The sequence below is a fragment of the Frieseomelitta varia genome, unplaced genomic scaffold (assembly GCF_011392965.1).
Source record: "Frieseomelitta varia isolate USP_RPSP 00005682 unplaced genomic scaffold, Fvar_1.2 scaffold_340, whole genome shotgun sequence".
Lineage (NCBI taxonomy): Eukaryota > Metazoa > Arthropoda > Insecta > Hymenoptera > Apidae > Frieseomelitta > Frieseomelitta varia.
Window position 1 is genome coordinate 308,850 of NW_025110080.1, and position 144,179 is coordinate 453,028.

General features: G+C 46.6%; 1 long non-coding RNA gene across 1 annotated transcript; it reads right to left on the reverse strand.

Annotated features, from left to right (window-relative positions):
- Positions 1 to 10,609: 10,609 nt before the first annotated feature.
- LOC122530382 lies at positions 10,610 to 77,633 on the reverse strand. The gene is made up of 3 exons (XR_006306981.1): positions 77,390 to 77,633; positions 38,217 to 38,313; positions 10,610 to 10,668 (listed from the first exon to the last, which is right to left on the reverse strand). It is a non-coding gene; the product is annotated as an uncharacterized LOC122530382 (long non-coding RNA).
- Between the last annotated feature and the right edge of the window lie 66,546 nt (positions 77,634 to 144,179).

A 144,179-nucleotide genomic window follows, 5' to 3' on the forward strand; every position in this document is an offset into this window, starting at 1 on the left:
TATTTAAAAATCGTAAAAGCGCCGATACGCGCGGCGAACGGAGCTGCGGGACAGCGAGCAGAGGTGGAACAACGAGCCAGAAAGAAGCGCGCACTCTCCTCGGCCCGGAGAGGGCTGCATTTAAAGTAATGGCGTTTCACTGGAGATGCTATAAATTTATCTGCCATAACTTGTTATACGCGGCTCTCCTCGCGTATTTATACATGCCTGCGCGCGGCCACACACAGATTCCGCTCGCTCGCTCGCTCGACCGAGTTGGATGGAACAGGGCGTGGAGCCAGCTAGAAAGAGGAAGAAGACACTGTTCTTCAGTTGAACCATTAACGTTGCTGTACGATCGATCCGGGCCGTCCACTCTGTCGTTTCGATAAGCAAGCCGTTTTCCCTTCACTCTCGTCAGACTCGCGAGTCGCGGGGATGAAAGGGATCGCCTTTTCGATTTTAACGGGTGCTAGGATGAGCTGTTTCGTATCGACGGCCCTAAAAATGACAAGACAACTTCACCGAGTGATCACCGCGCGTTTACGTTTTCATCGAAGGCGAGGAAGCAAAGTCTGCAAAGCTTGCAAAGCGTTGTCGGGAAATCGAAATCGTCGCATAGCCCGGTCAGTGGAACTAGTACGGGGAACGGTGGTGAAATCCTGACTTGCGTGCTCGGTGTGTTTGCCGTGGTACCCGTGGCACGAGAACACAGGAGGAGACGCGCATCGGGACCGTGGCCGAGGGAGAAGCGGACGACGCGAGCGGTCCGAGGCGCGCAGTAACGTAATGGACGTCATTAGCCCGTGTAGATTATAGGGCGGCGTGCAGTAACGATCACTTCTTATAGGGCACACCGTGCCACAGCCACGGAGAACCGAGGGCCCACCGTGGTCAGAGGCTCGTTCCTAGAGGTCGTACAGCGACCGATATCGCGACCGCTATCACTCGCGGCTTCCGGTATCGTAACGTTTCCTCCCATTTCTTTTATAACCCGCGGAGCCCTTTAAAAGGGACCACTCTCGCGGACCGACCTTTCGTACTTTTACACCTCATCTCTTGCGTCTTCCTCGCCGGTGGCGAAGCAACATTGCAAAATGTTCGACGAAAGAAACTTTCAAAAGATTCCTTGGACTTTTACGCTCGTTCGAGAAAAAAAATCGCAAACACCGTGTTCCTTTGACGAAGCGTAGCCTTATCCTTGAAGCGAGAATAAGTATCAAAGCATGACTCATCCTTCAGCGACAGCAGTAACACGCATGATTTATACAACAGGCATTCGCACAAGTCATTAATTAGCCGTAATTGCAGTCGCAGAAATTTATTACGATTCCTTTGATTATGTGCAATATAGCCAGGGTGTACACGGGCAACACGCATCGCGATGCATCTTGTATGGAAATTTTTCACAATGGCTCATTGTCCCGAGCCTATTAATTAATGTTTATTCGTCAGTTTGTTTGACTAGTTACTTGATCAAGTGTTGCGCACTTCGTCAAGTGTTTCACTTCGTGAAGTTTATGTGTGAAATTTCTCACGTGGAAGTATTTCGTCGATGCATTTCTTTTCAAAATGTCGAAAGGAATGTGCGTGAATAGGAAATCGTGAAAATACTCGGCCGTTTGAATTTGTTGTCGCGACAGCGAGGATTCCGCTTGGAAAAACAGACGTACAATTATAATTGCAAGGGCATTCGTTGTGGAAGTGTTGGGGAAGAAGAATCGCCGGTCCGGGAAAGAAAATAACTTGACGTTACTGGATTCCAGGATCCTTAGGAAATACACGCAAATACGCATTAATCGCGCGGTAACAGCTTGGCGCGGAGCCATCGAAAGGTCTGCCGACCAGCTTCGTAAAAAGCTGAACGTTCCGGATAATAAACCAGAGATTTATTCTGAACTGGACATTTTAACGAGACGTCGAGCGATCGATCCGTTAATTAACATTAACACCGTTAATCAACAACTTTGTGAAACGTATCGCGATACTATTGTAAGAATCGTGGAATAATTTCAACGTACGAGTCACAGGAAACAAAAAGTGACGGCGGTCGTCGAGGTCGATTCTCGTACGTGAACGTACGTAGATTGCTGTTACAGCCTAAGGTTTTTGACACGTTTACAACTTGATATAAATTTCCGCGAAATCACATTAGCGAATTTAATGCCGCTCAACGCCCTGTTCCATCGTGAATATTCATGAACGTAAGAAATGCTCTAATTGTCAATTATAAGGTGAATGCCACCACACATCACGCGTGTGTGTAGCGTCGTTCGTGACTTAGGAACAAAAACCTCCAAGGTCAACTAGCTGGAATGGAATTATGTTGCCCATTTTTACACGTTTCGCGTCGCCAGTGAAACTTCGCTCTCTCTCTCTCTCTCTCTCTCTCTCTCTCTCTCTCTCTCTCTCTCTCTCGCTCGAACGTGGAACTCGTTCGATGAAACAGAAAGCGATGTCTTTCCGAATTTCACCTCTTTCTCTCAGACGCCATCGACGAGGGTGGAGGAAAGTTTCATTGAAATGGAAGGAACGAAGGCGTGAAACGGAGAAGAAAGTGCTTCCTGTAGTTTGAGCACGGTCGAACGGCTAGCCATTAGACAGGCTGGAAGAAGAAGGGCTGTTGATGGGCCAAGGTTTAGGTAAAATATGAGCTGCCGGGTCTTCTCCTTGTCGATAAGTCGATGCGTGATTAGAGGGTGGCATTGTGCTTTGAGGGCTGCCTTCTGCTCTCCTTGCTCTCTTCTTCTTCCTACTACTCTGCCGGCAATAATTACAAGCGCGGCTCTTCGACAGTAGGAGGCTCTTTGAGCTTATCGATTTCCTGGAATTAATAATTGCACGGCAAACCGCTCCCGCGTCCCTAACACTGCGCCCCGTTCACCGCCTGGGTAATCGGCCTGATCTTTCGCCTTTCAGAGAGGCGCTTCCCCCCGCTCGTGGCATTAATCTATCTAGTAGAAAAAGTAGACGGACGATTTCTCTCGAAGAGGAGAGAAGCCGCCTTAAGGAGAGATCTTTCTTGCCGGTTCGTTTCCGGCTTCCTCGTCGATGGAACTCCTCCCTCGAAACGGTGCTATCGACGACTCGAAACTCATTTGATCGATCGTTCACGATCAAAAGGGTACAAGATTTCTGCGAGCGTTTCGTTTATGTTTTCCCTGTCTCCGAGGAAGCTGTACATTTAATATGATGGGAAGATAGGATTTGATATATTAGGTTGTAGAACGTGGCCGATGGAACATGATTTCAACGGCTGTAGGTTGGGGTAAGGTGGCGGCGGCTGCCGCTATCGGTTCTCGATGTTACACAAGCGCAGAGACTTATAAGGTGTTTAGGGATCCAACGTGTCGGATGAAAACTTATTCCATCCCCTTATTGCCTGCTACCTCGCTTCCTTTCCTGATACCAGCTCCCGCTGAGTTCTCGGATAAATTTTACGGGTCAAAGTTGATCCGAAGTTCGAGGGAAGTCGGGGAACGCGATAGACAGCTTATCGGATTTCGTCGTGTGCCACCGAGCGAAATTTTCTTCCCTCGCAGCGTGTTAAACGACAGCGGCCGGTTTCCGTTTGCTGGAGAGCAGCAAAGTAAATTTCCACCGGTTACCGATCGTCGTGTTCCGTCGTCGGAGTTGAGAGAACACGTTTTCTTCTTCTTATTCTTTTCTTTCTTTTTTTTTTTTTTTTTAGAAAATGCAACGCGGAAAATTTAACGTTGCCCGAAAGGACGAAATCCAGTGGGAAAGATGAAAGGGAATGAAATGGGAAGGAGGGAGAGGAAAAGAAAAAAGAGAAAAGAGCCGGGAGACCGGGCGTTCGAGGCAAGAACGTATCGATATCCGTGCAACGGTATCGCGTGCACCATCGAAATCGATAAATAACCAAGGCCCCGGCATAAATCGTGGCTTCGCTCCTTATAAATCCGACTCGGGGCACCAGGACAGACAGTTCCACGCGCTACCCGCCGGATTTTACTAATTTTCTGTCGTGCAGGCCTCGCTTGCTCCTCGTCACAAAGCCAGATAAAAGGAGGGATGCGCGAGCTTCGCAACTTCATCCTCCTTTTTCTTCCTTCACCATCGTTCCCTCTTCCTCCTCCTTTTTCTCCTCCTCTTCCTCCTCCTCGCCTTCTTCTTCGGTCTTCCTGCCCTTCCTCTATGTTTCCGTCTCCTTCGACCCCTCGTTTTTCTCCTTCTTCTTGTCTCCGCACTTCTACACCTCCTACCCGCCTTTTTCTGCCTCTCCACCCCCACCGGCTGCCGGATCCCGGGTCCCTGGTCCACGTGCAACTCGCGGAGAGTGGATGCACACCGAGGCAATATATTTCTGGCATCCGTTCTTCCTTCGCCCGGTCCATCCATTCATAATATGCATACGCTTTTGTTGTCGCGTCGCTGTTGGGTCCGTTTTTCGTTGGGCCATTAGAGGCCCACGTATCAATTTTTCTTGCGGGCAGGATGCCACCGCCGTGGCTGCACCCGCGGATGAGATTGAAAATCGACGCGCTACACGGCCCCCGTGACACCGGCGACGCCGATCCGAAAAATTGCGCGTGGGCCGAGATTACGAGGATATACATCGGCACAGTGGCTGCAAAAATGTATTGGTATACCACTCCAGACTTGCGTCTGGTCGTGGCATTTGTACGCCAATTAATATCAGAGCTGATGATTAAAAATTTCCATCAAAAACGTTAAAGTAAAAAAAAAAAAAATTCAGAAATTTTATAGTACAAGCTTTCGTTTAAAAATTATTTCGATCTTTAAAAATACACTGTTATCGTCTGACAAAAATTAGAAATTGGTCATTTTGATAGTTCTAGTGTTAATCAGCCGTCCGTGCTGCAAGAGTTTGATATTTAGTTGAAAATGAAATGTAGAATTTGGTAAAAAGTTCTATATTTTTAGCAGAAAATTTCCATGTCTTTGAATCTTTTTTCTTCTTTTCTGTTCTTTTTTTTTCTCCTTTTTTCTGTATCTCTGTCCAAACATTTGCAACGGCCAATGATAATCAACTGTTGGAGTCGCATGCACAGATTGTTTGAGAGAGTACAAGCAGCTGGAAGGTGTTAAAAAAGCAATAAAAGTTATCTTTGGATACCTATACTCTTCAAACGAAGAAGAATCACGGATGAGATAAATTGCACCGCTAGACGTGATTTAAATCTTGCTAATAGAAACCGGTATTCTTAGTCAGTCCGGACACGCTTGATCGCGCATAAATTATAATAAATAGGAATATATCAAAACTCGATAAATAATGGATTAGGAATGTCGTGGAAAGTGGCAATCGATCCAACCGCCAAGTGAATTAAAAAATTATATTGCAATTAAACGCGTAATTATATTGTATATAAATACGTATGTACGCGTAATTATCTGGCTATATATGAAAATTATTGGAGCTGTTCGGTAGAATTTTCTTTTATCTTCTCTTATAGATCCTAAATTCGTATTTCCAGCAACTTTTACGAACCAAGTTCAAAATACACATTGAAAAATATTTATTATTTAAATAATAATTATGAGAGTACCCATAAATATCCATAAATCGTTTTCTTCAAATTCAATAAACCGTCTAGTTACAACATAACCTATATTCTTTAACTTATCGTTACATAACCAATACTCTAGTTAAATATATTTAGTGTGCTTATTAAATATAGATTAAAACTGAATTAACTCTTGAATAAAATAAAACTTTGCACGGTATCAAGAAACAGCATCCTTGTACTCGAATTCAGATTTTAAGGAAACTGAGTTTGCACCGAGTTAATGATCGAATAATCAACCTCTGGACGATCAACAAACACCATCGAATTTCCAATAATTCACTTTTCCCCGATATATATATATTTCTCTCGGGGAGGCAACCTGTTCCCTCGATAACACGGTCCATTAATCCCCGCGTGCATCTAATGCGATCCAATTTACCCGGAGATCCACCGGCATAATCCGTCCGACCGTTTTCGAGCGGTCGCCTCTGAATAATGGTTCCGATCGTCGATCTATTTCTCCGAGGCCGGACGAATATCGGCCAGGGCATCGAGAGTTAGTGGAAGCCCCGCCGGGAAGCACGGGTGAAATATGTTGGGCAATTTTTCTTACCGCAAGAACGAAAGTTGCATCCCTTCTCGCATCGCGTCGTTCCTCGTACCTGTCGAAACCTTTCCACTTCGCCACTTTCGCAATTTCCAAGCTGGATCTTCCCTGCTACCTGGTTGCGTCGCCGAACCAGGTAAAATCAGCTGGAAATCTAGAGCAATGGCCACGCAGAGAAAGAAAGATAAAGGGGGGAGAGAGAGAGAGAGAGAGAGAGAGAGAGAGAGAGAGAGAGAGAGAGGACACGCAGAGAACAGACGAAGAAACCGACCGAGGCAGGTCGATTGTTCGAAACGGATGGTGATGAATCGCGGCCAGGTTGGGCTGACGCAATTTTCTAATTGCTGCCGGTAATTGAGGGTTGCCCCAAGGACCGTCTCCCGGCTGGGGCTACCAGGAAATTGTCCGGCCGATTCCGCACCTTTTGTCCTCGCCACTTTCTCGGCATTCTTCGGCTTGTTCGTTCGGTCAGGCCAACTGATTTCCCTGTTGGCCCTCACACTATTAGAAAGTGGACGAATTTCCCGAAGTGAATTGTATCTTGGTTGACTATTCCATTGTATCGATATTAAGTAGCCATCGTTCTTGGGAAACTCGAGGAAGAATCGTTAGAAAATAGACGTGGATACCAAAGAGGAGAAAATGTTCGAGAAGAGGTTAAATGTCAAGATTAGTAAAAATACATAATTCGAGTGAATGTTGAACGCTCTAAAATTTGTCAATATTAGCTTCGTTACTAATACAATGGTGGGAAGAAATTAATGTGGTATAAAATATAAAAATAGTTTTAATTATGCATATATATGTGTGTGGGTGAATATTATTGCGATGAATTATTGTACTGGAAACAAAGAAAAGGTGCAATTTTCACAATATGTGACGATCTTTTTTACAATTCTCTGCTTTTGTTCTAATTGTTTTAAATTATTTTCATAATCACATCTTCTGCGAAATCGTTGCCCGATGCTGGTCTTACCTGCCATTTTTTTTTTCATTTCGTCACATTAGTTATTTTTCTGTGGGCTCGGTTTCACTATAAAAATAAAATAAAATATCGTAGAAAATAAATGAAAATCGCATTTCACGCGCCGATCCCATTAATAAACGATAAATTTTCAAAGACAAAATTGTCAGCACAGACGAGAAAATAAAGTTGCAAAATTTCAGAGAATCCTTCCGTTTCGAAAATCTCTTGAAAAACGCCATGTACCAGTCTCAAACGCGGATAATCATCGTCCGATCGTTCGAAGCGATGCTGCCACGGAGACTGAAATAGTACGCAGCGAGTGGAACGAGCCCGAGAAACGAGAATCATCGAAGAAGCAAGGAAACCCGGTCGAAATCTTCGTGGTCGTATCTGAACGTTCGATCTTCCGAGCGGCGAACGTGATCGCGATGCTTTACGATCTTCTTTCCTTTCTTTCTTTCTTTCTTTCTTTTCCCGCAAGTTTGTCGCCGAGGCTCGTACCAAGCCGAAACCTGTATCGATATCCGGGGAGCCGGCGTTCCTCCCGGTGAGGACTTATAGCGGCCGTAGAAAGGTAATGGATCCCAATAAAGCATCGATACGTGTCGGAGAGAGTGTGTAAGGAGAGGTCCGTGGGACGCGTCGCGTAAGGACTCAATACAAGCGTGGACAGGGGGCGCGTCACGATGGCCAGGACGACGGGCCATCTCGTAAAATAAATCGGTGACACGGTGGAAGGCTGGTCGGGCGATTTGTGTGACGGACAAGCAACCAACCGGTGTGTACCGGCCACCGCGAGGCCGTATGAAGACGTCACTCGGCCCCGGTTCCCCGAGCCTCTCGTATCGGCAGAATCATTTGTCAGGAGTTTCACGTCGCACGGTCGGAGGTCTGTCTACTTCTGATCGACCCGCTGATTGACTTATTGTGCAGATCGCGGACAATCGCCTGTCGACGTGACGGTGATGGCTTGATGGCTCCGCGCACGCTACTAAATTGTTTTTCCAATGTAATCAAGCCTTGCCTCCGGTTTCCTTCTTCGTTCTTTTTGCATCGTAGTCGATTTCCTGAGATAGATCAACGTGGGTACAATTGTTGGGTGACCAACCCGAATAACATTGAATCAGTGAAAACGCTGATTTAGCAACAGTCCACATAAAAGTGGATTGTGAATAGTTAAGGGCAAGATTCAGTGGTTGGTCATCTATGCTCCTTCCCCTTCCACTTGAGACGATGATAACCAAAAACATACAAGGACATGCTTGGAAGAAGCAAGTAGCATTCTATTATTTTCCTCAAAAGTTCGACAATGGATTTTGTACAAGATCACGATTGCAAAAAAGAATAAACTTCTTCAAAGTTACGAGTGTGTTAATCCAACACAATATTCTTCGGATTGTTCTGCAGATACAATTCACTCCAAAATTGTGACAAAGCTGTGACCGATAAGAACCGAGAAAGCGTTTCGAATTACAAGTTGCGATTGGACATAGTTTATCATATCAGGATTTTATCCACGATACGCAGTGATCGCGAATAAAAATTTTTGCCAGTAATTAATGGCAACGAAACTTCATTAATCTCGAGCGATCTACGAGTTGGACTCGGCGACATTTCGACGAGGGCAAAGTCGCGACGACGCTAAATCACTGCCAGGGTAATTGCACAATCGGCAGAAGCCCCGATACGACCGTCAACGTGTCGATTTATCATTATCTCACAGGCTATAGAAAGGCATTTGTCAAAGGCGTACGTTGTCCGTTGCATCATTGACCAACGATTAATTAAAAAGGCATTAATCAACGCGTATCTTCTAACAAACTTTACACGTTTGCTAAAGTATTCGCAATTTTTATCACACGCTGAAGGAGAATTGCGAGAATTCGAGACAAAGGATTCTAAATTCGACGTATTGATCGACGATTCTCTGAAATCACGCGTGTCCTCGAACTTCGAACTCCGAGCTTCGAGCTCCAAAGCTGCGACACTTGGCAAAAGCCAATACGAGCAACTAGAGGATGTTCGATCGATAGAATGGTGGTCGGATTATAGTTAAAACGGCGCGAAAGGGACGGGGGGAGGCCATAATTCAAGAAAAAGGGAGACGAGCGGGGCACGGTGGAGTGCGTCACCCATTGTCCAAAGGCGGGTGTGGTTTGTCGTTGTTGGGGCAATGCGTAGGACGATCTACCTGGGCCATACCTTGCCCACAGCCACGACTTCACTCGTCTCTCTAATGCTAATATCGTCTCCGAAATTGTACGAAGGCGAGACATGTCTGGCCGGGGGAATTTTGCGACCATAAATCCATTAGTTACGCTCGCACGCGAGAGAGGGCTGGCTGACAATGGGGAACGCTTCGTTCGTTTCGTACGTTCCATTTCCACTCTCCGAAAACTCACCGAAAACGAACGTCACGAATCGCTTCGCGATTTTTCGCGATCGAAAGCGGGTCTGTTACACGCTCTCGTACACACAAGATCAGTCAGCTCGGATAAGAGGGATAGACGCGAGGCACGTAGCGAGGCTTACGTATTATCACGGGGGGAGGATCTCTAATAAAAATTACTTGCCCGCGAGATTTGGATCAGATAATTGGCCAGATTATCACCAAGACTGTATCCCGAGCGTACCCGAGCTTGGCTGGTTCCACGAAAAAAAAGACGAGTGGCCTAGGCCTTTCGAGTAGCTCTCACAAAAGCTCTCGCGACTGTCATCATCTTTATTAAGTACGCAGTACCTTTCAGCCAGCGAGCTGGATTTCCAAGTCTCTTCATCAGTCGTTCCGCTTAATCGGGCCCCGAAATCTTCCGTCCGACCGACGGAATTACCCAAATCATCGTTCCCCGAAAGCAGCCACCAAAAACGTGCCCATAAACTCCTTTCCCCGGCCCTCCGCAACAGAAACGACTGCTTTCTGCATTCATGGGAGACGTGCTCCTGTCGTTCAATGACACTGATACCAGCCAAACCGGAATCGCCCGTATCAATCTCTTCAACGGACAATTGAAATTGACACCGAGTCGGGGGAGGAAAGACGGCCCTTACACCCGCATGCCTAAATTCTATCAGCGAGTCTCGATCAGTCGCGGTCCTCGATTCGTTCGTTCGTTCGGCCCCCGATTTCCGCGCGCACACCAAACAAACCTAACCCACAAATATCAATCACGATCTTTTAGACCTCTGATCTACCACCCCTTGTCTCGGGTTTGATTCGTGTTAACCGGAAATTTATGACTGCTCGAATGTGTTAGACTAGATAGTAACTGTAACAATGTATCGATAATGAGCGAACTATGCTAATTGGATGTCACGCGACGTCTACGTACAATACACTTTTACTATTTTATTTTCCTAGAATATTGCTTTTAGCCAACGGCTCCATATAATCACATAAGTTGAAAGTTAAGAGAACACAGGTGTAACAAGACGTGCTTTTTTGTAAATATATTAGTCCTTTGCCTAATTATTTTATTTTACATGGATCTACTTACGCGCCAAATATAGGGTTTTTCCTGTTTCTTTTTCAGAAATTTAGATGTACAAAGATAATATTCGGGACTCACCATACTGCGTGCCAACTGGACAGGATTGATCCAGAAAGTGTCGATCAACAGCCGCTGTAACAAACAAAAACGTTAATTAATTCTAGAAAAATTCGATAACGACGAGTGATTGCACGAATGAGACACTTTCGATCAGAATGTTTCTGAAAGAGGTGTTATTTCACTCGGTCTGCCAAAAATGCTTCGCTGGCAACGTATTAAAGAGAAAGAGGGGTAGGAGGGGGAGGGTGGAAAAAAAAAAAAGGAAAATAGATCTCACGCAGCGTTGCACTGTTCTTCTCCTTCTTGCCGCGGGGGCAGCACGCGGGGCGGAGGTGTAAAACGCGGAGTTTTCTCGGCGACGTAAATGCCGTGAGCGCGATAAATTTCCCCGGTCGGGGAAGGGAATTCCAAAAGTTTCCGATTCAAAAGACGCCGCGCGGAGGAGCGGGGAGGGGCGAAGGCGCGGCCATGAATTATGCATGAAAGCTTCGATTCGCGGATTAAGCGAGCGCGCAACCCGTGGTTCTAGTGTCTATTCTTCGTCGTGAAAGCCGAAGCTAGCCAACCGGAGCTGTCCGTGGCGAATGTTGAAAGATTCGGACCGTGGAGAATGGATAAAATCGTCAAAGGGACCTAAGGAATCTATGAAAGCATCGCCAAAACGATCCAATTCCCTTTGAATAACTTTATCCGAAAACGTGCGCCGACTGCTCTTCTGCCACGTTAAAATTGTGCCACGATTGAAATTAGATTCGTCACGTTTCTGTTTTATCGGGTTCGTGTCAAAGGCTCGTTGCTCGTCTCTCAGCTTGAGAAACTCCGAGTCGACGGAAAAAAGCTGCCAACTTCAGAGTGAATTGGTTCGAGTCGTTTAACTCTCTGCCTAGCTTGACACAATGGACGATGTATTAGGTTGGTCGGGAAATAATTGCGCTTTTTATGCTTTGTGACTATCCCTCGTGCAGATTCCTTATCGTGCTCGTGTCGTATGTCAATTTTGAAGAGTATATTCTGGTTTGTATTTTGGAAACAATTATATCTGTTTCGAAGACAATTTAAACAATCTGTTTCTATGCCATTTCAACAACATTGAATAAGAAGCAGTAGAGCTTTTCTTTTTCTCTTTACGAAAACTGTTATGCAGTGGCGGTTGAATAAATTTTCCAAAACTCAAGTTGCACGTGAAAAAAATTACGATGCCCGGTTTTGGTGAAAATTTTGCACAAAAATTTTAATTCTCAAGCTTCCAATTCTCTCGAACTTCCGAGCGAAGCGATTTTATTTCTGTTTTGGCGTGCCGATAACGATCGTACGAAAAGACACACACCGACCGAGAGTGTTTCTTGAGAGCGTAGATCGATCAGAAATTTCGATCACGAATGAACCGGCAAACCGGTACTAGTGGAGATGGGGGAGGTGGACGGTTTCGGCGGCACGACCGCATCAAAAACCGATCGCGCTCCGACTCCAAGACGCATCATAATTATCATGGAGCCCCGTTTGCGCGGGAGGAATACGAAAGAGCCGGGGCAGCCAGCGAGCGAGTCTCTTCTCTCTCGCGGTATCAGGCATTTCTATTTACGGCGATGGGCTCCCGGGGCCGACGACGAGTTATGATATTGTTTCGGCTGCTTCTCGGAATCTACGCGATCGGTGACTCGGATAAACCCAGAAAGGGAGAGAAAAAGAGAGAGAGAGAGAAAAGGAGAGAGAGAGAGAGAGAGAGGGAGCGAATCTGCCTGGCTCCGCAACCCTATCTCGCTGCTTTCTGTACCTTCCGACCGGTTGGACCGCGGACAGGGGCAAGCGGGGCCAGACGGAGCCCGTACACTTTTATTTCTTCATCAGGCTCAACGCTCAACTTGCCTACCTTTTATGATCGCCTGACTGCTTCATCAGTTCACCAACTTTCCGAACGCTGTGCGCCCAGTCAGGTTCCTGATTTCATGGTGTTCCTTCCTCTCTCTCTCTCTCTCTCTCTCTCTCTCTCTCTCTCTGTCTTTTTTTCTTCCGTTTCGTGCGTCTCCCTTCCTCCCTTTTGCTCTCGTCTCTGTTCACTCTGGCTCGTTGCTTGTTGTCGCGGAACGGATTTTTCTTTGTGCCCGAGCGGAACGTTTGGATCGCGGATTTCACGGCAATTTGGAAATTGTTACGCGACAGGCTCGACCGCGCGCGCTCCCAGCCAGGGCCACGAGCCACGGTGAATCGCGGAAATTTTGCGTCTCCACGTTCATCGAATGAAAGAACTTGTATCAGAACTTTCCTGCCGCAGTTACGTATCAAATTCGAGGGTGAAACATTGAACTTTCCTTCTCTCCCTCCCCTTTCCATTTCTCGTGAAGCTCACGTTTCAAATAACGTGAGTTTCCGATTAAAATATTTTCGTAGAAACATCTCGACTGATTTAAACTCCTAGAACTGGCTTGACTTGTCCATCGACAAAGCACTTTGCGTTCAAGTTTCATAGGGTTGAATCTGATTGATTAACGATTGCGCAGTCAGGTCGGTGGCGATGGTCCTCGAACGATTAAATTCGGAAAACGAGCCGGCCGTGGATCGTCGCGATAAATATCTCGGTATTTAGGAGAAGGATATATCCGACGAAACGCATGTGAACCCGCCGGGGCCGAGGCGGCACGCTGTCCCCTCGGAACGAACTGCAGTAAAACGAAACGGCGATGACGCGCACACGTGTTCGACACGATTACTATTCCGCGGCCGTGCCCGTCCGGTGACTTATGTTAATGTTGTAATTATATCATCCTAATCTACCGAGTCGCCGCGTATACATAGCCTACGTGTCCGCATCCTATCAAATACCCATCTTGAAAACTGCTATACGTGCCAGAATGCAAACTCCACGGTTGCGAGGCGAACTCTCTCGCGTTTCTCTGAATCTCACGGACACGCTTCGCCCGTTTCAGCCTTTTCAGTCAGTTTCCATCTCGTCCCTTGCCCACCCTCCCTCCCCACCCTTTCTACACCCTCTCTCTTCGAGGAACAGGCCGCGTTACGCCGGGATAAGCGGTCGGAAAATCTCTCTCGATGGAAGTGGGTTACGTGAACGCCGAGAGGGTTTGACCTAGAAAACTTTCGTTCGTAGTTCGGCGGATCGTCCAAGTTCCGCTTTTGAAGGAGGAGGATCGAGCCGTTTCGAATTATTGCCCTCGTTCTTTTGCCAATAAGTCGTGGCACCCAGGTTTTAGTTAGGTTCCCAGTTAGAACGAACGCAACGCCATCGAGAGGCTCGCTGTAACTGCAAAAACGATGAAAATTCTTCGATTCATTCAATTTCAGACTTGTAAAACAACATAAAACACTCTGTGAAAACTAAGGGCTAATTAACTGTACAAATCAGGCGGAAGTTTCGTTACGTTTGATCCTATCGACGTTGGACCTCCGTTGCTCGAGAGCTTAAAGCACAATTAAATTCTAATAACTCACGGTACCCCGGCAGTTTTCCTCTAATCTCAAAACCTGTCGTTTCAACCCCCGAACAGAAGTTGACGCGGAAAAGGAGCGGCAGTTGAGAGAGAGAGAGAGAGAGGGAGCGAGCAGTGGAGAGCATCGAGAGGAGTGAAAGAGAGGCAAAGTTTCCAGAGAGTTATCCAAGGTTAGTTATGGCGGCGACAGACCCCGCACGCGGTTACAGAAGTATTTGAACGGCTGTCGGCCCTTGTAAGACGTCAAAAAGTCAAAGGGAAACCACTAAAATCAGTTAGGGATCTCAACTATGCGTGAAAGTAAGAGGGGAACGAGGGGGAGTGCGGACTCCAACGACGAGGAAGGGACCAGGGAGATCACACGAAAGGATCGGGAGAGTTTATGGAAATTTTCTTTCCTTTTTTTCTTCCCTTTTCCCGGCAAAGGGACCGTTACGCGGCGCGTTTCGCCTATTCCTCGTGTCACGGCCACTTATTACTGGCTACATTTCGTCCTCTAGACAATAGTTCCGTCGTTTGTTCACGATCTCGCCGATACCACTCGGCTTCGTGAATTATTGCCCGGCAATGCGTGTCCTTCGGGATGTAGATCGTGAAATGTATCGCGCTTCCCGCGCGCCCAACAGGAAACGAGGAAAACGTGATAGAAGCTGAAATCTCCGCGCTGCTCGTTTTCGTGCGTATCTTCTGGACATACTCCTCACCGTTCTGGCAATCAACGTTCCATTTTCGTTTGCTCGCGAAGAAATAAAAAATTCTAGCTTTCTCTCTCTTTCTCTCTCTCTCTCTCTCTCTCAGGAAGATTAGAAAAGTTCAACGGCACGCGCCACGCCGCGCGACAATTCCCCTCATCAGCAGCGAAACGAACGCCGGCGGTTCGAGTGCATCGGAATTCATTTGATCGCGTTCCAAGAACACGCGCGCACAGCGTGTTACCCCCCACATACACACATACACACACAGACACACACACACACACGCTTACGAAGAGGGAACGGAAGGAGGGAAAGGCAGAGGTCGCGGCGTTGCGAAGATGCGGATACATTTTTTACAAAACGTTTCTCATTCCGCGGCGCATTACTAGAGGAACGAGAGAGGGATGACGCGCGCGCGCGCGCGCGCGCGGAGAGGAAGCTTGGACAAGGAGCAGGCCACGGAACGGAAAAGAGGGGGTGGGAGGAGAAGAAGGCGAGCCTGAACATTTCGTGAAACAAGGAAAAATGCGACTCCGCCGAGGCACGACCGCAGCATTTTTGTCTTTACAAAATTATGTATTCCGCAGGCCTCCGCCATATCTCTCAAAGCATAACAAGTTCCCTCTGTGTCTCCCTCGCCCTACCCCCTCCTCTTCCACCCTTCTCCCTCCCTCCCCCCCCCCCCGCCCACCCGCCGACCCACGGCCACTATTTCTTCCTTCTTCGCTCTTCTCTGCCGCGACCCAACGAGAGATACCACCACCGTCCTTCTTTCATCTTCCGCAGCTCGTTTGCTCTTTCTACCTTCTCTCACCCTCTCCCCTGCTGCCTCACCGCGCCTGTTCCTCCTCTTCCCGTTTCCCGGCCGGCGGTGTGCCCGTGCATCTCCTCGTCCCGAGCGCGCACACACCCACGTCGCGCCGCGTCTTTCCGCAGATATCCGCACGTCCATCGTTTTCCTCCGACGTACATACCGGCCGTGTGCAACACAACGTTGGTACGAACGCGAGCCGCGGCTACCGAAATCGAATATCCTGCGGGAGAGAAGAGAAGCTCAACCGTGGGATAGTTCGTCGGTCTGCTCGTTCCCGAACCGCGATCCACTCCGATTTGATTTTCTCGCTCTGCCTCCTTCTACCTGGTTATTAATCCCTTCAGCTGCTCTGCCCGATACTGGTATTCGAACGCCACCGCGTTTCGAACCGATTCTTCAATTCCCTTCCTCTAGATCGACTCTTACGTTTGTGTTTGCATCGCTCTGGTGTTTGTACTGCTCTGGAGTTTGTTGGGACCGAAGAGGTTCTTCTCTTTTTTTTTTTCTTTTTTTTTTTTTTTAATGGGCTCGGTATCGTGTTTCTGGCAGTAGGAACATTTTCTCGATGACGATCCTAGTATTGTCGCAACGAGAACGTTCGGAGGTTCAATTCGAGGCATCTACACTGTAAATTTACAAAATTGTGTCAAATTGTGACGCTGACTCATTGTGAAACTCCAGCCTTTAAGCTGCCGACAGAGGAAACGAGAGATTCGGATAACACGAAGCACGAGGGTCCGCCACTGTGAAATTTTCGTTTTCAGATCACGGAAGATCTGGTTTGCCGCTGGTGGAGCGGTGCGTGGAATCGGAGCGCGAAACACCGTCAGTTTCCACGGATGGCTCGTATGTTGGTTGGACCCTCCTGTAACGGTATCCACCATTCGTGGAGAAGTTGGTGGAGATTTCAGCTCTCGATCGGCTGATGTTCGAGGAATTCGAATGTCGGCCGCGCGATCGGCAATGGTAGATCGTTTTGTAAGACCGTTAGACGGTTGTTGACGAGCAACTGTTTGGACATTATGCCCCGCTTCTCTGTAATCTGACCGATCTCAGCCGGTGTTCCTTACGGGGGTTGGAGTGGCTGGTCGTGTGGCGATCCATTACACCTTCCACGCGGTATCTTCTCGTAGCATCTAAGACAAAGTCCCCTGGGGAAGGTGAGCAGGGGATAGAGAGAGAGAGGGAGGGGGGAGGTATCCGTGTCAAACGAGCAGAGCCACGGAAACTCCCTGCGCCCGATGACATTGACGGATTCTCGTCGCGGGCTCGATGCGATCAACGCCACGCCGATCTATCACTCCCTTCGAGCCACGCTCGCCAACTCCTTCTGGACTCGATGTTCGCGCGGAACCCTTTCTTTCTGCCATTGGAAGGAGAGTTCCCTTACCCAACGCGCAAACGGCTTGGCGTAATAACGTTAGTTGGTTGCTGTGGTAGAATTGAAAACACGAGTTTACTCGCGCTTGATATATTCCAGCAAAAGCCCAGTCATCGAGCTATAGAGTTACGATCTTAATATTTTTTCTGAGATCTCACGCTCGAATCTCTGACGTCAGTCGAAGAACGAAACGTCAAGTCCACTCACGACTGGTGTCGATCGTGCATCTTTGAATACTTTTATTCCTCTCGAAGGATCACCCACTGTTGCGGAAAATGCGGTTCGACTAATGAATTAGCTTTCTTAACACTATGACTAGCTTCACTTTAGGAATGACTACAGTTTGAAAGACACAACGCGGCATTTAATCTTTTGCGGTTGTTGAAAATCTTTTGGCGCATAAAATTTATTTCAATCTATCGGTTCATTTAATTTTTCAATTTTTCACGTTTATCAAAGAGTAACGTTGGCCATCGTGGCAGTCGAAGATGCGGTCAAAGATGCATCGTGAGCTAAGTTTGACGGTCAAGGGAAAAACGTATTATAAGCGCCCACTGGATGACTTTTTTTACGTCAAGTAAGTGACGCAATGACAATATATCATAGAGTATAAGTGGAACGATTTCTCATTGATAGTCTCGTTGCAAAATTTTGTAAATGACGTTCGATCGAAGCACGATCTTCGCGATTCTCCGTCAAAACCTTCTCGAAATCTCGCAAAGAAAAAGGCAAGGTAGACCCCGTTGCAATTCGCGATCGGCCTGGCGGAGGAACGACTTTATTGGAGCTCCATTAAACGGGAAAAGCAGCGAACATCGTGCACGTATATGACCGTCGTAAATCGATCGTTGCGCAAATTGCCTTGGCCCAACATCTGGCATCGTGTTTGCCTATCAGTCGGATCACATTCAACGGCGGTGAAGGACAGAGGAACCGGGAGGAGATCAGAATTCGATAAAACCGCTCCAGACCCCGGTGTAAAGTGCTTTACCGCGCTCCGAAGGAGGAGAAGGAGGAGGAGGGGGAGGTAAATCGCGCGTATAGTTGCCTCGGATCTCGTAGGAACGAGTTTCGCATTTTACAGGCGTGTGATCGTTCTGCTAAACGACCAATCGAATTGTGCTGTGGATCCCCCGGGTTTATTCGCTCCTCGAATGGATCCGTTGTCGGGGCCATTTACTCTCCCAGCGACGAGGAGCAACTCGAGCCCAGCTCGTCGCGTCTTTAACACGTTCGTGTGTTCTTTTCTTTTTTTTTTTTTTCTAGAGCCGTTGCTTGCCTTTCGACTGTTTCGTTCAACGAGCTATGAGTAATAGCCCTGGAGAACATTTTTCTGACCATCCTCTTCTCGATTGCCCGCATTCATCCTACGGATTCCCCGATATCGTTGGAATTATGTTCGCCGAATGCGGGAGCGCTATATTGGTGGGCGAGAAGGGTTGCTGTGTCGGGCAATCACCCTTTCGTTCCTGTTCCGCTCAATTACAGAACGAACTTTTTAATCGTCAGTTGGAACGTTCGATTCCCGGCGTTGGCAAATCTTTTCGTGAAAATAATGTCCACCGTCGAGTGGAAAAGGGCAGGTTACATTTGTACGCGCGTAATTACCGAGAACGCAAGGAGTTACCTAGTTGCCTCTTCATTACTTTCAGGCTCCAATTCACTTGGCTCTCTGTAACGTCGCAGACGTTACGCGGGAACGATGTTTAATTAACAGTAACAGCTCCAGATAGCAGCTGGTAATTACTTATTGCGTGTTTTAACGCGTTCTCGCACGAAAAAGGAAAGATTCGCGGCGGAGAGGGAGAGGTCTCGGCCGATCTACCGAGATCGAGCCCCGCGAGAGTCAGCCTGCCCGATAACATCTGACTTCTGCTGGCCGATCGTTAGATACGCGCGAAACTCGGAAGGTATAGTTCAGGGGACCACGCGGTACTCGGTACTCGGTACTCGGTATGCAATCAGCTGTAAGGTAGCGGCACTATATGGCACTCGCGAGGCTCGTTCGAACTTCAATTTTACGCAGTTAATCCTGCCCGCTGCTAATTGGAAAATTAGTTTGGACATACACACGGGGACAGATCGGCGAGTCTGATCGCGATTCGAGGATGCGAAGAGGATCTCCTCTTTCTTTTTTCTTTCCTTTCCTTTCTTCTCTCTCTCTCGTTTCTGTTTGGTCCGGTCGCTGTGAGAATCCTGTGAGAAAACGTTCAATTAGCCACGAATGAGAATCGACAGGACGTCTGAAATGGCCGCCATAAAATCTTCGACGAATCGCCGTGTTTCCAGAATCCAGTTGAGTCGACGGAGCGAGAGGCTATCGATAGAGATTGGTATCGGGGAGTCGATTTAAGGTCATGCCCGGAATTCCTGATGATTCTATTCCAACCTCGTTGGCCTGTCGCTGCCTGATCCTGGCCCATCTTTATGCCATCAGCTTCCACAGATAACTGTGTCCAGCCGTCCTATCTCCCTCGGCCAATAAAAGTCCCGGGCGAGTGATCACGGTCGATTTCAACCACGTCACGGTACTGCTACGCCTCTGATAAATTGATCTGACAATCGCGAGTACTAGAGTTTGATTATTTGTAACAATTTCTCGACTCGCCTCGAGAACGTAGCGAGTTCGAAGCTCTGAACCGTGGAGATGTGAACTTACACTGATAACCTTTCTGTGACACTGATAACGGAATCCTTTTATAATGGAATCCTGTCAGCGTTCGGGACTGGTTAACTTTCTGACATTTGATACTTGATACACGATAAAATTGTTTTTACATACGCTCAAAGAAATGGCCAATATAACCGTATAAAGGCGTCGAGCGTATATATAGGTACCCGTACTTGAGACATCTACAATGACCATACATAGTGTGTCTTAGTATAATTATCTAAATTAAATAGCCTTACAGTGTCGTAGAAGTACCGGTATTGTACTTGTAAACCAATGTTTCACGTGTCAGAGGAGGAAAGAAATCGGTGCAGGTTGGAGGTTCGAGGGAGCGAGCGCGCGAATAGCCACGCGAAGAGGTAGACGGAACGGCATAGACAAGCGTTCATTAACAATTATAATAAAAGAGCCGGCGCGCGGACACCAGAGGAGACGAACTCCGCTCTCGGTCCAGGGATAATTTTAATTTAAACAAATGGTCAAGGGGGCGGCATCTTTGTCCGCGTCTTGTATTATTTATGCCCGACTACTCGGAGTGCACGTGCGCCGCTGTGTCATCGGCGGGACGGGTGCGTTGCCTCGTGTCGTGTCAATGTTTTCCTGAACCCACCAGGTATACCAGGACGTACCTGCCCGGACTGTATGTATTCCCTCTATCTCGCCTGCTCGCCTCTTAGTTGTTCCCCCCTCCACCACCTCGTCCTCCTTGTCATCTCTTCGTCGTTCCCTGCCCCTTTTGCCCTGATTTATGCGATTGCGACTAGAGATGCCTCCTCCGCTCATTAGCAACTCGGTTCTTGACCCCTTCGCTCTCTTCGCGGTTAGACTTTGCACTGTTTTCTTTTTTCCCTCCTCTTTTTCTTTCTACGTGCTCGCGTTACGAGGTAAACTCCGCGCGTCTTGAAATTTCTCCTTTTCACCGAGCTTCAACCTCCCCGATCTCGTCTTGTTAACATCCGTGACATTCTCACTCGCGCAGTACAGAAAAATTCGCGTGCTAGCAGAGTAGTTAAATTTCGTGAAACGCCGATCAAGTCTCGCTATGGGTTGCGTAATTTTGCAGCGAGACGAATCTATTCGATGGTGAAATTAAGAATAACGGAATAACGCGGCGACGACGCCGTGAGATCGCAGATCGTAAAGAACGACGCCGATAAGAGGGCACGAGGTTCGCAATTTGCGGGGGGGAAATGAAGGAGTTAGGCCGTTGGTTGCAGGCCGAAGCGACCGTTTGACATTCCAGCCGTTGTTATTATCGGCAGACCGGCGGATCTCTGGAGGGACACTGATGAGTCAGAGCTACCGAGCCCGTTCTGCTAATTTTTCAATTTATTCGTCCAATTACCGCCGGGTACGCGATACGCCGACAATTGGCCGTTATTAGTTTCGAAACGCGACGTTCAGGCCGGGGTTTCCGTCGTCGGAACGAATTCGCAATTTGCGAACAGCCGCAACAGCTCGCTGACGTCCTCCGTCGCTCCTCAAACAGCCGCTTTTTACAAACTTTCCCCCCCGGCGAAACTCCAGCGAGAACTTTGCCCGCAAGTTTGCACAAATTTCAGATAGAACTGTTACGTCTCCTTCTTTCCTTTTGGTTTTGGTTTTGGAGGAAATTAAGTTTCGAAAGTTCCGCGGGAAACGAACGAAACATTTTCGAATTTTGAACGGAACATTCTATAAACCGCGATCTTTTTCAAAATTCGTATCGTCGTCTTTACTCCTAGATCTTGTCCAGATTCTACGATTTCACAAAATCGAAGGAAACTCAAGTTGGCAGCCTGTTGCTCGGCCTTTAATCCAACGACAAACGGTTCAAACGTCAAAAATTCTTCGGTTCGTTGCTAGAATCTGGGAAACTGCACGGAGGACCGTCTCGGGGAAAGAAAGTGTGGGAAGACGTGGTCGCGGTCGCGAAGTAGAAGTAGAAGAAGAAGAAGAAGAAGGAGTGGTAGAAGCACCGCGAACGCGAAAGGAAACAAATAGGGGGAAAAAAGGCGAAAAGACGAAAGAAAGAGAGACTGGCTGGAAGCAGTGAAAGAAGAGCGAGGAGGACGGTGAGAATAGGTGAAATCACGCTGTGGTCGGAGCGAGAGGATCCATCCAGTCGGACGGCGAAGTAAAAAGAGAAAGAGAACGCGCGAGAGCTGGAAGAAGAAGGAATGAGGTGGCGGTGGGTGGGGGGAGGAAAGAGCGTGTCCCGAGCTACCACGCGGCGTCTATAGGCCCTTTGATCTTCGCCGCTCTTCGCTTCTGCCTCGCTCTATCGACACTTCATACTTCTACGGCTGATCGTGGCCATAAAACATTATACCAGGGCTCTCTCTCTCTCTCTCTCTTCCTCGGCGGAGAGCCGCGAGACCTTCGCTCGGTTCGACTTGGTGCCCCATTGTGTCCGCCTGGTGCACACAGCCTCGGTCTGCCTGCCTTTCCTCGCTCACCACCGCGGAACCACCGTCACGAAACCTAGCGAAATAATTAAAACAGCGACGCCCCGACACGAGAGGACCGTAACCCCACATCTCTGAGCTCTCGAAGGGATACAGCTTGGATCGGACAATCAGGTTTTGTTTCAACTGCGAAAAGTATCGAGAAGATGCGCGAAGACGACGAGGTTTGTTAACGGAGTTGGCTGGATACTTTGGCTAATGAGACAGGATAATCGAGTATAATTTTCGTACTCTTTATGCTCTTCGATAACCGGCTAATTCTGTTAGCTTCATTTATCTGCTTCTAGTAAATACTCTAGGGTCTGTTGGATTAGACCAACCAGGCGTGACAATATTGGCTCATTCAGTCAGTGACAACACTGAGAAGAGTAACCTGCGAACACTTGTTCACAATGCAAATTCCAGTTCGACTTGCCAAGAAAACACAAAACATAAATACAAAAAGACGTGTCGGAAAATGACAGCAGCACTCTTTTTCACCAAGCGAACACTAGAAACATTGTAACGTAATACCTCTAGAAATTACAAGTGTCATTCCTTTATGCGAAATTCAACAGCTTTTCCTTCCGTGACTATCTCCTTACAAAAAAAACCATCGCTTTATTAAATCAACAACAAACGACAGAGATAGTAGAGTTTCCTTGCTCGCGCAAGGAGTTATCGTCGTTATCGGCTGAATCCGACCGATCTCCTAGTCAAGCAGCAAAGTATCGGCCGCGAGTTTTTGCCGCGTGATACTTTCACCTGTGGAAATAGCTGTTGAATTTATGGTCTATTAATGTCTGTACTGCCGCGACTACATAGACGCAGAGACGTATCTATTAATAGGGCCAGCAAAACACTAGCGTGCACCCGCAGTTAACGCACCCACCGCGCTCTCAAGAATGATAAAGTTGGCTGTCGCTCGCACTCTGTCATGTTGTTAAGGCCGAAGGTGCGACATTTCTGCGGCTGGTTTGAACGTTACTCGAAAATAACCGGATCCGAAGAGAAAGAATTGTTACGACTTCCATCTCGAATTGCAGAATTTATTCCGTCGCGGAATAAGAGATCTCTGTTGCGCACAATTTCTTTTCGTTGCACGTTTCAAAAGGACGCAAATAGCAATGATACATCGCGCAAAAACACTGCGCAAAACGCCGACTATATAGACACAGCGTTACAGCGTCGATAATAAACACACACGCGATACGAGTTTCATATTTATCAGATATCGAATAGAAGATAACGTATCCGATTCGTTCGGAAAACGTTAGATTTTTTTTGCTTAGTTCGAAAACAAAGAAAAAGAGAAAGACAGAGAGAGGGAGAGAGAGAGAGAGAGAGAGACGTCGACGGAAAGATTTTGTCCGATATTTTACGACGTGGCACGCTCGTGCGTCCGCGACCTCGAGGAACACGCTAGGTCGGGTCATTAAGGGGCCACGAGGACTTTTGTTTTATAGAGGGCTCCACGGTTTTAAAGGAGATAGTATCCTTCGAACGGGGAAGGTCAGCCGAATTCAAACGGCCGTCTGAAAAGATCCTTCTTTCCCGAGAAGTGGCCCGATCGTGTTACACCAAGCCTTTCGGCCCTGGTACCGTGGTAATTATCCATCCTCTTGCGCGACTATGGAGACACTTTGGATTGGGTTACGCCTGTTGGTTTATGCAATTAGCGGGCATCATTTTTTACGCCCGCGAAATAAATTCGAGCCCCCTTCTTCCCCCTTTCGGCGTAAGTTCGCGCGGAAATCTAAATCTCCGATTTGTATTATTAATATCCAGACTTTCGGCAGTGACGTTGCACGTTCATTTTTAAATATTATATTTCCCACACCTCTTCGATATCGAGTTTCGCTACTTAATTGGCCTTGGTTCCATTCTTTTTTTTTTTTCTTTTTTATTTTTCTCGCTGATCGATCTTGGAAAAGATACAAACAAGTTGCTCGCTCGTGCTTTATATTAAAAAATTCGTTCTTTCTAAAATTGGAAGGCGGATCGCAACGGATCCTGTTCTCTTTCCTTTCGATCGTGCTTCAGAGTCATCAAAATTGTATCCAGAACCTTCCCGAAACCTTTCGTTGATTAATCGACACTTCTGAAAACGCTCACGGGACCCGAACGGGAGCTCATCCTTCTCTCGGGTCGTCCCTCGAGGGAGACGCAGGGAGGGACACGAATCATACTGTTACGGATACGATCCGTTAATGACCGAATTAATTTTTCCACGCGACGACGAGTTCTGCACACACACACACACACATACATACACACACACGTGGCGGAGAACGAGACAGAGACAGAGGACAGAGAAACGTTATTAATTAACTTGATAGGCCATAAATAAAACTCGACCTGGTCCCCTTTCCTCCCACGTCCACCGCCCCTCGCCACTCTCTGGAGACGAATCTAAATAAATAAATGTCTCCGCACGATGCGTTATGTTAATTGGGGCGTTGTCTCGCGACACTCGCACGCACCTATTCTCATTAGCTCTCCGCTATCGAACTCGCGGCTCGTTACGTTACATTTTATAACCGCTGTCAGAGAGCCTCTCTTCCGGTCCCAGCGTAACTTACGTAAAATTATCCCATCTGTAATATCGTCGTTGCGACCCTATTAACAGCTTTCTTCTCCACGTGTATATCGATCGGCGTTCACCATCTCCATTGTGTTTTGCTTTCCTTTGGCAAAAGATATTTTGCTCTTTATAAAAATATAGTCCTTTCTGCCCAATAAACGACGAGCCACGGTTTTAGAACAGCTAAGTTACGTAACAGAACGTGAACGACACTGTACCGAGTTGCACCGATCTTTGATCTAGAATTTATTGGAGACATCATTATTTGGCCGGTTGGTTGGGAGTGGAATTGTTAGACGACGAAAAGATGGCGAAATTCGGCGATGAGAAGCCGGAGAGAAGTGGCAAGTAACGACTCGCGTCAAAAACGCGACAGATCGTCGTGCATCAAGCGCGGCTGTAACAGGCGCTTCGCGACGCGCTCGTTACGAGCCGGCCTTGTTCTGATCCGCGTTGCATTTAGTCAGGACCACCCTGTATCCGCGAGACGCATCTGCCCACGTACGCGGGGACCGCTCCCGACGAGAATATTTATACAACCATTGTCCCCGAATCTGGCGCCGATAACTCAGTCTAATTATGCGCGTACGCGCCCGCCGAGATGGATCGCCTCGGAAAAAATAAATACAATGGGGAAGAACGAATCCTTTGAGTACGCGGAAATTCAATTCTAGGAAATTCTAGGAAAGGACAAATCGTCGATGACGATTCAGCTGATCGTTTGACAAAGTTCGAGTTTGATTCGACGTGAGATTTAAACGTAGTCCAGAATTTTTGGAGGGAATAATTTCGACTTCTCGATTTATTTATTAGCTTGGTCGAAAAATAATTTCGCGCTTTTCACGTTTTACAACTTTCCTTTCCTTCGTTTATCCTTTGTTGAAGATTCGTGCTTTTATCACGCTCGTGTTATATGTAATTAAAGAGCATGTTCTAATCTGTACTTTGGGATTAATCGCACCTGTTTCAAAGACAATTTAGATCTATTTCTATACATTGAAATGGTATTGAATAAAAAGCAAATTAGAGCTTTTCTTCTTTCTCTTCGCGAATTCAAAACAACATACAATTAACAATGCATTTGGCTCGAATATTGTTATTGGTGATTCGATAAATTTCTTTCCAATGGTACTGCATGACTACTGCGATTATCCTCCAAAAAATCGAATGAGATACGGGATACGCATCTTCACCTCGTCCAGATCTCTTTTCCAACAGATTTTCATTTTTTCAAGTCACTTAGAACAACTTCTTGACGAATAAAAACTCTTTAAAAACCAAGCTGATGTAGAAAACGCTTTAATGGTTGGTTACTTTGATCAATAAAAAGCATTGAAAGCTGAGATATGCGTATTTGAAATTGACGGATAAAAAAGCGCAATTATTTCCCGATCAATCCAACAGCAGAAGTTGAAGTTTCGCTAGCGAGCACGAAAGAGGGACCAACAACAGCTCTGACCGAGCTCTTCTGCGCTTCGATGATGCTGCGAGGATGATCAACAAAGGCCAGGCTGCTGGCGTCGAAGCATAATGGATCATTTTCGCGGCTGTCGAAAGCCATTAAACGGCTCATCATGAATTTCACAGGCCGTTCAGACAATCTGTAATAATATCGTCGATCGGGCAGCACACGTAACGACGATCGGCCGTATCTGGACCGTGCCCGATTCGTAATAAACTGCGATCAACGACTATGTGTGCCCGTTGCGGACGTGTCCGATCGCGATAGCCGGTTTTGGCGCCGCGGTCGACGCTCCGACGCGGTCGTCGCTCGCGTCTCTTAAAAATCCATCAATGGCCATTAAATTATATCGCGAGTGGGACGTCCCTCTCGCAGGTTCGATATCAGGAATGTCTTTCTGATTTCTCACCTTCAGGAACATGTACCGTCAAGCTATAAAAGCGAGTCACGTGATATATCCTGCTTGGATGCTCGTGCAAGGACGATCAAGCTCGTATCGTCGCCGTATCATTATTGGAAAACCTGGATAACCAACCAGGCCTGACGATATTGGCTCGGTGCTGACACTGAGAAAGTGATCTGCCAACACTCGTTTCAAATAGTTGGTACTTTTCTTTCCACCCTGTATGCACGTATGCACGTATGGAGCTATCTACTTCCGCGCAATGACTCGCGATTCTTCAATTTTCGATGATCGTCCGATCAAACGACATCGGCTGGGGTCGAGAGATTAGAATCATTGGCTGAGGGTCAATGGCCATATTACGCGTTGACTGGCTGGTCGCGTTAGATTAGAATCGTTTATCATTCATCAATGAGAGGAAGTTCTCCGCACGATCAATGGGACGGAGTTCAAGCAGAAAGACAAATTTTATAGTTTTAGAGCAAAAGTTTTAGCTACCGAAAGTGAGGTTAAAGTTTTCTTTTTTTTTTTTTGCGAATAGATAAATAGATAAATAACGAGAATGTGAAATAAAAAGTTGATTCGCCTGATAATTTGCTTGACTGTGAACTGTCACTTACTATCGTATCGAAGCTACAGAAATCCCAGTTTTGGCAATTGAACGTCGCGTCGATAAGCGGATGCCGGTCGAAAAACTGGTTATTTTCCAGTGGAACCCGAGCGTCGAGAGGGAGAGCAGCGCATGCAGCTTAATTCTATCAAGTGAGGCTGGGCCAACGCGCCGGAAGCAGGTTTTATGGGAGCGCACATGTTAACTGAGACAGATCAACATTAATTTCAATAGCACGCGCTCGGTAATGATAACAAACAATTAAGCGAAGTCAAGTCGCCTCGCGGCATGAGATCATCGATGGTGTGAGGGTGTCAGAATTAAATGACACGTAGATGGCGTGTGCTGCCATTACACTCGTTAACGCTCCTCCGCTAACGTAACTAATAGATTATGAACTCTATGAATTAATAGCATCGTCACTGAAACGGTTCTCATTCCTCCCCTTGGATGGAGACGAAGCCTCCATTATGGCTCCAAGTTGACTCACCAGGCACCTTCTATCTAGAGAATTTTTCAGAAATTCAAATTATTTATCCCTCACAGGGCATAACTAATTCTTGCAGCAGAGCATCTGCTCTTTCTCTCGACACCTCGTTTGACGATTGACGTATGCACAGGGCAGTCGCAACAACACAGGATTACTATCTCACGGTTGCTTTCATCGCGTCGTCGATAATAAAAAGCGATGGGAACAGATATTATCGGAGCGAACCGTGAACGGGAAGTTAACCACGATGGAAGATCCTCTGCCAACGGGCGAACGTCTCAATTTCCCGGGCTGAAAAATCTACATGCACGGCCACGTGTGTAGCAAGTGTTGCGCAGGACATCTGTTGCGCGACAAGCGTAATTACACGGTAGGGATCGAAGGGAAGCAATCGCAGATACAGCGCGATACAGCGAACAGCTGTATGGTTCCAGAAACCGGCGTCAATCAGATACGTATTGAGAACCGCGCTCGAGGACGGCGTAAAATAAAACACCACGGTGGATCAATTAGCGAATGACTGCCGCGATAATATCCTGTCTGGAGCGTTGGCCGGCTCGGTTCGGTGCAGCGGCAGCAGATCTCCCGGACAATGATGTCATCGTGACATCATAACGTCATTCCGATATATCCCTCGTATGTAACTCGTTGCACCCATCTCGGATTGCTCTGTTGTTGAACGTCGTTGCCATCATCATTTCGTTTCGATCGTTGCGTTCTTTGTCTGTTCGTTCGATCGCTTCGTTGCGATTGTAGAATCGAAACGTATCGATTGTTCGATGATTGATGCGCGTTAGCGTAAGAATATTAACCCTTTGCACTCGACTGTTTTTTTCTCAGGGAACTTAAATCTAACAAACGGCACGAAATTTCTCTTTTTATAATTATAATGAACGTATATATTTGGTACTGTACGTGACGTATAATAAAACTAGAGTGAAAGCTATAATAACAAGGAAGAACAAAAGAATTTCAGAAGAAGAAATTTCTGAAGGCAATTCTAGATGAATCAATTGACGCACAATAATTCAGGTAATTCGGAGTAATTCGCATAAACTAGACTTCTTATTGCTTTTTACGAAAGTTGAAAACGGTGGAGGATGTTATTTTTCCTGAAACTATGTATCAATGATTCTTGTATTCTTGTACAGTATATTATACTTGTTCTAGCAAAACCGCAATGCACGTTGATGATTGCTTTAAATTTAAATGATACACACACGTTAGAAAGATGTAATCAACAAAATTTCGTGTGAAATACCATTTGAATGACTATTTCCAATGCTACATCATCCTGTTTGAAGCGATGCTTCGTAAATCAATTGCTGATAGATGATACGAAAATAGTTTTTCGAGAGCAAAGGGTAGGCAGAGTAAAGTAAAAATAATCACTCTCGGTTAGGAAAGACTAGTTCACTAGGCCCATTGATGCAAAATTAAACTTACACTCTGGAGTACCCAGAAGCCAAACTCGACTGTATTCGAGCGATAAAGTCACGAGTAAATCGCAACAATGCGATAGGTTTCCAATTTCTGGATCCAAATACCGAAAAATGTCGAAATGTTAAAGTGAGTCGAACAAGCGAGAAACTGAGAGATTCTCGAGCGAAAGATGAGTGAAATCAGCATCGCTTGAGAAGAAGAAGAAGAAGAAGAAGACTTTGCACCCAGATCACGCAGTATGGGACACGCGTGCGTGCACGACGTAATTATGGCGACGCGTGGGCCAAGACGCCAGTGCATCAAAGACCGAGAGCGAGAGTGCTTGTCGTTCATTAACTCGTCGAGTCGACTTCTGGAGGAACGGAAAGAAAGAAAGGAAGAGAGAAAAAGCATCCGATAGAGTCTTGGCTCGGGTCGAGACCCTCCTGCGTTCTCTCCTCTCTTTTCGCGACCTCTCCTCGTAAATACGAGCCGCGTGGGACTCGCGGATTTAAAAGCGAGGAAGCGCGTCGGAGCCAGTTCCGTCGTAGTTCCCTGCGGTTTCTTCGCCGAGAAGATATTTCCGAGAATTTCCTGAACGATCCCACTTAAAACGAGTCGTTCGATTGATTTATAATCGCAAGAGCAGAGTCAAAGTTCGACCACGTTTCGATCGGTCGCGGCCTCGTGAAAATTTTTCCGAGGCGAGCGCGAGAGAGTGAACAGAAAATGGCGCAACCAATTCCGAGGCAAGCGCGTCCGTAATTTCGGCGGCTTAAAGCGAAAAGCGAGAGCGAGTTCTCCGCCGGCTTTCCTCTCGATTAGAATCGGAGACCGACGAGTCATTCGGTCTCCGCGCGTGAGAGAGCGATGCTACATTTCGTTTCTTCGTCAGAACTCCGGGGCGGGAAACATATTCCAACGGAGGGAAGTTGGCGTTCGATACGGAAGGGGCGTAAAAGGCAAAGAGAGGAGGATATATGGTTTGGTACGCGTGCCCGTATCCCGGCAAGTTTCCGCCGCGTGGCAAAAGCGCCACGGATCGCCAAAGCGGCTAATATAGCAAAGTTTTCGCATCATCCGGCTAGCTATCTTCTATCTCTTCGGCTCTTTCCACGCTTATTAAGTCCCGCCAGTGATTTCTGCAGCCAGCGGGAGGTATTCCCGGTGTATATAATGCTGCCTTCGAGCAGCCGTCAACCCACTCTCCTTTCCCTTCCCCTCGCCGCCGAGCAGGCCTCGCTCGCTTTCCAAGGATTCAGATTCGAAACGCCGGAAACGAAAAAAAAAAGAAAAAGAAAAAGAAAAAGAAAAAAAGGGGGAAAGAGGAAAGAAAAAACGGCCGCCGTATCGGAACTTTCGACCTCGGGATCGTTGCCGCGCAACTTTTGCCAACCGCCAACTTTTCCCCGCGATATTTCGCCAGCCAGCGAGCATCGCGAAATCGAACTGCATTTACCGGGAACCTCTCTTTCGAATTGACTCTTCGAATGTTCGATTCGAAAGTCAGAGATTTCACGGAAATGTAATAATTAATAGAGAATACTCGTAAATAAACAGCGAGTTTTCAAAGTTTTCAACAGAAGTGAAAGAAAGATTATAATAACATTTAACATTTGTTTGATTGTTTACAAATTGATGTTTGGAATTGACTCTTCGAACGTTTGAAATCTCGTGAAAAATGTAATGATCAACTTCGTAGGCAGCAAGTTTCTAAAGTTTTTGAACGAAGTAAAGGAAAATTGACGCGTGTAACACGTGTTTGACAGTTTATCCGTGTAATATTTCAAACATCTTTAAGTTTCGTAGATTTTCGATGGAATCTGGACAGACAAACAGAATCTGTTGTATGTTTTCCATCTTGCGAGCGTTATTTACTCGGACGAATTATCGATAATTTGCGCATATTTGCGCAATCAGGAAGAACCAAACCACCCTCAAGATTCGTTTCGTCCGCCATTCAGGTAGTCGCCGACTTCCCGTGTAATTTCGGCCGCTCGGCTGTAATTTCAAACGACGTCGGGCTTATCGATAAAAATGGCTATTTTTCTTAGCGAGGATGCCCGAGGAACCGTACGCCCCTTGCCTGCGGATAGTCCGAACCCCCTGGCGATTTCACGGGTTTATTAGAAGCAAATCAGGAGGATAGAGCCTCTAATCAAAGATACTGATGAGCGGGACTGTGTTCGTTTGGCATTATGGCATTATGCGCCGTCTTCCTTCAGCCGGTTCGCCGTTCGCTCCTTCCGTTCGGGCTTCCTACCCCTTATCCTTGTACCACACTCTCGTTAGAGACATTATATTGCCTCTCCGACGCTAAATCAAATCCGTGATTGTGAATAGAGCGGCAGGGGGGCTCTCGGAACGGTTCCGCGGATCGAACCGGCCGTTCAAGATCCGCGCGAATAAAGGAAACCAGGACGCCAAGGCGAAGGCGTCCAACACGTTTCCAAATGTGAGATATTGATGTGAGACTTTGGAGTTTTGAAAGCGTGACAATTAGAGTTAGAAGAACGAAAGTTTCTTCTGTTCTTCCTTTTTTTTCTTTTTCTTTTTGCTCGTTTCAACAGATGAATTAGATAGGATATTCTCACGGAGCAAGGAGTTAATTATTTTCTTCAAGAACGAATCGGCGCTTAATTAGCCGGCGTATTGGAAGGACTGTTCGCTGCGTGAACGGACATCAAGCGTGTTTACCAAGAAAATCGGTATAAATCGCCTGTCGACAAGCGACGCGCACGGACCCTGTCCTCCTTCCATTCCGCAAGGACTCGAGATAAATTAAGTTGAATCGAGGCGAATCGGGGATCGATGCGGGGGAAACACGTCGACGTCCTGCTGTTTTACGGCGGCCACGTCTTAACACATCCTGTCGGATCCCAGGCTGTCCATTAAAGGTATTTACTGCATATTATTACCTTCACTTGCCCGATCGTTTACGATCGACGATAATAAAATAATTATAACTCGGTGTCGTAAAGCGTTTACGGGGCGGAGCGGTACACTGGCGAGTATCGCCGTGTATGTACCTTCGGAAATCGTCCGTGTTGTCCACCTGAGCTCGGTTTCCCTCCCGCTCACGTATGCACATGTGCTCATAGACCAGCGCGGCGGACGAACGGAGAATGCCGTGGATCGCCGGCAGATTGGCCGGCCGTAAAGATAACGAAATGCCGGGCTATCTTAACGTCCACTTTGATTTTTTCACCCGAAAAGACGATTACTCTCGAACGTGAAACAAGGCGCTCGTCGATACTGCCGAATCACCGAGGCCAGACACCGATGGCTTTGTCGCGTCGGGCAAAAAACTTATCGCGAACCTCCGATTCGATCGTAAAACCCACTAAACGTCGTGCACTTAATGACACGCGCGATCGTTCCGCCGATGTTCAAACCATGTTCCATGTTGCTAAATCCAGTCTCGATGTTGACTCGAGGCGTCGAGAGTCGTAGGCAGATGCAATTGCGATCGCGCATCGTCACGCTGCGACGCTGTAACTTCTCGAACGGTTAAAAGCTCTCAAGCGGGCCTGCGATGCCGACGTTTCGAGAAATTTTCTTTCAAGAGAAACGAAATCGTCGTTTAATCGAAGATGGCCCATTGTGTTTAAAGCGCTCTTCCACGAAGGTACGCAATGACCTCGTTAATCTCGGCGTGGTGATCGTTTCTCAAGAAAACAGAAGCGTCCCGATAGCCATAAATCATCGATCTTTAATGATTCCGGCAAGCCGGAATGGACGCTACGGGCCAATAAATCTCGCGGTCCTAAACGATTCCAGTGGACAGAGGAGCAGCATCGGCTAACGCCGAGAGGAACCGACGTGACAGTGCAGCAACAAAGGAGCTAAGTGGTGATTATTTATGCATTATAGATGGCACGACGCTGGTAAGTGTCGCAAGGCTGAAATTAGACAGCTTCTAAATCAGTATAGACCAGACTGCTGCTGCTGCTGCTGCTGCTGCTGGATATCCAGCGAAGATTCAGAGACCAGTTGGTTCGTAGGAGATTCGTCGTTGGGGACCACCGATTTCACCACTGCCCTCGCCGGCCACGAGAGTTTCCTCACACTCTCCCTCCCTGTCGACACCTACATCTGAAGAGAGTTCTCTCTGGCACACCCCAGCTGACCTAATTGTAACTTATGGCGACCCTAATAGAGCCAACCGTTCGCGCGCGCGTCTAAAATGCACACCTCTGACCGAATCTATCCGGGCCCGTGATTGGTGGACGCTTCTTTATCATCGCCATAGTCGCCCCAAATCTACAAGGGTTGTTTGGCTTTCTCTCCAAATCAATAAGCACGTGCAAGCTTCGCCCCGGCTTGGCTCTCGTAATTTGTAGGTTAGGCTTCGTTTCAACCGCATCGAGGTGAACCAAATTTAATTCAATTCACTCACACGCAATGAATACTTTCACGGATGAGTTCAGCGATTTCAGTTGGAAAATTTGTAAAATACGGTTTACGAATCTCGATTTTCCATTCGGCCGATTAAACGTTCCGCGAAACCGATTTTGCCTCGCGAATTGTCCTAAAATTATCTAAAGAACCGTGGAATTCTCGACGCGGAACATGTTAATTGACGGAGTCGTAAATTAACCGAAGCAAACACCTGCAGATTGCAACACGTGTTCTATCTATCACCGGCAAAGATGGAGTAAAAGGATGCGTGTTACACGAAACAGGTTCTTTTCTTCTCTTTCTTTCATTTTTTTTCTCAAGCGTGAATCACGTCGGAAAGTAGATTGAACTCGACTGTGAATGACACGTTTGATTAGATGAAGAGAAAAAGATTGTTTGCCCCGGTTGTTTCTTTGACGAAGTCGACAGGTGCGCCGAGCGCCACCCAGCTGCTGCCTCGCTTCCAATATCATTCATACGGCCCCAAGTTTCTGACAGCAATTGTTTCTCCGCCGTTTCCTTATCGAATATGCTATTGTCCAGTGAAAACAGAAACGACTATATACCCCCCCCCCCTCCCCCCGAGCAAAATATATATTTAACGTCAAGCCGTTCTAGCGAGATAAAGAGTCATTCCTGCAGGTAAACTGAACGTCACCGGCTTTATCAGCGATCGTGCCAAAAAAAAAAAAAAAAAATAAAGTTTCATATCTTGGAAAAGTTGCTCAGCCCTCATTTTCAAACGAAAATCGAACGAGCCTCGCGCGAACGGCGACTTTCCAATAAAATTTCGCGAAGAATCTACGGACGTGTTACACACGTATATGTATGTGTCGCGCGAGCGAACGTACGAACGAAATTCATTCGTCGGATCAACTAATTTCAAGCGTAAGCGAGAAGCGTATTTTTCCATCGGAGGGGGCGTTTGTCCGCGCACGCACAACAGCTTGATAAAAGAGACCCCGGTTAATACATAATGTTGACCCTTTAATTTTTAACGCAGTCAGCGTTTCTCTCTGTCTGGCCAGTGGGGGTGGCGCGCGTAGGGGCGGCTTCATCCCCTATAAAGGCGCGACTGGATATCAAAGTCGCTATTTATAAAGAGCCAGGTCGTGCCACCAACACCGAGCGGCTCTGTCGCGTAAAGACGCGGTTCGACGCACACTCGCGCGTCGCCCGGGCCCTCGATAATACGCATTTCCATACATACACGCGCGCGCGCGCGCGCGCACGCGGAAAGGAGACACGCGAAAGAGGACACGTGGAGGGACCGGTCGTACGTATTTGCATATAGAGAGCGTTAGCCAAGGGAAATAGAAGCCGAATACGTGACAGCCTTGCTCTGGGAGGCGATTCTTCGCCGGGAGACGGACACTTCCTATCAGCGAGTTCATTAATAACCAGACGAAGCTGGCCAAAGGTGAGCCAGCCCGGCTAAATGGCCGAACATCTCCTCCCTTCGTGTCCTTTCTCCTCGGTCAGCTTTTAATATCTCAGCAACGATCCATTGTCTTTCCGCTGGACGACCTCGTCCGGTTTGACGACCAGTCAGCCGGTAAACTGGCGAACTTTGGCCTTTGTCTCTCTCCCTCTGGCGAGAACGGGGAGATGTCGCGAAAGAATCGGAGCGAACGATCGATCTTAATTTTCGGAATTTCCAAATTTCGGTTTCGGTCGATCGTGTGCAAACGTGTAAAACAAAGAAGGAGAAAAAAAAAAAAAAATACTCCGGACCCTTCATTTGCGGCTCGGCATTAATCCCACTCGCGAGACAAACGCTTTATCAGACTGTGTACTTGGTTTGTTCTACGGATAAATACAGTCCCAAAGGCAAATGGGATAAATCTGAATAACACGTTTCAACCGACGGCTATGGTGTCCCTTGATAAGGGTACGAAGGGGTTGGTGAATGATTAGAGATATTAATATTGCTCGGTAGAAGGGTGCAAACTACCAAAGTCCTACGGAAAGGGTGATACGTACGCTTAAACATTATCCTCTGTACGTATACCGTAGGAATTTATAGACAGTCTTTGGCTCGGGCGGAACTGCAGCTTATCGCTGTCTATCAAACCTATCAGAGACATCGAACGTACCTATACACATTCCGGGTGTCCACTTTAATGTAGCGATATTTAATTTCCAACTAAAAGTCATCCATGTGTATATCTTCATTGAAAAAGAAAGGAAAGAAAAAAATTTTTTCATCAAGCCTCGTGACTAAAAAGAAATTTCCCAAGCAGCCAATCGTTGCGAAAAAGAGCAACGTGAGAGCGTAGACGGGACGATCCTTTGGATCCTTTGGATCCGATAGCCGCGAATTTCTTAATCGACTCACGATTTTAATTTCGCTGCGCTCTCGATCAACCGCAGTGTGCTAGGATCACGAGCGAGCAAGGGTTACGTCTTTCCTCTCGGAGAAGATCTCGATCTCCCGACGGTACGTAACCCCGGCGGAGAGTGTCGGATCGCAAACAAACGCGGATCCGAGGGTTCCGCAAACTAATTCTAATCTGGGCGCTACCGACAAATCGCTCGCCATAAATCTGGAGCCAAGAAACCGAGAGCCAAGACGTTCGTAATCGAAGATAAACCGCCGTGCCGCGCTGCCGCGCGTCTCTGTTTTCCAGCCCCACCACCGGGAAGCAACTATCGTATAGTTATCAAAGTCGAAGCAGGACGCCGAAGCACCAAGGGAGGCGGGGAGGCAACCAGTCAACGGAGGGCTGCCACCGTCCTGCTAACTTATCCGGATAAATCAGAAATCCCGTCGAGTTCGTTGCACGTGAACCACGAACGACCAATCACTGTTGCTGAACGTCGCCACGATAAAGGATTTCGGCTTCGGCAGAAACTCGAGACAACTGGAGCCAGTGTTCGGAATACACTTTTGCGCGTCCATCTTCGCGAAACTTACGAGAACTTGCGTCTCGTGCCAAATTGCCAAATCAAATCACTGAATCTGAACTAAATCTTCTCTTTCCAAGTTGAAATTCTATTTTTGTAAAACTCTGCGTATCTATCGTCACGACTGACCGTTGAAAAAAGAGTCCTGCTAGATGTCTAATCAACGAGTTGATCAAAACTAAACGACTTCGCGTCTGAATAGCTTCTAACATCTACGCATTCTTTCATCCCGGAACTTTTGTTCCGCGTAAGAAAACTGACAACGCGCCCAAAGAATCACCGGAAGATTAAATGCTGCTTAGAAAGCAACCGGTGAAACCGTGAAGCGTTGAGCAAGTGGTCAAGCTTTTGACACCAACGAAGAATTTGACACCAGAGATTCGGACGTTGTTAATCATCGGCAATAACGATCGACTAATCCTAAAACGATCCGGGACAAACGGTGGTTGTCGCCACGGCCACGTCTTTCACACGGTGTTTTACGGAACAAAGCTAATTACGTTTCATAAATCATTCACTGTCAGAGACGATTCTATTCTTCTAATCACCGCGACAATCAAGATTCTATTCGATTTGGTGGATTTTATTGTTCGAAGCGCGGCGTCTCTCTCCGAGATAGAGCAGTTGTCATAAAGGGATTCCTGATCCCAATGTCTGACTGGTTGACGAGATTGATCGCTTCTCAGCGACAATCGTTGTCGTTTGGGAACAACGAAGACCCTTTTCGCCCCACTGGTGAACGAACCGGTACCGTGTGCTATACATCACGGAGATTGAAACATTTCCTTATTATTACGAACGCGGGCATAGATTAATTCCATGGTATTACAAACGTCCACGCTCTACCAACATTCGTTCGAATAGCTCTCTCGCGCCGCGACGTCGGCCCGCTTGACACTCACAGGACGGTTAACGTCTTTGTTTAAATCGAGCCATGAATACTCTTTGTTCTTCCCCCTCTTGCAAATACGCGTGCGTATATTCGTTGTGGGGACTTGCGTGCAAGACGGTGAAAATACCATTCTCTAATGTGTCGTACGTGACGGCGATATTTGGACGTTGCTGTAATTTTATTAGCGAGATTGAAGCTGAATAGACCAGTGGCCTTTGCTTTCTTTTATTTTTTTTTTTTTTTTTTTCTTCAAGTTCGAGCGAAGGAAAAGGGAATGTCTTTTAAATTTTAGAAATAACGTGGAATTCGAGAGAGTCAGCGAAAAAAATTGTTTTCCACGGAATCGGAAGAGAAAGTGGCTCCCAATTGATTTAGCAACGGAAGCATTTAGACTGATGACGTTCCACGATTCGCTCTGTCCCGCGCGAAAAACATTGATTAATATGGAACGTTTCCTATTAGCGTAATGCGATACAACGGCAGCGAAATAAGCGAAACTGACATCGCTGGCTAAGAAAAACAGTAATTAACACCGGGTGGGAAATTCACCCCGTGTTCGCTGTTAGATCCCAGTTTCCGACTCGTCAATGACGAGTAGTTCACACACCTTGCGTTCAACACGCGAGCCCTGCTCGCGATACTGCCGGGGGAACTTAGCTACAAATGGAACTTGGACGAATCGATAAATTCGGGAATCGAAGAAGAGACTCGTACCTTCTTTTCGAAATAAAAACGAGAAACAAAAATGTGAAATTTTCTTTTCTTTTCTCGCATATCTACGCGAATAACGCACGATCCACCGTGGTTTATCCTTGCTCGATAGTAATAAAGGAGAGAGCGTAAGAGCGTCTTACGAATCAGCGACACTTTTGGCCGTCCTTGATGCGCGTTCACAACGGTGAACAACGGGTGGTCCATCAAGGGCGGCGGCTGTTAAAGCGACTCAAGGAATCGTCTCTTCCAACTCGAGTAATTGGCGTTCGCGGTTCGATCATTTGCGGCCGTGTAATTTTCATTACCTGTTCAATGCTGTCTGTACGTCGATTCCTATTCTGCCATCGATAAATTTTCGTCTGCAACGAATGACGTGACTCCGACCTGCGATCATTGATCTCTCTGAAAAGAAAAGAAAAAAGAGAATCGTAAAAAAATCGCGATGTTTTTCACGATAGAAATTTCATTCGACGTGAGAAAACAACGATGCAAATTCATCTTTGCGAGAATAAACAAAGTGTAATGAACAAAATACATGCCGTGTAAATACAAAACGTACACGTGTATCTTCATCGACAACGAGATCTAGCAAGTTCCCTATTTATCGCGAAAATAATCGCGGACAAGAGGCGTAAGTCATACTCTCGTGTATTGCTTCTGGCCGCGCGTTGTTCCGCTAAGGACTCTTGAAAAACATGCTTAAACAACCTCTCCGGTTGCGCCGCGTGTGTCTTTCCTTTTCTTCCGCCCGTACCCTCTCGCGGTTAATCTCGTAAATTGCCGTCGCCGCGAGTTGACGGGAATATTTACTGGAATCTAAGTTTATAATTACCAAGAAATCCAACGCCGCGTATATACGTATCGGACGTGGCCCTACCGATCTCGTTATAAACTAGGATCGCACCGGAGCGTTCTCTCCCTCGTTTCTGTCACCTCGCGCGGCGCTCCTCTTGTGCCTCGGTCCTCTCACCGGTTGCTCCTCGTGCCCCCCCCCCCCCACCCTTCGCTCCACTCTCGTGGCCGCGTATTACGAATCGCCTTCCACGTCAACCACGGCGAATTAATGCACGTAATATGTTGGCCTCGGGCACGTTTACGGGTTTACGTTCCTTCTGGTATAACTTAAGACCGGCTCGTAACGCAGGGTTGTTGGTGTATCGCGGGTGCAAGGATTCATTGGCCGTTAAGAAATCGTCGTCGTCTTCGTCGTCGCATCGATTCAGTTCTTTCTTTTCTTTTCTTTTTTTTTTCCGGGCTTGTTCGTGCCCTTCTCTCTACCCTTATTTTTCTCTCTACCCTTCCACTCCCGCTCTGGCCGATCTCTCTTCTCCACAGTTATGTCGACAACGTTCGGAATTCGTGTACATACGTGTACATACGCACGACGTCGTACACGCCGGCAATCAGCTTTCGATTATTTATCACTCTATTAATCCGCGAATAGGCACCGATCGGTCAGCCAATTTGTAATCGTTAACCGAGCCCGATTCGGAATATTCCGCCACCGGTCGCCCCCTTTTCCAGACAACACACGTAACGTAGAAGTTATTACGATCGCACCTTGCTACGCGCACTTGGTGCCCGTGTTGCACGACATTTTTCGAATCTATACTCGCGGCGACTCGAGGATATAACTTGAGATCGATGAACGAGCCAGAGGCGATTTTTATTTCATTTTATGACCGATCGTGAAAATAAACATCCTTTTACAAAAATAGTACGGATAATTGTCGATTTGATATAGGAAACAATTTGCACGGAATGCAAAGATAAAAATTTAGATAAGAAAAGGAATCGTGTGTTTTCATTCTTCTTATACGAGAATTAAATGAACATAGTTTAGCTAAGATCTAGCTTAATCCAGCTAAGATCCCTCAAATTGCTACGAATGATCGTTCCATTATTAAAGTGGCAAAAGTGGCATGCATAACGACGAACAATGTTTGACTAATTTTAATTAAGCGATGGCGTATTTGCCATATGTTTCCGCTTAATCCGGTTCGAACATTTGCTCGCATTGTCCGAAACTTTCGTGGAAAACGAAGCGGAGAACGTGCCTTTTCCCTTTCTTCTAGCGTACGCGAGGTCGCGTTCAGGTAGGTCCAGGCAATGATATATTGGCCATTACCCTGAGCATAGCACCTGTTAATGCGTTTCTCTTCTGGTTCGCGGTTCAACACCTGACTCTGGCTAGTCCATTCACTGTTCTCTCGACGGTTTGCTTTCGTCACTATTCTTTACAAGAATATCGCGCAGCGGGAGCCACCCGGTTCGAATTAGTATTGCCTTTGTCCCTCTTGACAATTGCACGTCACGTGTTGGTGTTTCCTCGCTTTTTATCAATCGTCGATAAAAGCGTTCGATCGAAGAGCGTCTCGATAACGATAACACATTTTCACGCGTTATAATTTGATCCGATTATTTTTTGTTACTCATTTATCACGCGATACAAGATCCCTTGACTTATTTAGATCTTTAACGAATGAAAACCAAGAAACGTACCATTCGTTGCCAGACAGAGAGATGTTCGATCGATAAATTCAGTAAATATATCACAAAACGAGAGATCAAAGTATCTCGATCGATCCATATCTCCCCTTCCCCTAGTTTCACCGTGTTTTTAACAATTTCCCACCGCTTCGAATCAAGCCGTTTCATTCGCCCGCAGAGATATTTCCTCTCTGAGAAGTTTCAGCGGAGAGGCATTAGCCTCGTTCCTCTCTGTCTGATCCAGACAGGGGAGCCCGTCTTATTCGGCGAATCGACATCAGGAGGAAGGAGAACTTTGTTACCCGAAACCGGAATTCAACGATACTTTCCATATTTCAGAACTCATCGAGCACTCGCGAATAAAGTACAACGTTAATGCTTTCTTATCCTCGCGGCGGGGTGTGCAGGGAGGGCTGGAGGGGAGTTTAATACCTTCTTAAATATTCCCTCCATTCTCTCATCCCTACCCAACCCTCTCCGTCTCGAAAGATCTTCGCATTCCTCCTGCCTTCCGCTTCCCTCCCCCCCTCCGCCCCACCACGTCCCTCCTTACGGGTCGTAACTCCACGTCGACTCGAGTATTAGAAGGAGGGTAGTATTCTTAAAGGTAGAAACAAATAATACGATTACGTTCCGTTTCCGTTTATTAAAGAAACAAGATATCGCTGTCTGGCTGGATGATTCCCGAGGCCGGAGTCCTTCCTCAGAAACGTCGTTCCCGTCCCTCCTTCGTACCTATGGACACCACTCACTCTCTCTCTCTCTCTCTCGCGCGCGCGCGCGCGCTGGCACTCGATACCGAAACTCGATATACTCAAAGTCGCGAGAATTACTGCTCGCTGCAGATGGCACGCACTTGCGTCCCCGCGACGCGACGCGACGCGACAACCAGCGAAAAAACGCGTAAGCCTGCTTTTGTCCTGATCGTCAGACAGAGTTTCAACGATTTCCTGTGCCGAGCCTCCACCATATTCGATATCCTGCCGACTACGCTCGCTCGCTCGCTCGCTCGTCGCTGAAAACGTGAGAACGGCTTCGCTTCTTTCCTGTCGGCGGCCTCGAACGACGACAGGTCCGCTCCGAAAATAGGTCGATCGATTCAATCGCCGATTAAAGTCTGCCAGTCTCAGTCTTCCACGTTGTTACTTCACAGTGACGAACTATAGATTTCTGAAGGAGGAGGAATGTCGCGATCCACGGTAAAATCGCGTGGTCGATAAAATGTCAGAGTGGTTGATCTTTAATGCGACGATGAGTCGTTTGATTTATTGGGAATCGACACGTGTGTCAGCACGTGTTTGCGTGGCAAACCTCGCGTCGGTAGAAACGCGATAGACGTGCGCGACAGGTCGCAGAGGTTGCAGACGAGAGGAAGAAGTGGTCACCACCCACCCATGATACCACGGGAATAGCAGGTCCAACCCAGTGGACACGGCGCGACCAGTTAGCTAGAGCTCGAACTCTCACATGGCGCGCGTTATAGCACGTGCGGATATATTGAGACACGCGCTAACGCATTCTAATTATCATGTGCGTAATGGTGGCCGCTCGCCAAGCTTCAGAAATACATCAGACCGGCTCCACTATAGATAGGTAGACTCGCGCGGATTCCATAGAAATTTAGGAATATTCAGCTACGTGAAACGCCGGAACGCTCCCGAATATTTCGATCGTTTTGTTTCGAAGACGCTAGGCGGGGAGCGCGAACGTTACACAGGAGTGCGACGACGGAGAGAAACATTCCTCGATGAAGAATGGTCCGATGTAACGAAAGCCAGCTGGATTTCGGTGAATCCGTTCTCGCTTTGTGGAACTTTTCGAAGCTCCGAACCGACCAACCTAACCAAGGCGAGCGTTTTCTTTTCTTTTACCTTTCTTCTGGTTTACTTTGTTTGTCTCGTCTCTTTCGGAGAGACGAAATATATACGTATTGATGGACACTTGAAAGAGGTTTGTTCGTTAGAGATATTAATAGACGAGAAAGGTTCTCTCTCTCTCTCTCTCTCTCTCTCTCTTTCTTTCTCTCTGAAGATGAAACAGGGGGCCAGGCCAGGTGTATTTGAAATCGTTAATGACTGTCGACGACGAGCACGGGTTCGTCGATTGACGGTCGCGCGGGCCGGTCGTAGTAAGAACGCGAAGAAATGTCAAGCGGTTTCGGGCCAAATGACCATTCGTTCGCTCCGGCACAATGACACTTTTTTTTTTTTCATCCGAGCCGAGGACAATCACAGGTACGCTCGTTCCCTCCCTTCACGCTCTTTATTTCTCCTTCTTCCACGAACCATACGTCATCGAAGCCTTTCGTGTTCTCGTCGAACAAGAGGAAACCGACTGGCATTCAGTCGACAACGAATGCCCATATAGACGAGGCCCCCGACACGTCCCTCGCTTCTCCACCCACCCCTTTGCCTTCCTTCTTCGTCTTCGTCTTCGTCTTCGTCGTCTTCTTCTTCTTCTCTTCCTCCTTCTCCTCGTTCTTCTTCTTCGGTGCTATTGCTCGAAAGGCCCTGGTTTCGCGTCTCATTTTTTTCTACCGAGCCGATCTTCAATCTTCGAGCCACGGCCGTGCTGGTCATTGCCAGGTCGGAGTGATAGATGTGGAAATAATTATAGGCGAACGGTCGCGCAATAAAAGTAAAAACCATGTCAAATTTCGTTGGCCGGTAATGACTTTTGACCATGCAACAGAAAAAGTAAATAATAACTCTGTTACTCGCGTTTGACAATCACCGAGTACCGATTAATTTTCGCGAACATTCCTCTCGATAACCCGCTTGAGTCTGGCGCGTCCGTTCGTACGGCATCGTTTCTGGTTCCGATAGAATGAAAGAACAGAGCGTGTATACGTGTGCGCGCGCGGGCGTGTATGTGTGTGTGTGTGTGAGAGAGAGAGATCGGTCAAAAGGGAGAAGAAAATCCCGTAGTCCCAAAATCCGAAGCTCGGGGCTATCAGAGGCCATGGATAAAAATTAGAAACGATTTGTCCTCGTCGCCGTGTGACGAAAGACGAAATCAGTTTGTTCCAAAATCAAAGACCCCGCGAATCCTCCGAAACGATCTCCACGACGAAGGTCGCATCGCGCCAGGCCCTCTCCCGCGTGCCTTACCACACGGTCCCCCTACGTCCCCTTTCCACATCCCACTCCACCCTTCTCTACCCGTGCTCGTTCCCCGGACTAATGCAACGCCGTGCCCCGGGGCACGGTAATGCCTAATTAATCCAATTAATCTAGGCTCTCTCGAGCACAAATGACCTCAGCGAGGACCTCAAAGACGCGAGGGGCCGAGCGCAGTTGTCCTGCGCTCAGCGGCGGCTGATGGACCGGGGCCGATCTAACATTCCGAGAAATTAACGATTACCGGTGATTTATACAAATTCATATTTTAAATTATTGGCCGTCATTAGCGTGCGTCGAGGTATTAGTTGCCCGGTGACGTGTAAAAGGCTCAGCTGGCCCCTCTTTCTCCCCCTCGTCGCCCACCGCCCCTCTGACCTAACCCTACGCCGCCTCATTTCTCCTTCAGGCTCGATCATCGTTCCGTGGCGTGGGCCTCGAAACGGCGCGGCGCGTATAGTATTCGCTCGATCCGTCCAGATCCCGTCCGTGCTCGTTCTCTCTCGCTTGTTCGCTCGCTCACTCGCTCGCGCGCGCTGGAATATATTATCGTTTTGTTCGTGCGAGTCGGAGCGAGATGGAAACGGCACGAAGAACGAGAGAGAACCGAGCCAGGGCCGGGCTGGTTGTCATTGGCTCATTTGTTAGACGCCATCCAAAGCATGCGGGGCCTTGATTTAGTGCCTCCACCTCAAACCGCGTGCGTATATACCCCGAAAGATATCTGCCGCGGCGCCCTTCATCGAAGAGACAAAGACGCGAATCGAACCGCGCGCCGTGCGCACAAGTTCACGACCCGCCGTTGTCGTTTTCCCTCCGCACGTCGCTATCGTACGCCTTTCCTCGCCTACGCTATTTCCTCTCTTCTTCTTTTTCATCCTCTTCCTCGAGAAGATCTCAAAAATTGAATCGAACACGATTAAAAAACTTGTGAAAATCGGGGAATTTCGTCTCGACGAGCAGAGAGATTCGATCGAGGAACAGAAGTCCTGATCCGAAGGTGTGGACGAGGACCGGTCCGTACGCTGTCGGTTCGGCGTACGATATTTCAGCTTGCGAGCGCATCAGGACGGTGATCCATCAGGAAAGGAGGAATTCAAAGAGATAAGGGAAGAAGGAATTACACGAGGCAGGTGTAGGTGGTCCTCTCCATTTCCTCCGGCGCATTTGCGGAGGGGCCCTTTGGTCCCGGCAGATCGGAGCCCGATCTCTCTCCACCGGTGCCTTGCACTTATACGGTAGCCGAACAACGTAGCCCAGGAAATCTAATTGTCGGTCTTCGACGTAGTGGGCAAATTGCAAAAATAAACACGTCGGCGTGCGGCGGCGGCGGCGGCGGCGGCGGCAACCGAGCAGATAGCAGCGAGCTATCCAGACAGAGCGAGGGGTTACAAGGAGGAAAGAAGGAGAACGTTGAATCGAGAAGACCAACAACCAGTCGCTGTTGTCGGGACTTTATCCTTTTTCGTTTTCTCTCTCTCTGTCTCTTGCTTGCTCCCTCGGCTCCATCCTTCTCTCTCAATCCTTCCCCGTTCGCTTCTCTTCTACGGAGAATGGAAATACTAATTTTGCGGAATACGGTGGCCGGACTGCGGTAAGCGGCCGTTGGAAGACAGTGGTGTGGGTCGTGATTACCCGAGGATAATTATAGTCGACGTGCGCACGGGTTATAGCAAGGGGGTAGCTCCTCCGTACCACGTCCGATGTGCGTTTACGTGTGCGTGGGGCTATCACGTGCTTGATGGAGATCCGAGGTAAAGTCATCATCTTGGCGAAAGCGGTGCATTTCGATCCGTGTGTTTGTCTTCGGCCGGTCGAAAGAGGCTTCGCGGGTTTTCGCGTTTTTCCGAGTCGAGTCTCGCGCGTGCAAGCTTTCAGTTTCTCTCTCTCTCTCTCTCTCTCTCTTTCTATCAAAGTCAATGTGTATCTGTGGAAAAAGTACCAGAATGGACCGGCGATTTTTCATAAAAATTTTTGCAGCCCGAGTTCTCTCTTGGTACGTATTAACTTTTCGCTTCTTCGCTTCCGAAACTTTTTTACGAAACGAATCGTAAGAGCGAACTGGGAGCGAACTCGAAGCATCGATATACGAAATCAGGCGATGGAACAACGAGGGAAGGGGAGTTGGCGTTGGCGTAAATTCGGGGAACCGTAAATACCCCGATGAACGGCAATAAGAATTTATTGCAGCCGCCTTTGACGGCTGGCCGCCGGTTTTCGGATTCGGGGAAGGGTCATTTTTGATATCACGAAGCCACGTTAATTGTTGCGTTGCGAAGACGGAGCCGCGTCTGAGGAGACGCTGAAGGAGAATAAGAGGACCAGAAGGAGAAGGAGGCGATCGTGGCAGTAAGAGAGAGAGAGAGAGAGAGAGAGAGAGAGAGAGAGAGAGAGAGAGAGAGAGAGAGAAAAGACCGGGGAGAGGATGGAGTCAAGATATAATTGCTACATCCTCTTAGTCACGTGCCACTCACGTGGTTCCCAACTGCGAGTGCGAACGACTATGAGGCAGTATAGCTTCAAGGTACAACGCTTAACACCGACGTTTATACCAGGACGTTTCTTGCCGCGTGCTGTGGTTTGATTGATCGTTTAATAAAAGTCTTGTCCCGTACACTGGAAATAAATTTCCCCACTCGGATAAATAAATGGTTCTTACAATGTGGTTAAACGAATTATTGTCGTGAACGGGCGAACGTCGCGTTCTCTCAGCCCGAAGACTCAATTCCATTAGGCGATCGCTTTTTCCACGCTCGCTGTATGTATCGTTTCCACGTTCTACTCCCTTGTCTTATGAATATTTCATATCGTCCGATCGAATCAATATCGTTAGGAAAAGTTAACAGAGGAAGAGTTCACTCGTGAAAACGTTCAAACGTTTCAAAACGATTCCGCGAGATTTACTAAAGATTTCAAAGTAATTTCTATCGGTCTTTAATAACAGCAGCTGAAAGCGGGAGAAACTAATAGGATAAAGATGAAGGAAACGAGCTTCATCTGGCCTTGATATCAACGAAATTCGCGCGAAGTTCGGCCATTAATTTCTTTTCGAGAGAAAAACCCGGTCGACCTAATGGGAGGCATGGTCTAATGCCTCCTGCTGTGTCTCCCTTTTCAGGCCTTTCTTTTGCCCTACTCGTCTACTAATGGCCACTCTTTGATGACAAATATCAGACGAAAGGAAATATATAAATTACTTCGCGGCGGCGACGCCTCGTCGATAACGAGCTGTCCGGCAAATCGATAACTATCTCCCAAAAATGGAATGGAAAGGAGCAATTTGAATAATATATAATTTGATTTAATTCACAGAGTTGATCAGCGGGAAAATGGAAAAACGAGGAAAAACGAAAAATCTTAAATTATCGAGAATTCTAAACTGATGGAAGGGAGGGGGGGAGGGAGGACGGCGGCGCGTCATCTCAATTAAACGGGGCGCGGCCGATTGCGGAGAGTTTTTGAGCCCGCAGGTGCAAAACGCGGCGACGTCGAACGGGGCGACATTGAAGCGTGACACCGAGCGATGCATCAAATCCTTGTGCGAGCGCGCCAGTTGCACCGGATCGCCGTAATTCTTCGCGAGAAGGAATCGCGCCGGTGAAACCCTTTTCGTCGAGCTGCCACTTCACCACGACACACAGACCGGGCAACCCCCCCTGTGCGTACACTGCCGGGGCCGCAGAAGCGTCTCGCGCACACACGCAACCGGCCGCCATACTTTGACAGACACAAAAACATCGGAGAGCCTTGATAAATTGCCCGGGAGAAAAAGCATCGGCCACTCGAGGCTGTGTTCGGTGTACGCGCGAGAGAGGGGCCCCAAGAAAGAAGCAGAAAGAAATGGGAACAACGAGAGGAGAGGAGAGAGAGAGAGTGAGAGAGAGAGAGAGAGAGAGAGAGGCGTTAAGGACAGGATACATCACGGGACTGGTTCCGGTATTGTTCGCGTTAATAGCGCCCAGACGCAGCGCGGGACTGCCTCGGAGCCCCCGGTTCCACCCTCTCTACGCAGCCCAGTAAATACCGTGCGTTCGAATGAGCGATGCTTCGATTATCTCGATCTGGAGAGCGTCAATTCGACGGGAACGAGAAACAGGAAGCGTCTGGTGTGCTGGAGGGAACGGCAAAGTAGCTGACTGAATGCTACTTCGTAGGGACGCTCCGTGGCGACACTCCATTCTTCCGTTCTTTCTTTCTTTCTTTCTTCTTTTTTTCAACCGATGCTTGCTTGCCCGGTGCTCGAGACACCGATAGACCGATATCGCTTGTTTCTTCTGAGATTTACCGTGGTTGCTGTAGCGCGTCGATAACGTAGCTTTTTGACAGTAATATACGCACGTCCAATTACCAATTGCCAACTTCTCTTTAAACAACAAGCTTTTTGAGAAAGTTACGCACCGGTTGAAACTTACGCTGGCAATAACACGGTTCTGAAAACCGTGGCAAAATTAAATGCAACGTCGTGAGCGCGATCTCGTAAAGTGAAGGAAATCAGTGTGCGCGGCTGACGACAGTCAGAGATAGCGGCGCGTTCGGTCTTCTTTCGATAAGAAGGCCACGGTGGCGGTGCAGGGTGTCGGTGGAGAAACACGTGGAGCAAACCACCACAGTCACGGTGTACTTACTTATTCATTTAGTCGGCTGGTTCGGTTCGCCTCTCGTGTAAACCGCGCAACCTATGATTTTCCTTCGTCGATAAACCAGTTCGATCCCACGGACTCGGGAGCACACGCACCCGATTGCAGTTTCCTAGCTCGGTAGATTGCTCGGCGGTCTTCCTGCCGGGGAACGACGCGACGCGCGTCACACTGGCTGCCGTGACGGCGAGCGTTAACGAGCCGCTATCGCGTGTTAATTCAAGGCAGCGTTAAAACCAGGAATACCAATATCGCGATGAAGCTTGGCTTTTCCAGGAAAGTTGTTTACATATCGTACGCCATCGATGGAAAAACTCGACTCGATGGCGCGACGTTCTCTCGGATCTAATTGGCAACAGGCCGCCAGGTCGATAGTTCTCGAACTCTAACAAACTCTAACAAAGATTCGTTCCGCGTTTCCTGGCTACCTCCGCGGACATAAACTCGGTGATATCGTTCGCTTCGCTGTTTCTTTTTTTTCTTTTTTTTTTTATTGCTTCTAATCAATGGTCGTTTGGATCTCGCATGACGAAGACCAGTTTCGTTTCAAACGCGAGCGTTTGCCTCGACGATATTGATAGTCAGACGGTGGGAGTTTCGTTGAACTTCAAAAAATAAATGTGCGACAATTTCGATGTACTACGGTTTGGTAGGATCGCCAGAGACTGTGAGTCTCCAGATTGTAAAGTAATCAATTATCGACTGGTCGGAAGGAAGTGAGCCAGTGATCTTGACTTTAACCAGGTCTAAAAATCAAGATTTACGCGTGAGAAAACGTGTCGAAGTGTTAGGAGCGAAAGCGTGTAGCGACGTATCGGCAGAGTGAAGATTTGTTGAACTATTATTTATTAATATTTAGTATTATTGTATTATATAATTTATATAATAAACTATTATTATTTAATACATAAACGATAATGCTAAAAATATTTGGAACAATATTTTATTTTATTTTAAATTAAATTAAAATTTAATCTTGACATCGTTAGAAAATTGTTTGTTAAAACAATACCTTAAAATTAAATTTATTGCTTTGTTCTACAATGCATCTTAAACTCTACATAGTTTCTCGATAATTATAATCTTTGCACTGTTATAAAAATTGTAAGACATACTTCAGAAGCAAAGCTGTTAATCGCAATGGCACTGGAGCGAAAGTAACCAAAAATACCTTAAAATTAAATTTATTGCTTTGTCCTACAATGCATCTTAAACTCTACATAGTTTCTCGATAATTATAATCTTTGCACTGTTATAAAAATTGTAAGACATACTTCAGAAGCAAAGCTGTTAATCGCAATGGCACTGGAGCGAAAGTAACCAAAAATCGATCCGACACGGAACGTGTTAATGAACTAAATTCTTCGACAAACGAAAGTGGAAATTTCGTAGATGACTAGCAAGTAACGCAATAGAAACGACGAATCCGGTCAACCAACAGCCGTCCCTAATTGCGGAGTAACGCAGTGATAACCGGTGTACAAAGACGCGAGAGCAGCGAGAGAAAAAAAGAAAGAGAGAGAGAGAGAGAGAGACGTTCGGTCGATCCGTGCAACTCCGCCCTTCGGCTCACCTGAAAAGATCGTTAATCTTCAAAGAGATGATAGTTATATTGTCCTGTCACGGATACGGAGGATTGTCGTTGCCGTGGAGGAGAGAACGGAACATAATGCCGCGGGAAAACGTTCCTTTTTTCGCGTGTCGAGATGTAATTTCAATAAATCATGGATAAGTGGTTGGGCGAGCATGGAGTGGATGCGCGGGGGTAGGGCAATGGGCCAGGGGCTCGAGGAATAGCTTGCGAATTTGGTATACCACGAGTCCAGAGCACCGTCGACGCTGCGTTGGATTAATTTATCGTCGCGCCATCATTTACACGTACGACCTTTGTGTCGCTACATTTTTTCTTCTATCTTTTCAGTTGCCACGGGATCACTCTCGCGAAACGCCAATTCGAACGACTCCTAAGGGAGTATCTTTCGATTTTTTTTTTTTTTTCAAGCGATTCAACTTTTCCACGATCGGTAATCGAGCTTTTGTATCTGCTGAAAATCTCGCGAGACGCTCGCTATACGTAGTGTCACGACCAAAATTATCTGCCTTTTCTGGGAAAACTTTCAAAATAACACCCTGTGCAAGAAACCTAAATATCCGAAAAGTCTCTCTTGAAGAACTCTTTTTTGTACCTCGTCGAATCTCTCAGTATTTTAATATTCAGCGGCTAATAGTTTAATTTTTTATAACAAACTACTGTGAAATAATCGCGCTTTCCTTCGTTATAACGCCAGAAATACTGTTCTGTGCTCGTGTCCTGATAAGTATTTTTTTGGAGTAACGTTGTGTTGTAGAAACAATTATCGTCGTTTGATGGGCTAACGTCGTTAGTTACACGGGACGAGATGGAAGTATATCGATTTACGGAGATTTAGATCTTAATTTTGGAATTTCTCATGCCCAATCTGAATAATCGTATTTCAAAAAATTTCACCGAAACATTAAACATTTAGGATTACGAATTAATCTTTCATCCAGCTGTCTAAGACACGTTCGTCTCTCGGAGCAGCTGCTGCCGATTGTAATCTCTCGCCGTTAAAATTTACCTCTGCCACTCAATTCGCGCGCCAATGACGTAATTAAATTACCCGGTATCCAGGAAGGTAACACGCTTTAAATAACCGTTCAATTAACTTTTCTGCGTGTCAGAAAATCTGCACCGTTTCTCGGAAAGAGTAATATTATTTTTCAGCCGCGTAACGAGGAGCAGCACGTGCCACGTAAAAAGCCTGTTGAAGATCCCCCTGATAGCAAACACTATCGTATCTTTCGTTAAGGCACGCTCGTCGAAGGATATTACAACGTTCATTCGGTTATAATCTTAAGCATAGACGACGACCAGCGATCCCGCGCTTAACGAAGCTTCCTCTCGGTACGCGAGAAGCGGTTGTGTAACTGCCTGCCCCGTGGATTCTCCGTGTTGGTGCTTCGCGGTGAAACGACAAGTTTGAAAAAGCAGGATAGTTATTTGCACTCGAAAGGCATCAACTCGAAACGCTGCGAAATGGTATACTCGAGTATATCATCTCGGATTGAGACGTCATTGCTCCGTGATTCGACGATCGAGCTTTTGCTTTTTCCTTGATTTCACGTTCGAATCGTGTGACGTAATCAATCTTGGAGAGAGAGTAGGTATCGATTTTGTCGCAACGAGTGCTTCAAGAACGCAACCCCGAAATATTTCGTCACACTCTCCGATTGAAGTGAATCGATATATAATTATGTTTTTCGTTTGTAAAAATTCTCAAAAATTCTTTCAGCAGATCTCGTGTTGTCTTGACGTTCGACGTCTTCTCCCCTGGAGCGCGGCGAAACGACATTCATTGTCGAACGAAGTAAACGAGCGTTTGCACAGCGCCGGCTACAAAGCCCAACTGTATCACGGATCGCTGATCTTAGGTTAACCCCCTCGACGGGAGTCCAGATTCTGCCTACGGAGTATTCAATTTGAGCGGAGCGAATTGCAGATTCTCACCGATTGCCCGCGGGCTTATTATCGCACTTTGCCGGCTCGAAACATCGGGCGAAATTGCTGCTTTACGCGGCTTGATTCACTATACGCGATGATTTTCAGAAGGGCCCGATTTACAGAAGCGAAATCGCGTAATCCTTCGATCATTTCCCCCGAGAGGGTTCCCTCATCTACACGCGAATCGATCTAATCGAATCGAAGAACGCTACAAGGAGCGTAATCTCAGGTCTCGAGACACTATTGAAACCTCACGTACGGAGCCTCTAATAAAGTTCTTCCATTTATTCTCAGGGGAGAATTAAGCACACACTGTTTCGTCACTCGGTAAAAGAAACTCGTCGCTCTCATAATTTTCTGACTGTGTATTATTTCTATTAAAAATTTGAATGAAACTTGATTCGAATTCGTTTTTAATATTGAACGCGCGAACGTGTATGTAATTCAATTTCAATAAAATCTTTTGAAATAAATTTAACGTTCTCTACTGTCTAAGAACAGATCGATTGTTGTATTAAACTAGTAAGAAACGATTTTTAAGATGCAAATACGTACATCGAAATGAATCGAATATCGAAATAATCGTCGAAGGGTTCCCCATTTCCTGCCGAGAGAGAGAGAGAGAGAGAGAGAGCCGTAAGAACTGCTACTGGCATTCTCGAAGAGCCCGAAAATCTGACGAGATTGAAGAGCCAAGACGATGAATCGTCACTAATTGATCGTGTTGGAGGAAGCGATCAGCGAACCTCTCGAACGAGGGGAGGAGAGAGGGGGGGGGGAGGAGGAGGAGGATTATTAAAAATGCCCTGAAATAACCGACGGATTAAATCGTCTCATTTGCATAAGATACGGTCACCGTAAACGCAAATTTATGGATATGCGAACGTATAGATTCGAGACCGAACAGGATAACTGCTAATAAAGGCTCATCCAGGCAGCAAATAACGAGAGGGTCCCCTGGGTGGTGTGGCGCCACGATACGCGACTAAATATCTCGCACAAGCTTATACTATATGCTACAATATTGCAGCCAGGTAAGTTGTAAACATTCCTCGCTCGATGCGACTCTGCCTTCCCGTTCCTGCTTGCGATTTACGAATTACGATCTTCGATCGCGTGAGATCTTTCCTTCTTCTTTTTCTTAATTTTTCAATTTTTCAAACGTTACAAACGATTTTCGCAAAGAATTCTCTCTCAGGGTTCGCGGTTGATTCCACGATTCCAGTTACGATTGTTGACAGTTTTAAGACTTGCGATTACCATCGTACGACAAATGCTAATGTAGGGATGGGAATTATTATCGTAGGCATTGACGTATGAATTAAGCAAAATCCTGGCAAGTTACAGTAGCTACTACGGCACAAAGTTATAATAGAGACTCGTGCTCAAACATATTTCGTTACACTGTTTCCAGTGTTCAAGAGATCTTTCAATTATGCGAGAGAATCATCATCCTTCTTGCTGTTGACGTATACTGCAATTAAACGATGCGCTCCTATATTTACTAAATATCCGTGTACGTTTGCGGCGCAAGTCAATGAGAAACTGAAAGATCTCTTACAACACAATGTTAGAGAAGATCGTTTTATTTCAATTGTAACAAGAACTCTCTTTCTCTCTCTCTCTCTCTCTCTCTCTGACCCATCAAGGAAATTACTTCGAAAATTATGTACGGCGCGCGCACGACGATCGGTGCAATTTAGAAAAAAAAGGTTGAAAAACATGAAAGATTAATTTCGAGAAATTGTTTTAATTCGGGCGTGACAAAGGGAACGCGAGCCACGCTGCGACACATCAAGAAAATTACGTTGAAATTATCCATGATTTCTTATTCTCGTTCAAAGTGTTTGCGCGCGCAGCAGACAGATCCGCGTGTGTGTCGCCGACACTGTCAGGCGAAGCGTGCAAGTACGTACACACGCAACACGAGAGCGTGTCATCGCAAAGGAGACGCGCACGCTTCACGGCAGCTTGTTTGCATTAGGCCGGGCCGCTCAGGATATTACGTAAAGTCAGAAAAATGCCGGACGAAAGCAAAGTGGACAGCTCGGGTCCGCGACAAAGGATTCCCCCGTGTGCTTTTCACCTAGAGCAACGCACTCGAAGGCATCGTTCGTCCGTGTAATTAACGGCGAATATAATTACGGAGCTTCTCGAACGGCCACACGGTTATTCGGCCCTCGACACACCTGCGTGAAAGGGTTTTCACGCCGGATCGATGTACCAAAAGTGTACCCTATGAAAAATCCTCGTCCTCGCGTTCGTCGAAATCTGGAATTCTCTTCTCCTCTTTGCATTTCGAAAAGAAAATTTTCGAACGACGCGAGACCACGGGAGATTTTCTATGCCTCCGGAAGGACCGGAGTCGGCCGATGATTGGTGCGTACTTGGGAGCGGCAAATGGAAAATCGTGCCTGTTTTAAGACAGAATCGCGCTGGAGACGGTCATAATATCCTCCCCGTTTATTGTAGACAGGGGCCACGGGAAATTGTGGCCAAAGCAAAGGCGGTCGGCTCGCGGTTCGGTAAACACTAAACACTCGTTAGCGTATAGATTGAAACGCAATCTGTATTCGCTGTGGCTACCTTGAGTGCGGCAAAGAGAGGCGGAGGGAGAAAGGAAGAGGAACGGATAGAAAGGCCATGGTAACTCGTTACGTCGAGAGAAGAAGGGAGATCCGGGGTTGCACGGCCGAGAAAGGGTAGTTCTGGTGCCCGAAGAGCCCGAGGCCCCCCACTAATTGATTTGTGCTTCAGCAGCCCTCGCTGCCATAACCTTTCTCCGTGCCCCTTGTTCCAGCTCTCTTCCCTTTACTTGGCCCATCCAAAGATTCAAACACGCGATACGTTCGGCGGCCGCGTCTTTTGCGTGTACGCCGAAATATCATTCCCTGGCTAAATAGTTAACAGCCAGTAAAATCCTAGCCGAGACTAGCTTCTACAAAGCAACCGTTAAATCCCAATATTTTTCGTCCGAAATAATCGAGAATAATTTCAATCGCTCGCTTATCCGAAACAGTTCGATAACCCAATTGTCCGGCAATCGTCACTAATTGGATCGAGATAACGGTGCTTCGATCTCGTTACTCGAGACAAGAGAACAGCAGCGATACATCGTTGAACGTCGTGGGGGCAAACGTGTAGACGACGACAGGCGAACCCTTTTTTATCTGCAGAATTTGAAGCGGCATTTGTCTCGAGGGAAGAGTCGGGTGCGGTACACGGGTGCATATATGGGGAAATGGCGGGCGACGCGGTGGCTGGTCGAGCGCGCGCTCATCTCCGGACGCCGTTGAAAATTTTCGAAAACGGTGATCGATAGGAGCGCGAGCGTAGGAACGCGCATAGAGAGCGAAACAAATGCCGCCGCCTCGCATTTAATTACAGGAGTATTTTATCGGTACGAAGCCATTGGTCGCCCATTCATCCGTCGTTCTGTGTCGGTGTGTTCACGTCCGGGTGCTCGTGTCTGGTATTCGGAGGGCAGCGCGCCGCGCGCGCCGGTTTTCGGGGCCGATACGCCGCGCTCGACGCCCCGGCACACACAGGGCCGACGCTTGCCGGTCCTCGAATATTTATGGGGGCCAAAGTCAAATTAGTGGCGTACGGCGTGCACCTTTTGATTAAGTATCTGTTAACTAAAGGTAATACTTAATAAAGTAACGCTGATTTAGTGTGGACCAGGGATGCGCGGCATCGACCGATCGTTCGTTTTCCCATTCAAAATAAAAATTCGATATTTATGGGTCCGTGGCGGGGGCCCGCACAAGAGCCGGGGCCAACCGAGCGCGAGACCCACGGCGATATGCCGATGGGTTTCGAAGGGTTCACCGCGTGAATCGAACCGCCGCCGCGTGTCCTGCTCGCCTTGAACGCTGAATCTGTCGCCTCTATTTCTTTCCTTTCTGCGAATTCTTCCTTGCCCACGGCCTAACGGCGCGGTAAACTTCCACGAAACATTTATTGTTTAAGAGTTGAACTCCTTCTGATTACTGCATTTTCAAATGTCATACTGACTTTGCGTCATGCAAGATTTAACGAAATTTAGTTAAAGTAGACCGTGACTCGCGTCACCAAAGATGCGAAAGTTGCCTGGAAGATGGCAAAGATCGCTTGGTTAGGTTTGGGCCGCGAACCGGGGATACCGGTGGGCATAAAATCAGCGTGTACACACAGGGATCCCGTGTAGCCTCGAAATGTTTCAGTTTACATACGAAAGGACTTTATCTATAAATACATTGATTAATGTCCTCGTCGCCTCGCATTTCGTGCGTTGGCTCGGCCGCGAGAATACGGTTGCCAGGCAATTTAAGACGCATCGAAAAACGCAACGGTCAGTTTCGGAGGGCCGAAATTTATGCTCGTCCGCCAATGCATCGCCACTGCTTTGGTCGGTCGTCAATAACCACCGTCCGCCGATACGATACACCTTCGGGGTCCCTCTTCGGCCTCCGAATATCCGATTGCAATTATTTCTTCTTGTTTGCATACTTCCCTCCGAATCCATCCGCTTGTTCCCAGAAGTCATTGATATTCGCGTAATCGTTGGAACGGTGATACCGAGATCGTATCGGGCCACGAAACCGACGTAAAACTGCGCTCCGGCGCAATGACTGTGCACCGAATATATCGTTACTCTCCTCAGATCCTTCTTCCTCCAACGAGGAATTCTCTCTCTCTCTCTCTCTCTCTCTCTCTCTTTCCCCCTTTTCTCTTTCCCGTAAGAGAGAGAGAATAGTCGAAGATTTTTTGAATAAAAAAATAATCCCGCTTCGCCAGGTGGCGCAGCAATCAGGAATTTTCGTGAATAATTGTCGGCGTCAAGCTTCGAACGATCTCGTCGTTTACGTACCTACGATCGATTCTCGATAAACGATTGCCCGCATCGATCAGGAGGGTGAACAACAAGCGAGACGTTTATCTTTACCGAAAGGAGATAACAGAGACGAGAGAAACAGTGCACGAAACGTTCCTCGTCCCCGAATCGGATCCCCGAGAGTAACTTGAACGCGGCCGTGGAACGAAATCTCATCCATCTTTCGTAAAGAAAATAGTGTGGTGCTACATTGGTGTCCCATCTCGAACAAGGCGATCGTGCGCCATCCCGGCCCCCGTCAGAGGGTGGTGGCTTAGGTGTGTACTCCGGCCTCCGACGATAAAGCATTTTTATGTCCTTCCTGGCTGTTTGATTTCGAGATTAGCCGGGAATTTTGGGCGAACCCGCATATCACCGTGATTTACGTGGTACCCGGCGTTTGGCCGAGAGGTGGGGGGAGGTCAGACTAGCGCCCCGCTAAAGGTAGAATTCTCTTAAATTTCAAATTTATACCCGACGCGCTGTCATAATCTTGATTCTGACACCCGGCCGCGAAGCTATTTGTTCGTTCGCTCGTTCCGCGCCTCCACGGTGGGCTTATTTGTCAGTCCGTCGAGGCACTTGCGTGAACTCGACGGAAACCAGAAGGGGAGGGAAGAGGAAAACGAATGAAAAAGAGAAGAGAGAGAGAGAGAGAGAGAGAGAGAGAAAGGAGGCAAGACCTGGAGCATGCAACGCCAGTCACGACATCAACCTAACGACAAATTGGGCTCCTCGTATCGAAACAAGAGGACCAGTCAAAGTCGGTCAAGTGCGCTGCTTCCGAAGAAGATCGACCTCGTTGACACTCGCACGGAACAGGTTCGTTTGTCTTTCGACGCGAGGCGATGTCTCGACGAATTTCATTTCAGTCACGACAGTTCCACGAGTCTGCCCGTAATCTCGAACGATGTCCTCGACCAGCTTGATTTTATTAAGACGACACGTCCATACGCGTGATTCTAGTATACACAGCTACTGCCACTGTTTCGGATTTGGCAGGTGGAATTCAGCTTCGTTTCGCTCCTGTTGTTTCAAGTTCGAACGCGAATATACGAAGGCAGTAAAAAAGTGAGATACGTAGGTAGGTATGACTTGGAATATCGGGGATTGATTTTTCTCGAACGACGTCTTTAGGGTGATAAAGTCGATGGTAAAGTCGTTGCAGCGCGTAGCTGTTCCCGGAAGTCCTACTACCGACCGTGTCTCGCACCACACCTAGCGATTCGAATGATTTGAAGACGGGGGACGTCGATTTTGTAGGGTACGAAGAACAGTCGTGCGGTGGACACGTTCGATCGGTATACCTTAGGTCGAGGATATTTTAGGTGGTACCGAGGGGCACCGGTTGCCCTCCCGGTGCGAGGACGATTTAAGGCCTACTGGTTGGGCCCAGCTCGCTCACGGTGGTCTATATCAAGACAGAGGATCCACTCGATATCATTCCAGCTCCCTATATCGTTCTTATATCGCACGCTATCTTTTCCACCTTGCTCTCTCTCTCTCTCTCTCTCTCTCTCTCTTGTAATTGAATATTTTGCTTAATAACGCTCCACCACTCCCCTGTGACTCTCTTTCATCATTAAATAATTCAAAGGAAAAGGGACATGTCGATGTATACAAGTGAGTGTATATTTATTTCTCTTTATCTGCGTTTTTTCCTTCCCTCTCCACCTTCCCTTTTTTTGAACAAAATTTGCCAGAAGCTCGTTTCTTCTAGCGGGGTCGAGAGATTTCGCCGAATTCTCTCGGAATCGTGTTTCCCAGAGAATTCGCTGTTACAAGAATTAATCGCGCATTAGCATCGGACATCACTATCCCATAGCCAGTTGTCACGGGGAGAAATTTATAACGAGTTCCATTCGCCTACATAATGATAAATCAGTGGCCAATTAAATTGGCAAAATTTATAGACTTTCGCGATACGAAAGCAGCCTTGACGCCCAGTAATTTGATCGGCAGGATTTTCGACGTGGTATAGACGCGTTAACCTGTCCGCCAGGTACAAAATTATGGGACTTTACGAGCCGGTTCGATTTCTTCCAATGCGAAATTACACGCGATCCCGGGGGGATCGAATTGAAACTGGCCTTGAAATCAGATCGAACGGTTGTCGATAAGCACTGAGAATGCCGCGAGATATCGAAAGAAATCAAACGTTCTCTCGAAACTTATGAAATCATGATTTGGCACGTGTGTTTTAATTTTCCATCCGAAAGCAGATTCTCTCGCCATCGGACCGATTACGTTCAAGCGGCTAATTCAATCTTCGTACGTTTCTAATTCAACGTTCGTTTGCCAAAGATCTTAATTGAATGTAAGTCCTGCGTTAAGTTACTGACTCCTATGAAACAGGTGTCCCGTGATTTATCACCGCACGGTTTGACCAGATTTGAGAATGTGAAAGATAGAGCGCAAACGCGTTTAGCGATCACGCGATCATTAATTTTAATGACGCGGAGTCAACAGCCTTTTCTCTCTCTCTCTCTCTCTCTCTCTCTCTCTCTCTCTCTCTCTCTCTCTCTTCTCTCTTCTTCTTCCCGGGACGGAAAAGAAGCTCTGATTTATCGCGCTGGCCGAATGAAGACTTTATGTAAACTCTCCGGCAAGTGGCCGTCTGTTTTCACCTTTGAAGATGTGAAATATTGTCAGCGCGGAGTCGTCAACTTGCTTCCAATTAATCCTTATCGTTACTTCGCGCTTCGCCGGCCCGCGTGAAAACGAGAATCCTGAATCTTACGACGTAACGAATCGCGATGACGATGGGGAAAAAATCAAGCAGAAAAAGGCGACGCGTTTCTAAAAAAAAAAAAAAGAAGAAGAAGAAGAAACCAGCAATAGCAATAAAAAAGGAAGAAAAAGGAGGAAATGACGGAAAAAAGGTTGGTACCGCTCGTTAGGTACGTTGACGCTTAGGGGGTTGTACGCATTGGCTTTTCTCGACCGGATGTGTGTTTTTCTTCGGGAGTTCACCTCGAAAGAACAAAAAAAAAAAAAAAAACGAAAAGGAAAATGAAACAGTTACAGGTCTGTGAAAAACCTATGTTACGAAAATTTTCTCTCGTCATTAGCACGGGTTGATAAGTGTCGGTGAGGAGGTGTGGTGTAACCGCTCGATCCGGCGGGCATTAAAAGTCAAATGCAACAGATCCATTCACTGGCTATAATTACTCCGGGGGACGCTCAGTACGGCACGCATAAAAGCGGGCGTTATTAAAAATTTTAAATGTCTATTAATTACTCGCCGTTATATACCGACCACACGAAGAACTGTATAAAATGCATTTAATTATCGCACCCGGGCTGAATGGGGGAAATCAATGGGTTTCCCTGTGGTAAAGCGACGCGGAGGCGAGTGCTTTTTTTCAAAACCTCAATTTGTTGCTTCCACCGTTCACCCTCGAAGGCAACCGCCCCTTTCCTGTTACCCACCCTTCCGGCACCCTCCCTACCGAAGCCCGCTAGTAATGAGGGCGACACCTGAATCCGTGATTACATCGCGGCAATGAAAAGTAATTTGTCGATTCACGGCACGATGGACCGCGTTCGATACCGCTCCTGCAATTTTCCACTTTTCACGAGTGAAAAGCTTCTGGCCGCCGCCGCCGCCACCCCTACCGCCGCCGTCGCACCCCGCCGGTGGGGGCCGACGACGATACTTTTTTTGCTCATTAACGCGGGCCCACCGGTTCCCCGTATTTTTATATCGATGCCATTTTATTGAGTTCGCGGCGCTGAATGCCCGCTTTCGCTCGTGTTTGTAATTATTCGAAACATTAATTGGTTCACCGTTCTCAATGACCAACGTGCTTGCACCTCTGCGTACAAACGGGAAGTTTAGTAGCACCGTGATTTTTCTTTTTTTTTTTTTTTTTTTTTTTTTTATTTTTTCCCGTGTCTTTGGGAAAGGGGGGGCTTGTTAATCGCGAGATTTCGAGTATCCAGAGTATTCCGTTATTTCCCTGCCGTTTGCGAAAACTTGCACATCGGATGGAGTACATGCAACAAGTTACGGTATATAGGCGCTCAGAGGTGTCTTCTGAACGTGAAGATCAATATCAGACTGCACAGAATGATCGCGCAGAATTAGAAGAAGAATATCTGGTAATTGAATTCGAAAGTTTCGACTTCTCGCGAAGGTGAACGTGGAACAATCTGTCTGTCTTGCTCCCGTGAATTTCGCACTCACGAAGACGATTAATTGACCGCGATTAACGAACGTTCAATTTTTTTTTCTTTTTCTCTCTCGACTTAATCTGCACCAGATCAAATGTGCATAATCGGCTCGTCGATAGTAGCGACGTGTAACTTTTTATGCGCTCGATACGCACGCGTGTAACCAGAGACAGACGACCAATAACGTATATGCCTGTGGTGTGAGCCACATCCAAGGAGCAGAAACTCCAGAAGTGTCATCGAGAGTGAACTTGGGTCGCTCGACCTGGGGGTTCGGGGACGATACCGCTTACACATTGTTGACCCGCGGCTGATATATAGCCTCTTCCACTGGCAAGCGGTTCTCAGTTCTCCCTATCTGCTCCATCGATTTCACGATCTAGATTTCAATCTTGGAATTCGAATTCCGGCGACGATACGCCGATCGATTAGAAACAACTGAGAGGTCGCAGATGCCTTTGCCGAGGATATTCGTAAATTTCTTTACGGATATCTATGTATATGGAGAAATTATATGAAGATCTATATTGCCCTTTTTGTTTAGAATATTTGAATATTTTTTAATATTGTAAATGAACTTTCACTGGATTCAACTTACTTGGTGAGAAAATCAATCCTGAATATTCACCTTGTAATTGAAATTTCCAAACTTTTCGTAATTGTAATACGACGATAATTTAGATAATTTAGAAGTTTAATTTTCTTAAAATTAAATTTGAACGTAACACTCTACATCTTCACGCAAAACCTGCCTCTAGTTAAAGCAACGACCCAACACACGTGTTATGTACCGTACATTTTCCAAGAAGCGCAGTTAGATTTTATCGGTGAAACGAATTCCTCGGAAATCCCCTTGTACGCACACGCTCGTCGATCGAAACCTTATTTCGATTGCGAAACCGGGTGACTTTACGGAACCACGGATCGGAGATAGAGGGAAGAGTGCACACAACCGGCTGATCATTAAATTGAGAACCAATATTGGCAAGGTTCTGCGGTGCAGCTGCCACGAACATAAACATACGAGACTCGTACAGTCCGCTGGAAAGGCCACCGATGTAGAGATATACATATACAATATACACATATGTATATATATACATATACATATACATATATATATATATATATGTATATATATACATATACACCATGAGTACGGCGTAAGAGCAGGACGTGGCCAGGCGCGATGCAAAGCACTAATTTGTAACCAAGTTGTCGCCCTGGTTTGACACTGCAGTAAATACGAGGGTGATAGCGTTGTATATCACTGGGCCACCACCATCATCGCCGCCGCTACTCTTGTATCGTCGCACCAGGTACCAAGTGGCTAGAAAATCGTGTGAACCCACCGTGTGTTCCCTACCCTCCTCCGATGTCCTTTCGATACCTGATTCCAGCACTCGATTCTACGGATCGATATCGATATCAGTATCGATGGATGGAACAATGTTTCATTGATTGAAAGATTTATGGAATTCATTAAATGGAACTGACTTCGTACTTTTCAAAATGTTACATTTCCTTCGTCCGTACGATTCGAATCAAGAAATTTACGCCGATTAGTTATTATTTGATTTCGTGGCAAGCGAAAAGTCTGTCTAGGCTGCAACACTCATTACGAACCACTGATTCAAAACCACTGCCGCGTCGTAGTCTAGTAGTTGCGTGACAAGTACGCGCACACAAATACACACGAAGGCATGGAAATATTCTTGCACTTGTAAAACACCGGGTACGTTATTAATGTACATTATCAGTGTACTTGTGCAACGGTACGATGTTGCACCTCGTTCAGCTGCGTCGACAGATTCTTCTTCACGCTTGTACCCTTCGAAGCGAAGATCGATAACGCGTCCGAGTCTCTGTCCCTTCGTTTCAGTATTGCGCTTATTCGATCCGTGAAAGCTATCGGAATGCCATAACATCGTGAAGAGAGAATTCTTGACAATTAACTATACGCCCCAGGCTCGTGTATCACCGGAGACGTAACGGAGATACCGAGTCTCTCTCCGAACGACGAGACGATTTAACGTCCATCGCGATCGTTAATCGCAGGAAGCAGCCAATCGTCGATTGGTAAATATACTCCATCCTCTTTCTCTCGTATGATCTCCAGCGAGAAATTTAATGCCCAACGGTGTCAATTAAAATCTCAATCTTACGACTCGACAGAGAATCGTAATCCCGTCGGGATGTTATTTTCGAGTATATTCTATGAACCCCTCGATTTCTGTCCTTCTCGATCATTCGTTCGTTCATATCCGCGAATAATCGTATTCGACCGTATCGACTCGGACGAAACACGTTTCTACTGAAATCGATAAATAGCGGCTCGTTTTTAGCAAGGAAAATATCCCGTCTCGCGCGTCACGGTTAATCCATCTGGAAGAGACGTCGATGAAAATCACGCGATTGAACTTTTGACCGCAAACTGAAAGGGGATACTGAAACTTCATTGGTCTCTGATTTATCGCACGGAAACACCTGACCGATTCTTCGTAACTGTTTGAATTTTCTGTCGTCCGCCCGTCCGTGTCGTTCTTTTATTAGACTGTAAATTTCATCCATATCCTTCTGGCCCCGACAACAGTTGTATCACAAATATAATCGAATCTCGGAATGCCGCTATCACGCTGCGTTCTATTTTTCAAAGTCGATATTATCATCGGTTCCGGGGGCCGAGGGAGATTTATTCACAGCGTCGTGACAGCGGCAGGTACCGAGCGTTATAACGCTCAACACGGAACGAAATAGCTTTTCGATATTTATTCTCCCGTTCGCGTCGATTTCGTGGCCCACGAGACGACGGCGAGGCGATGGTATCGTCTCGTTCGAAACACGGATCGATCAAGTATTCATCGATCGCCACCGAGTGCGACTAGCTTTCTTGGAAATTCGAGAGATTTTGTATTCACGATCGTATCAGGGGGCCAACCTCTGTCAATTAAGCGATGTAAATGACAGCTCTCTTGAAATATTGTAAATATCGCGGGATTAATGCCGCTATGAGCCGAGGCTCGAAACGATCGTTCCTGTTTCGTTGACACGAAAACTCAATGACTTGAATTGCCTGATAAATAAGAGTGACGTTTATGTACCGTTAATCGTTTTGTCCCGTTTCGTCCGTCTTTCGTACATCGAATATCGAAGTTCGATCCTTTAATCCGTGCCATCTTTCGCGAGGGAAATTAACGTTTGAAACACACAGACTCATTGGAAATATTTTCAACCCCAGACAGGTACGAGTCGAATTCAGAAATCCGTTTTCCAAACGAATAATGACAGGAATACTCTTTGGGGGATCAATCAAGTGTCGTAAACTAATCGCAGGTAAGAGGTCGGATCGCGAGGTGATCGATACCGGAGAATCGCAAGTCGATTCGTCATACGCGTTGCGATAATCAATAATTCACTCACGTTGGTATTTAACCGGAGCCGAGTATCAATTTCACCTTCGAAACGGCGCCCATTGAGTAACTTGTACTAGTTAGGCGGCCCCAACATCGCCGATGTTAGTCGATCGTAGGTTATTGCTCGCGGCGCGTAATTTTATTATTCGTTGCGAAAAAGTTTGACGATGCTCGAGTACTCCGACTGATCAATTGATGCGTTGACATTTGTACAACGAGGTAACGTTAGCTGTACATTTATTACAGAATACATTTATTACCGTCCAATATAGAACTGAGATAATCGTAATACCTAATGCCAAAAAAAGTATAGAAATTTATTGCCAGTTCGTAAAATACATTCGCAAGAAATTCATCTCGGTTGGCGTGTACTGGAAGGCAACGGAAGCAAGAGTCAGGGAGGAGAAAATCTGGGAAACAAATAACGCGGCGCGTTTTCTGCCCGGTTGCTTAAAAATGTATCTCACAATAGAGAGCATTCCGTCAAACGTCGTAGACAGGCAACGAGCAGTCCGTCGTTCCGCGAGCGAGGAGGGACGTGACGTGGCCGGGGCGAGTTCGACGAGGGCTGGAAATTCGTTATTAAAATTAATTATTCAGATCGGGAAAATGGCGATATAAGGCGCGCCGACTGGTGGCGGCCGTTTCGACGAAATGAATCGTAAATTGGAGCCGTGCACGACCAACCCCCCTGAGAGCGAGCGCATCCCTCCGGTACTCCTTCCACGGAGGCTGCCACCGCGAGAACCCAGCCAGCTTCTAACCCTTTGTTCTTACCTATTAACCACCCCTGATTTATACACGATTGTTCGCCGGCCAACTTTTTTCATTTTATCCCTTTCTCTTCGGCCTCGCGTACGCGCTCTCACTCTCACTCTCTTACTCTTTCCCTTTCTCTCTTTCTCCTCGTTTCGACTCTTATTTCTCAGTGGTTTTCAACCGTGGTGCCAGTTGCCGCGTGTTCCGCGCGAGTGGATCCTGATTAACTCGTACAATCCCGGTCCACCCGCGCGGCCTGCCGTGAATCTCTGATTTGCATGAGCAAGGAATTCCTTCGGTTTAAACCCCCCGAAGCCCTCTGCGCGCTCTCCTTTCTCCTCTGCCTATCCGTCGTCCCTCTGCTCCTCATTTCTCTCTGTCGCTCTCTGTCGGCTCGTCTCTTTCTATCCTCTCTCTCTCTCTCTCTCTCTCTCTCTCTCTCTCTCTCTCTCTCTCTCTCTCTCTTTCTCTGTCTGTTTTACTCCTTGGCTGAGCCACCGGCGATTCGAGGCGAGCCCTATCGGGAGCGCATTTTAATGCGAGTCTAATTTTCGATTTAATTTCGGTAAAAATGATCCGGCCTCTTGGCCGATCCCGCGGCGCGGCTCGAGGGGGCGCGAGACGAACGGCAGACTGATTCCACACAGCATCCCTCTCCGCGCAACCCCACCGAGTATCCTCCTCCTGTTCTCTTCTCCGTTTCGTCGCTGACGAAAGTTCTCCCCGTAAAAACCCATTTGCATAACGTTTCCGTCGCCTTCCCAGGATGGAAACGAGCGGACACCCTGCGGCAATGCGCGCCTCCGCCCCCTCGCGCTCTGCCCCTCCGCGACCGTGCACGTTGCCAGTCCACCGAGGATCCTCTGGCTCGACCAGCGGATACCATCGCCGGAAATTTTCGCGAACAGCCGCCAACCAGAGGAGATCCTTTCGATTACCACCATTTTCCCCGCCGTATTTTTATCCTTCGTCGTCAGAGTGTCAAATTTTCATTGGCGCTGGTGTTTTTTAACTAGCGATCTGCGATCCTCTGCACGTTTATGGAAGATCCAAAGGCTGCAAAGGTCGGACAATCCTATATCCGAAATATTGGATAATTTGTGAGAAAACGTCGAAAAGCCGCTGTGAAAACAAAGGTGGAAAAGAGTTGGAAAATGGGCGCTGGAGAACGAATAAAATTTTATATCTTATATAAGGTAAATGGTCCCTCTCTTTCTCTCTCTCTCTCTCGGAGAGCGCAACACAATTTGTAGCCAATATTATTTTATCGGCGTATATTTTTTAATTACTCCGCTTCAACGCCCCTGTCCCCTTCATCTTTGGTCCATCGGACTGCTTTCTTATTAAGCGGTGGCGTTCTCCCTTCCGAACACCCCTGAGAATCGGAGTTCAACCCTCTCGGCGAAACGGTATTTTACCGTGAGAACGAAGACGTCCGTATACTTCGTATTTACAAGAAGACTTTCCTTCTCTCCCCCCCCCCCCCACGCCTCCTGTTTCCTTTAAGTAATTTGTTCGCCTCAATGCTGAAAATGAAATTTACTGCCGCGAATACTTTTTCCCCTTCGTTGACGTGAATTTTTCAGCCAACCACCGAGAGTACACCTCTGACGATACTTTTGGAACAAAGTTGTGCCTGGCGTTTGAAAAGTTTCCGAATTTATCTTACGGCGAGTACATTGGAAACTAATATCGACACATTTATCGTCGTTCCTCCATGCAAAGTTCTCGTTAAAGCACCTTCACGTCAATAACAAAAAAATGCCTCTACAATCTACAACTTCTACTCCAAAATTTTACTCGGTTATCTAAGAATTGAAACAGAGAGTACAGCAGATTTTTCGTATCGACTGTACTCGCGACTTTCTCGCAAGATGCAAAGGGACACCGAAGAAACTGCGTAAGGGGACCCCCGGCGCCAACAGATGTCGGACATCAGCAAGAAAAGGGTTGCGAGGCCAATAAAGGGTTGGGAAATATATGCGCTAATAATCGAAGAAAAAAGTGTCCAATGAAAGAAATTTACGACCGACGCTAATTAAGAAAGAGGGAATAGGCCAGAGAATTTCGCCCGCCATTGGATCATCGCGCCCGGAAGGATTAATTAATTCAAAATATATCAATTAAGAATAAGGTTTACTCTTCTAACGTCACCGAGTTCCGCGTCCCCCTCCGAGTCTCTCGCTTCGCCCCGCTTCCTGGCTCCGCCGGCTTCTTTTTATTGCAAATTGGACGTGAAAAATGACGCCTTGATTAATCTCGCGGATAATTTAAAAACGAAGGGGTTGCCGGGCTCGCACCCCCGATTCCGGCGAGCCGGATAAAAATTCAAGACGCGAAATTGCCAATCAACGAAGGGTGAGAGAACGGCGCAGACCGGGGAAAGGGTGGAAGAGAGAACCGATTCGCAGGACGGTCGGCAAGTAATAACGTTAAAAAATTATCCCTCGTCTGAATTTCATCGGTTCGCTTCGACGCGCTCGCTTGGCGGCCACCGCCGCCTCTGCGTCGAGTCAGTCCCGTTACTTCGCCCTTTCTCGTCTTCTTCCCGCTTTTTAATTCGTGGCGCGAGTCAAGCAAGGGCTGGGAATAAAGGGAATAATGGCTCGCGTGCTGCTAAATATCCAACACCGTCCATGGAAATGTTGTTCCCGGTTGTAAAAGCGAAATAACTTCGTTGGCAATATAAGCTTCGAATAGCTGACAATATGCCGGCTGTTTGAAAAACACGTGGCAACGATATCTCACCAGGCTCTGACCAGTTCTGGCTAATCAGAAATGTTACGAGCTGCATCGGAGGGAGCAAGTGAAATAACTGTTATTAAATTACATCGAAGTAGCCTTCAGATACGATATATTGGGAAACGTGAACGAAGTGTTATCGGTTTGAAGATATCGGCCTGGACTATAGTTTCTCCGCAAAGATATCGCGTAATGCTACGTAGCTTTTAAAGGAGGATGAAACCATTATCGCTAAAAGACAGTCTCAACGCGTACGTAAATTGAAGACTTTTCTCAGAAGCAGAGGAATAAGTTGACTATCTCAGAAAACGAAATCGATAAAAGACGCTGAATTCTTAATATCTTTCACACCCCCAATCTAGGCTTCTATCGAACGTCGAATGACTTTGACCGGTCGATCGTTTCTCAACGCTGGCATCTAATTACACCCGTCTAGCTGATAATGCTTCAATCTCGACCTCGGCGAGCACGGGAAGGAGAGAACGATTGTCCAGGGAATACGTGAAGAGCAAGAACTTAATTTGTCTCCTGGAACGCGAGCGACTATCGAGGCCGGATCAGAGCAGATGGGATTGGAGAGTTCGAGTTCCTCGGGCTTTCTCTCTCTCTCTCTCTCTCTCTCTCCTTCTCTCTCTCTCTCTCTTCACCACATGAAGAAAATCGAACGATTTCGACGTTTATTTTGTCGGGCGTGCAACACCTCAGCCATATGGTGACAAGGCAGCGTCAATGTTCCACCCCAGTGGGATTTCGTGGTAGTGGCCACGTTCGTATAGATACGAAGAGGGAGTCGATAAGTTAGTAAACTAATTAGCAAGGCTGCCGACAAAGCTGACGTCCTCTCCTCTCCACTCCAGGCCAGGAGGCTGGTTGGCCACGTTCGTCGCCAAGCTTTTTACCTCGATCTACCTCCGATTCCTCTTCTCTACCTCCCGGCTATTTGTCCCCTCTTCCTTCTATTTGATTTCGTCCTCCTCCGTCCCCTCCACCGCCTCGCCACCCTCCTCCCACCCCTCACGCATGTCCGCCGTACCTCTTTTTTCACTATTTATTTCTTTCTGTCCTTACTGCCACGAAAGGAACGGTTTCCCACGGGAGACCACGCGAGGCTCTCTGTCTTTTTGTCCCGTGCACCGGGCCCGGTCGCCCGGCTCGCAACGAATGGACCCGTTGATTCTAATTGTGTGTGTGAGAGAGAGAGAGAGAGAGAGAGCTTACCTCTACGCGCGATAATCGTCTTAGAGGGTCGTCGGAATTCGAATCTCGAGCGCGAGTATCGATTGCCATTCGAGGACGACGAATAGTTCTACGGCCCCGATGAATATGACCGTGAGGTAAAGGATTCCATCGAAGAATCCCGATGTTGGACACTCGCTGGAATTGGAATTAACGGCGGACGGTGTGTACGTGGAGCGACGATATTATTGAAGCTGGTGATACGAAGCTGCATGTACGCGAGGAGCTTTGAAACGAAAAGCAAAACGAGAAGCGTGCACGCGCATCGAGCGGATGGCTCCTGCCTGATATTACGGTAATGAATTCGGAATGTCCTTTTTCAATCCGCTTCTCTTCTATTTTCTTTCTTTCTTTCTTTCTTTCTTGTTTCACATCAAATTTAAGCTGCTTTCGTTCGAACGCAAAGCGGCGAGGCATTCAATCAGATAGAAAACACTTGTTTCCGCTTGACACGTTTTGTCCAAGTGTCAGACACGTGTCTCTACAATCTATCTTTAAGTTCCTGTTTATTCGCGTTGCCGTGAACGAAAATTTAAAGTACCGATCAAAATACGTAAAGAAAAATATATGTATGTGTATAGCGTTTTTCAGTCAATTCGCCGATTTCTCTCGAAAGAGAAGAACAGCGCTCGAGATGAAATTTTCAAATGAGCAATTTGCCTCGGAGGAAGCTGCTAAATAATTGAAAAATCGCGTCGTTCGTTGCGACAAACAGGGAGGGTGAGGAGGGGCTAAATAGCTTTGGCAGTCGCGAGAAGTCGAGACAAAGGTAGCAATTTTCTTGGGATGTATGTAGCCCGTTAACGATTGAAGGGTGGAAACACCTTGGCGCAGGAAGGGGTCGCATTCAGCCTTTCACTCGAAACGAAGGAAGCAACCGGCAGTCATAGTCGACTTTCCAAATAACCGAAACGAGGACTTTGGCAGAGTAGCAGCTACCGTCTCGTAGAATCGCTGCGCTAATTGTCTTCGGTACTCTGCCTGCCTTTGACATATTAGCGTGTAGACGAGCTGGCTGTCATACCGTTCAACGGCTCGATAGATAAACCGGAAACGGCAGCTACTCGTGATACATGGTCGGGAGACGCATCAGGAAACACTGATGCGTTGCTGCCTGAAGCAGCTACCTATTTCGCGATGTTTCTGAGCCTTTAGGCAAAGTTTCATTTGCTGATGTTCTGAATTTTCAGTGGTTCTCACCACGGTGCTTGCCACCGTGCTTGTTTTCAAGAAATTTCGTCTTGCCTTGAAAACGAGAAGGAAAAGAGAAGCAACAAATGTTTCTTCCGTCGCGTTACTTCTCGCGCCATTTCTGTCTCTATATCTGATTCATTGATCGCTCAGCGAAAATAAAAAAACAAGAAGAGCTTCGCGACCGTATGCTTCGCGACTGAGACTGAGAGAAACAGACGATGAGGAATTCGCGATAATTGGAATTGAAAAAAAGCAAGGATTCGAATGGGACGAGAGAGAACTCGGGTGGCTCTACTCGGTGGATCAGCAGGTAATCTGGAAGTCGAATGGTCTCGGTTCAGAGAGGCAACAGGCTCGGTGAGAACCACTTTCGATTCGGTAACGAACGAGAAGCAGCCGTCGGTGCGGTGACAATGGTAATTATTGTTGATGCTGAAATTTCAATTTTGCAATTGATGCATCGCCCGGAAAGCGGGCGCCGTTGTGTCTGTGCGCTCTCGTAGGATAGCAAGGGCAGGAGGAGGCTACAGGCGGATCGTGTGCACGCGTATAGATACGCGCAACCACAGAAGGGTGAGCGGCAAACTGCGGAGACGCGAGCCAACCAGAAACCATCATAAAGGTTCGGTTCTCCCTTTGATACCGGTACGGTAACGTATTTAGTTAGACATATCATTCGGTTTCCACCTATTGTACGCTCGGCAAACAAACTTCCTATTTGTTTGAACGTTGGAAGTTACCCACCCCTTCACCACCCTTCCAAACCTCTGCAGACCTCCGCCCGGTTAAGGGTGGAAAGAGTCGTGTGTGCTGTCTATCGGCCAAGTACTTCCGTTGTCGTCGCAATTATTTCGAAACGCTGTCGACCGTCCCGGCAAAGAGTCGTATTAAAATATCTTCTCTCCAAATTCGAGCCCCTTTGTCGCGAGCTCCTCTCGAAAGATCCTTCGCTTTTTCACCGGAACGTTCGCCCGCGTTTCCTCCATGGATCAGCTTTAATATTGTCCGTCTCGTCACAGAGTTATTATTATTACCGTTGTCGCGACGACTGTCGATTCGTTCGAGTACGCTGATTCGTATAATATATTCTCGTGAAAATCGCGAATTCGTCAAAAGACTGCAGAAATTGTCTTTGATTTTGAAACCAATTGCAAGCGATTTAATTTTTCGAACGTTTGATACGGTTTGCTAGTTCTGAATGAGCTAAGCCGCACGACGATTCAGCGTGTTCAATTATTGCGTAAACAATTAAGAAGAAGGCTGGTTGGTGGTTTGTTGTGATCTAAGTGACGTTTGCCCAGGGGATTCCCAAGACGGTTTTATCCGCGGGCTCTCGATAGCAAAGACGACCCGCCTAACGACCGGCACCGGCATACCGACTCCTTCGGAATCGCGGACGACGTGCCTCGATAGATTCATCGAATACTATCGAAGGAATTTCACAAACAATCCCGACCAATCGACACACGGTCTTGGGAACTGCCCGGCCGACGGCCTCTCAAACGACGGTATCGCTCACCTGTACACGCTGACATCGAGCAATTCGACGAATTTCTTTTCCCGAGTACCGTCTCGGTTCGCCTGAATCCTCCTCCCCTTTACGCGACCAGTTGCACCATTATATTGCACCCGACGAAGAAAGTAATTGTCTTCTAATCAGAGGAATTTCTCTCGCCCATATCGCTCGAAAAAGCGACATATAATCACACGCATTAAGTTCATTTAAGGAAAAGAAAATTCCATCATTTGATTTTTTTTGTTCTTTTTTCTTTTTTTTTTTTTTTTGTTTTCGGATTGTAAAGGCTGACAGACGTGGCGAAGAAATTTTAAAAATTGACGAGTTCGAAAGTAGAAAAAAATCGATTCCTAAATGAAAGATGATGCGATCAATATTGATACGTGTGAAAGGAGATTTGGCAACTCTCCTCTATCTTTAAATATCCTGGCACCGAATCAATAATCGCAGAGCAGATCGCGAGTGAAATCGAGAAATTTCGACGGGAATTAATTAAAAAACTTAAATCAGCGCGGAAGTTCGGCCAGCAATATTTCAACGAAAGAAATTTCACTTCGTTGCCAATTGCACAATGAAACGAGAGCAAAGTTCGGGCCCCGAAGTTTTCGGAAGTTTCCGTGCTTCTGTCGTTGACGTTTCTAGAACAAAAATTATTCCGCGCGATATTCATCCGACCGACCGAATCGGAAAGGTTTAAATAGAAGACCCGATCGAATTGGTGGAATCGGAGCTGCCCTTGCCAATGTGAGAAACCTGGCGGCCGGCCTTAAATCAAGAAGGCCTAATTCCAGCAAGAAATGGTCGCGGGGCGTTGTTCCCAGGATCAGCTGGCCGGCTGACGGCATTTCTCGAACATGCCCGTCGTACCTCATCGACCGGTTTCCGACCAGTCACAATGATGAACTTTCCTGGTGTTCTGCACACATATACACACAGGTACCTGTCTCTGTGGTTATTTTTCATTAGCGAAATTATTTCATTTAAACTGCAGATTCACGAAATTCTCAATTACGAATTTAAAAAATTGATAGACCCGTCTATCGAAACAACATAGATCGACGATAGAATTTCAAGTTTAGAAACGAAGATCAAGTTTGTTAATGGATCGTTGACGAAATATTTTGTTGCACTGGAAGATTTTTGACCTCAGTAGAGGGAACCCAGCAACCGGGAGAATCTCTCTGCTTATCCAGAAAATGTCGTCGGTTCAGTGTTACCTTTCTCGAGCAGTGGTCACCTGAACAGCGGGGATCACCTGCCTTATACCAGTGGATATAGCAAGAACACGTAGAATGCAGGCAACTCTTGGCCGACCTTGGCTAGGTCGAGCGTGCGGCCTCGAGTATGCGACACTGATTGAGCCGCATCTGCGGTATAGGCTTTCTCGGTTTTTCTTCAAAGCCATTAAGCCGTGATAAAGAACAAGCGATTACGTACTATCGGTAGCCTCATCGATTTTTCGATTCGAGCCTATCTCTCAAGAGATTCGAGTCTGCGCCATAGAACGACGTGTATGTATTTATTTTCTTGTGTAAAGAATTTTCAAGTTTTTTCAATATTCCTGAGTTACTTAATCGCGCAATACCAAAGAAACAATTGACCGAAATTCGAATATCCAAAAGGAGAGATGAAAAGTACACGATGGTTGAGAGCCATAATTGAACGATTTAATTAAATACTGTCTAGCGGCACGGTCTCAACCGTGGGACGTTTTCAATAAAGGGAACAATTTCACGGGCACGAAAATCAAACGCGGTTATATTCACCGGACCGAATCGTTCGCAGAATCCGTTTTCCTGGCGGATTAATCTGGTCTTCGGGCACGATCCATTTGAGAGTATCCCCGTCGCGTAAGTAGGACGCGGCTTAAACCCTTCTTTCCGTTCTCTCCGTCCGGCCCATTGTCGCAGAGCTAAGCACAGATTTATTATCGCGTTGAGACACACCCTCTCCCTTTTCTCTTCGTCTACACCCCCGTTCGTCCTCCGTCGACCACCCCGTCCTCCTGCCCCCTCGCCCTCCCACATCCCCGTTCTTCGGTCCTTCGTCGTAACCGGTCTTAGTCTCGTAAGAGAAATACATTCATCGAGTATTCTATTAAGAATCTGCACTCCGCGGATAAACGAGCGAAATAAGGTTCTTCCCTGGCAAACCCCTCGTTCTTGTTCCATTAGTCGAACGATTCCGACCCCCTCGAGTTCTAGCTTTCTCCCTGGGCGACGTCTTACCACTTCGGATCACCTGGTCTTTGCGCAGATTACGCGGGATTCAATACCCGAGGCTAGTCATATTTTAACTAGAAAATTCTTCTCCCTTCGTACAGAAATGTACGTGCGCCACACTGCGTACGCGTTCAACTTTGTTGGTCGATCGATTAGTTGAGATGCGTATCAGAGCGAAATTAGGAAAGAAACAGAGTACGAATTTTTTCTATATATATATATATATATATGTAATTCCACAGAAAGAATTGCCGCGAATCTGAGATATCGCGGACAAACACGGTCCGTTTACGAACCGATTAATAAATTACCCCATCGCCGTGTGCACTTGCCTGCTGAAAGATATCGGAATAAGCAGTTCGAAGAGCGGTCGTTGCATTCTAAGGATAATGACGCGACGTGTAGCACGCGCACGGTCAGACAGACAGGAGCCATACAGTGAGGAAAGCCAGCTCCCCTTCCTCGTTTAAACGCGCGCGCAAGATGCAGCTGTCCGCCCGTGAGGCTCGAAAAAACAATAATTAGCTTATTTCAATAATTGACAAGCTGGTGTTAGCTAGTCGTAACGCATCTGGCGCTCCGCAGGCTCTCGTCGAGTAGCTTGGCCACGAGAATCGAGGTATAACCGTGTTCGTTATGCTCTTTACGCGACCATAAAACCGACGCGTTCGTTTCTAGCCCGAACTTCACCTCGAAACGGACGTTCGACGCTCGTGCTGCTTGCACGTGTTCAACGAGAATTCACGCGATTCCAGGGACGTCCTTGCTCGTGAGCTCGTGCACAATTATCGCCGTTTACGCGAGTTCGAAATGCGCAAGGCTGTAAACGCCGACGGACGAAGGATCGAAGAAACGCGCGCGACTAACGTTTCGTCATTATGGAGAGAGAGAGAGAGAGAGTGTCTGGAAGTTCAATTTTTCTGACTTGGCGCACCTCTATGCCTCCAACCGCCCAGCTATGAGAGCTCCGCAGCTCCAGGTGTAATGCAACGCGTAAATTGCCACGCGGGCCCGCAGAGATGCCTGAAATTGAATATTATCCGCTTCGAATGAGCGCACGCGAGCCGTACGAGCGTCGCTGGAACGTTGAACAGAGAGACGCGTCGCAGTGACATCGAGAGCTGGTCCTATGCATGGGAATAAGGAAGCGTGCGAACAGCGCCGGCATTTTCAACGGGGAAAACCTTCTGTCCCGGCCGTTAGGAGGGTGTTAAAAGAAGAATTCGCAATAAAAGTGACGCGACGCGGTAACGTTGTAGTCGAAGAACATTTAGGACGAGGGAAGAGAGGATGTGAAATTTCGCTCGTCCGGGAAAGTGCTCGTCCTCTGACGAGCGACGCGTCGGGAATTTGATAATCCTCGGATGGGAAGAGAGTTTCTTATACGTTTTCACAGAGCATCGGCGGATTGACGTCGCGTTAAAATTTTTCCTCGTTTATTCGTTATATTTCGCTGGTGCGGCAGCTGTTCGTGTGTGCTTCCTAAAATTCATTAGTAAATCGTTGCTCGTTCGAGCAACATTCAATAATTCTGCTGTTAAAACGCGATATCTGCTTCGACCGATCGATGGCCTCGCACAAACGAGGGTGAGACGGGGAGGAGGGTTGCGGTGCGTTTCTCCAACGCGAGGAATCGCTCGGAAACGCGAGATATATTGACCGGACTGTTGTATCACGGAATCCGTGCATTAATAACCCAGCCGGTCTTTAACCCGTAAACTTTGAAACTCGGACGGGGTGCGATTAAGAGGCTTCTAGAGCCGTTTCGTGCTGCCCACCCACGCCTCTGACCGAGCAAACTGGTCCGCGGAACCACGACCGAGAGGGTGGGCAGTTATAGATACCTTGGATCGAAGAGTTCGCGTGAGACGTCGGCAGAACGATCGTTTTGACGATTGCGATTTCACCGATGCCGCACGCGGACCGTGCGAGCCATCCAGTCAACGAGACAATTAGAGTGCTTTATAATATCGGTCCTGATACCCGAGACTCTAATTGCGCCCGTTAATTGCGCGATTGCGATTCTGATTTGAAGTGGGAGGCATGAATTTAAGACCGTCCGCGGTCGATCATGGGAACGTGTTGCAAAGCCGATATGTCGTGCGCGTGTCGGTGCAACCGTGTTTGTATTGTACGTACATACGTGTATAGATATAGAGATTGAGTTGTTCGCATGGGTTAAGGGAGTGTTGGCGAGAGATACGGATGATTAAATAAAACTTGATATTGCGGTGCATCGCGTTTAATGATCGTTGATGAAGAGTTGAAACGGAACACGGTCGGACATACACTCGGGTTTTAATGATTTTCCAAGTGTTGTTGTTGCACGACGCGTTAATTTCCACGGGTAAGGAAAGAAATTGAGTCATTCGATGTCTCGCGTGGAAGCCCGTCAGGTAATAGCCCGGATAATTTAGAAATTATGAACAGAGCTCGTTTTCGTCGGACCAGATGTTTCAAAGTAATTTTAAATTAAGTTCGATCATTATTCTCGAAAATCATAATTTTTAGTAGGGAACACGAACCTTTTTCCTTCCCTCGCGGCGTGGTCTGCAGTTACTCGTACGACTTTCACGTAGACACGAGGATTAACTTTGTATAAGGGAGGCCGATATTGAATGCATTCTGACACGCCACCGTCTCACATTATATTCTTTGCCTGATAATTACAACGATAATGAGGCTTTACGATAGAAACCTGGCCAGCGGCGTGTTCCGAACACACACGGTGGTGTTCGGTACTTTTCATTCTTCAATCTCTTTCTCTTTCTCTTTCTCTCTCTCTCTCTCTCTCTCTCGCTTACTCAGTCTCTCTCGTCCTGACTCGGCCCCGATGCTTTTGTCGGAATTCGCGGGAATTTTGCTTGTTGGTAACTTTTTCATTCAGCACGCAAATCTCGCGCCGTCTGCCGCACCGGAATATTATTACTCCATTGTGTTTCACGGCGCACATTGTATTTAATCACAACGCACGTTTCGGCGGGGGAGGGAAGGGGGGGGGAGAAACTTTCGGAAAACGATGCGTTATTATTATTACGATCCCGTAACAACGGGTCATCGTCGAATTTCTGAACGATTTTCAGAGATATCGCGGTTATAATCAGACCGTGAAACAGAGGGCTCGAAACCTTAACCAATAGATCTTCTATCCTTCTCGAAAAAAAGTTAGCACTTTACCGACCGGTAATTGGCTGCTATTTACCGCTACCGGTCGGTAAAGTGTTAAGAACGTACGAAGTGATTTTCAAAGAACTCCTCAATTTTTATGTTGTTGGCAATTGTATAAAATATAGCGAAAGTAACAGAGTTGTAAAATACAAAAAAATTTGTTCGATCAATCTTAATATTGCAACGTAAGTAGTAGTATGCAGGTGAATGCCGCGTCCTGCCATTATCGACATATTTGATTATCGAAAATTGATCGTATCGAACGTCGAATGAGAAAGGAATACGTCGTTATGATGTATGCGAAAGGAACATGGCGGATACGTTTACACTCGACAATTAATTTTAAAGTAAAACTAGGCTATCTATTTCTAGGATTATCAAACAAGAGTAGAAATTGCTGATATTTAACGCATACTTAATGTACTCACAAACTGTTGCAACACGATCGTACTGCACACGATGGAGACACTTGTGTATGTTCAAATATCCAACCTCCAAACGCCGTCTAAGAATTCGTTGATTTATTGGCCGAAAGAAGCACGAACATTCCAAAGTTTATTATTTAAATGAGAAAGTTAAGCACTGATTAGCGAAAAACAACGAATATTGCGAATATTTAAAAGAAACAAAGAACGAAACGAACATTTTGCACAGTTTAGTAATCACTAACACTTCGCGTCGAGATCGCGTACTACGTATGAACATTTCGATTCTCGAACGCGCGATGTACCGTCGATATCGATCGTGGCGTCGCCTTGCGTCAATTCGTCAATCGTCCGGGAGGGGGGGGAGGGGAGGCGGATTAGTCGCGCTGCGAAATTGTCAACAACACGCTCGCCCAAGGAAAAACAAAAAAAGACGAACGTAGTTTATCGAACCGGTAAAAGGCAGATATATGCAGTTCGACGACAACAAGCGCGGTGTGAGGAACAGTGTTGAACTTCTTGAAATTGGAATGCAAACAAACCTATTATCGCAAAGTCAAAGGGGAAGACAACCGTTTATTTAAAATCTACCCGCATGCATGGCGTTGTCCTCGTTTCTGACACGGACAAACAGACAGTCAACGCCTCGTTTTAACGCACGAAAGTATGAAAAGTAATTAAAAACGTGTTTCGTTGCTCTGCGGACATCACTCTTTCGACGAAAACGCGAGTGCTCCCCTTCGTTCGAAGAATCGCAGATCGTCCTTCGGCGTTACCTCGGCATTGGCTACGTCTGGATGTAATATTCGACTGGTGAAATGTTTCTCCTCACTTGGGAGTGAACATGTGCTTCGCAATGGTGAGTAAAGTAGAAATTATTCTTCAACTGTTGATAGATAGTACGTAGTGGCTTTCTTAGTGGGTAATGAAGGAAGTTAATTGAGAGTGTTACATAACCTAGAAGGTTAGAATTACTCTGTGACGTCAAAGTTGTTTATCGAAACGTAATTTTCAAGTAAAGTTTTTGTCGTTCGAAGGCACGACGTTTGAAATTGAATAATCTACATACTTTACTAAAAGGTAATACACAAAAACTGAAACTTTTATATGGCGTGAATTTTGGAGTAACAACCTGATTAATCTAATGTATCGACATCGAGATCGATATTTCCGTCAAAAGGATATTTGAGAAACTGTAATATCTCTAACTGAATGTAGGCTTATCTTTATTAATTTATTTTAATTTATTTTAAATTAATTTATTTCAATCTGTTAATTAAGATTTATATTAGACACAATTTTATGTATCTTGTCCTCAAACTTGTTACTTTCGTAACAAGAGAATTTATTAACAGTATAATAATTTATAACCTATGATTTGCAGCTGTTAACTCTTAATTTTTCAGTTCAATGAAATTCTCTTATGAAAAAGTTTTAAGAGTTTATCCAGCTATTTTTTAAATTCGACTTCGGGATTGTTACGGAGGGAATCGTTTGTACAATATAGGCTATTTTACCGCGTTGAAAAGTCGACAAACCGCACGCTAGCAGCGGCGTACGATCGGTGACAGTATTTCGTGCGTGGTGAAAAAGTTGGAAACGTCCGTGTCAGTTCTTCGTATCGTTGGAACAAAGTTTTGTCGAGGGATTCTCCGGTGACGGAAAAGCAGAAAATTGTTGGTCGTTTCCCGCTCGGACGAAGATTTTGAAAATCGTTGAACTGGCTGCATCCGTGCTTGAGGATACACGCTTTCTCTCACCGATTAATTATCGGTTCCGCGAGGAAACCCATGGAAAACGCGCCTCGAGAACTCGCATAGATTTTCGGAACGCGAATCTTCGAAAGCTCTTCCCCCCCGTATTAACCGCGTTAATTCGTAGCATTCAATAGTAGATTTACCGAGCGAACACATGTGAAATGTAGTATCAGGTGAAAGGTAGGAAAGCCGCGTGTTTTCGCCTGTGACTGTGGGAAAATTACTCTACACATTCTATTATCTCTAATAGCGATGTTCTCGATCTGCGTCCATTGTGGATGCTATTCGACTGGATTTCGTTGCATCAGAGCTGCGGTTTTCCTGCCACGACGTTCCACGAAACGGGTATGGAATCTTTGTTCGCGGGAGTAATGAATCCAGCTCATTATCTTTTTTAATTGGCATCATTTAATGATTCCGACGGCATCGTTTAGAAATCGACTTCCTGTTTCTTAATGTAACACCGAGTGCCTTCACAATTTCGTCCTGATTTGTTGGAAACCGCGACAAAACTGTTTTATTCGAGCTCGACTACGTCCACCTGGTTGACAATTGCTTCAATATTACTACAGCAGATTTCTCGTAACATTACCTTCAACACGCAACAACAATTCGGGTTTAAAATTTTTAAATTCTCTATTGAATATTTAACAATTTTTTCGATGCCGTTTGATCGCGAAATTAAGGTCGATCCGACTCATTAGCGCAACAATTTGCAACATAATATATCGAGAGCATACGGGTATAATTTAGCCTTCAGAGGCTACATGAAAAACACGAAAGGTCCGTGAATCTCCGAGAACATCTCCATCTGCCGAAGAAGCCAGCGGCAATTGGGTATCTAAATAGGTTGATAAACGGGGTCCGTCAATGCTGACGAGTTCCCACAGAACCAATCGTCCGCGTATCACGCAACGTGTATACGTACCACGCAATGGATCGCACGCATACGTATCTTCTCAGACCTAACCACGAAGTGTTCGCAGTTCGTAATCGAACGTTCGAATGATTGATCTACCCTGGCGCCCTTCCACCATTGTGTGTCGGGACTTGTAATCGAAATGTAATAATTGCCGGTTTCCGTGTACGGATGTAATTTCGAATTTCGTACACAAATCCTTGGGATATTTGCAAAGTCTGTTTTGATCTTGAATTGTAAAAATTTCCAAGTTAACGCTTGATTTAAAAATTGGAGTGACTCGTGGAATCCATCGTCGGTAACTTTTCATAAAAATTGAATTATTCTACGAACCGTTTACATCCTGATTAAATATACTTTCCTATGTACAGAGGTGTATCACGATCCACACGCGTTTAGAAAGCGGTTTCCACGAGCAACTGACTCGCGATACGAAATTCTTTCTGAAGCAGCGATTGCACGCGTTAATTTCGGATCGTTGAACGGAGAGTGGAAGCCGTTAATAGACACGTGACAGCTGGGCAGAGAGATTCATCCTCTCGCAAGAAACGGGGAAGAAAGGTGCGTGATGGTTTTGCTGATGGAAACGCGATACCGAAAATAAAAATCCGTCATCGAGCGTAGGCGAGCCGAAGGCTTCCAAATCGAAAAGAAAAGCGGGCGCGTTGCTCGATTCCCACGAAATAATAGAAAATAAATATCTCGTCGATGATTAGTCTTCGTGTTGGTTGCGCGGTTCTTCGTGACACCCCTCTATGCCGCTTCGCGGTTCGTTGCACCTGGGAGGAAAAACGTGTACGGTTAAGGGAAGGCAACAGAAACCAACAGACATATTTGGTACTTCTACGTGAACATTCACTGTTTGCTTCAAAACACGCGAGCCTGGCTACGATTTTAGCATAATATACGAGGTTCTTGTTACTAGAGCGGATGTTTAAACGTTCTTTTCCCGAATGTTTTAACGGTCGATCATTCGTTAATCGTGTTTTTAACATAGGAGAAGGAAGTACATAATGATTCACACAGCCGTGTAAGATACGATTGGTGATTATTTACTGTGACTAACGAAGAAATTATTTCTGCTCCATCATATTTTTTAATACGCGGTCGAAGATTGAAAACACGTAGATGATGAACGATTGATTCGCGCGCGTGTCGAACGTGGAACTTTTCCAACGCGTTCTTCGGTACGTCTCGTGCGTCAATGTGAATGAGTGCGACCTGAGATTTGCTAAAAAATTAATCTAAGATCAAACTTTGCGCTTCTACAAGATGACGAACCATCGTCAACCACCGAAGAATCGCCCGAACCATCCAATTTCCAATAAATTGACCGTCAATCTTGATCGTCACGGAGGCAATCTTGCTAATTACAGCGAGGCAAAGCCATCAGACATTCTGTTTTTAAGTCGCAAAAGTAGGCAGTCGCTACCGTAACAGTGCGTTTTTTTCTTTTTTTTTTTTTTTTTCTTTAACGAGTGGCCCGAGTCGATGACGCGGTTGAAACCGAACGAAATTGAACAGCTGTAGAAGAAAAATTATCGCCTCCGCGTTTTCGCAGGGGCCGTACTGGAGGGAGCAGGTGCTGCAATTAAAAGGCTCACAGGCGTCATTTGTTTCCCTGACGATCTTGACGGCGCATCTTCTTGAGGAACTTTTATGGCCGTGGTTACCTGTCCAGAAGTCGAACAATGCGGCTAAAGAGGCCAGTCATTGTTCGAGCTCGAGCTCGAGCGTGCGCGCGCGCTCGTTATTATACATAATTCAGCTAGCTAGTTGAAGAGCCTCGTGTACCAGCCATGTTGCTGGTTGTCGGTTGTGGTGTAATGGCCTGATAATATCCGCGATATCGATAGCATCGTTTTCTTCTAAATTCCTTCGTAAGTTTATCCACCGTAATTTACGCGTTACCCGCGGAACAGATAGTTATTAAGATAGCGATCGGGAAAACACCTTCGTATGGTCCATTATTCTTATCTAGCCGGTGGGAAATGAAGCCGTGCGTTTGCCCCCTGTGATAAAGGGGCGAGGCATCGGGCAAAATCCTCCGGTTCCATTTGTAAAAACCGAGGGGGCAATAAAGTGTCTCGTCCGGTCTCGCGTTGCAGCACAATCGAGAGGACCCTTCGCCGCGAACAATGGACTCGGGGAAATTAAGAAACAATTCACTGTTTTCACGGAAGTGGCCGGGATTTTTACGAGCACGCTACGCGGTGTTATCGGATCGGATTTATTTCGGGAAAACACGTGGGGCATTACTGAGAATTTTCGAACGATCGTGCTCGAGTCTGTAGGACTGATGGCTGGATCTCTGTGACAGGATTAATTAATCAGCGCGGTAATGAAAAGTATAATGAAGCGAAATAGAGACGTAGCTTCTTTCGTTTCTTCATCTTGATGATGAAGATTAGCATATCTTCGCTGAATAATAATACATCAATTCACCGACATAAATGATAATGTGAAACTTCATAAAATTGATAGTCCGAGCAGCTAACCACTCTCTGAGAAACCAACTCGCATCTCGAAAGGCTCGTAAACGTATTGAAATGCGTAAAGTAAACCCAGAGTATGAAACGTTCGCCGATCTATCAGCAATTGGATTTTTATCGCTCCGATCGAGGCAACTTCCAGTCACGAGGCAACTTTCCATTGCAATAAATTTTCCGCGTGCAAAGTCGCAATTACCGGACGGGCGCGTACGCGAGTTTCATCAAGGAATTCTGAAGCGCACTGAATAATTCAACTACCGGTCTCAATCAATATTTCGCTAATGCGGAGGTGAAAAAAGAAAAAAAAANAAAAAAAAAGAAAAAGAAATGCAATGGAACATAAAAATTAAAAAAGAAAAAAGAAAAAGAAACGCACCACGCAATGTGGAGAGCTGGCGCGGAGAGCTGGTAGGAATAGAAAAAGAAAATCGCGGCTTGGTTGCGCGGTGCGGAACGACGAGGAGAGGAGAGGCGCAGAGTTGGAGCGAGGGCAATTATACACGTGCCGAACCGGGACGGATGAGTCGAACGTTACCGGGGTCGTGGTTCGAGAGGGTAACAGGTGGTCGAGCAGGAAACATAGGCTATATAAGAGCAGATACTGGTCGACTGGTTAGCATAACAATTGCGCCAGTTACTGTGTTCTACGCGAGCGTGGAATGATTTATGCTTAGGAACGCGCTGCGCGTTCACACGCGCGTCTCGAACGTCTCGTGCGTAACGCACCGCTTTTCACTCTTTCTTGCGCCGATTCCGCGAAACCGGGGAAACGTCCGTGGTGAAACGTCGTCGTCGATCGATCGGCGAGAACTGTCTGATTGTGCGAATACGTGCCGGCGAGCGTAAGTACGAAACGAGCTTTCCAACGATAGTACGATAGGAGCGATGATCTTCCGTTTGAAATGAGTGATTCGGAGACGATGACAATGTTCGTTGCGTATGGATTCTTGCAGAGAACGTTTGATTTGTAGAATATTCCGCGTTGTTGGCGCCATGGTAACAGACAACAACGGTGTATATATTAAAGCACATTGGGTGAATTAAACAGAGACACGAAACGATGTAAAGATAACGATGCTAAGTACTGGGTATTGTAAAACATTTGAACAATTTGAATTTTTAATAAGATACGTTGTACGAGGGTCATTGGTAAGCAACGCCGTCGGAAGATATTAAAGCACGTGAATCGAGTAAATAGATATGTTGATGTTGCGATAGCGATGTAAAGTACCGAGCAAAGTAGAACATTGGAAACATTAAATTTTTTAATAAAATCGCTACACGCTGCGCGCATCTATTCAACAAGTAGTTTTCAAAATTGAAATGTTCGACGTTGATCTGAATTATATTTAAACTGCGTGCAAATAGAATAGATTCTTTTTCTCTTAATTAAATTGTTGAAATTATAAAAATTCGACGGCTGCCTTTTCCCGATCATCAAGTCGTACTCGTATAAATTCTTTCATCGCGTGTAACGTTATGATTAACATAATATAACTCGATATAACTAGGCCGTAGAGAAATTAAAATGCGGAATTATTACTGAATCACGTTAGGACAGGCTATCATTACAACCGAACATATACATGTAATTTTCTTCAGAATGTATCATCGTACGATATTTGATAATTCATATCTATCAACATAAATTCAACCGTGAATCAATTATATTACCATATTCTAGACCATCAAAATTAATTTTTGCATTTAATTAGAGCAGTTAATTAGACTTTCTCCCCCAGATTTATTTTACACCTGACAGATTACGATTTTCGATCGCATAAAATTAAATTTTATCTGTTCGGTTATAAAGAGATGTTGAAGCCAGTAGGTAATATGACAAAAAAAAAAAAGAAAAAGAAAAAATGAAAGTTTGACGTTTTAAGATTATCGTTCGTGTCGTTTGGTATGCGGAGGGGATAAATTAAAACCGGGTAATTAGCGAAAGGGACACGGGGCAATTCGGTGGCGAAACCGGTAATCAACGAGGCATGTAGTTGCAACGCGTGAACTGGCAATTACGTGGACCGATCGGGAGATCGCGATCAATTAATTTGCCGTCGAATTCGTCACGGCGGTGGCAGATGCGTCAATTCGCGGTCCCCGCTGGCCATGAAACGACGAATCATCTCTCTCTTGGCGAGCCTCCGGGGGAAAAAGAGCTAAGTACGAAGTAATGGTGGGCCTCCGAAGGGAGGAAGACCGCTTCCGGCGGATACGCGTCATTTTTTGTCACAATCGCGACGACATCAGTGGCATTATAAGGAACAGTTCAAGAGGGTGCCGCTATGACTTCGTTTCGTATCGATAATGATCTCCGAGAGCCGGCCGGTGACCGTCTCTCGCAGCCGAGTGAAACGTATTTCGCTAGAGAGATCGTTTCGCCGCAACCGAACCGCGGCTAACGGAAAATTAATGAAGAGTACGTTGTACCCTGCACGTCAGCCGTCCCCATCTGTTTCTTCCGCGCGCTCGCGCACGCGGTAGATGAGGATGATAGGCGATGAAAGGGCGTCGAAGTCCAGGAAACTACGAAGCGATAATGGATAAAGGAATGCGCGAGCGCTACAGCCGACTGCCCCCTGGCAAAACCAAACGTCGTGTTTCGACGTTGGTGACTTGCAAAAAAAAAAAAAAAAAAAGAAAGAAGAAAAAAATAAAGAAGAACACGAGGCTAAAACATGTAATTTTATTCGGTAGCCGATCGTTCGGCTGGCAACGGAATTGCATGTAATTTGTCCGCGCGACAGACGACTCGTACGTTGCATTTCGATTTCCATAATTTGCATCTTGTAATCGAAAGATTAAGTCGGACTTGTTTCTATAGAGGATGAATTGCAAGCAGATTTTCTTTCTACCTCGAGTGTCACTCATTCCCCCGTCACACGTTAACTGGCAATTTTTTAATCGAAAAGTCTACCAGACGCTGAATCAAAGATTCACGTAGAAGAATAGTTAAGTGTAATAAATATTTTAGTTAGGTATATATATATATATATACAACATAACACGTCTCTGATGCGAATTAACGAGTGAAGAAGAATCTCCATGTATGACGAGTTATTCGAAATTAACAAGATGAAGTCTGACCTCGCACGGCGAATCGATACCACGGGAAAAACAATAGATAGATAGTTCGAGACAATCGTCTAGATGGCTATCCTGCTCTTTCGCTGAAACAGCAGACTTTACCAATTTTCCGCGCAATCTTCGATTTTCGTCCAGCCTCGAACAAGTAGACTCGATCGGTTTTAATCAGACGTCGCAGTTGGGATTTCCAGTCCAGCAAGAAGATGATCGGCTGGATCAGGGTTTATTTCGCAGGCGCCACACCCTCATTAAGGGTTCAGGTTAAGTCAAAGTGTCGCCTGATCCCCCCACGAATAGTTTTCGCGAGGAAGAGGTGTGCAAAACAGGATGTCGAAGCGAAGAAAGAAGTCGCGGTGTCTGGTAGGCGTGCGTTCACGCCTACTAATTACGATTCTAGACGCTGTTATGCTCCCCCACCTCCTTCTACCCTTCTGAAAGCACTCTCGCCTCGAAGGCACCGCTGCTAACGAGAAAAACCCACACAGTATAGCCAATCGAAGTGGTACGCCAGGGTGAGAGTGAAGGATCGGTGCGAGGAGAGGGTGGAGACGGACCTCGAGGCGAATCCGCAGGGTCCGCGAAGAAACTCGACTGGTCTCTCTCTCTCTCTCTCTCTCTCTCTCTCTCTTGCTCCTCAACTTGTCTCTCGCTCCTCAACTTGTCTCTCGCTCTCGCTTCTTCGATCGGGTTCTAACGTGTTCAGATACCAAGCGTCTGCCGCCCGAGGTAATTACGAGTGGACCGCGCTGCTCCCTCGACGAACCAAGTGACAAAAACCCGCGTCTTAATGCAAACGCGTCGGCCCGGCCGTAACTCGTTAATTACAGGCCGCCTCTGATTGATCCGCGGCCACTTCGCCTCGGTGTCCGCGGACGAACGAGCGCAGCCAATTGTATCGAGACTCTGTCGATATTCGGCACGGCACACGCGTCCAAAAGTCATCTTCCTTCCTTCAGCCTCTCGAAAAAGTTAATTGAAAAATACCAAAGCCGATTCCAACCCGTCCACGAGTACCGTGTCCCTCGAAGCATTAGTTAGGCTCGTGTTCTTTACTCCCTCGACTCATTAGTGTCGCATGGATCGCAAATTCTGTTCTGTATTCTTCAAAAAAGAAATATATATATATATATGTATATATAACGCAAGGAAAACTCTCTAGTCAGTCAGAACTCTAATTAAACGGAAACCGTTTTAATCGCGTCGAGAAGGTTTTCATCTCGCGTTGGTGTCCGTTGGTAAATTTAGAAATTTGCGAATCAGGGTACCTCGCCCTGTCTCAGCTTGCTAATTCAATTCACGAGCTAGTAAGAGGCGAAAGAGCGGAGCTCGTAGCTATCGACACGTCAAACGTAAACACATGCAGATTAGATATTTTCGTACGATATGACGTGGCTGGTCCCCAGTTCAAAGGATTCAACGGAACCGAGGAAACCGCGCTACGTGCACGCCCGACCCCCGGAAACCCACCCTTAACCTCACCACGGATCTGCATGACGATATTACCCGGTGCCATGGTCGAATATGTAAGCGGATATTGGCTATACATATTTATAGAATGGCCAACGCTACCGGGCGCCGATCTCGTCGTTCAGTTCGTTTGTTTTGAGCCCTTTCTCTCTCTCCTCCGGTCACCGTCGCCCTCTTGACCCTCTCGGTTCTTGCTCACTGCCTCCCTCTTTCTTTCAACGCTGTTGTCGTCCATCCGTCTCTCTCTCTCTCTCTCTCTCTCTCTCTCTGTCTGGTCACAGACGTTCTCTCTCGGTGTGCAAAGTGCGCTGGCCTGGCCGAGATAGAGGGTCGCGAGCGAGCCGGGGGATGGAGAAGGAATCCTTTGTCCGCGGCAGGACTTCCGTCACACGGAAAAATATTTGCGTTATTATCTATTAACTCGAGCGGAAAATTGAAATTTTCCGTGACGTCGTTGTCGCGTTTAGGGGAATGACCGAAATTCGCGGCTTTCTAGTAAGCACTTAGCAAGTACTCGCGCTTTATTCGTTCCTTTGATGGCCGTTGCGTCATTGGGTCATAGTTGCGTCCTTGCGATGATCGATTTAGCTAACGTTCGCTCGTAACTTCCGAACACGGAACGTGTATGTGCAAAAACCTAGGCGATAAAAGTCCTCATTCGAACAATCTCCAGCTGCGCGAGAATCAACCCCCATCGATGCTCATCCCCATCGAACTTCGAACGCGCGGAATCGTGATTTCTCATAAATATCCCGAGAGTAAACCGAGACGTATCTCGTTTCGAACGCATTGATAAAAGGCTTCGGCGCGACGCGTCAAAACTTTTCGAGATAAACTCGCGGTAGGTTGGTCGTTGTTTCCCGAGGATGGGCGGTGTCCGCTGGACAGGTGTCGACGACGATCGTTGAGATCCGAAGTCGTCACCGAAGCCGGCAGTGAGCGGTGCACGCCGCTCTTAAATCGCAGTCGGATAGTTTTTCTCCGTCCATAGAGCGAGCAGCGCAGCGCAGCCGCGGTCCGCTGCAATTTGCAAGGTGCAACACCGCGGTCGCATTAGTCAGGGTACCATATCGGCTGGCAACCATCGCGTAACGGTATGCGCCAGCAGGCGTTGCGATTCGCCGCTGTTTTCTACCGGTCGCATCGCCATGACGCTAATGATCTGCTTAATTATCGCAGCAAAAGCAGACAATCGAACAACGCTTCGTACGATCGATCACCAACCATCTTGCTCCTAGAGTGTTTAGATCCCTTCTGTGCAGGCAGCTCTGATTTTTCTCTTTTCGTATAATCTTGTAATTTAATTTCCAGCCCACTTCGCTTGATAATCGTACACGATTCTACCCTTTGAGTCGTTGCGACTCGACAATATCATTTCAATTTTTTTTGATCGACGTCGTTTTCGTCAAGACAAATAGAGATAAAACAAAAATTGCGTCGTTGTATATTTTTATTCGGTCTTTGGCTTTCGAGAGAAATCGCTTACTGTTAGTTACTTCAAAACCGTCTTGGCACACGGATAGAATTCTTCCATTGTAGCGAGTCTTATTTTTCGCAAAAGTCCAAAATTCAATTTAAAAATTTTGATTTACTAATTGGACTGCGGCTACACGAGGAAGACTACGTAACTGATGATGAATTTGAAACAGTGATTATATGGCTGATATTGAACGTAAAGTTTAATCAAAGTAGTTATTCAATATGGCGGTCAAAGTGATGAAAAGACTCGAATGAAGGTACAGTGTTCAAAGTTATGCTAAAACGTTATAATTATTTATTCGTGGGTATGTCGTTCTATTCGTAAACCTATAACAAACGGATCATCGGCTGATACGAAACTATCGATACAACTTGGAGCAGTTGGAACGAAACGATGAAAACTGAGCGTTAAGATTAAGAGACACGTGTTTATCGAATGTGAAATTGTCTCGTGTTCCCTGCACGCATATATTATTTATACCTCGACATTTCAATCTCCATGGTGTTGCACATGGCGTTCGAACGGGCTCGTTTGAACGTCATCCGGTAGTTGCTGAAAGTATTTTCGCGACCGTGGGTATCCAACAATACGGCGAATGTTGCCAACGTTTAGAGGGCTGACAGAAATTCGCAGTGAATAAGACAAATCTTTCGCAAAGTCCGTAATAAGCGGCAGCGAAGGCACATGTCGCGGGACGTGTGGGACTTGTAACGAGGACGTGCACACTCGAGAGCTCGTCAGAACGTGGCGCGTACACATCGGTCACGCGTGCCAACTAAGAATTTCGAAGCGGACCGGCCTCAACAGCCCGCGTCTTTGCCCGCGCGGCCGAACTGCTCACTGCCAAATACCAAGCGTTCCCAGCCGATTTTCAGCCCCGACCTTCGACGCCGCTTGCATTGATAGCGTTAATCGTCGGATCCTTTGACCTCGAACCGCACGCCGGTCTTGGCTCGGTGCTTCACTCGCGATCCAGAGCCACTTGCGAAATAGAGCCGGACTAGAATTCGAGCCAAAATCACTTTCCCTTCGAGGAAAAAGCGATTTCGACATTCGGAAGAAGACTTATCCACGATAAGTTCAAACGCTCAGTTTTTCAATTGTAAACTCTCGACTTCAGCTTGTACTCGCTTCGAAGAAAAATCGTGAAAGACGATTTTCATTCGAAATTTGATATTCGAGTTCACAGGTAGGGTGGCGACGCGATTTATTCTATAAACAGCGTTTTAGCAAAAGATTTTGTCTGACGTATGATCAAACATTACGATCGAACTTGCAATACTTCGAGCTCCGTATTTACGCGCAGGAGGAGGAGAACAGGATGACGGGGAACGGAATTGCGAAATCCCCGAAGAATTAATTCAAAGACGGCATCAACATTCCATCGATCGTGGCTCGTAGCGCTTCAGTTCGTACTAGGCAGCCCGGTGAAATAATCCATGCGTGCAGTCCACAATTACACACACCGAGATTATTCGATCAGAGTTGCGTGTCTTCGTGGCAAGTCCCACGCGTTTCACTGCATGTCCTCGCGGCATCGCTATTGGTATCGCAGGAAATCTGGCTCATAAGTCAGTCTCACCCATGTGCCTCCGCTAATGTCTAACGCTGCCTACTTGTTCGTTCTGTCCTCCTCGGTACGTTCGTTCGCGTATTATACGAGTTCTCTTGTGCGAACTCTCGCGTCTGTCTGCGCGCGGCTAACCACGTACACCACCGGGTTCTTCTCTCTTCTCTCTTCTCTCTCTCTCTCTTTTTTTCTTTCCTTTCCTTCTTTTCGCGCGTACGCTCGCGTTTGTATCTTCGAAACGTCGTGGATGCGCACGCTTCCCTCGGTGTAATTAATGCAATAATTATTAGCACGAAAAGATCGTATCGGCCAGCGGTCTTTTCTTCGTCTACTGTTGTTTTTCTTGTCCCCACTGCGCGGCCATCGAACTCTGGGACGCTCGTGATCCCGGAGATGCTCGTGCACACTCGTGTGCAATCAATTTTTTTTCTTCGAATCCCCGCATCGACGAACGCACGTCTGATTCAGCTACACCGCGGCAAAACTAATTGCAATGTATCTCACTGCGAAACCTAATTAATTGGGTCGAAATCATTTAGTAGTGTTTCAACTACAAAAACTTCCGTATAATGATTTCGTGAACGTTAATTGAAGTACATGGATTTTAAAACTCGTCGATCAAGAAATTATGGAATCCGCTTTGATTCTTTTCCTTTTTCTTTTTTTTTTTTTTTTTCCTTTTGAACCTGAACGACTGAAAATATCGTCAAAGTATCACCAAAAATGTGGTCACTGGTGCGTCCGGTTCACTGGCCCGGTATCGGCCGATCTATCGCTCGCTGAAGTATTATTCCTATTTGCCAAGAGTTTCCAGCGAGTTTCACGGCAGCCTGAGCATCGATTTTTCGATCACATAAAAATTCATTTTCATGCGGCTGCACACACCGACTCCACACCGAGTGTGCAGGTGTGTTATAGTTTATCGGGCGCACGCTTTGCTGGCGATGAAATCAATTCTAAATTGTGTGTGCTTTCTCCGTGGCGCACGATCGGCCGGAAATGCGCTCGCAGATTCCATTTAACTTCCTACTTCCCTGCAAAGAAGACGCGCGGCCAATTTTTCCTCGCCGCTCGATCGTGGAATTTTACGCCTTTGTCGTTCGAAAGGTTCACCTTGATCCTCGTAAATCTATTTTGGTTAACGCGATTCATAATCACGTGGCGGGTGAAATATCGGTTTGCAGAGATAAATAATATTTTCTCGGTCTAATGAGAAAGTAGTTTAATCGCAATATCTGTGTACTTTACAAGCTAGTGAATTTCCCTACATTTCAACTTAAACGATAGGCACAATGTAACCGCGTAAACAAGTTGAATGTTTCATTTAATATCGAGATAGTTATCGAAATGATTATCGCCCGGTTTCTCTGACATTACGAATGCTAATGTATGCATTTGTGCATAAAATATACCTACGAATAGAACATAAATCATCGTGTATTAACTTGTAATAAAATTATACCAATTATTCTAGTATGTACGCTTTGAAAAATTGTATAACACACTCTGACATAGATCTCTAAGCGTAATAGCTCATAATTATTACATGCGTATACGTACCAATCCCTTCGAGGGAAAACGTAGGAAGAGATGAATTAAATTTTTCTCCATTCGAAATCATAAATTACACGTTCGAGGAACATTTATCATATTATATCACGTATTGATATCAATCAGAGTTGATTTCGCTGTCTTTTTATAAACGTTTGAAATTCACCCATCACTCTTCCCCGATCTCACACTTGGTTCTATACTTGGCTTCGTTTATCTCGTTTGCAGTGCTTCTCAAGTATTTTCAGAAACGCGCAGAGGCAACCGCGAGTATTATATATCTACGAGAAGGTGTTATTACAACTAAAAATACGCGAGATCATTAAGCGCTTAATCGATATGTTAGCTACGGCGATGAAACATTTCTCGAAATCTGATTAATGGCTGGCCTAACCTCGGCACACAAGCTGTAACCTCTTGAGACGCAATCTAAAAAAGAAGGTAATGGTTCACGACGATTCGCGTAAAGTATATCAATCCATATTTATATCTTGGGTGTCTACTATATCACAATTACCTCCTAATTAGCGATTATAGCTGCGTAAATCATTCGATCGTTTACCGTGGCCATCGTCTATCGTTAACTTTCTCTTCGACTGCCGACTAGTTGCCGGCAGTTTGCTCGAAAGCCATTCGTGAATTCACGCACACGCGAAAGTTTCCAATTTCATGCCGATAGATTTATCAGCGAAATATGTGCTGGGAAAGGTTAACTATTCGAATCGCGAGTAGACAATTTCAAAAGCAACAAATTACAAACTACCGGCATGACGCATTGATACGTAAAATGCGATGAAACATCCACACTCAGGTTTCGAACCTAATGCCATTTTCTTACAACGTTTAACATTTACGCCCCTCGTAATTTTAACAAAGTCGCACGAACAAAAGAGCCTACCTCTCGCTCGACGCGACGATATTTCACAACTTTACTACGCCGTAATCGACAGAACGAAACGTACACATTTGAAAGAGTGCACAAGAGAGCCTGGCCCGGTCGTGTTCACGCAAATGAAACAGCCGGCTCGGTGACGTAAATACGCGTGTCGCGACGCAGACTGAAGAGTTCCTGGGTGGGAAAGGAACGATCGGCCCGATGGTTTCGTAGAAAATTCCGCCGGTTTTTAATTGCGGTCATCTTTCAGTCGATCTGCAACAATGTGGCGAAGCCTTTTCGGCTACAAAAGACGTCGAGCGACCGGCTCGAACGAGGGGCGGAAGAGAAGGAGGAGGAGGAGGAGGAGGGTACGGGCCAGTGCCAGGCTGTAAATGTATAACGCAGTCCGTAGAATATCAGAAAGGAAGTTATTATTGATGGCATATTGAAACGGTATGAGCGGTGGTGATAAAACGAGCTGGGCCCACGGCACCGTGGAGGTCTCCACTTAACGTCCGGGATTATATATGACCGCAGAAAGCGGGTTGGGGGCTTGTGATTCGAGGGAACCCTCTTCGATGCTCCTCTTTCTTACTGTTAGCACGTACGTAACGTACGTTTTCTATAGACTGATTGACCGACCGCAGTGTTTACTGGCTTTCTTAGCCAATATTTCACGCCGTGGTGAAGTATACCTTCTGAGGAAATTACGAACAATTACCAACGATAAATGAAGGAAACTGGTGGGAAATACGAATGCCACCCACATCTCATTGTCTCGCTAAAAATAGTGTGGAAAACTTTGTCGATAAACTTGGTACAAGATGAAACTGTGTATCGTCAGTCTTATCATCGATGAATAGCAATCAACCTTCCGTTCAACTCGGAGAAATTAGCTTCGATCTCGATTAATTAATCTAAAGGTTACCATTACGCCAAAGGAAGAATCGGCAGGCATTTTTTTTAATTAATGTTAATCGTAACTCGTTAGAAATAATTACGATCAATTCCCGTCTGAATCAATAATGATGTGCAGCAACGTAACGCAGAACCCCGAGTTCATCAGAGACGTACTACTTCGTATCGGACCGATAAGATTCGCTTCTGAAATCTTGATTAAATCCTGACGATGCCGTAATTGACCCTTCGACTCGAGCACCTGCCAATGTACGCAGTTCGTGACAGGCCGCGGAATAAGAACGATGGCCGACGAAATGATAATTACAAAGGCTCCGTCCGCCGAAACTCAGCTCGGTGTCAGCAGAGTGTCGTAAATTGAGTAATTTGCTAATGATATTCTCACGTGGCTCGCCTTTTCTGTCTTTCGTGTGTCCCTGGTTGCAGCTGGAGTACCACCGGTTCGCAACCTAAATGCGTTTTGATGAACAGTTCCCAGCTCGGATACTTCGAAATTCTTGCCCTGCCGTCAAAGTTTGTCGTGCTCGATCGTTGACGAGATAGATCCGCGTGGCAGGGACCGTCAAGTATATTTTCGTTCTTTGATATTTTATTGGCAAAGATTAACTGAAAATGAGTTGCCGATATTTCATCATAAACCGCGTCGCGTAATGCGAATTCGCGAAAATTGCGAATTAAAAAAAAGGAGAACAACGAACACTAATACGAATGCTAATTTCCAACGAAGCCGGGCTCCAGCTTGTCCCATGGAAATTCGCGCGGTATCCCATGATTTTTTTCCACCGTCCACCGTCATCGTATATTTTCCCCGTAGTTCCGGGGAATGCAACGATTTTGTGCACAGGTGGGCCGCGGCTAGTCGGTTAATTATTTTGCTTACCTTTTTCCACGGGCCGCCATCGTATTTTCCTTGGAGAACCGACTTTCGGGCTTTCTCGGAAAACTACGTGAAACGGCGGACACGCGAGTGACTCTACGCAGCCGAGGTCGAGCTTAATCTTAACGCGGTCCAACGCGGTTTTCTCGTTTTATTTCAACCTCAACAGGATTATTTCCTGTCGTATTTCAGATTGGGATTTGCCTACCATCGTTCCTTTTGTATTAATAACGATTTCCCCCTCCCTCTATCCTCTCGCGATATAGTACTCTCATTCTCCCTCTCTCTCTTTCGCGCGCGATGCCAACTCCTGCCGGCTGTTTTTATTTATCGCAATCCCAAAATATAGGGATACGCCCAAATCTTGGGATTAAGGACGACTGCCAGGTGACTGTCTCGCTCCTTTTCTCGCTTTACGATCGCGGAAACGCCCTCCTCCGCGGAACGAGATCGTTTTCTGAAGCGTAATCTGCTTGGAATTGGGCCACGTGGGGGAGAGATCGCGCGTGCCGATAAAAATTCGTTCGCCAGCGTCGTCTCTCGCCGTGTTTGTGTCCTTTGCATTCGATTAAGAAGAATTAAAGAGGCTTGCGAGGTACCTGGGTGAGAGACGGCGCGAATGTCGTAAATTACTGATCGGATTTATATCGCCCGACTGAATACAGAATTGATGAATTTTGAATATGAAAGAGTTCGAAGCTTTTATATGTAGATACAGAGGGAGCAATAGTATTCGTAGAAATAGTAATCACGTTATTAACGTATCTATGTCTTTCTATCTCTACGTTCAAACTAATTATACGAAATATAATATAATATCATCTGCAACAAAGGTGTACGCATATTACAACATTAACGCGAAACTTTCACACTAGTGAATTTAAATTCGCGAGATAATTAAATCTAGATAACTAATTGTATAATAATATAATTAATTAAGTTTGAGCAGATAAGTACCTGCCGAGATATTTTTATTTCAAAAGTAACATACCCGATAAATCACAATTATCCCTCACATCCCTGAAATTTCATTTTCACCTACGTCGGTTTAGAAATGTTCACACGTGGCAAATAGAAATTGGGAAGAAACGTGACGAGTCTGGCACACCGACGATTATTTCTACGGCCGATCCGAAGGCGATAAACAAGGGGGAGGGGGAGAAGAAATGATCAGAGGGCGAAGGGAGCGATCGCGCATTAGGGTTCTCTCCCGTTCGGTTATTGTTCGAAGCATGATTCGAGTCTTCGTGACTCGAGGCCCGCGGGTCGAAGGTGAGGGTTAATGAATGAATCGCCGGATATTCACGGTACCGCCACAAAGGAGGCAAGTCGAGCCACCGCGAAGACAAGACCTCCCTTAATTAATATAGATTACTTCTAATTGTATATTTACCTATTAATTCATATTAACTCGGGATGGGGAGTAGGGCCACCGAGAAACGAATCGTCTTCGGCCGGCTGATTCGGCTTAATCGGCCAAAGGGTTGTAAATTGATTGATGTCTCATTCTCATGGCCCGTCCTCCTTTCGTCCAGCGCCATCCACTTCGTGACTTTTCGTTTTCGCTCCGACGAATTTACGTCCGTCGTCCTTCTCTCGCAGCCGAACGGAACAGATCTAACCTGAAACAGAGGAAGCAATCGTTTGACTCGTCTACGCTCAACTCGATTTTATTCAGTCACGCGGTCTGACGAGCTCTCCGTATTTTTAAGAGATAATCACTCGTAAAGGACGACCATAACCTTAAGTTACTGTGATTGAAATAGAGTTACATCGGAACGAAGAATCGACCGTTTACCTAATTTAAGGAGAAAGGGAGCAATCGCCTCCGGGAGGGACACGATCTCCGCGACATTCAGTGTCGCCAATTCGATGGACGAGCGAAAGCTTGCCAGGGGGACTCCTCTCGCGTATTCTGCGTTAATTGAGAACCCCTGCAGCGACACGGGGAAAGAGCGGAGATAAGTTGGAAGAGAAGAGGTTCACCTATCGGTATCGGGTGCGTTCGTTCCCCGTGAAGAAGCGGGTTCGAAATGAAAGCCGCGACTTATCCTCGGCCTCGGCTTCTGATTGAATGGCTGCGCCGGAGGCGGTCGACGCGGGGAGGCAGAAAAGAACTGCGAAGAAAGAGAGGGAGATCTCACGTCCCTCTTGGTGTACGAGAGAAGAGAAAGCTGGAGAATGAGAACGAGAGAGCAAAACAGAGAGAGAGAGAGTGAGAGAGTGAAGGGGGTGGGAGGGGGTGGGAGCAGGTTGCCGCGAGAGCGCGCGCGGCATTTGATATCTGAAATCCCCAATATTTTTAAAAGCACAGGGGCTGCTGCTGCTGCTGCTGCGGACTAGAGGAGGAGGGGTCTCGAGGAGCCGTCGTTTCGCTCGGCCTCAAAGGCGTACGAGCCTTTCCACGGCCATTAAAATACGAATAATAATTATAAGAGCGACGGCAGAGTGATCAGTCCGCTCGCAGACGAAGCGATCGTCCGTATCAGCCAAACGGGGGCCCCCTTTTCTTACGCCGTCGTCGCCACGTTTTCTTCCCCGCGCCCCTTCCCCCGCCTTTCTCTTCTTCTCGCTTCTTCGGAGCCGAACGCCACGCTGAATTCACGGCGAACAGAAAAGACTAACCGCGAACTCGTCGGTATCTCACGACCGCGACCCGCTCAAACGATATTGACATCGAAACTCAGACATATGGAGCTGTAAACGAATAAAATCTCGAGATGACACGGCGACGAAACGGTTTAGTTTGAGAAACTATCGAAACCTGGCGCAAGTAAAGAGAGTCCATCGTCGATACCTTCGATCAAACAACAAGGTTTTAATTCTCGTTCACGCATACGCGCCGCCGCTTGTAAAAAGTTTGTTCGCGAGGCGAGTTCGCTCGCGATTATTACCGTCGCATTTATACAGGGTGAACCGTGTGACAGCATTGTTCCAATTCTTCGTGGTGTACGAGTGAACTGGTAGTTTCTTTGTTTCGAATATCTTTCGTATCCTTTCTCATCGTTTCTTTTTGTCTTCCTTCAACGTGCACCACTCTCGTGCCTGTTCATTTATTTCGTTTCAACGTTAACAGATAAAGAGATTCCAGAAATCAAAGAAATTTCATTTCGAAACTGAGGACAGCGAATGCAACGACGATTACACGCGTAGGTGTAGGTGCGACGACCCAGTAAAGGTAGATTTCTGGTCGGTTTGTTAATAACGTGTGCAGTCAAGGTGTTCGAGTCGGTCGAATCACCCAGTATATAGGTACGTTAATCAACAGGAATCTCTTTTTTTTTTTGTAGTCATTCCGCGGCGGATAGCTAATAAAATCCGATGCGATATTAACGAGGATCGAAGTAATATCGTGGTAGGCAGCAGCGGGAGTTCCCGGCAGGACGATTACAAAGTTCTAAATTATTTTGCGAATTGGTTAATAAACGTGCGTCCGTGGCGCGGTAAAACGCATGTAATTAGTATCCAGATAGTCCTCGCTACCTTCGCCTATTGGTCATTAAAGCGTTTCGGCTGTGAAAAATCTGCCGGCCTCTGCTTAATCTCCTTTCTGGATCGTTTAACTCAGGAAACGTTTAACCGAGGCAATAGATTGAAAATTCTTAGCTATCGTGAGTATCGTATAAACATCATACTCTCGCAGAATGTTAGCTTCGTGTCTCAAATGCCTGAGTATTCGTCAAAATTTCGTTAGTTGTTTTTAAAGCGATAAAAATGACCAATTTGTAACTTTCTATGGAAATTTCATATATTTTTCGACGTTCGATTTTTAATGAAATATACCAGTACAAAGCTTGTGCCCTTTATTGCATTATTAACTTTTTCTTGCACCTTACACTTCGATTTTTCTCTGCTATGAATATTATACTTTGGTTATCGATAGTTAAACAGTTTTCCAATGCGCGGTTACATGTCTGTCTGAGACGTCTGATTCTACTGACGCGTATACGGTGCGCGTATTGCTAAACCAAAAGAAGCGAACGCTTCTTCGTTTCAACTAGCTTCGGTTTAATTAGCGGTTGTTTCGATACGACATACCGAATATTCCCGCACGAATGCGAACACCGGGCAATTTTAATTATCAAGCGGACGCGTACGAATACCACGTGCGTATAATACATATAACCGGCATAAAATCCTCTAACCATGAACCAAGGCGTTGCACGATCGTTAATCCAAGCTCGCAATCTCGCTCGAATCTCAAAGTCGAGACAAAGAATGAAAATCTTTTTTACGGCTTTCTATCGTTACAGTGGCTTCACCCGTGTGAACGTCCAGCTGCGGCTCGGCAGCGAGGACACGATTGGTCGAAGAAGAGTGTCAGCGCCGAACGTTGCTATTTCATCCAACGTCCTGAGCCGTAATAATAGAAGAGCATCGAGCCTAATTACGGCCGATACACATGTGACCGCTCGTCGAGACTACTGGAACGCCAGCACGATCCATAAAGGCACATCCACACGCCTCGGAGTGTCGCCCGAGCGAGCGTCGGCCCGCGATTGCTCGTTAGCGGAGCCACGGCCCCGTGTCTGTCACGAAATCGCTGATTATCATCGTTCAAGGAAACCACCGACGCTACGTCGCCTCCTAGCTCTCGTATACCAGCCATCGCGGCCATTACTTACTTATGCCACGGACTGCTAGCCTCAGAAAAGCTGTTGTCCACTGGCGCAGACCAGGCTCGATCCAGTTTCAATTTTCTCAACGACCACCTTCCTTGACTCGACCACCTCTTCTTCTTCACCAATCACCGCATCTTTCACTTTGCATTCGCACCGGTGAGTTGCAATTGTTGATTTTTATACAATGCGATTGCTTGACATTTCTCAAGGTTCAATGTAATTTCATTTCTCGTTAGAATTTGCCGTAATTGAATTTATCCTTCGGCAAATTTTCCAAGTCTCTCTCTATTTGGATTTGACAGGCACGTGGAAGATATTTTTGATCGTTTGATTTCTCTCTCTCTCTCTCTCTTTCTCTCTCTTTTTTTCTTTTATGTATTATTTGACGCCGGGGCTATTAACCCCACTACGAGCGACTCGAAGGGGGATTTCAGGCGCGATCAGCGAACTCTGAAATCGTCCGGGATCGTTAACACTTGCGTGAACTATAAACGCGCCGGGAGATCGTTAACTTATTGTAAACTGGCGCAGAACTCGCAATTTTAATGATCCACCGACACACGAACGCGAATCTTGCGAATAACGCGCGCAACGGATACGAATATACCTTTCGAGCCGACGCGTGTAAGCGTAACTTGAATTGAAAGAAAACGTTCGCCCGCCCTGCTCGCGCGCTGAGATCGTAGGATCGCGAACGTTCGATCGAACGTTTCGCGAAGAGGGCGTGACGGGGAGGGCGAAGGGGAGAAGAGTGAAAGAGAGAGCCAAACGGGGAAGAAAGGAGAGAAAAACGAGGGCGTTTCTTGTTCGAGGGAACAAAAAAAAACAAAACAGACGCGAGTTTTCGAGAGTCTTTGGCACGAAACGAGTCGACGGAAGCGAGCAGCTTGCGCGCTCGCGCGTTCGAGAATGAAAAACCGCTTCTCTACGCTGCTGGCCTGGCTGGATCCGCGACGCGTTCACACATCGGTTGTCACCCGTGCACGTGTGAACATGGCGACACAACCCGGAATTAGGGAAGACGCTTATTATTTCAAGGTTCGGTTCGCTTGTGCATCAAATAATCAGTCGCGATGCGTTACACTAGATAAGTCCGTGAAAAAGTAGGCGATTAGACGCGGGAGGGGAAGGGAGGCCGACACCGCCGGCAGGAAGTAACTCGGATTAATTTCGCCAAGTAAAGCATTGTCCGCCTCGTTCTTTGTTCTCCTTCCCTGACGGCGAATTTATTGGAACTGACGTGACTTCCTGCTGCGAGCTGCTGCTTCCGAAGAATCGTGTATCGCTTTATCGTCCATCGGTTGGACACGCCGGCGACGATCGTTTCGCGCACCTTCGAAAATTCGACTTTCGATCGTCGGAAAATCGCTCGAGCCGTTTTGACGAAGCAAGCAGCTCGGCTTGAAACGCGATTTCATTCGGGTCGAGACGAAACGTTAATAGATATGAATCGTTCGTATAAATGAAGATTTCGATTGAACGTGGAGGAAAGTTCGACGAGTAGGGTCATGAATCATTTAGCCAGCCCGGGCGTATCGGGGTTTCGAACAACGAAAGCTTCGGAATCACCCTTCTGAAAACGTCAGAACGATTCCTCCGCTAGGACCCGCATACCGGGGTTAGTCAGGGTTAGTCTTTTGGTGAGTAGCCAGCTTGACAAATGTCCGGTAACACCCTCGATCTTTCTGAATCCTCCTCCTGCCTTGAACGTGAGTCTTCTAGTTGGCAAACAATGAAGCGGATACCTCTTTTATCAGATACTTTATTACTTTAAGAAATGGTATATATTGGGTTTCCGGGCTTCCTTAATTAATCATTTTTTATTGCGTTTGTCCCATTGTCGAGACATCGTCCAAGCGATTTCGGAGCGATTCTGTAACGTTTATTTTCTAAAATTCACAAACGAATGTTCTTTCACGCAGTTGCGTCGTAACGAGCGAGTCTACCTTTCGTCCGTCCATTCTCACACGAGTCAACGTTAACTTTGCATTCACGGGTACTCTTGTTTTAATTTCGAAGTTTTAACTCTGCTTTAACCGTTTATTTTCATTCTGAATCTGCCATCTTGAACGTAAGTTTCTTTTTTCTCTCTTTTTTTTATAAGAACGCCAGTGTACGAGATAGATACGCTAGATAAAGAGCACTCTTATATCTTTCGAGAGAATTATTTAATTACAGGAAGCCACTTCGCAAGGTAGTGAGTTCAACTTTACAAAGTTACTCGTTTTACTGAAGAATCTTTCGATATCTTCGCTTCGATCGATATTTATATTTATAAACGTCGTGCATTCATACGGTCGATGCAATCAAGATTTAATTTCGGGAGCAAAACGCTACATGACTCTGGAGTATGAACGAAGAAGCAACGAAATCGGTGCAAAAGTGGTGGAACACAGATGGAGACGATTGTTCACGGATAGAGCGAACCTTCTGGCGAAGGCGGCGAAGGGTAGAGGGGACACAAAGGCGGAAAAGGAAGGAAAATAATTCCTTCGGATGGGTTTATTTACGGTTCAGCTAGTACGGTTGCGTCCCCGTACGTGTCGGGTGCCGATTCGTTCTTGCTTTCCATCCGAGTGCCAAAACCCCCGCGATACTCACAATACCTAAGGGAGAAAAACAACGATCGTGATCGTGGAATAAAGTAGACGGCACGGCGTGTGGGGATGATGTATGGCGGAATATACAAAGACACGTTGTCTCCCGTTATTTACGTTATTGTGCGCCGACACCTTTCAACTTTAATAAGAATGGGACTTTGAAATTCCGCGCGTTGAACGCGACGCGCTGAACGAATTGCCATTGGTAATACTACGCGCTACAGCGAGTATTCTCGCGTCACCAACCGTCGAACCGGTTAACTCAGATTTAACGTAGTTTCCTTTCTTTGTCCATCATAGAACGGTGCAACACAATGAGTTAATTAGTTTGTCGAAAGAAATGTTTCTTCGAACGAAAAGTAGCTATTTTCTTCGTTTTGTAACATGGTTGCGCTGTTGGCAGAAAAATTAAGTAAGCAAGTAATTTTCAGACAACAATCAAGTTTTAAACTACCACGTGTGCTCCGCTACTTCTTTTTTTTTTTTTTCTTTTTAATTTTTCAAACAATCGACGATGACAAGGAACGAGAGATCGGGAAAAGAGTGTTGGCGCGCGGACGATGTTAATTTAGCCGAAAGTTCGAGAGAACAAATTGGCACGATCAAGCGAGCGAAGAAGGTGCTCCAGGAAGCTAATCCACGCGAAAGCCGGACTAGGTAAAGTCCGCAACGTCGAAGGATTTCTGTTGATCGATCGAAGGATACGGCTTTTTCGACCTCTCGTTCCGCTCCAGGGTTTCTCGCTGGCTTTGTACGGATGAAGAGTGACCGAAACGTATCGCAGATCCTACGTTGCACGTGACAAAGAGTTTCCCAGCGCCATGTAGCTGGCGTAGCTTTTGCCTCTGACTAAACAATTTGGTAATAGACGATTTTCAATTTCGAGAAGACAATGGAGAGTGAAATTATCCCTCGACGAAGACGGAGAATCTTCTGTTTCGTACGTCGTACGAAAATTAGGTAAAAGTTGGAGCAGCCGAGCATATTTTTATTTCTGGATCTCACGTTCTACATTTGCATCACAACGGCCGTGATGTTAATCTCTCCATTTCCTAATACTCCCTTTCTCCCTTTCTTTCACTCGCTCGTTCACTCGCACGCTGCCTCCATAACGCTTCGCCATAAATTTCAACTTTTACGCGCTCGCGCGTAATAATAAAAATTATCATTGTTTCTATCTTAAATTGATCTCTGGCCTTGACTGAACTCGGCGCACAATCGGTTCGCAAGCGATTTCATTAACCTAAAAATAGGTTCGACTGATTCTTGCCTTACCGAGCTACATACATATTCTTTCACGGCGTATCGCAGCTGCGACACGTGTGATCGCGCGAAGAAACGAAAAATATTTCGTGTCGGTCGACGCGGAAGACGATACGGATCTGGGGCGACGATTAAAAAGCGAACGAACCGGTCGTGTAGAGCTGTCTAAATAAAACACTCGTTATATTTTATCTAACGTGTGGATCGGCGGAAGACTGATGAATAATTCTTTGAAACACGGGGAACGTGCGGAACAATTGAAAATCAAAGTGATCCGAAGGAGGAGCAACACGGCTCGTTCGATCCGAGTGATTTTAAAACGCAAATGGTCGCGAGCGTTCAGTCCTTTCCTGAAAGCGGTGAATGGGAGGAAACAACGGGCGATTCAACGACCTGGAATAGGAAAAGAATCTCTCTCTCTCTCTGCCGTTGTCCTCACCGCCGCTATTAGTCTAGCTGCTTCCATTAACGAGTACAGTAATTGCGACGAAGGTTTTCTCCTCCGGCGCGGATTAAATCGTATAATTCAGCTAGCGACATTCCGAGGATTGTCTATCAACGACCGCGCGGGGGCACACCGCGATCACGGCTGCTTTCTCACCGTCACCGGAAGTAACCGCCGAGTGGAGACGGGTGCCGTCGCTGTGCGAGGGGGCACCGTTAAAAGCATAGAAAAACGTAACAGATACATCTCCCGTCGTGGCTTAATTCCATAAATAACAAAAAAAAAAAAAAAAAAAAAAGAAAGAAGAAAAGAAGAAAAAAAAAGAGACGAACCGGGGCTGCGCTCCGGCATAATGAACCATCGGCCGGTTAATGCATAGGATTATCGAGTCTTCCCATGCCCCACATCGGTCATTACGGAATAACAGTAATTATTGATATGCGAGTCTCTCCAGTCACGTCTCCGTCTTTGGCATTGTCAGGCGCCTCGCCTCTCCTTTTCTTTATTTTTCGCTCTCTTCTCTCTCGTGCTCCTTCTCCTCTCCCTGGACGCTCACCCACACTCGCTCGTTCTCTCCTTTTCTCTCTTTCCCTCTCCGTCCTGTCTTCTCCCCGACAGCTTTACATTTTTATAAAGATCGCGTCCGTGTCTGCCCGGGCTGTCTGCTGCCCCCTTTGGAAACAGGAGAGAGAGACATTCGATGAGAGCGGATGCAGAGGGACAGTTGCGTGAGGGACCCGTTCACATTGTTGGCCCCCGGCTGAAGATAAGTATGTACTGGCTGAGCAGTGCCTTTTCTTTCCCTGTCTCTCTCTCTCTCTTTCTCTCTCTCATTCACTCACTCCCCTCGGCCTCTGCCACACGCTTTTTCACGAATCGACGCGGCGCGCATACACGCGCAGCTATAAGGACTCGGAGGTTAGGCCAGGTCGGGTTAGCGAACTGTACACAAATGTCAAGGGAAACCATAACGTTGTAATTTATTGCCGAGCACGGCATTGTGGCCGCTTCTCGCGGGGGCGGTGTGACGGATCGGGAGAATCGCAGCGGGAGAAAACTTGTCCCGTATCGTTCGAACGCGACCGGACCCGGCTGCGATGAGATTCGTTTCGATTTTGCTCCACGACTCTCTCGATAGATTCTCCGACGACGCCAGAGGAACGAGCTATCTCTTTTCGCTCGTCGAACGTCGTTTCCTACTTTTCCCTCTTGTTGCATCCTCGCCATCCCTTATACTGTTCTTTCTACGACAGTGTAATTCCTGCGATTCGCCGCTGACTCGTATTCCTTGGTCGTCGAATGCCAGAAATTTTGCAGAGTCGCAAAAGACGCGGCGTAGCGACGTTTTACAAGTTACGCTGTTCGAGGATCGAAAATAGATCGAATTTCTTTCAAAGATTTTCGACTTGAACTCTCGAACTGAAATTATTCAGTCTGTTAATCCAATGATTTTCGGTAACACCTCCCACCCACGGCTGACCGTAATTTACTGGAATTTCCACTAAAACACGGCTAGAGCAACGAACCGATTTCTCGTTACGTGGAATTCGACGGTGGTGAACGATGTCGAGCAAAACTCGGAGCGACGGGGGCTTTATTAACAACATCGGCCGATGCGTAAATAGAGCGACTGGCACATCCCCAACATTCCTGCGGACGTGCCGAGTGACCATGGGGTACGCGTTATTGGAGAACGCCTGAACCGTAACGACCATAGCCAAACCGCATACGATTATAGTACGAAAGAACGTATCGCGCACCGTCATATCAGGCAGCGGGCAAGGCCGTCGTACATAGTACGTGTACACGTGTACAGTGCGTGCAGATATACACGCACGCGTATGCGTGTATGTGGATGCATGGCGACGCGTATGGTCACGCAGGGACACACGTACATGTGCGTGCACGCGCGGCTGCGCTGGATATTCCCAGCGTTAATTTATGCGTATGCGTACAGGCTGCATTGTGCTCGCAGCCGTATATGTATCGCGGACCGGGCTATGATCCGAGACCACAGATCGTGACTTCTGTGGGAAACTTGAAGGAAAGTAATAACTGCCGGCGCTACCAAAGCACATCCGTCATTTCTGCGTGCCGGTGCGTGCATCCGTGATCGCGCTCGTCCCAATAAAGGGCTACGAGTAATCGTCCTTTTCTACATATTGCTATTTCAATCCCTGTTAAAATCCAGTCCAATACCGAAGGACGTGGAAATGTGATTTTCTTTCTGCGGTGGGAAACTACGTAAATTCCACGAGTAATGCAGGCGTTAGAAACAGCTACAAAAGAATTAAAAAAAAAAAAAGAAGAGAAAGGATTTTTGTTTTTGTTTGCTCGGAAACAAACACGAAACTCGGAAACTCCCGTATTGGTAAAACGAAAGGGATATCTATCTGAACGGTGGTAAAAGGCTTTTATTGCAATTGCGAGAGATTCTCAATCGAAATTGGGGCTTCGCCTCGGAGGTCGCCGAGGTGACTTGGCTCCGGTAAGCCGGAGGAAAGCTCGGCTGGCAGGTAAGCGACTGCGAAAGAGACCAAGAGAACGCCGGCCGGTGGGGGAGGGGAGTGGTTTGAAGTTGCCATAAATTCGCGAATGGACCGCCCAGCCATCAAAGCGATCACCCGAGGCTTCCTTACCCCGAGTCCTTGCATACCGGCACCGATATTAAATGACAAAGGCCAAAGGCATACCTCGCCTCGACAAGAAGGGTTGGCGGGGTAGCAAATTCTCGCGTACGAACCCCCAAGCATCCACCGCCGCCCTGAGAGGCCAGAAACGTTCCCTCTTCTCGTACCTTAAGTCGGCCCCTTACGTCGAGAGCCCATCCGTATCGGCATTTCGCGGCCAGGATATTTTAAATACGTACAGGAGCGCGCGCGCTCACCACCGGCTGAGCAACTTTCAACCCTCTCGATGCGGGGTGAACGAGTTCGAGGACGTGGTTTCCACGCAGCGCCGGCTGGCTTTGATGTCGTCTTAAAAATTATTAACGACGCAACGTGTTACGGGGTGAGGCGAGTCGACGACGAGGGCAAGTCGAGGAATTCCCTCGCCTCGTGGCCTCTCCCCTTCTCCCGTCGTCGATCCAAACGATTTTTCCGACCGAACAACTCCGCGACTCTTTTCCTGTTTTCCTCACCTCGTGTCTCTCGTGTTCACACTAAAACACAACGTCTTGGGAATCGAAGCGAGGGACGGATATCGGTGTTTCACTATTTAACGAGCGAGCTAAAAACAACGAATTCCCCGGGTGAAGACAACCAAAACCTTTTCAACGTGCTAATTCCTCGAGTGTATATAGCCCGAGATTGTCGCGCGTCGATCGACCACGCGTTTCCTGCGCTCGGCTACGCTTGAAAAGGAGCTAACCCTTCGGATCTTCCGTTTCCTGACGAGATAAACCATTCAAAAGTTCGACTTTCGCCATCGATTGTCATTCGGCCATCGTTCGTTCGTGCCACGGCAGACGGGTTGGTGAATATTTAATACTTTATTTTTAACTGTGCTTCCTGCTCTTGAAATACAGCGCTGTACTCAGCTGCGTTTCTTAAGTGTTAAAAGATACACAGGGTCCTTGCATAAATTATTACTTCGGAGCACGGAACTTACCCAAGAGATTGTTACGTAATAAATTAATCACCGCAACATCCGTCTTACCTATTATACGTACGAACGCTTGGAAATACCTTTATACTATGGCAATTTCGAAAAAAGAACATCCGCCGCGCCACGGTTCCTTCCTTCCTTCCTTCCTTCCTTCTTTCCTTCCACTTCCACTTGATTCGAACAATGGCTCTGTGTCGAGAAAAGGAGGTGGAAGTGCCGTTATTTACGTAGGACCGTATGGCGGCAGTAAAGAAATTAAGAGAACTTATCAGTTTCCGGCGAAGCACCTGGCGATGCCGAACCCCGTGATTACCAGTGGTTACAATAGAAACATTATCTTTGACCCACCGCCTTCTTCAACCCTTGATTTCAGCGTTCCGCGTTTCACGTTTCTCCGCACGTCGTCGAACGACACAAACGAAAGTCTGTAAACCGTGGCGCAATAAAGCAGTGAGAATTGTGGAGAAGAAGGCGCGAGTTTTACGATCTTGACGCGCATTGTACGCGCCCGCGGTCTCGCGCGCGATGATTCTCGACGTAGGCAAACGAAATTTTATTACACCGCTCCGCGTGTCAGTTGCGAGCCCGTAAATCGACGTTTGTTTAGGCACCGGCATTGTCACCGGCCTCGCACCTGCTCCGCGCGATAAGAAATTCTGATGGTACAGGTACCAGGAGTTTCCCTTCAATCTTTGCTGCGATTCGCGCACCGAAAGAACGACTTTGTCTTCCTTTTGTCTTTTTTATTTTCACGTGTTTTTCACGCGTCAGTAAGCGTGAAGAAATGAAACTGCGCGTCTTCATCTTTGACGTCGTTGTTCTTTCGACGAGAGGAATTGATTTTCTAACCACTTGGCTACCGCAGACTTTGAATCGCGACTTACAATGAGGACGGAGATATTTTTCGTCAGCGTACATTTCTCAGAAGGTATATCGAAATGAATTGCACTACATTGAACCGATATTATTTATTTATTCATATTCTGCATTGAATTGTTAGTGGACAGCAACTTTAATCTTTATTTCATAATATAATAGCAAGGTATTCTCCCTTGCATTCTCACAATGTGTCTCCCTTTTCCGTTTAATGTTTCCTCTACATTACATATTTGTGTTTTCTCGTAATTAATTCATTGTCACAGCTTTTCATTTTAAGAGCATTCAATGAAACAACTGTAAAAATAATCACATTCAAGTAATATATGACTAACACAAATTATTGTCAATAACATTTGCAAAGGGGTGAAGAAATCGGCGCACCGATATCCGACAAGATACGAAAATGGCCATTTTTGCTTTCCCTCTTGCGGTAAGGAGCAAAGTCGAATACAAAAAGCCAAATGTGTCGAATACTTGAACAACGCAAATACGAATGACCGCGTATTATTTCATTCGCCCACAATCTCTTTCCCTACAACAGAGCGCTTGATAAAGCGGTGAAACGTTGCTCCCCGGTGATCAACGACGCTTTGGCGTGGCGCGTGTTTCCACGTAATTTATCGAATCCGGCCGTAGGAGATTTCTCCGCGTTCCTTTTTTAACGCGCCGCTGGCGACAATCGAATTATCGTGGCCAGGACGAAGCAGACGGGGGCGCGCTGATAGAGAATGTACATCGAGGCTCGCGCGCGCGCGAAGCTCGACGCACCGGCGAACGTGGAGAATCGTTTGCAACGGGAGAAGTGCACTCGACCCCATCCTTTCATGGCCTATTGATTCCCAATTTCACCGATAATGGTCGGGGCGCTGGCTTTTTTTTCCTTTCTTTTTTTTTTTTTTCTTTTTTACGCGGATACACTTGTTGAGCCTTGCTTCAACGGGGGTGAGGGGTGATTTTGCACCGGCCTGCCAACGGGACCTATCCTCTCTCTATTTTTTCCTCTCTCTCTCTCTCTTTCTCTCTCTCTTTCTGTCTCTCTTTCTCTCTTTCTCTCTTTCGTTTTTTTTTCACGCCCGCTCCCTAGCCCGTCCGGGGGGAGAGGGGGAGAATATGGTGTTCTCGCCCCCATGCTCACGTGGGACGTGCAGGGGCTGATTTTATGGCGTGTTTGGGGCGATCCAGACATAAACGCCGATCCGAGTCGAACGACGGGGGTGAGGAACATCCCCCGAGTGGACCTGGATTCGATGAACCAGAATTCCGCGCGAATGCTTGTTTTTCTTTTCGCTTCTCTCCGATCCATGCCTTCTCTCCTGATATTCTTGACGAACGAACGTGCACGCGATCGAACGTTTCCTTTTGCATTTCTGAATTTTCTATTCTATTTCTGACGTGCGCCTATTTTCATTATTCAGTACCACGATAGAATTCGCGAGAGCAACCCACTCTTCCGTTTCACCGTTTTTGCGATCAAGTCGTTAGTGTTATCGTGGCGTAGTTCTCGTCGGACAAGGATCCCTTTAAAACTGGGGCCAATGAAGAAACTTGGGAATCAAACCCTTTCATTTTCTTTCCTTTTCTCTTTTCCTGTTTTTGCTAAACACCCACTGGTGAAACGCGGAGGTCCTTGGGAAAGAGCTATTTGACTAAGAAGGGTCTCGGACGTAATGGGGTTGCCGCGGAATTAAAGGAGACCCAGTGATTATTGTCGGGGAGAAAGGACTGGACAGGAGGGTGCGATAGGGCGCCGGAAGGGACAACCAGTTGGCTAACCGAAGCAAACATCAGTTGACCGGAATCGTTTGAACGAGGGCCTGCTTTGAAGTGTCTTCCACGTCTGGCAAAACAATTGCCGATAACACGCTCGAAATTAATTGCGAAAGAAAATGTTGTCGCAGTCGAATCGCTCGGAAAAGTTGGAAATAACAACCTGGAGCCCCTCTTGTTCTACGGTGCAACAAGTTTCTTTAGATTCTTTTCCAAACTTTTCCTCTCTCTTGTTTTTTTTTTTTTTTTTTTAGAAAAGAATTATCACGGTAGTAACATACATATGCGATAATTGGCTCGTTTTAAAAAAAGACCAACAACTGATCAGAGTTTCCATCCTTCTCAATGCTGTCGTTGCAAAGTTAAAAGCTTCTGCGAACCGATTCCGTACAGCCGCACAGAATAAAAATCATCGAACCATTGAGAGAAATGACCGCAATTAAAATCATGCGGATCCGTTTAAAAGGCGTAGTTATCCTTGGCGTTTACTGTTTCGCCGGAAGGTCTTCCCGTTCATTTTGTCTATCCTTTCTTTCCGCTCCCCTGCCTCCTGTTATCTTCGTTCAAATAGACATCGCCACTCTTTTCCGTATAATACTGCCGTTCAAACTGCTAGCACTCTCCATCCATTGGGTAATGCTGAACCCCTCTTCTCGTGCTCTTGAGAGAGATCAAGAGAACGGTAACAGTGACGGTAACAGTAATAGCCCTTCAGAGATACTTTGCACGTTTGCATTTTCAACGAGAACAGAACTCTCTCTCTCTCTCTCTCTCTCTCTCTCTCTCTCTCTTTGGTGAACACTGGCGACTTTATCGATTTTAATAATGTTCATTTTTAACGAGATGCTTCGGAGATGCGAATGAATTCCTTCTCTCTCTCTCTCTCTCAAGCGGATCGCGATCGAAACTCATTTCGACTGTCTATTGTACCTTCTTCTTGCCTCTTTTATCTTCTCTTTCGTAAGAGAGACAATCTGACGATCGTCCAGTCTGCGTTTCATTAAATTTGCGAAATTTTCAATTCCCAGAACATTCAGTTAATTTGAAGCTACTCGTATACGACCGTTGACGATATTGATCGAGCGGATCGAGACTCGCGTTGCCGCCTGAGCGTTCAACCACGAAACGTTCGTCCACGAAGCCAAAGGGTTGAAATCGATCAGCAGCAGCAGGCAGCTCTGCACTCGCGGAAACTTGCCGTGTCTTCAATTCCACCTCTAGCCGCTCGGTGAAGCACGATGCTATCCGAGCCGAGCGGAGCCAAACAATACGATCGGCAATTGCGCCGGAGAGAGCAACGGCGAAACTTTTCTCATCTCCTCGTCCGATATTTACCAGAGATCGAATCGAGCTGGAAAATTAAAGAAACCGGGCTGCGGAACGAGCAAACTAAACGGTCTGGTGCGGAAAGCTAGCTGGCGCTTGGCGGTGGTGGTAGCAGCGCTGGAAGGAGAGGTGATCGAAGGGGGCGTGCGTCCTCTCTCGTCGATTCAGGAGCAGATATCCCCGGCCCCGTAATTACTAATAAGTTTTCGACACGAAACGAGGTGAGGAAAAGGGAGAGGGTTAATCCGAAAGTACGAGCAAAAGGGGTCGCGGTACGAGCGCTGATACTCGGCAGACGGAGGACCCGTGGGGGCAATGAGAAGAAGGAACAGGAGGAAGGGGTTGAAAGCGGCGAAAGAGAGCGGAAGATCACCCTCGGGTAGCCGCCGAGGCGAAGGAAGCCGGATGCCTGAAACCAGTTAAAGATTTGCGATGTCTTTTCGATCCCGAGCCGAGATATTCGTAATTACTGTTTGTGTTTCTCTCCGTCGGCGCCGTATTTATCCCCCATGGAACCCTCCCCTCCCCTCTCCTCCGTTCGAACCCACGACCCCCGTATCTTTCGAACTCTTCAACGCGGCTGCTGCCCTTCCCCCTCCCCTCTCCCCACCCTTCGTCCTTTTACTCGTCCTTAAATCCGGCTGCCTGATTCCCGATTCCTCCGACTTTCTGCCGTTTCTCCTTCCTCTCGGACCCTTTCTGCCGATTCCTTCTCGCATCCTCCTCTCGCGTCGATCCTTATCTTCGCGGGGGCGATGAAAGCGGCTGCGAGTGCCGGCTCTCGAAAGGGTACCGCGAGTTTTCGAAGATCGGGAGTATCATTTCAGCCTGATGCGTCTGATTTATCAGCGGCGCAATCTCGTCGTTCGCCTCGATCTTTTTCGTGTAGGAAGCAAAAATTCGATGCCTAGAATTTGGATTTTCAAAAAACGCGAGAAACAATTGGAATCAGTTTTTTTTCTACCGCACCCTTTGATTAGGTCTGTCGTTTACGAGTGTCCCCCTCCTCTCTTAAATCCCCACCCATCCCTCAAAAAAGTTTGTCTTTTATTTAACTTTCTTAGATTGGCTGAGCAATGGAACGACTCAATTAACCCAACGACATTTAGTAGGCTTTTACTTTTGATTTCACATTTTTCGTTTCAATTTTTTACAATAGCCTGACCTAACCTCGAGCAGTCAGAACGAACAAAAACAGCATTAAAACAGCGTAAGTCTCTCTTTGTAAATCAGTATTCTACAACTTTGTCTTTGTCAATATTATTTTCGCGTACACCCAACCGATAAAAACATACCACAGGTTGGGATCCACTGCTCTATCGTATCATCTTCCAATCTTTCTTTCAACTTTCAACGTTTCTTTTTCGAAGATTTACGATTTTCGTCTGAAATTGAAAAGCGGAGGTCGATAACTATTATCGAGTAGGTTGCTCGCTTGTGAAACGATGATACACGAGGAAATGAAGTTTAAATGACACGTTGACGCAGGCACGTGTCACTCTGGTTGCAAAGTATCTGGATTTATCGAATCAAAGCGATGGAAGTCAGTCATTGAAATGGAAAAATCTATAAACGGAGCCGAAATTCCCTCGTTTTGTGCAAATATCGAGATCTCGCTTCCTGCTTTCCGCGTTTAAAAGTATTCAAAACGTGGAGCGTGTAGCTCGGAACGTGCAGACAGAACGGAAAGTACGGCGAAAGTACTCCTTTTAAATATATTTGTTACGCGTCTGCTTGTAATTATGTAGATGGCAGGCAGCGAACGTATCATCAATGTAATGACTTTCGGCTGGTGGTCAACGTCCAAAAGAATCGTAATAAATGGTAATAAACGGTAGTTAAAACCAGGTGTCAGAATCAATCAATATTTTACGATCGCTAATAATCAGCTTGGACACACGCGACACGACGCGGTTCGCTAATTTTGCCTGTTGTGTACGTCAAGTCGTTTGTCATCTTGCCTGCTCTACGGCACGATCGTCTCCGTCTGGGTTGCGAGAAATTTACAATCGGCATCTTTATCCGTGGAGCTTTATCTAGCGACGTGTTCTCATCTCCAACCAACGTTTCACAGATCGTAATTTCCAGAGAATCACCCGAGGATATGTTTTAGTTAGTTATATTTTTAAATTTCACTCTTTTGTCGTTATTTGTCAAATATTTGTCTCGACGCACTCGGATGAAATTCAAACAAGAGAGAAGTAATTAACAACGATCAGGTAGAAATTTTATTTGTGGTAATCTTCGAATTTAACTCTTTTATGGTTGAGAGAATTTTTCGCATGAATATTCGTCTCGCGACGCTTTCAGATTCGAGCAAGACAGAAGAAATACAAAAGACGAATTGAAAAAAATGTCAGAGTAATTATACGATCGATTAAAAATTTTATTTGCGGCAATTATGTACATATAATCTATTTGAAAATGGGGAGAATCTAATTGATACGAAATATAGTTAATATATTGAAGTATCTGTGGACAGCAATGGACCAAGGGTAATGTCTTCGACCAGAAACCTTCTAACGACTAAAGGACCCTCGTTTGCCATCAGGGATGCTTCGGGGGGTAATGTTTTCCTTCCCGACTCGGCGGCTTGATTTATTTTATTGCTCCTGGCCTAACGTTCGGCGTTTATTTCGTCGAATTACAAGAAAGGGGTTGCTCGCGCCACTCGCTAAAAGGCGACCCACCCTTACCCTCACACCCCTTTCTTTAACCATTTCTCAACCACCCTCCCCCCAAATCCTTAAACCTTATGCTACCTTCGATTGCGGGGAATCGGGCTTCAGAAAAAGTTCTAACTAACGAGACCGCAGGTCTCTCCAGTGGGTGAAAGTACTTGGAACATTGCGTTCCAGACCTTTCCTTTTACCGTCGGTTTCGTTCAAAACAGGGCAAACGATTCTTAAAACTAAACGTTGAACGTTACTTTATCATTAACTTAGAATTTTAACTACTTCGCGATATTCGTTTATTTCGATCGGAATAAATGGTAATGTTTATCGACACGTTACAAAAGTGTATTTTCAAAACGCGAGAATCCTCCGATCTTTGAAAATTCCAATGAAAGTCAACCGGGTCAGCTTGCGCTCCGTCACGCAACGAAAATTCGAAACGAGCACCTGCCCTGTATCTTTCGTTTCGATCTCCTCTCTGTTGTAACAACGATCGAAGCGCCGTGTCGTGGAAATTTGCGCGATCGCGGTATTGAAAAACGGCGAGAATTAGCGGACGAAATCAAGGGAAACTCGGACGAAGGAGCGAAGAAGCTGACGTCGGAAACCAATGCACGCCCTGTAAGAAACCCGGTTCCAAAGGCGTCTTAATGTTTGCAACGTTACGGTTGTGGGGCTGCTATGATAATTGTAATGAACGCCTGGAGATTCCGCGAGCCCATCTGCGCCCAGGTTCCGCCACCCCTTGGCCACCCTGCCGCAGACGCCGCCGCCGCCACCGCCGCCGCTTCGAGGAACGAGTGAGCAACGCTCTCTGTACAAACTCGGGAGCTCTTAAGTACCGAACTTGTTAGAATTGATTTAAGTGCTGAATGCTAAATCAACCGAAGGGCCCACCCTTCCCACCCGGGCCTCCTCTGTGCTCCGACGGTGGGGGGCGAGACGGGCGGGGGTTGCAAGCAGAACGGAAAATTTACGAGTCGCTCGCGTTTACGTGTATCCTCGACGACCCTCCGTGTAATCGCTGTTTCGCGCGGATCAGATGATGCTCAATGGAAAGATACGCGGCTCGATCTCCTTTAATCGAACAACTTCCTTGTCTTACGAAAATGGACGAACGTGCCTGGGATTGCAACAGTATTAATATACGTAAGAAGGAAAATCTGGTTCGATCTGCTTTACTCGAGAAAGTCCCTCGTGTTACGAAAATGGGTGAACGAATTTTGAATTGCAACTTGTGTCGAAAATAAAAAATATTAACACGCGTAGGAGAGAAAATCTGCATCGAATTAGATTGGAGTTTAATTGAAAATTACGTGATAGATACTTCCTCTGGCTCAATCTATTTAATCGAACAAATCCCTTGTCTTACGAAAATGGACGAACGTTCCTGGGACCGTTTTTGATTGCAACAGTATTAATATAGTAGTAAGAAAGAAAATCTGGTTCGATCTGCTTTACTCGATAAAGTCCCTTGTGAACGAATTTTGAATTGCAACTTGTGTCGAAAATAAAAAATATTAACACACGTAGGAGAGAATTAGATTGGAGCTTAATGGGAAATTACGCGGCAGATACTTCCTCTAGCTCGACGTTCTTTACTCTAAAAAGTCCCTTGCATTTACGAAAACGGATGAACGAAACTGGGACATCTTTGTTTTAATTGCGACTTGTGTCGAAGATATTAACAGCAAAAGAGACATTCCGAATGGAAGGTTACAAAAATTTGGAGAACAAAGAGGACGCAAAACAGTTATTTCTAAATAGCTAAATTCGAAAATTTATAAATAAGTCAGAAAGACAGTGTCGTGTACTATCACGTATTACTTTACTCAAAGATCGTCAAGTCACGATGAATATTTACAAAGTTTAAGAAATGTTCGTAGTCGCTTGATCGCCGCTTCAGCCGGCCAATTCTTCGACAGAGTAAATCAGTGGGCAGGAGGCGCGGGCCAATTAACACAGTGACCGTCGAAAGGTGAATCGGCTTTTCGGGAAGCGGCAATTATAGCTCGAGTCGTGAGGTCAAGCAGCAACGACTTCCAAGAGAGTCCTAAACGCGCGGCGTGTCGCGCGATGACGCACACATCCGTCGCATTTTATTACACGTGTCCGAGCGAGTGTCTGAGAACGGCTCACGGGAGCGAGCAATATCCATAAATCAGTAGTATCGTTGAACGTGCCGCGAAAGAAAGAGACGAACGAATTGAAAGTCCCCCAAGTCGGATCTCCACGGATCCGTTGTCTTTGTCGTCAGCCGCGTTAACGCGTTGAGCAATGAACTCCGGATCTTTATGTAGATTCGTATCGGGCTGGCGTGACACGTGGAAAGTGTGAGAACTGCCACGAACGACGCTGATGGACGCGTACTCGCAGCCACGCCGCGCCACGTCGTTGGATAGAGCAGGTTCCACAACAGTGTTCGGTATCCGCTGATGGATTCTTCTACGTGGACGATGAAATTCCACCGGTCGAGAATTACCAGCCGTACTCAGGCGAATCGTACTTGGTTTTCCACCGAGCTCGCGATTTTCTTTCATCGGCTCACCGTGACTCGAACTTTGCAATCTCTATGGAGCTATTTGTCGATTCGTGAAAAGATAATTTTTTTCTTTTAGAGCGAATGCAAAACACTTTGTAAACTCTATCGTCAGAGATCGGCGAGAATATTCTTTTAAGGAAGTATTCTGGTAATACAGCTTGTAAAAATCGACCTTTTTGAGATTTTTTATTTTGAGGAAACCATGATACATTTTGGTATGCAGTTTTCGCACGTAGATTTGTTCGTACTTGAGGAATATTTCCAATTTTTTTTTTTTTTTTTTTTAACGAAATTAATGGAAAACCGGGTTCGAATTGGGTGGTTACGGTCCATCTGGTTATTTGAAACTAAAAAACTAAAATGCATCTTAATTAGTATAAATGTGGCTATCGCGTGAACTACGAAAACAGCAGAATTTCGAAAATTAAAAAAATGACAGCATTTTGAAGTTTAAATATCGATTTTCCTTGTGCTTTTCGTCTTTTGGGTGGTAAACAAAAATAGAAAAAGACACATCAGATTTTGAAATTTGTAGTTCATGCGATAAAAATACATCAGGAAGATCTCCTCCAAATTTCAAGTCAATCGGTCAACTGAAACGTGAGATATCCCGTCAGCCAGTTTAAAAAATATGGATTTGAAAAAAACACATTTGAAGTTTCTGTTATCCGTTGTACAAAAATATTCATACTTACAATCAATCGAGCAGTACAAAAAAATAGAATATGATAAAATAAGAATAATATAAAAATAAACAATAATATCATAAAATAAAATATTTTTTGAGAAAAACATATTTGAAGCTTTTGTTACAAAAATATTGACACTTACGTTGCAAGCAGTGCACCATTTCCTTCAAACATCTATGACTTTGCTAATTTTACGAATTCAAACTAACCCTTTTACATAGACATTTTCGAAAGCATGTACTTTGAGAAAGTGTAAAAAAAAAACTGATTTTTTTCAAACCTGATTGTCAGAATACCCCTTTAACTTATAGTTATCTAGAAACAATGATCTGCTTCGATCTAATCGTCTCGCGTTTCAACGCAGCGCGAGAAATATCGATCTCGCTAGATTTGAGAGACGAACGATTTATCGAAAGCAGAGAAAATCGGAGTAGAGGAGGTGAGGACTGAGGGAAGTAGGAAGGTAGATGAGAGAGGGACGTGTTCTTGAGAGGGTCGTGGAAAAAAGCGAGCGGTAGCGGACACGCCTGAACAAAATGATTGAAACACGGCCTGGTATATTGTCCTTATACGGAGGCAGAGCGGCGGATACGCGCGCGAGTCGAGAAGAAACTGCCCTGGCGACGTTAATTTGTGAACGATTACGGGCACCTGGTGGTACCGCGTACCGCTTGGCCTCCGGAGACAAAGAGACGCGGCGAGAGGTCGCGATTGTAACAAGCCGGCCATCGCGCATTCTTTCCCCCGGAGCCGCGGGGACTTCACTCCTCCTGCCGGCCGATGTTTTCCCGACAATTCCGCCAGTTCTCCGGCAATTTCTCGCGATTCCGTTCCCGAGAAATGTAGCTTCACGCATATCGGTCAATTCACCTTCTCAACGACGAGCTAACTGGAAGCGAGGATTTTTGGGAATTTGGAACCACTCGTCTCTTCGTATTTGACAGACGTGAAACATCAACTTGGTTAAACATTTATTTCGAAACGTGAAATTTCAACAATTGAGCTTGAGATTGATCAAGTTCATATACCGTACGAAAATTTTGTCAAGTTTTTCTCCGTTTGACTCAGAACCGTCTGACCAGAACTTGGAACGCTCGAGAAATGTAATGCGTAGAAGATAGTGAGACGTGAAAAGGGGGGAAAAAAAAAATGAATGAAGACAGAAAATGGCCCCATCGGGCTACGTCTGGTCATTCTGGTAAAATACAATTACAATTGGAAAAACGAATCGGGATGAGGAACGATCGATGAAAGAGAAACTGGTGGAAACGGAATTGTAGAAGACGACCGGTATGGGCTTTCGAGTGGAAAGGCTCGGAGAAGTGGCTGGTGTGGCAGAGGCAGGGAACGCGACAAGTAGATCGGTCAGAGCGGAGGTCGGTCTTCGTGACGACCCAACTGGCGCAGATGAATTTACATGCACGGCGTAAACTGAGTGAGCTGTTTCTCCAGTTTGCTCGACAGAGGATAGAGAAGACAGATAGATAGAGAGGGAGGGAGAAAGAGAGAGAGAGAGGGAGGGATAGATGGAAAGAGAAAGGGAAACCGGAGGCAGCTAGAGGGGCAGAGGATAGCGTATTAACGAGCTTAAACGAACGGAAACTAAGTGTCTCGGCTCTCGGAGTAAAATTAATTAATCGCAATCGTCCGAACTGCGGCGACGATCGCGCGCTCTCGTTTCTCGAAATCGTTTGTTTTCTTGCTGCTTGCAACGAGAAACGACGTCTGCCTTTGATAAAAATCGTCGCGCAGACGGAATTCCACTCGCTTCATCGATTACCGCCAGCAATTGGATCGAAAAATGGAGAGAGAACTTTCGAAAATGCCGGATGAGAGAGATCACAAATGGCGCCAAAGCCTACGAACGTCATATTTCGTAAAAATAGAAGAATCTTCCAAAATGATAGAAACGATCGAAAATACACAGACGACGTAATTAAATGTAAAAATAAAAAATGAAATACTTGGCCATGAAAAAAGAGACGACTGAAGCTGATATGAAAGAACCTCGCGTTGCGAAAGGTGCGTCTGTGTCGAGCGAGTAAAAATGTTTCTCAATACGACGAGAGAGAGTTACCAAATTTTTCACGGGCACGTAGCAAAGCTTTGGCCGGTAGCTGGCCGCACGGGCAGGGGCACGTAATTTTTTTTTTTCCAGTTTCACTACGAACTGTTTAATGAAATTAGTGGAAAGGACTGGTCCTGCTGGTGTCGTGGGAAGTCTGCTCACGGGTCAGCTCAGCGGTGGACGGACGTTGACGGGCAACGCGAGCGTTTACACGAACAACGGCCTTTTCTTTTTCTCCTTCTTCTTTCTCCTCCTTCTCCTTCTCTTCTTCTTTTTCTTCTCTTCTTCCCTTCTCTTTTTCTTCCTCTTTCCTTCCTCTGCTGCGCGCACACCGTCGTCGTCGCCGCTTCTCTCTCGAGAACGCTTGTAAAAGTTCGCCGCTGTTGTGTACCTACGCGATGATAATTGCCGAGATTAGGCCGGCCGGGGACCCTGAGAGATGCTCCCTGAGAGAGAGAGCTAGTTAAAAGTAATGACACGTTGAACGGGGGCCCCGACTGGCGATTCGAAATCTCCGGCTTTTTGCCGGAACACGGGCAACGGGCAGAGGTGAAGACATCGGGCGACCGGCCCGTTTGCCCGACGAATCGTTGTCCGGTACCAACTTTCCGACGCGAGACACGCTCGTTAGCGCGGCATCCTCGATCGATCGTGGGATCTCGCCACGAGTTTTGTCCGGCACCTTGTCCGCTCGCCCGACTACCGGAATCGGGTTTCTTCTGGCCACGCTGTGCTCTACCCGCGAATTTGCACGGAAATTCCGATGGACTCTTGTCCCAACAATGGATGTAAATGACGGCGACACGATGAAAAACGAGGCTCTCGAAACTGGTCGAGGGTACTCCAACCAGTGTACGACGAAATACTTTGAATTTGTTACAATACTTGTCATTTGAGAGATTTCAAGTTCGACCTTGTTTCGTAAAGAATATTTCGAAAACAGAAGGAAATTTACGGTTCGATGCCGTTTATTCTAATTTAATAAAAATCTGAAGGATTTTACAACTCTTATCGATCTGCGTCGACAGAGAGAGAGAGAGAGAGAGAGAGAGAGAACTCGTGAGTCGAAGCACGTGCGAAAATTGGCAAGATCTCGAGCGAAGGGCGAGAAAAGACGCGTCGCGTCGATGGAAAAATCGCGTGGCGCGACGCGCAGAAGAACGACCGGGGGCAGGATATAAAATTAATAGCCATCTAGATTTCTAGATTGCGGGGAATGCGAGCAATTGTGAATCGTGGGAGTGCGAGAGAGGCGATGCGTGAAATTTAATACGTTCGACGTGAAGACGCCCCGGCGTCCGCGTCGGTGGAAAACGAAGAGAAAAGAGGAAAACCGAGACGCATAACGAATGCCATTCCTGACCCCGCGTGGTTATGCGCGCATCGCATTATTGTTTGCCTTCAATTAAACTTCCATTTTGTGCAACGCCCTGGCTCTCTCCGTTACCATCCTCAGAGCTGGATTGCTCTTCCAAGGAGGAGGACAAAGGAATTCTGTCTTACGATTGTCAAAGATCGGATGGTCTCTCGACGGATATCTACCATCGATCGTTTACTAGCCAACTCGTCTCCAATTCACGTAGTCCAATACTGTCTTATTGTTTAAAAAATATTACATCATCACTGTGTAATACCCAAATTTTAAATACTTTAATATACCTTTGTAGATACGTTTGTTCAGAACTCTGTAATTGAGAAAATCTATCGAACATTCTCGAACGGATGAGCGTACAAGCGTTGAGATATTTTAGTTATAAAATTAACGATATCTACCATCAATCGTTTACTCTCCAACTCGTTTCTAGTTCATCTAGTGAGACTTGGTCTTTATTGTTTAAGAAATACGATATTGTATTGTATTGTACCGGTAGTATTTTAGTACTTAAAGTTGAAATACTTTGATATATCATATCTTTGTCTTAGAACTCTGGAAAATTAAGGAAATCTATGGAATATTCTCATGCTAGACGAACAATACCAAGTGTCAAGATATTTCAGCTATAAATACGGGATTTTAATATCGCCAGCTTCCCACGTGTCCGTTACTTTCCATTTCTAAAAAGTCATTGCCGGAAACGTGGCGATTAGAACGCAGCATCGAACTTTGTTTTCTGGCCCTGTCAATGATAAGCAGGAAACCATCGAAAATCGTCTATCTAATCAACTTCCTTCCGATGACGCATATCCGAACGTTTTCAAGCTGAAACGAGATTCTCCCGTTTCTCCGCGATGACCAGTGGCCTTTGGCTTGTACCTTTTAGGTACACGAGCATTGTATCGAAAAGTGGTACACTCTTGGCAAAGTTGCGTCGATGATTCGTCGTAGCAACGAGTCGATCCGATAACGAGCACGAATTGCAATTACTGGCGCGCGGCGACGGGAGAACGTGAGCGTATTTGGTTAATCGACCGGCCGTAAAGAAGCGGAACAGCGAGATATCCCATTAATTAAGACTCTCCAGATGTTTGAAATTACTTGGTCCTCGGCGAGGATGTCTCAGACGTCGCCACCAGTGCGACTTTCCCTTCGGTGCGATTCACTCGGACCTCCGAATTTCCTGCCGAGAAATTCGAATCGCGCTTTCTTTTTTTTTCCCTCGAGCTCCGATAAATTTCCTGCCCTCCCCGCTCTCTGTCCAGTCAGCTCCATCAGCGTCTGAAAAGTGAGCTTGTTGTTAACAATGTCGAGTGCGTTCAAGTGCTCGCAGGTGTTTTTAATTAGCCCGGCGTTCTTTCCCCGACGTCCGGAAGGAACTGTTTACCAAGCCTTTCCCCCCAAGCCCAGGTCTCTTCGGTCTCTGAGAATCTTTAACGTTGCAATAATCGAAATTAGTGCTCATCCTCTCGCGATTGTCGAGAGATTAATTTAAGGATGCTTTCAGTTCGCCTGGGAATGTACGAGTTTTATTAAATCGTTCATCCTGCCCATCCAATGTCCGCCGTTCTGCTGTGTCTGTGATTCAAAAAAGCAGAAAAAGAATTCCCGTTCGTCTTTCCTCTTTCTGCGCTGTGGTCTAGGAACCTAACAATTTCGTTCCATCAGAACGCTGTCCGGTATCTCACAAGTCAAAGTGATCGTTAAATTGTATCTCTGAGTATGCAATCTGTTGGAGGAGGCACAGAGAGAGAGAGAGAGAGAGAGAGAGAGAGAGAGAGTCGGAAAGCGTGGAGAGGAGAGAAAAACGCAGCGAAGGAGACAGAATGTGCATACAATGGTGTAGGAACGAGCGTCCAGCCAAGGATGCGTTTTATAGGTCCGATGGCTTTTATAGTCCGCAGGACCGCTGGCGGCTCTAAAGAGACTGCCACGATGAGGAATCCCGTGCAATTAAACGCTTATTGCTTGCATATCTCCGAATCGATCCACCACTAAAGTGAGTATTGGCGCTGGCTGTAAAAGCTCCTAGATAACCCACGGCACTGACCACCGACCGCGTTCTGATCCTTCGATTTTGTGGCCACTAGCGGTGGCTACGAACCCCCTTCGGATCACGATTCTCTATATCCTCTCTCTCTCTCTCTCTCTCTCTCTCTTTCTCTCTCTTTCGAACCTTCTCAACAACAAAAGAAAAACGAAGTGAGAAGAAAGAAGAATCGCGACGATCGTGCAACTCGGGATTTTTGTAAAATTCAAAAATCTCGAATCTCGTGCTCTCGTTGTTTTCATTTCGTTCTACGATTATTTCGACAAAATGGAGGGGAAGACGGAGAGAATTTTATTGATGCGAGAAAGCGAGGTTCGAGAGTGGTTCGAGCCCTTTGCTATTTGGCGAAAGATTGCAGGAACGAGAGCGGCCAAAAAGGACCGTGTAATATTTCCCTGCCGGGCTATCCCCTAACGGAGTGGTTGATTTTATGACTTTATGGGTTCAATTTTATGAAGCTGTCGATTAGATTCGCGGTGCGGCTTTTTACGTTCACGTCTCACTTTTTACGCAGCCAAAGGGCGAGGGCAACGCGTTTCGGCGGCCTGTACCTGTTCACCGGTAGTTTTCGGAGACGCGAGAATCGATCGCCGCTCGTAACGATTAATTTTTAAACGAACGTCCGCCTGCAAGCCACTCTCTTTACGAGAAGTTGCAATCTCGTAATTGAACTGACCCACATCGACAGCAGTGAATATTTCACGGATCGTACGTACAGCAGGATAAACGTCTACGCGTTGCAGGAAATTTATTGGATTTCAGAGAGGCGAAAATTTGGTATTTCGGGGAAAGTTAGAGATTATTCGTCGCCTGTTCGAGTAATCTTTTAATCCGTAAATTTTGTTTGAAGGGAATGTCAGATTCTACGACGAATTCACGACGCGCGTGTGCAAAATCTCGTTTGGAAAAAAAGTAGCTAGATCCAGCGATCGTTCACGCATTGTGTCCAAATCCACGCGTCGTCCCGCGTTCAACGAAACGGTCGCGACGAACGGCGATCTCCCTGCCCCCGCAACCCCCGTTGAAGAGCCGCGACTCGACAGCTTTACTCAGCGCGGTGCTCATTGCTCCATTACTAATTTCCGCCCTCGGCCATGCACACTGCTCTACACGCTCGATCGTGGTTCACGCGCGTGCACACACGCACACACTAGTCGCCAGATAATGCGTCCACCTACAAACCAATCTATTAGGCGCCATCTCTTTGACTGCTCACTTACATCGGCCTAACCTCCCACCCCCCTCTCGTCTGTCCTCTCTCGTCAGCGAGACCCTGCCTCGCCACCGGAAGCACTCCGATCCCGAACACCTACACGCTCCAGCGTGTATATCCGAAGCGCATCGACCGAGGAACGCGCGTCCTGTCGAAACTTCAATTTTTTTCTCAACTGGGTCGAAACTGACGACAGGTGCAGGTTCTACGAAGTAGTCACTATATTAAAGTATCTGTACAATATTAAAGTATCTTCCGAAGAATCTTTTAATGAATTACGCGTGGATTCGTCTTGGACAATTTTCTTTTCTATTTTCTATTTTTTTTTTTTTCTTTTTTGTTTGTTCTCATTCGAGTTGATAGCGCGATTTTCAAAACTCCAAAGATAGCGTTCGGCTATCGTGCATTCGTAGGCCACATCAACGAGCCACGTACGTACGTACATACGTCAAGAGCATCAATCCGGCTGATGATCAGGGTATTATTTCCTTCGGTTAATCAAGATCCATCACGTGTACGTGGCAATGCAACAACGACTCGGCCATCGTAACGAAGAAGGATGTTGTTCACGGGGACGTGAACCGTATCATCGTATCACCTAATAACGAACATCCGAGCCGGCTCGATGGCCAGCTGTAGTTCGTCAATGATGCGTCGGAGTGCGAATTGTCGCTGAAATTCATTATTCTCAATTCTCGTAAACAGGCGGTTATAAATTATTCAGGCCGAATACCCGGCCACGTTAGGATGACCTAAGCGGTCGGATAGCCGCTAACTGCCGGTAAATTAGCCAATTGAGGGCTTCGAGTATCCGCGGATATCTTATTACACACTTGCTCCAGCCACAGCCACAGCCACAGCCACAGATATGGCGCCCGTGCGTGTTTCGTACGTGTCTCTGTACGCGGCCGCGACACGTAATCCTCTTCCTCCTCCGTTCGGATCGACCAGTTTCAATTAAAAGAATTTGCGATACGCGCTGCTAAACTCGCTCAAGCCCGACTGATTCCACTCGCTGGTGCCACTCGTTCGTGTTGTTCGTCGAAGGTGATTCAGGCAACGCTGCGATTTGTCGAAATTCGTGGAATTCCACTTTGGGCTTGAACTCGACTGACTCGAAGTTCTGATCTTGAATCGGCTTTTTCCTCTCCCCTACAAAGTGTCTAAAAGTAAATTTTTATTCGCGTCTCTGTCCCTTGTCTCTCAAAGAGGATGTGACAGCTGGAGAGGATCAACGAAGAAAGATCTCACACGGTAAAAGTAACGGTAACGATCGAACCATAAAGGCGATGTCGTTATCAACTTTGTTGGGTACCGGGCGCGTCTTATTACAGGATCGGTGGTTTACGCGCGCGCGAGGCCTTTGCTAACGAGGATCGTGAAAGGGAGTAATGACATGGCCGGACGCGGTCGACGAGGCGTCGTTCAACAACGGGCGAATAAATTTGCTTACCGGTTTAGCCAACGATCGCCAACGTTCGATGTACTCTCGGTCCTTTAGCTCGTTGTCGTTTCAAGATTATCAACTGGCCGTCGCCGCGTCTTTTTCGCGTCGCTTAATTATTCTACCGGTTTACACGGCCGGTGACTCAACCGTCAGGTTTCCGCCGAGCCACGAGCATTCTTTTCTCGCCGGTGAAACGTTCAGGCCAGCGTAAAAATTCACGCGTTGAACGCGTTGAATTTACTAACGGTCGGTGTTTGATTGTGTTTGGAGTGCGAATTGTTACGAAATATCTGTCCGAGTGATGAATTTATAATTGATGAGGTCAGCGCGATGACTAAATATAAATGGAATGGTCAAACATGTCACGAAGATGGATGAATCATCAATTTTGTGTTTTAGATCTACTAGAAATTGGACTAAAGGTCCAATCTTTCATAGTCGCAGATAGTTTACAATGTAACCTATAATCATTATATCATTTGTAAGGACATTGAGAAAACTTTTATGGTGAAATAATACATTGATTAGAGAAATATATTAATTTATATTAATTAACTTGCTTTTTATAATAGATACCAATTCATCAATATCTGATTTGATACAGACAGTGGCAACACGAACAGTATTTTCAAGATGCTCTAAAATTTCTTGTTTTATTTTCCGCGTGCTTCATCAAATACAAGTACTCTCCAAATCGTAGTTAAAATTATTCAATTGATAAAATTCTCATTTCAATTATTTCAATTTTGGTTATAGAGGCGCGGACACACCTGACCCGGACGATCGTAGAACCAATTTCATTTTTTCATCAATCAATCTGACTCATATTATTATTCTTGCCGTTGTCACTTTGTTTGACAATTGTGCCGCTACGTTCCACTACCAAATAATCTCGCGAAAGGCAAGGAAAAGGCAACGAAAAGAAAAAAAACTCCTTATTAGCCGAGAGAAATCCAAACATACGCAGACGTGTGTGTATATACGTTGCGCTCTCGATGCCACCGCTCGAAAACAAAAGTTGCCTCTTCCAACGGGAACCACTTCCAATCCAGCGGGCGCGAGCTCGTTCTCCTGGCGACGGGTGCCCCGTAAATTCCGCTCCCGCGCCCGGGGGTTGATCCCAATGCGGCGCAAAGTGAGTGACTAAAGAAGAGGAAAGGATTTTCTCGATCGTGGCTGTGTCGCCAGAGCGCGGCGCGTTCTTGTACATCGCTGGGCATAACGTCGCTTAAGTTAAAGTTAAAGGGATGAGCGAGCGACTGGAAGGACGCTATTATCGTAGCTCAGGAGAGAGAATGCGCGCGCGTGCTCACGTGCACAGCCACCCCGTGCGACAAATCAAATCTCCGCCGAGCGAGCGGAAGAGAAACGGACGGTGGTGGAAAGAGGGGGAGAGGAGGAGATCTTTGGGGAGGGAGAGAAAGAGGAATCGTAACGGAGTGACTGCCACTGGAATTTTACCAGACGCGTTCGTCACGAGCCATTGAACAGTTATCGCCGTCGCGGCGTTCAATGAGAGGATAACCGACTGCAAGGACTTAAACTTCCGGTTTAATAAACGCCCCTCCTCTCCCAAGGGCGAGGATGACCTTTTCGCGGGCGCATCCTTGAACAACGCAACGCCACCGGCAGATAAATAGTGAAAACGCCGCGCCGTCCGTCTCTTCGTCAGAGACGCGACGTTTCTCACGGATGGAATGTTTAGTTATGGTCGCGCGATCATTATCGCGGACCCTGTTCAACCATTTTTCAAGACAATTCTCTATGGGGATCGTTTTAATAACGGCAACGGGACGATGGAACGCGGATGGAGAAGGGGATGTTTCGCGCGTTGAGCAGCGTACTTTGAACGATGAGTCATTTCGAGAGACGTAACACGTCAAGAACGTGACAATTGGAAATTTATTGGGTATCTGCGCAAGTCCTGCAATTCCATCCTGCAATTATCGCAAATTCTGTGTAATTTAAAAATTGCTGTTAACAGCCTTGCGCTGACGTTCACGGATACGCGTGGAACAAACCGTAATATACAGTAATTCACTTGGTTCACTGTCGCTTTCCATTTCAAAATAAGGATAGAAATTACTAAGGGGTAATAAATTTATTATTTGTTTGTTGCCATTTAGATATAGAGAAAGTAGGGCAGAGCTGGGTGTATAATGTATTTAGCTTCGTTAAAAAACTGGATGACAAAAAAAAAAATTTCTCATAAGGCTGATTCTCTTAATTTCACTTTGTGTAATAAGAAAATGACCAAACTTTTGTGAAAGAATTGTTGGGCTCACGAAAAAATAAAATTCTCTGGGAAATTGCAAAATGCAAAAACCCAGTTTATTGAAAGACATATAAAATGCAGCACAATTATAAAATTTTTATTTTCATTAGTTAAAAAATAGTAAAAACAGTTATTTTTAATAAATATGAAGGTATTCTATTTTTTAAAAAATTATGTTAATTACTAGTTTAGGAACTCTTACTGTATTTATAAAAGATTTAAATTATTTTAACATACCTTAAATTAACAAAACAAATGTCGCAGATAAAATATTCGTCGTCTTTTTCTTCAACGCTTGCCATACATATCACATGTGCTCATCTATAACACACATCTATAACGGTGCATTGAGTCCATTGTTCTTTCGATTTAGAATGGATTAAAATACTCTGCAAGAACTGTAGAATACAAATACTACTTATCTAAATGGATCTCTGAATGTGAAAACACTAAAAAACAATCGCTTAAATCACAAAACATTGAATTTCTTCAAGCTGAAATTTTTAACTCTGCACGGAACACTACGTTGATTGTTTCCGAAACTTGTAAAATAAGTCTGTGGAGTACATTCAAATATCATGCCACAGTTCGATTACATATCGAAGCTCATATTTTAGAAAAATAATAGCATTGGCGTTACTCTACTTAAAACTGAAAAATATTGCAACTTTGGGACAAAAACTCTCGACGAAACAAACCTCTTTATAGAGAAATAATGACCTATCAATTGAGAAAGCGGGCTAAATTTCGTTAATTTCTCTGAACGATACAGGCGTCTGACCAGCAGGATACGAGCGTTGCTGTATGGAGGAGAAGATTTGAAATTATTCGGCCACGTATAGGAGATGGATGGAAGAGGGACGTTACGTTTTATGATTTCAAAGGCTTTTAAAGTTTGGCCAGCTCGATACCCATCAGCGATCGCCCTGCGACTATCCGCATGAATATGGACGCGCTGTTTACATAGCGCGTTACAAGTTTCCGGTGAAATCATCGCGCGACCATTACCAACTCACGTAGTGCGTGGCCGCAGTTAATACGGTCGAACGAGCTTTCATGGCAACCGGATAATGTCGACGCGCGAAGAAATGACAAGGTGGCTCGGTATGAAACGCACGGTTTGTAACTGGCTCGTAAAATTGAAAATTCCTATTCTCGCTTCGCACTTGCTGACTCGTTTCAATCGTCAGAGAAAAAAGAAAAGAAAAAACAGAAAAATCCTGAAACAAGAGATAGTGTAGGAACCTGCGAAGATAATCGCGACATCTATTGATTGATGTGTGTGTTATGCTGATCGTGTGATGTGTGTTATGCGATAGTTTGTCTGGCGTCTTCGTTTGTTTTTTTAGATGTTCGATTGTTATATAGTATCTAGAGAACAGCTAAGAGAGTGCAAGTAGAGATTCAGTGATTAATATCTTCGATATCTTCATTAATTATCTCATAATTAATTTACAACAGATAGAAATCAAATTGAGTATTTGCGTTCTTGAAAAGGTGAGAAATTCCATTAACAAAACATTCCCTTTCTTTCTAAAAAAATAATAGTCGCCAGTCGAATTTTCCTTCGTGCCAATAGATTCTCGTCCTGGCGAAGGAGTTTTTGTCCGAATGAGCTCCTTGTGAGATCGAAATTCGCGAGGTGGAACAGGGAAGAGGACACGAGGAAACGAAAGAAAGGAGGAGAAACTCGGTTGGGAAAAGAAAGCGGGATAAAAGTCACCGCGTCGGTAGAGAGGCTAGACTTTGCGCGGTTCGTCGCGAAAGGGGAAGAGAGAAAAGGTGACGAGAGAGCGGCCACCGAGAGAGAGAGAGAGAGAGAGGGGCGAAGGGGGACAGGGCGGATATAGAGAAAGACATTTCCCACAGATCAAAGCCACTGCACCCGTCGTGTAGCATCACGCGAGCGTAACAGAAGCCAACCGCGTAATTTATAGAAGCCGGAAAGCGGCCGTTTACAAAAACAGTTATAAAAATGACATGCTTACCATGCACGCGGGTGAACAGAGAGAGAAAGAGAGAGAGAGAGAGAGAGAGAGAGCGAGAACGATTACGAGCGGAAGGTGGTTGACGCGACGAGTGTCTCGCGAGCAGGCACCGAACGACGCTACGCGACGCGACGCGACGCCTCGCGTAATCGTGACGGACGTGATAATCGTCGAGACGAGGCGTCGTGTCGTCACACCTTGTGCTCCGAAACGCGTCACATCGGCCAACCGCTCGCCTGCAATTATCGGACGAACAAAGGCCAAGGCTCGCCAACTTCTCGAATTACCCGCGGTTGGACCTATCCTCCTGCGTCTTCCTCTCGGTCTTTGCTAGACCTTGGAACCTTTGGGACTCGGCTCGACGACAAAAATATTTAGCTTCGATGCTTTCAATTGTCGCGAGTCCAGCGACAGTAAAGAACGACTACAGACAGATGGATAATAATCCTGGCGAACAGGAAAGTACAACTTCAAAGTCACGTAAGCCGAATGTGATTCAGAATTTCCGTGACCGGGTATTAACGAGACACCGGTCACGTTCTTTTCTAGAAAGTCGTCGACTTTGGGATCACGATCGTTTCACGGGCCGAAAAAGATCGAGGGGAGCAAGCAAAGCAGGAATCTTCCGGCCATCGAACGAATGTTCGAATTCGCTTTAACTTGTCGCTCGAGCGTCCGAATTACAACAACAATCGTCCCGATGTTGAATTCTCGTTCTATTTCTATCGGATGAGATGGCCAACGGAGGCCATCGAGATTTATTAATTCGTGAATTAATGCCCCGAGGATCCTTTGAAGTCGGTGGGCACGAGCGTGGCTTCCTCGCGCTATTTCACTCGGACATCGTCAGGGTGTATTTTCCCCTTCTCCCTACGCGATGGTACGAGTTTACTTCTCATTCGACAAATTATTGCCGACGCGAACGGTCGTCTCTGCGCATCGTCTGAACGACCGCGTCAACGACACCGCGGCACGAGCATCACGAGTCGCCTCGAGACGAAACGCTCGCTTACAATTATTACTCGTCTGACACGAACTTCGTACCGTCTCCAAACGACCGCGACCGTGGGAAATTTGTATTAATCAGGCTTCCGTTGGTCTCCTCCGGTAATCGAGCGACTGGCAGAAAGAAGAGAAGAGAAAAAAGGAAAAGAAAAAAAAGAAACGCCCGTCGCGTTCTGAAAACGCCAATCTCCAAATAGAATAGAAGCGGAGGATTCGAGTTGAAGAAAGAAGGCTCAGATGCTCGATCAAAGCGATCGTTGTCGGCGATCGCGGTTGAGGATCAGCTATTAATACTACGCGGGAAGGGAGGATGGGGTGGCGAGAGGCGTTTCCAAAAGGATCGAAGAGAGCTGCGAAACGGAGTCGGGGAACCGTTTGCATCGGCGTGGCCGAGCGTCGCGAGAGTCGCATACCATATCTAATAGTGAAATAACTTAAATAATTCAAAAGGAGTTATGCGAGTGCCTTATCGTCCTGACGCTTTGAATTACCCGCCGGAAAACGATGCCGCTTCGGGAGAATGGACGAGGCGGAGGCGGCGGCTTCCACCGCGCGCTGGCCGACGGGGCCCGATGTGGTGGCAGCGTATTTTTAGAATGATCTACGTCTTCGTTTGATTCCGAAGATTGCGCTCTCGCGCGCGCCACACCGAGGAAACCGAGAGTCTTAACGGGATCTGGTTACGGGCCTGACGCCGCGTGTTTTCGGATTCCTGGCTTCGTCCTGGACAAGCTATCGGTAACACGAATCTACCTCTTCCCTTCTTTCTTTTTTTTTCCTTCTCTTTTCCTTTTTTTCTTTTCACCTCCGTTGACAGACTTCGCGCCGATCCAGATTCCACGCTATCTTCTTCTTCTGCCGTGCTTGCTTGCTCCCGGGATGAAATTTGTACGTCGGTCTCTCGACAGACAACGCACAAGCGTCCCTGTGAAGAGACTCCCTCTTTTCGATTCTTCCGATTCAGTTGCCTGTCCGACCCATACACCAAATCGAATCAACAAAATCTTCCTTGCGAGAATTTTTCGACTTTGCAAAATAATCTCATCTCGTCGTTGTACACTTGTGCTTGCACGGATCTGTATATTTAGTAGGATGGATCGGATCGCGTTTTTACATCGCACGTATCCCACCATACAGGTTCATAGACCTCGGTGATCAATCGTTCGAAAGTTATTTCTTCTGCTCGGTGAACTCCTCGAATCCTGACACATCTCGATTTAGATGACGATTAAGCGGAATAAGTTCGTCACAAGTCCAATTCGAGTTTGGCCCTTGAGGATTTCTCTGCTTTGTTCCTAGTTTTCGACAGACCAGTCGTAGATCGATGTTGATCACGCTTCGCGGAAACACGCTGCCGGCACGGGTCCGACAAATCTGTCGGTAATCCCCCCGTCGAATCTAATTGAATCCTCACGGCGGAATGTGACGCGGAATGGTACGATTAATAAGAATTGAACTGACAGGTGGAATCCAATTACAAGAGCTGGATTTTCTGGTATTTCTCGATCGGTGCCATCGAATTATCGTTATCAAGAGGTTTCGAGAAAATTGCGCGAGAGCGTCGAGTAAATTTAATGGCGTGTCAATTGTCGAAACGACAATTTCTCTCACCTAAAAATATATGCACCCTCGCGTGTGTATCGCCCGTATCGTACATACGTGTCATCGTCTTCACCAACGTTCAGTTCGAAACATTACGCACCAAGTAGCTACGAAACCAAAGTTTCGATGACGAAACTTCACCCTATTAACCACAAAGTACTCTACTTTCACTGGCCTTTAATCCCAGTGGAATTATAAGCTAACGCGTCGCTAAAAAGTGAGAAAACGTCGTGAGAAAAAGTGAAACTGAGGGATTATGTATTTGATAAAATCGTAATCGAAAGAAGAAGAAGAAGAAGAAGAAGAAGAAGGAGGAGGAAGAGGTTTCGCGGTGAGGCGAGATCGCGAAAAAGTAGGAAGGAAGGAGGGAGGGAGAAGGAAACCGCGGCGTCTCGCACGACGAGCCACGATCAAGATCGTAAGATCTAACCAGAGGGCTAGCCGCTCGTTCGACGCGCTATATTTATCGGTGATCTTAGCGAGTTTTCCGACCCCTGCCGTCAGATCTTAGCGCGGCTCAGCGTAGAACAGCTCGATAACGCGGTCGATTCTTCCCCCCTCGTGGGCGAGTTTACACGCGCGCTACGTGTTACACGTCCTGCCGAACAATGGAGATTTGCTCGTCGCGCGTGAGCAAGCGCGTGGCCACGCGATCCACCACGATGCACCCTGCGTGCACGCTCTGCACTCGTTAACGCTTATCAATAATTGCGTTTCTACACTTATCGCGCAACAAGCGAGCAGGTTGGTCTCGTCGTTAAACGGCGCTGTTCCCGGCACCGCCACAGGGACACGGTCTACTTGCCTCGACCGAGGTCGATCCGCGTCTTTGGAGCCACACGCTACGCGCGGATGATGACGGATCGCGTTCGCGAGCACCGTGCAAGACCTCTCGTCTTTCGATTGAGTTCGTAGATAGCAGCTTCGACGCGACGATCGTCCGTGAATCATTGCTGGATACCCACGATCCCGACGAAGGTTAAAAAGAGCGACGTGACTTACCAATTAGTAGCAACGCGATAGGAATTTCCTTGGCGATAGACTTTTATCGTCCATTTATTACTTTCAATTTTTAATCCCGTGCACCGACGAAAATTTCGCTTTAAATTAATAAGCGAGGCATCTGAACGTAGAAAGAACGTGGGAATTATGGATGACCAAGTTCCACGGAGACCCGAAATTGTCACATAGGATTGATTGCTAGCGTAGAGCAGGCGATAAATAATGAGAGATATAAATCGGATGAGCTGGTTATTCAGAGGTGCATTAAAAATATAATGATCAGAAATGAATATATATATATATATATATGTGTGTGTGTTTGTGTGTGTGTGTGTGTGTATATTTGGAGACGCGAGCGAGAAACGCTTCAGTTTTTATTAGAGCGTGCACACACGCGCGAAGGAGAATTGATAGGGAATTATTCGTACGGTAGCCCTAATTACGAGAAATATCGAGCAGAGGCGTAGAAAGCAGTCGGCTGGATAGAATTCTCGAATGGCTCCGGGGCATTAATTAGACCGATTCAATTCTAGATATACAAACTATTTTCGTGGTTACTTCATTGCCGATTCGTTGAAGCCGACGATAATGGCAGCGATTAGTCGAGCTTGAACAAAAGCGGCAGGAATTACGTATCTCCTTATGGAGGCCGGATGTTCCTTTCCTTAATGATTCTGTCTTCTACACGCCGTTTCTTTCGCGAAAACTGCAAATAACCGGGAAGCAGCAGCTATTTCCTATAACGTGGCTGCACGATATGCCGAACGTGCCTACAGTGGAAAATTACCGCTCCCCTATATCACCTGAACCACATTTCCTTATTGGAAACTTTAGTCCGTGCTCCGAACTTGGATCTGGACTGAACTTTTATTGTTTCAATTCTTGGTTAAATTTTTTCAACCTGTCGTTTCAACTCAGTGTCGAACAAAGATGTCTCGTCAGATGAATCGTGTTGGTTATTTCTTAATGCATTCCCTTCCGAATTTTGCAACTGTCGTTCTTCACGACGTTTCTTTTTTTTTCTCAAACCTTATCAAACTGCGTCAACCTAGCTCGTTATTTTTCAGTTACGACTTTATCGTTAAAAAGGTAGATTTCAATCATGAACTATTTCTTCGTCGTATGTGCTCGTAATCTTGACGATATTTTTAAATCATCACGCTTGAATGTCATTTGCAAGAATGAAACTTTTCATCAGTATCCTGTGGTAAAGATTTAATTGAACAAGAGACTTGGCATAGAAATTTCTTACCATAGGAATTAAATGTTTTCTCGGCGAGTTTCAACGAACGAACCTTGTTTACCTCGTAAACTCATATTTTACAGAATTCTTTTTCTCAAACGTTATCAAACTACGTCAACTACTGGTTCGGTATTTTTCACTTGCAATTTTGTTGGTCGATGAGCTCGTAGTCTGGATAATATCTCAAGACTATCGCGCTTGAATATAATTCACAGGGAAATTTTTTACCAATGTCGCGTGGTAGAGATTTAATTGAATAAAAATGATTAGAGAGAATCAGCGACTTCTTACCGTGGAAGTTAATTAATTAATAACGAGCTTGCACGAGATCTTCGAATCATCGTTGGACTTCTTTTTTTATTTCTTCTACTGTGTCTTTATAAAAGGATGAGAGAGCGTCTTGTACATCGGAATCGAAAGTGGTGGCGTCGAGACAATGAGTGACGAGCGATTTCTGGTGCACCCTTGCGCGGCCGACTGTATTACCTCCGCAAGATGAAACCGATAAGATCGAAGCCAGCCTAATGAATGCCACGGCTCGCGCATTAAACGCTATGTACGCGATTAATATCGTCTTCTGGTCGGGATGGAAAAGTTATGCCCGTTAGCGACGGCTGTTTAAGTGGCCGGTGTCTTACAATGTTGCTTCATTACGAGCGATTTATTATATTTCACGGCGCGGCCGGGTCCGCCTCGCGCGATCATTATGCGTCTGCAACAAAAGCTCGCGTGATTCATTACACCGCCTTACGTGCTTTGTACGTATGTACGTACGCGGCTTCGAAATGTTACGAATGTGATTCGGATCTATGTACGTTCGATCCGCCCGACTTTTTTCTTTTTCTTCTCAACGACTGCCCGATTCGTTTAAACCGCTCGTTGAGCGAACGTCCGAACAAAGTAATCGTAATTGTTGGCAGCGCTGATGACAAAATGGTTGTCTTTACCTCGTTCAAGCTGCGTTACGTTTCTATCTCGTATTTCATCTCGCTGTAATGAGCGCGATAACGATAACTGCACGCTTCCGAAGAGGAACGTGAAAGAGGGAGGAATGTCATGAAAATGGCTTTATCGAGGAAATCAAATTTTAATACTTCGCTTCATGGCAAAGAAGAACTAGAGAGAGAGAAAGAGAGAGGAGTGAAGATTAGAAGAGGAAATTGTCGGCATGTCTCGTCTTTCGACAAATTTCTAAAAGTTAAATTCCCTCCAATTTCGAAAGAATACGGCAGACGTCCATTTATGTACAATTGTTAGTCTGCCTCTCTCGAGTTCGGAATGTGACTTGGGGGTTGAAGGAGGGACGGGGATGGGAGATAGGAGAGAAGACAGCGACAAACGACACGGAGAGAGAGTCCCCTGATCAGCGTTCGCCGGAGGCAGGTTGGCGTGAAAATCTGGCCCGATCGATTGGATCTTGATTTTGCTAGCTAATTATCCGGCTTTATCGCGAAAATGACGTTAATGGCCGCCGAGACGAGCTCCTCTAAGGGGACGTGTCAGTGGATTCTAGCGCCGACGAGGCCCGGACGAGACGTCGGAAGGGAAAATGGGGAGGGCTGTTTTGCCCGGTATATTAATTTAATTCTTTGGATACTCGATAGATGGTGGGAAGAGAAGGACGGCTGGCTCGGGGGTGGCTGGAGGCTGGTCTCGTCGAGTTTGAATATTCATAGGAAAGAGGGAATAGAGATCGGGTGTAATAGAATTTAAATTAAGGAAGGGAGGTCGGCCGAAACTGTATGGAGAGTTCCATAATATGATAATGCTCGTCCTATCGATATATTCCTGCAGAAGACTGGCCCGTCGGGAGCTGAAAATACCTTCAGAAATTGTCGTTCCGTCGATTGACCGACCGTCCTAGCACGGAAACTGATTATCGCTGCCGCTAACCCCTCCGTTAATCGGCCAGCTAAACCCTCCAGCTACCTTTCCATGCCGATCGTCTACCTATTTCCATGCTTGCCTGATCGAAAACTGAACACACGCTTGTTAGCAAGGGCGAATAGATTTCGAGAGGAGAAAAGTTCGTATGTTGAAGAATATTAGGTTGGTGGAAAAGTAATTGCAAATGAGAGTTTCCACGAGTTTTTCACGAGAGACGAAAGCTTCGCTAGAGATCACATCGTCCATTTTGTTCGATTATTTTGTGCCATCGTTCAGGCAACTTCACCGTTCCGTGTTCAAAAATGTTCTTGTCCTTCATGGCAGAAAACTGATATCTTCGTCAGCAGTGAAATTTAGTAACCCAATTCTGATACTATCTTCTTCACCATACATGTCAGATAATTTTTTTTTTTCTTCTCGGAGGTAGTACAGCAAAATATGACGAAAATGTTCCTTTTTAATTTTTCAGTTTAAAATCGACAAACGAATAATTGTCAACGAGCATTTTCTTTCTCTAGACACAAGCTTGAACAGTTAGATATCAGACTTGGAACCACAACGAATTTGAATTTTTAAAAACGAAGTTAATTACATTTGAAGATATATTTGAAAGAAACGCAATTACTTTTTGACCAACTCTAGTTAACTCCTTGAGAACTGAATTATTTCGCGAGAATCGAATTTTTCCTTTTACGGACTTGGTAAATGACTCTGTTACACTCAGAAAACTTCAAAATCCTGCAGTCGTGTTTACGAAAAAGTATACTTTAGTAAGTACACAAGATCTTACATGAAATTCGACCAGTAAAGTGGAATTTGACGGAAACTTTGATGCGTGTAAAAAATTATGATTCTCAAATGGGTTGATCTATTAATTTTAACACAAAAGCAAACATTTTCGTGTTGCTGCGTGTTAGAGAATCCGTGCTCAGCGTGCAATGAATGACTAAAAAAAAAAAAAAAAAGAACAACCAAAAGATAAAACTTCAACGAAGTCTCTTTCTTACAAGTTAAAAAAAAAAAAGAAAAGAAGAAGAAAACAGAACACAGGAGCAAGTTTGAGAAAAGAAAACGAAGCCACGAGGCGCGCGTACATACATATACATCAGCGATTACCACAACCGGGAAGTGGAGATGCATGCTCGGTCAGAGTCGCGGCAGTCGCACAAGTTAACAAGGTTAAACACCTCAGCCGTGTTAACGGGAACATTAACACTCCACGACCATTACGATTAGAGACGTCTCGAGCGAAGGACTCCGACGTCGGGACGCTGTGCTGGTGAGAGTAAGCCGAGAGACAGAGAGAAAGGGAGAGAGAGAGAGAGAGAGAGAGAGAGAAGGAGAGGGAGGAACAGGACGGTCAGAAAGTAAGAGGTTCAAGGTGGAAAAGGTGGACTTTAACTTTGGAGCCGCATTAAAAGTTTCCTGAGTAGGTGGATATGCCAGACGGTGCGGTGGTTATTTCTTTGAGATACCCCCCTTTGTACAGAGAGTCTGTCCTCTGTCGGACGATAGAAAAAAAAAAAAAAAAGAAAAATGAAAAAAAAACGCGACGAAAACGAATGTAGGTCTGAGCAAGTTGGCGGTCGCTACCACAGAAACTGGATTAAGCTCTTCCAATTGGTTACACGCTTGTTTAACTATTTATTTTCCACCGATTTTGGAGAGATTTAGCAGATTCATTACTCTTTAGTGGGCTCTTCGCGCGGCGTTTTAAAGTAATTCAGTCAGTCAAGGAGATTTTAAAGATATGTTCGAGCATACGTACGTGTCAAAGTGACGTGTCGGCCACCGATAATCTCTCTGTTCGAGTTTCCTTTCTGTCTGTTCACCCGCAGAGCAGCAAGATATCAATCACGGTAAACTTTCGGTATCGGGCTGGTTTCGGCGTCGAAAGTTTCCCAGAGAGACAGGTAACATACTTCTTTTCGAGCGGCTAAATCATCTGCGCCGCGGTCACACGCCAGCTCCTCCCGCGACGCAGGCAAGCAGGCAGGCAGGCAGGCAACTCGAGCAGGAAGTGGCTGTATCGTGCGGAAAAGTGACTGCAAAGTTTACCTCGAAGCGACAATCAGTTAAATAGTTTCCTGCGTGGCGCGGCTGGCGCGAAACGCGCCTAGATGCCGCCCGAGGAGGAGCAGATCAGCTGGCCCGATAACGCGGAATAAAAGTTATACTCCTCATTGTTCGCGGCGGCTTCTAATTACGTGCGTGAACCAGCGTGGCTTGCGCGTCTATCGCGGCAGCGTCGCCCCGCTGCCGCTGCGTCGGATTTTCGCATGTGCAATCCGGATCCTGCTCGAGTTTCCTCGTATCGTGATAGGAATCGACGGCGCGAGCAGCCGTACCTTATTCAGGCAACGTGCAATCTACGTCGGAATGAGGTAACCGGTGCCGTGGAATGTTTAGCAATGGCGCCTTTTTCATGCAAATTGATTTCTCGACGGTCCGCGCCGATCGGTTTTCATTTTAATGGAATCAGCTCGGTGGCAGTTAGAGTCTGTCGAGTCTATTTAATCGTCTGTTTTCCTAATTCATACACGTTAATAACACTTTTAACATCGATTCTACGACACTTCTCCCCGAAAGAATATTTCTAAATTCAAAGAAACGTGTAACGTGACGAACGTGTAACTGTGTCTGGCGATCGTAAACGATCATTGTCTGCCAAATCTCCAACGTTTTGCAAACTCATTTCGAAAGGAATGATTTTGAATGCTTTTAGAAGTAGTAAAAAGCAAGCGTGTCCACTGTGCCGGGCAGATCCGCTCCTCACCGTAAGGGAGTCCTTGCGATAAAACGCAGCCGCTGCTACATCGGCTACAAGTGGCATTAATTTTTCTCCCAACGTTAGGATCTCCGGAACGGTTCGTTCCGAGCGGAGCTGGTTATCAAACGCGCATCGCAGACCGCAGCGCCGAATCGGGCGGAGGTGTACGGAGGAGAAGAAGAAGGCGAAGAAGAAGAAGAAGAATTCTCGTTCGCGGAACGAGCGTACCAAATCTCAGTGACGTGGCCAAGACGTTTCCACGCCGGGCCAGAATGATTTACCGGGACTCGTTATGAAACGGTACCGCCGGTTCCACGCACAGGAGACACAAGAGGGCTCTGATTATCGTTCGAGATTGTCCGGCACAAAGGACATCTTCGCTGCTCTCCGTCCGCGGCGAAAAGCACCTCGAGATTTAGATATTTATGAACGGAGAAATTCCAAAACCAGTGGGAGAGGGCGGGAGAGGGCTGGTCGCGACTCGATCATCAGGTTTATTGTGGCGAGATCGGCCCTTCTCTCTCTCGAAATCAGCCGAGAGGAGAACGAACGCAGGTTGCAATCTTACCTGCCGGCTCTCTGGCGCGTAGCTAAAGGAGATAGCACCTTTCTAGGACGTGTTAATCTAGCCGCGAGATGAGAAAATGAAAGCGAAGGAATACTCGTTTCCACGTTGCTCGTGCAACTCTGGCTCGGGCTACAGCGATAAGCCTCGAGTCTGCCTCGAGTCGTACGGCGGATAGTTGTTGGCGATAGCCGGGAGCGTGATTCAATTGTTTTGCGACCTGATAGAACGTAATTTGAAACGTTCCTTAAATTTCTGGAGGAAATTAACTCGCGCGAGCAATTAACGCTTCAGCGATATTCGCACACACGGGAACGTCGAAACATTCCAACAAGTGAAAGGTTACGTTTTATTTCGACTTGTCTTGCGTGGTTTGAAAGACGTTCACGGTCTTCGTGAATCATTCCTCGCGCGAGGCTCGTTCAAACGCGGAGAAAATTCTCTCCGACTGGTCCCTCGTCATCCGTGAAATCAATCGCACGACGAGTCAAATGCTTAATTTACGGCGCCATTACCGGCGCTTGGAACTAAGACGCTAAGGCACAGGGCCAAGAGTCGTTGAATCGGCTCGAGACGACGAGTCCGAGGGGGTTGAAGCGAAACGCACGCGGCACCGACTGCGACGGTGGGAAAACTCTAGAAAGGTATCAGCGTTATTTTAATCGGAAGATACAACGACGTTGGCTGTGTAGTCGACGCGTGGCGAACGAAGAGCACCGGTGGGGGGGATTGGTGGTGGAAAACAAAGGAAAATCGGGGGCTGGTTTGCGAACCAGCAGGTTACCCTGCATTTGTTACGAGCCGATAGCAATTGTTTCCCCCTATCTGCTGGCTCCACTGCGACAGTGTTTGGTTGGTTGCACCGTGTGTGGCTCGGTGGTGGTGCACGGTGTGAATGCGTGTGCTACGTGTACCTGCTTGCAAGGCTGCCAATGTGCAGTCAGAGAGAGAGAGAGAGAATATGTGTGTGGTCTTATGTAACCACCCCCGCGGCGCGGCCCGATATAGATTCTATTCTATTGGTACATACGGTAATGCTTGGCTGGCATTGGTACAGCCTGACTGCAAAATCCCGATTCGCCGGTGGCTGTTTGCGGAAAAACCGGCGACAACGTGACTTCCATTCGTTCGTCACTTGCAGATCGGATGCACGTATGCTTGTCACCTCAACGAGGTGAGTTTAAGTGTGCGTATGTCTCTTACGACGCTCTTTGCGATGGATCAGTTTAGATTCCAAATCTTGGAATAGTCACGCCATTTCAAAATATGGAAATACCTGGTTTTGGCAATTGGCAACCCCTGGGTATCAATGGTTATTTACCAATTCGTATAACTCGGTGTACTTTAAAAGCAATACAATGCGTGGCCGACTCGACAGCTCTCGAGAGACTCGCCGTCGTTAATGCTCCTAAGATTAGACGAATTTTCGCGTTACATTTTCGGTCGAGCGGTATTAATCGTTCGTCAGCGGCGTAGTCTAAATTTCCAGCGCGTCGCTGGTGGCTGTCACCCCCTTCGAACAGCCCCTTGGGTACCGGCAATCACAGAAATTCGCGTATCCATGCTCACGTGATCACCGCGGCAGGTAGATTCGTTCCGGATAGAGCCCTGTCTGCCGCGAGATTGAGTTCGACTCATCTCGAAATGCTTGTAGCGACTATCCTATTCGACTACATAGTCGACTGGTGCGACAGATACATAGACGTTCGTTCGTTCGGTGGCAGAGGGAAGATCGAGGGAGAGAAGCTCGTTCCACGAGGAGGAAGAGGAGGTGGAGGAGGAAAAGGAGGAAGAGGGAGAGTGGGGAGGACGGGCGAGAGAGACGAAGAAAAGACAGAAGAGCAGCGCGAGGGGGCAGAGGAGGAGCAGGAGGAAGAGGAAGAAGAGGAGGAGGAGGAGGAGGTGGTGGAGGCGGAGGGCGAGACTCATGTACGGCGTGTATCTATTTGCAGACACAGATAAACACGAACAGAACCAACACCCCGATATACCGGGACAGAGCGAGAGTGTTCTTATAGTGGAACTTATTGATCCAACAAAACTCATTTCAAGATACAGTGCGAAGTCTCCAAGATACTGCTCTCCTACTCCAGCCGTCCTGCCTCTCCTCGCGTTCTTCCGCCTCCACCCGAGCACCGGCCCCCTCCCCTCCTCTTCGTCCAGCACCACCGCGCCGTTCGACGCCCCCGTTCCGCACCCGCGACGTCCCCCGACATTCCTCGCGACCGTGTCGTACATCCAAGACGTTCTGTACACGTGCACAGAGAGAGCCGGTTAATGCGCCCGACCACGAGAAAATAGGGAATAACTCTGCGCAAGGATTCGACGTCCTGAAGTGAAAATTCGTAAACGTGACCGCTTCCTCTTGGGTTGAGAGGTCGTCGACGCGTCTGCACGTCGCATCGCGTGGTATCGAGCGTGTTTGGATCTTTACCGTTTCAGAAAAAACGAAGGCTGAATGAAACCGAGATTGTTGCGGGGAGCAAAAGCGAAGTCTCTAGGAAGAATTCGATCGGGCCGGTGTTGCCGTCTAGCTACGTAATTAGCTTCTTTCTCGCGAATTTTATTTTCGGAACGTTTCGGCGCTGCACTCGTCGGATGAACGACACAGAGGGTTGGGAACGAGCGCAACCTTGGACGCAAGCAAACTTGCGTGCTTTCCTGTTCATTGTGCCCTTGCGCTTGAAACAATTCCTGAGATGTACTACACCAAGCGCAGAACCTTTCATTATCCGACCGTATCTAACCCAAATTCCTGTATGCATATACCTATGTCTATGTTTGTCGAATGAACCTCAAGTCTCAACTACGTTGACAGCCAGTTGAAAAGAAATTTGAAAAATTGCCAGAGAAAGTTGATCGATGATTTCAAATCGACACGAGTTTCAAATTTCAGAAAAAGAGTTTCAGAATTAAAAAAGAATAAAGAAGAGAAAAAAAGGAGAAAGAAGGAGCGAACGATAAAGTATAGATAAAGACGAGCCAGCGGACGAGTATCGCAGATTCGACGGAGAGTCACTGGGGTGGCTAGGATCTTTGCCGGAAAAGTTAATAATCAGCCCCGACGCGTGACCTTGTACTCGGTTTTCCCCTCGCCGCTTTCACCGCTCGTCCGAAATCCAAAGTTTCTCGGCAACTCGACACTGCAAGCAATTTCGGCGTTGAGCAGCAACCCCCCCTCTCTGGAGCCGCGCGTCCTACTCACCTAACCCTGCGCCGAGCAGCAAAGGAAAGTGCATAAAGCTGTAGTGTCGCCACTTGAAACGCTCCCACGTTCACGCTCCTCGTCCGCGGTTGTCCTACCTTCGCGCGAAGGCGAACCAATTTTCGGACGAGTGTCGCGCGAATCTTTTACTCGCGCGAGCCCGAGCTGACTCGAGGAAATGCCGCGCGAATATCGCGTGAACTTGAACTCGGTTTCCCTTTAATTCCAAGATCGAAAGTTCTGCCGCGAGAACAGGGGGTGCGAAGACGAATCCGATCGAACAGATGAGAATCGGAAGAACACGAAGGCAGTTTCATAGAGTCGCTTCGTTCTACCCTTTCTACTGATGTTTGTTAGTTCCCTGCACACGACGATCGGGATTGAGGTCCGGTGCGTAACGATATTCGCGCGAACGTTGAACGAGCAAACAGACGAAGGAACTTACAATTGCGTAAAACTGCAAAGTGTCTGCGGTTTGTTTGTCAGTGAGAGAGCGTTTTCGAGGCAAAGAGAGGCATAGAGAGCGAGAGCACGGAGGACTCGGAGAGAGAGAAAGAAGGAAAGAGAAAGGACGCGGGTGAGAGTCTGTGTCGGAGTTGAGAAGAAGAGAGGTGGCGAGAGAGGGTGGCCGAGGGGTGAAGAGGCGGGGGGAAGGGGGGGGGGGAGAGTTAGGTAGAGGTGAGTCGCGCGAAGGATGGGTGAAGAGGACGCGGAGGGAGGCACACGGCCGTAGAAGGAGGAGAAGGTGGAAGAGGTAGAGAGAAGGTTGGAAAGGGGTGGAAGGGGTGGAAGGCCACGAATGTCGGGCGGGGGCGGGGGAGGGAGCAGAAGAGGGAAAGAGGAGGCGGGTAAGAGGAACGGCCAGGAGAGGGAAGGAGTCGGAGGAGATAGATGTATGTAGGAGGGCCGCTCGATACAGCCCCAGCAACCCCCTCCTCCACCCTCTCCCGAAGCCAAGCATCGCATCGCGAGGTTAAAGTGAGAAAAGTCAACCCCAGTCACTCGGTGAGTCCTCCTGCGCTGGAATATCGAGAGGTAGGCAGGATCGCGACCGGAACAAGGTTACAGGGACTCGATCGTCCGGAAGGTAACTATCATCCTCTCTTTCTCTCTCTCTCTCTCTCTCTCTCTCGTTTTTTCTATACGACTCTTGGTTTCTGTACGTTTACGACACACACGCGCGTCTCGATGCGATCGCTGCGACCGACAACCGGCGATCGTTCGAGGATAGAACAGGTACGGGCGTTCCGTTTTTCGCGCGACGACCGCGCCGCCTCTTGTAAACCGAATTTCAAGTTGAACGCGATTAGAGCGGCGTAGAGAGAAGCTGAAACGACGCGGCGCGGACGCACACTGGCGCGCGCCAGCCGGCTTTTACGCTGAACAGAAACGTTTCTAACAGGCAGTAGGCGGAAACAACGGCAGTCCCCGTCGGGCCATCACGCCGGCACTTATCGAGAGACTTTTAAACCCACTTTTCCGAGTTGGCTGCCTTTCAAAATTCGAGTCGAGAGGCGTGCTCTTGCTGGCAGGTCTGTGCCAGCCGGGGACCTGCCGGGTTGTCACTTGGCTGGTTATCCAGGCACTTCCATGCCCGGCCACGCGGATACGAGTGCATAAACATGCGAGCGAACGCCATCCTAGCTAAAGAGTACCTTTATCTCTAGCCAGCCGCTTGCCTCC